The sequence below is a fragment of the Pezoporus wallicus genome, unplaced genomic scaffold (genome assembly GCF_028554395.1).
Source record: "Pezoporus wallicus isolate ANWC-B61680 ecotype Strahan unplaced genomic scaffold, APGP_CSIRO_Pwel_v1 contig_9913, whole genome shotgun sequence".
In the NCBI taxonomy this organism is placed as follows: Eukaryota; Metazoa; Chordata; class Aves; order Psittaciformes; family Psittacidae; genus Pezoporus; species Pezoporus wallicus.
The window spans coordinates 39,105-176,265 of record NW_026640215.1 but is presented as its reverse complement, the minus strand read 5'-3'; the positions used below and the strand labels follow the sequence as shown (position 1 = coordinate 176,265).

Below are 137,161 nucleotides of genomic sequence, written 5' to 3'. Positions count from 1 at the left end.
CACCCGCATGCAGTCGATGCTCTCTCCCCCATAGCCTGTTGCTGCAGAGCAGCAAGGCTCAGCACTGCTGTCGGAGTTCCTTAATCACAAATCCTGATCCATGACTTAATCCCTGCTACTCCAATCCCTGCCCCTAAATCCTTTTACTGTTTCATCTGTTCTTTGCTGTCAAAGGGATGGGGAAGGTCCTTATCATCCTGAAAGCTACACCCACAAAGCACCTAGAGCCGGGACCTCACTGTCACCTCCTCTCCTGCATCTCAACCAGGGGCTCCTGGCATAAGGCAGGAGGGGATGCTGGGATGCTCAGCACCACCAGGGACCCACAGCTCTCGCTGGGAACGGCAACAGGGCTTGTGCTGGGGAAACCTGTCCCATTGCACTGCTGCAACCCTGCCCTGGCACGCAGTGACAGCCACGGAGCGCATCGATTCGCAGGACGTTTGGATGCGGGATGCTCACAAGCTCCCCCCAGCACATCCCTGTTCCTCCGATGGGGCATTCGCACCCAGCTCACGTTCACTGGGGAGGGAGGCTGGCGAAGGAGGAAAAGTGAATCAGGGCTAACCCAGGACACGGAGCCAGCCGACGGCTTGCGGTTGGCATTAGTGGTGTCCAGGATGCTAAAAGCCATGCAAATGAACCAGGAGGGGCTGTGTGAGTGCAGGAAACCCTCCCTCCGCCTGCAAAAAGGCTCCCTCCGAGCACACATCGCTCTGCTGCCCCAGGAAACGCCTCAGTAAACACAGCCCAATGGATGTGTACTCGGAGCGCAGCCAGGGGATGGTCCGAGGCAGCGCCTGCCGGGAGCAGGGAGAGCCTCCTTAAACAGATCCCAACTTGGAGCTGGGATGGTTGGAACGGAGACAGCGCTGAGGAGGGAGCAGACTTCAAAGGGAGGGCAAAAAGGCACCTTTTGAATGCGTTTTCCATTCCCACCGGCCGGCTCTGCAGCTGCTGTTCTCACAGACGGGAGCCCCCATCCCGGTTTCCAACCCGAGCAGGGAGTAATTGCTGCTGGAATAACAAGCAGCCGGCACGCAAACCACCTCTGCTGGCTGGGATGGCTGCAGGGCAGGGAGAGCAGGAGCGCTCAGAGCCACCATTCCTTCGGCAGCATGGGAATCATAGCTCAGCTCATCCCCTCCTTCCTACCTGCATCCCAGAGCTGAGGAACTGGGATGGACTGGGACACAGAGGGTGGGGGTGAAGGAGAGGAGCATCCTGCTGCGGTAGCACCGTCCCTCCTGCAAGTTCAGTGGGGTTTTCTCCCCTTATCAGGGGAGGGCCTGGCCATGAAACCCATAGAAATCCCTTTGTGTGTTCTCTGAGGAGAGCAGGACAAACCCCCCTGTAAAGCAGCCCCAAAGGTGATGGGGCTTCCAGTGTCTGAAGGGGGCTATAGGGATGCTGGAGAGGGACCTTCATCAGGGATGGTAGCGATGGCACAAGGGGTGATGAGTTCAAATTGAAACAGGGGAGGTTCAGGTTGGTGCATCCATCCAGGCTCAGTGCTGCATCCATCCCAAACACAGATCCAATGCAAGGCACCCTGGATCCCTGCAAACAGCACTTGTAGTGGCTGTGCACGGAGTACGAACGGGCTCCTGGTCCGGCCAGGGGATATGACACAGTGAAAACAGGGATTTATCCTCTCCAAGCACAAACACACACGCAGGACAGGCTGGCACCGCTGTAATAGCCACTTTGTGCTGTGCATTTTAATCCTTAGGCCCATCCTCCTTAGGCTGCAATGAAGCACAAGCACGGACCAACCCAGCAGCTTGAAGCAGAGCAACTTGGCTGCAGCAGTGCCCTTTTCATCCCACATCCAGCACCCATCAGAGCAGCGCCGCTCCCCACACTGCCCTCAATGCCAAAGGCAGCGAGAACAACCCCTGCACTATCCACAGCACAGGATGTGCGCCCGGTGCTTTCAGCCTGGGCTGACGTAGCCAACGGCTCCGTTCCCCTCTTGCCTTTCCGCTTTGTTTCGCTGCCGTTGGTCTATTTTTAAACCTATTCTCTCAGAACGAGCATCCTGGCAGAGCGATGCTGCCGCTAACGCGCCGGAAAGCACGTGCCCTGCGTCAGGGTAACAGCAGGAGCAGCCCGGGAGCGCCAACGGGTCCATGTTGGCTGTCTCTGCTCGTTTCCTTGCACACAGTATTCCTTGCTCTGGGAGACGGCCGGAGAGATGGCACTGAATGGCAGCACGAAGCGCAGCCGAGGTGATGGGATGGAGGAGCAGGGTTAACGCAGCCCTCAGCTGCACGCAGAGCATCCATCCCCTGTGTCACAGCTCTTATCCCTGCCTATTCCCAAGCAAGGCTGAGGCTGCAGCGCCTGTTCCCCAGCCTTGCTGAGCCAGGAGAGGCTGCATCCACCCGTGTTCCTGCTGCTCCTCCTGCAGCAGCGATTCCCCATCAGCTGGTGCGTTCCTGACATGCAGCCATTTCACGGGATCACCTCCCCATCGCCACCGCTCCTGATCTGCAGCCAGGCGAAGGGCACACGCTGCTGCAGAGCAGTGCTGCCAAGGTGAGGGCTGAGCCGATGGATTCAGCACCCCGGGGTGCCCCAAACTCACACCCACGCCTGGGAGATCCCTTCCCTCCATTTCAGACACCGAGGGGATGCAGGGAAGGGATGGAGCTGGGTTCTGGGGCCCTGCTGTTTCCAACACCCTGCTCTCCATCAGCCACCTCAGATAAACAGCTTGTGCCAGAGATCAGCCTCTAACACTGCGACCTTTGTGTGCTGGCTCCCTCGCTCCATGCCTGGCTGGCATCAGGGAACTGCTCATCCCAGGGTAAGGGCATACACCAAGCAATGTGCTTCCCTAAGGCAGAAATGATCTTCAGACCTGCCAGGAAAGCCTCGATCTCCCCTTTCCTTCTCCCCAGGCATTATCCCTCAAAGTAAAAACGCCTCTATCATCCCTGCTTACAAGGACGATTCCAAGAGCTGCGACTATGGGAAGCATGGACCCAGTGCTGCCTCTCAAGGAAAATGAACCTGTGTTTCCCACAGGCACCCAGATCCATCCCAACAGCAGAACAACACCGCAGGAGGTGGCAGCCCACAGCACCCTGTTACTGCCGAGGCCACCCAGCACTTGGGCTCCTGGTCCCATCTGAGCTCACACAGACCGTGCCCACAATTCCCCCTTGGGAGAAGGTGTGATGGTGGGAGTGAGCTGGTCCCCAAAAGGCCAAGGATTAACAGGGAGCCACAATGGTACACGACACAGGGACAAACCAGCAACAGCACCGAGGACCCCTGCACTTCCAGCAGCAAAAAAAATCACAGTTTCTCCACAAACAGGGCTCAGCAGCATCTTTAACGGCAGCAAAGGATGCTAACTGCAGGGGAATGAGAGCACAGCCCTTTGCCGAGTGGCATTTGAGCCACGCAGGCCATTAACCACAAACAATGTGGCAGGCATTATTCAGAACAAGCCACTTCTCCTGCGTGCCCCCACCCGGCTCTATTCATCCGTAGCCCAAAAACAGAAGGAGATGATGACTCCTTACCCCGGGTCCCGGCTTCGGGCTCCAGCGGCGGCTCCTTTAGCAGCGCGCTGGTCGGCGTCCCTGCTTCAGGGGTCTCAAAACTATCTTTGGAGTCCGAGCTGCCGAGGAGGGGGGGAAAAGAGGGAGGAATTACCGCTTGCAAGGCTTAGCTCCGCAATCCTCCTCACTGCCCGCACCGCCGGGCGGGCCAGCTCCCGGCCGGCCGCGGGCATCCTGCGGCAGCCGCTCCGTCCATGTCCAGCGGCACACGCTGGCAAACGGAAAAGGGAGAGCAGGTGAAACGACATCGTGAGTGCCCCCCCCCCCCCCACCTCTACGTGTGCCCCCAACCCTCCTCTCGGCCGAGCATCCACGAGTCCTTCCATCAGGCCTTCCCCTTGGGCATCCACCGAGGGCCACAAGGATCCGGCTGCACACTCAGCATCTCCCCATCCCCGGAGGGGCGATCCTCGGTGCTCACACCTTGTGCCCCCCCCCCCCCCTCCCAGCATCAACCCGGGGCAGCAGCGACCGGTTCCCCTCCGGTGCCCCCCCCCTCCATCGGGCAGCGGAGCTGGTGCCAGGCAGCGAGCGGGCAGCGAGCAGGCAGGGAGCGGGCAGCGGAGTGGGGGGAGAACGGATACGGGCGCGGTCGCAGCCCCGACACCACGCGTGGACGCGGGTCACTTGCCTGAAGCCGAGGGCCGGGTCCTCTTCCTCCTCCTCCTCCTCCTCCTCCTCCCCGTCGGGGCTGCCGCCGCCCCGCACCGCGGACCAGGTCCAGCGGGCCCACTGCACCGGCGAGAGGATCTGCCAGGCGCTGAACGCCATCGGCCCGCTCCGAGCCCCGGTTCCCTTCCCTTCCCTTCCCAGCCCCGCTCCGCTCCGCTCCGCTCCCCGCCGGGCTCGCTGCGGCCGCGCCGCCCCCAGCGCCTCCCCCGGGCTGCGGGGAGGGAGAAGGAGAGGCCGCCCCCCGGCACCGCCCGGCGGGAGGGACCGGACGGGGAACCCCCCCCCTCTTCTAGCAGCGCCCAGCGAGGGGGATGTGGGGCGGGATGCGGGGGATGATGCGGGCACCCCGCGCCCCCACCCTGCGGGTGGGTGTTGAGGAGCTGCTGCTCCTCCTCCCTTCCCTCCCCTCCCCACGCAAACGCCCAAATTCACCTCTTTCTGCCCCAAAATAAGGGCACCCCCTGCCCATCACCAGCCCCAAACCCACCCCCCACCCCCCCACTCAGCGGTGAAGGACATTCCCCCCCCCCCCCAACTAAGAGAGCAGAGGGCTGTGAAACCGGATCGGCCCCGATTTATCCCACGTTTATGGGGCTGCACCTGTGCTCTAGCACAGATTCCTTCCATTCGGGGTGTGCCAGTGGCCCCCCGAGGGGGCCGAGCCGGGCGCAGCGGATCCTTCCCTAGGATTCAGTCGTAGGGGGACAGGGAAACACCGGCCCCCTCCTTCCATTTTCCAAGGAAATGCCGGCCTCGGCAGCCCTGGCTGATGCCGCATCCTGGCTGATGCAGGTTTCTTCATGTATTTAACTATTGGCGTTCCCTGCAGGAACAAACACCCCTGAGGGCCTCCCATGGGAATCTGCCCCCTAAGGACGGCTCCCACATTCCTTATCTCCCACAGAGCGGAGCAGAACTTTCCTGATGCATCCAAAGGAATGTCCAGGGCTTTGGCGACGGAGCTGCAGCTTCCCGCAGCCCTCCCACGTCATCCTGGGGCAGGTCCCAGGGGTGCTGTGCTGCCAAACCAGCCCGTCCCGTTGTGAAGAGGCCCTGTTGGCCCTCCATAACCGCCCCATGTACTCCCATGGCAGGCTCAGACCACTTCCTGGTGAATCATCCACCAGCTCCCGGCCCAGGAATGCATTCGCATGGGCAGAGAGGCCTGGGGGTCAGACCGGACCCGTCCAGCGGGTCCGGCCACCTCCACTACCAGCCTCCAGCAGATGCTTCAAAGGGCTCATTCCTCATCGCAAATAACCCCCCTACAGGGAGCCTTTCCTGCGAGCTTCCATCTGTTGGTGTCCTTATTAAACACGTGCGTCATTGCTGCGCGTTCTCGCTGCCCTTCTGCCAAAGAAGAGCCCCTGTCCCCTTACACAACGCTTGCAAAGGCACCCCCACATCCCCAGTCACCCCTCGGCTGCAGCCCAGCAGCGCTGTGGGCCTCGCTCCCTGCTGAGGATGCTGCACAAGAGGGGGCAAAGTGAAACCCCAGAGGCTGAGGCAAAAGCAGAAGCTCCACATCCTGCCGCCTCCATCTGCTGCGAGCAGAAATGAGCAGCGGCTTCCTGCCATCTGCAGATGAATTTTACATAAGGGCAGCTCTGCACGCTGCAGCATCCGCTCCCGCTCCCCATTCCCACCGGGAACGGGAGCCCAAATCCCTCCCGACCGAGGAAACTGGCTGGAGCAGCGGCTGATGCCTGCAGGAATGGGATTGAGCGGCAGCAGGAGCGGGATCAGCAGGATTGAACCACGCAGCGGCAGCAGCAGAGCTCCTGCCCTGCAGGGCGCTGGGGTGGGAAGATACAGGAGGAATGCAAAGGCAGATCCGGCTTCCACTTGATGAGCAATTAAGGCAATGCCTCCAGTGCCATTTTCCAGCTTGGCACCAGTACATCAGACATCAGCAGATAACCTCACCGCAGCAGTGGCACCGCTGCCACTGGCTGCCAAGTGCTGCTCAGCACGGTCAGCAGACACAGAGAGGACCCTGAGCTGCTCCCAAGGAGACCTGCAGCGGTTCCCATGCGCAGGGTGAGCTGCAGCTTTGTGCTCACCTCCTGCCCCAGCCCGGGACGTCACCGTGTGCAGCCACGGTGGCTCAGGGGTAGGCAACGATGTACAGCCCAATGTACAGCCTGAATTACCAATGTACAGCCTGAATTACCAATGTACAGCCTGAATTACCAATGTACAGCCTGAATTACCAATGTACAGCCCAAGGTACCAATGTACAGCCTGAATTACCAATGTACAGCCCAAGGTACCAATGTACAGCCTGAATTACCAATGTACAGCTTAAATATTGATGTACAGCCCAAGTTACCAATGTACAGCCTGAATTACCAATGTACAGCTTAAATATTGATGTACAGCCCAAGTTACCAATGTACAGCCTGAATTACCAATGTACAGCCCAAATTACCAATGTACAGCCCAAGGTACCAATGTACAGCCCAAGTTACCAATGTATAGCCCGAGGTACCAATGTACCGCCTGAATTACCAATGTATAGCTTAAATATTGATGTACAGCCCAAGCTACCAATGTACAGCCCAAGGTACCAATGTACAGCCCAAGGTACCAATGTACAGCACAAGGTACCAATGTACAGCCTGAATTACCAATGTACAGCCCAAGTTACCAATGTACAGCCCGAATTACCAATGTACAGTCCAAATTACCAATGTACAGCCCAAGTTACCAATGTACAGCCCAAGTTACCAATGTACAGCCCAAATTACCAATGTACAGCCTGAATTACCAAAGTACAGCCCAAGTTACCAATGTACAGCCTGAATATTGATGTACAGCCCAAATTACCAAGGTACAGCCCAAATCACCAATGTACAGCCCAAATTACCAAAGTACAGCCCGAGTTACCAATGTACAGCCTAAATATTGACGTACAGCCCAAATCACCAGTGTACAGCCTGAATTACCAATGTACAGCCCAAGTTACCAATGTGCATCCTAAATATCAATATACAGCCTAAATATTGATGTACAGCCCAAGTTAACCAATGTACGTTCTAAATATCAATGTACAGCTTAAATATCGATGTACAGCCTCTCACCACCCTGTCCCAGCACCCAGTCTCTCCCATTGGCATCCATGCAAAGGCCAATCCATGGATACAGGAGATGCTGCTGTGGCAGCACGGTGGTCCTCAGCCCTGGGAGGCTCTAACCACGGGCAAGTCTTGCTTAGTCACTATTTGTCCTGGCTTTGCCTCTGTTTAAGCAAATACCATGGGTTACCTAAGTGACATCCTCCATCAGCCCTGCAAGCACAAGGGGAGATGCCCCAAGAAGGGATTGTCGGGGTTCTTGCAGGCCTTTCCCTGTGGATCACCGGCCTGGGTGATGGCCAAGGGCCACCACACTGCTCTGGGAAGGAGAGCTGGATGACAGCTTTCCATGGAAGGGGAATGCAGCAGCACTCTGCTTCCAAGCAAGCAAGTGGAGACTCAAAGGATCTGGAGCTGGAACAGCTCCTGGCATCATGGAGGCTGCAAAAGGATGCAGAATCCTCCTCACACTTCTTATGCTGATCCTTGCAGGAAGCCAGCTGCATCCAGGGATAGGAGCTCTGCATCCAGGGGTAATAGTTCTGTATGCAGGGATATCAGCTCTGCATCCAGGGATAATGGCTCTGTATCCAGGGATAGTGGCTCTGTATCCAGGTATAGCAGCTCTGCATCTGTGCATCCGGGACAGCATCCCAAAGCATCCCCCAGGCCCAACAGCATCCCAGGACATTCCCTGGGAACTCCAAGCCTAAGGAAACTCCTTTGGGACTCTGTATTACTCAAGGACAACGGAGTTTAAGCACTGAAAGGAGGCGATTTGGCAGCTACCAAAACCAAAGCCAGTCTTGAGCTCTTCTAGGAACGGCCGGATGGTGTCGCTTGTGGATCGTTAATTCCAGACTAAGCGCTCTACCCGGGAATGAGGCGGGCAAAGGGAAGGAGGATTCATTGGAATGGACCCCAGGATGTCGGGAGGCTCCTACGCAGTTACAACAGGTTTTAATGCCAGCTCCAGCTTCGGGACTTGCTAACTTGGATGAGCCTTTTGGACCTTTTGTGCATGAAAGGCAACAGGTTGCTTTAGGAGTTCTGGCTCAAAAGGTGGGATCCTGGAAGAGGCCTGGATCCAGTTAGAAAAGGATGGTCTGCCTCCTGTTCTTATGCAAGGGGCCTGAAGACTGATCTGGGGACAGAAGATGGTAGCAAAGGTACCACACGCAGGACATCGGTGTCCCCCAGCAGGATGATGAAGCACCAAGTGGTGCTGCTAGAACAAGATGCTATAGAATTAAACCTCACAAACACTGTCAATCCAGCTCATACCGGGGAAAACAGAACCTGAACACGATTGTTTTACAGACTATTGAACAGGAAAAAGTGATTTGAAAGGGGTATGGGTCAAGAAGTTGTTAGTTGTAGTAGATATTGGGGCCAAATATGGGGCCAAAGTGCCCCAGAAGAGGAGGAGGAGGAAGAGAGCATCCTTAGACCGAGGATGTCAAGAGGTTGGCAAGATAAAGCAGGACTGTCCTCAATGTCCTCCTCTGTTGGGGTACCCTCTCCCAAACAACCCTCCGAGACCCCGCACACAAGACTTTGCTTGCTCAGCACATCCCGGCGCAGGCGCAGGGAATCCAGCTCCTTCCGCACAATGAATATGCATGAGGGAGGCGGGATAATGGGATTCGTTAGGTGGAGCTTTGGTGTACAAGTATGGGATGAAGGATCCTGGTAGGGGCGCTGGAGTTGTGGCGATGCCCCAACCGAGCCTTGTGCGTGGAATAAACGCCTCCTCCCTACACAGGCTTGGAGCGTGCTTTGGGAGCTCTCTTTTCCAACACAACACCTCCCTCCTGGCGCAGGCAAGCGCTCGCTCAGCATCCCAACCCTCAGCTCCCTTCCCCTTCCTACCTTTGCCGGCGCAGACTTGTCCCGGGCTCCGTCAATCTCCGCTACCTTTCCCGGTGGCTCCTTGGAAAGCCGCTTGCACAACCGCCCGCAGGAGGAGCAGGGAGGAAGGAAGGGGATGGGCAGCGTGGGGAGGGCCGTGGCGGGTGTCCCAGAGCACGGAGGAGGGTTTGTGGTGGTTTGGCAGCACTTCCATGGGCAGAAAGAGGAACCGATGGGGTTGAAGGGATCGGGGCGAGCATCCACGCACCCGCGATGCCGGTACCGGAGCTGGGCTGGGGGGGAGCGCCTGGATCCCGTCCTGCCGGGGCCCCACTGGTGTCATGCTGGAAAAATGCGCTCTTGGCTGGAATTTGGCAGCCTGGCCTCTGGAGGAGGGGGGGAAAGGGAAGCTCGGAGCTTACAGAGGGAGTGGGAGCTGCAGGGAGAGGAGATAGGGAGCAGTGAGCTGGGGCAACGGATGTGCCAGTGGGTTGGTGCACGAAGAGGCTGCTTTCCCCCGTGCAAGACGTGAGGACAGGGATGGAAGGAGCCGCCGAGCTCCCCAAAGAATCACGGAATGGTTTGGGTTGGAAAGGACCTGAAGATCATCCGGTTCGGCTCCTGCAGAGGGAGCGCAAGGAGCGGGATGGAGCCCTGCGCCGCGGCCATTTCGTCCTCGGAAAGCATCAGGCAGGGGAGCTGCTTCCCAAAGGGAGGAGAAAAGTGCTCAGATGGGGAACTTCCCCTCCCAAACAAGTCCTGCTCCCGTAGCCAGGGGCTGGTCCCTGCCCTGGGACCTGCAGCAGCCGCACAGAGGGAATAACCCCAGCTCCTGCATCCCCACCGCTGCAAAAGGAGGAGGAGGGCAGTGATTGGGAAGGAGAAGGACGCACGGGCAGGACGGGGGTGACAGCACAGGAGCCCCCATCACTTCTTTAGGGTGCTCTTTGTCCAAGTACCCTTTCTAGCCAGGATTCCTCGGCCAAGGAGCAGAGGTTCCACCGCTCGGCTGGCCGGAGCATCCTATCGGTGCAGGACCCGCGCTGGGCTCGCTTCGGCAGAGGGCAGCAGCACTCCCCGCTTGTCCCATCGCTGGCCCCCGTCCAGCCCCACGCTCCCATCTCCCCACTTGCTCTTTCTTTGCAGACACTTCCTGTTGTTGCCGTTCTGCTCCTTCACCTCGTCAGCAGAAAGCTGGCCCTTGATCTGCCCTGCGAGGCGGCAGCGGAACCGACCCTCGCTGCATCCCCTGCGCAAGGCGCAGCCTTGTGCCATCCTCTCCCATCCGTTCCTTGTTTATCTGCCTTCCCCAAGGGTGCTGCTCGGGTTCAGCTCCAAGAGTCCTGGAGCAGAATTGCTGCCATGGGCAAGACTGGGCTATGGCGCCCAGCACCACTCAGGGCTGCAGGCGGAGGACCCTGAGTTCCTGCTGCTCTCCATCAAGGTGCTCCAACCCCATCGCATTTCAATGTCTCACCAATTCCATGTGTTGCAACCCCAGGCATTGAAAACCAGTCAGCAACCCGAGCCCCCTGTGCAGGCAGGACTTTGCCAGCTGTTTTCCAAGAGCTGGTCCCAAGCACCCGGCCTTGCACGGAGCTGGAAGGGTCATGGAGCGTGTCAAAGCCGCAGCAGTGAGGAGCCAGTGGCACGCTGACCAGGGAGCTTATAATAAAACCAGATTTATAGCCCTCGCCCAAATGGAGCCTCGGCTTGGCTCCAATTCCCTCATTGCATCATTCGGGGCAGAGATTGCTGCACGAGTACCTGAATAATTGGTATTCAGAGCATAATAAAGCTCACCACGCAGGGCTGGGTGATGGCAGGTCCCGAGCAGGGGAATCAGATTTTCCAGGAACTCTTGGTTTGGGATATCTGTGGGCACCACCGCAGGGAAGCGGCTCCTCCTTGTTGCACAGCACCACCGAGAGCAGGAGATGCTGCCACCAAGGCTGTGCCCAGCTGCCTGCCCTGGCACGGAGCCGGGTGGGCACCGCAAGCAGCAGGATCCCCTGGGACATCAGGATCACACGGGTCCCAGGGGATATCCCTGGAGCACAGAGGGATGGGCTTGGATGCAGGTTCCCAGGGCAGGGTTAGAGGCAGCACCTTCAGCGCCGTGCATCCTGGATGCTCCTCCTTACAGGAGGGGTCTCTTCCTATTTAGTCCATGAGCACTCAATTCACATTGGCCCATGGAGCCCTTCCAACACTCGGAATACAATGAGTTAGTATCTGTTGCTCTGGAGTTTGTATCCAGGCTGGAAGCCCAGCCAGCTGGGAGCACGCTGGGTCCAGGCTCCAATACAAAAAACAATGGGAAGGCACGGAGAGGGGCCGGGCGAGGGGCAGGCTCCTGCCCCTGGAGACAGCGCCGCATCTGGAGCTCCTCAAAGCTCTCTGGGTCTCCACCTAGAGAGGATCACAGCTTCCAGACCTTCCTTTTAACTCCGCGCCTTGTCCCTTTGCTCCCCTCCGGGGGTTCTGCGTGCCAAATGGGATGCTGCCTGGATGGGCTCCAGATGCAATGCAGCTAATCCGTTTCTATAGCTGGGAGCAGGTGCCTTGTGCATCACAAGCAGCTCATTCCAAGACCGTGCTTCACAAGCACTGGAGAAGCCCAAAGGCAGAGGATAACCACCAGCTCCAGAAACACCCCTCGGATGCCCCATGGAACCGTGGTCCACAGCCTCATCGCCTGATGCTCACTGGGCCAGCAGGAAGAGCTCCGGGTGCAGCCACCGCATCATCCAGCACCCCCAGCAAGGGACACAGGGCCAGAGCTGTGACGTGCAGCTCCCCATAGGCTTCGCATCCTGACCTGCATTGCATAAAATGAAGAACAGAGGCACCGGGCTGTGGAGAAACCCCTTTTTTGCCTGTATTTCCCCCAATTTCTGCTCCCAGGCACAAACAAGGACATGCACAAGCAGAGAGTGCCCACACATCCAGACCACAGCAAGCTAAGGAGAACGAAGGGGAGGAAAAGGGAAACATCTGCTGCTGGAGCCGGGCATAGGAAAGGCCAAAGGGTTTGTTTTCCATCCCCAGAGCACAGCAATGCGGTGAGCGGAACCCGGGCAAGGAATCCCATCCAAACCCACAGCTCCTGCCTCAATAGGCTGCTCTGTCCTTGCCCATCCCACCTCCTGCTCCGGGAGGAAGGGACCCATTACCAGTGCATCCCCATGGAGCCTTGGTGGACCGATGGGTACAACCAACGGACCATGTGCCATTGCCGGACCGATGGGTACCACTGATGGGTACCACCAACAGACCATGTGCCATTGCTGGACCGATGGGTACCACCAACAGACCATGTGCCATTGCCGGACCGATGGGTACCACTGATGGGTACCACCAACGGACCATGTGCCATTGCTGGACCAATGGGTACCACCACTGGTGGCAGCCACATCCTCAAAGCATCCAGGAGCAATGGGCTCCATCCAAGAGCAAGGTGCCCCATAGGCAGCAGGTCCTGGGGGATCATGGGGGGTAAACCTTCCCCATAGGCAGCTCTCAACATGCTTGGATGCGATGGCCCTGCTGAGACAAAGAGCCATTGCTGGCTTCAGCTGCCCTGGGTGGATTTTTCCCCTCTCTTGGATGAATCACCTGCTAAAAATATTCCAAATGGAGCCTTGGCCAGACCTTTCCCTGCTCTGGAAGCAAAAATATTTGTTTTACTCTGGCCGTGCCTGGGTTTTAGCAGAACTTTATGATCCATTTCTGAGGAATGTGCCATGCTCCGCGTTCAAATTACAGCTGCCTTTGGCTCCCGGGGTCCGTTTGAAACAGCTTGGTTAAGATGCAGTTGTTGTGCTGCCAGAAAACTGCAGTTTCAGCTGGGTTTTCCCCCCTCCCAAAGCACTGGTTTTGCCTGCTTGATGGTTGTTGTCACCCCAAGTGGGTGTTTGCCCCATGGGTTACCACTTATCCGCAGGCTGGGTTTGCTTAGAATGGGAGCTTTCACATAGAAGGGTTTTGGTTGGAGAGGACCTAAAGATCACCCAGTTCCAACCCCCTGCCATGGGCGCCTATGGGACAAGCATCTCTTAAAAGCAAGGCCACAAAGATGATCTATGGGGAGCCCCGCAGGCACCTGGCTTTGGGGACCACTGCTGTGCCCATGGCACAGGGCTGTGCTTTTGGTGCATCATAGGCAGTGCAATGAGGTCCCTGAGCTGTTTGTGCAGGTAGGGTGTAATCAGCAGTACCTGGAGTCAAAGGAGCTTCATCCTGGTCCCATCTTCCTCCCAAGGTGTGCAGTTGAGGTACATCAGTGCCAGGGGGGCTGGAAACAGGGTGGATGCCACATTCCCATCCCCATCTCCTCCTGGCTCCGTGCTGGCTGCTTTGCCCTTGCTCCTGTGCCAGGCACACCTTCCCTATAAATCTCAGTCTGATTTTCGGAAGGAAAAGAATTGCTTTTTCTTGCCTTGGGGCAGAGGGAATAATGGGATCTTTATTCCCCAGTAATTACGTTGATTTCTGTGGGGGTTTCAGTTCGGCTCCCTTCCAGCCTTCCCTATGCAGGAAGGTTGCCTTTGGGTGGGTGTCTGCATCCAAGCATGGATGGGCTTGCGGGGAGGATGCAGGGGCCTGGGCACTGCGTGTCCTGCAAGGGCTATAGGCAGGCTCCAGCACACAGATCCCAGCCAGTGCTTCAGGCTCACTGCAGCTGGAAAAGCAACGAGCAGGAGCTCACAGGAGCCCAGGCTTCAGCCTGTCCATGCCCAGAGCAGGGCTGGCATCTGCCCCGTGTGGAACGCGCTGCCTGGCCCCTCTCCATCCTTCCCAAGCGGCGCCAGGGAGACAAACCCGCTGCTGCCGTTGGCCACGTTACCGGTGGTTTCTGCAGGGAGGCCAAATATGTCCCTAAAGCCGGTGTTCAGGAAGAGGCAAAGACATGGAGCGGCCGCAGGGCTGCAGCTGCCCGCAGGAGCGCTCCGCAGAGGGCTGGGGATGAAGCCGGGAGCTTGCTTTGGCTCGCAGCTCCCCTCATCCCCAAGGAAAGGCTGTCAGGGTGGTTGGGATTGCTCCAAAGAGCGGCCCAGTGAGGAAGGACCCCTCTTTCCCGCCCCTTCTTCCCTGTTTTCCAGGGCTTTGGCCCGATGGCAGAGCCGGGGGCTGTTGTCTTCCCCATTGCAGCCAAACAGCTGGAGATACTTCACCGGAGAGTGAACTATGGGGACCATGTTCCAGCAAAGAGTTGCTGCCATGCTGGCCAGCAGCTGGGATGCTCTTCATGCCAGTATCCCCATCCCACAGATGGGAGCAATCCCAGCGGCTGCTCCGGGGTCTGCCAGCCCCCACCAGGCACTTGCCCAGTGCTGCCGCAATCTCAGCCCCGTCACTGAGGATGGGGAAAAGCATCCCGGCTCTTGCCCTGGCTGAAAGGCATTTTGATCCATGCAGACCCCAGCACAGGGAATGGGATTCAGCTCATCCCCTTGGCTGCCATGTGAAGAGCAGGCAGCAGCCCCAGGAATGAGATGGGAGATGAAGGAAAACCCCAGGAACCCAACATCTGGTCCTGTGGTGGTTTTGCCTGTGCCGGATGTCACAGAGTGAACGCAGCACGTGTGGGACACGCTGCAGCCTACCTGCTGTATCCTCAGGGCATCAGCTGGGCTGAGCCATCACGGTGAGGCTCAAGGGATCGGCTGCTGATGCAGCGAGGCAGCTCCTAGCTCCAAAGCAGGAAGAGGACCGGGATACAGGAGCATCCCGCAGCCGCGACACCAGGACATCCGCGCTGTCTGCTTGCCTGCAAAAGCGAGCAGCACATAGATTTACACACCCACACAGCATTCCCAGCAAGCAGGGAAAGAGGGAAAACAGTGCTTTGGTCAGAGCTTTAACAACATCAATACACACAGCCAAAAGCTGATGGAGAGGATGGACCTTAACCAGCGCTCCCCATCCCTTCCCTCGCTGCGGGGCAGAGAGCAGAGGAAAACAAGGCACCCCCAAACAAGAAAGTGCTGTGTTTGCACAGCGCTTGTGGGTCACAGAGGGGAATCCACACTCAGAAACACAACCCTGCCATCAGGGATGCAGCACCCCCCGAATGCCCTGCACAAGTGTTCATCGGATGCGGCACGAAGAGCCCCATCTCCACCAAAGAGGCTCAGGAAGTTTCTGTCCTCGGCTGCAACCCCTTTGGTGTGGGAGAGCCTGGAACTCATTACAAATCACTTAAGTAACTTTGGCTCACTTGAGCTAATTAAATCGGTTTTCCCCTGCTCTCCTAGAGCCTTGAAAGCACCACTGTGCAAAACTCATTACAGCCAAGGAGGACTTGGCAAGGACCGAAACAGAAAGGCTGGGTAGTAAGGAGCAAGCCCAGCCCGGCTGGCTGGAGCACGTGTCTGTGTGTGCTCGGAGGTGCTCGAGACACCCTCGCATGGGGACGGGGTTGAGCTCACGCAGGACGAGGTGCTTGGGCTCCAATGCTTTGCCAAATCTGGGCATAGGAATAAACTTGGAAGTGCAGTGCAAGGAGTCAAGGCAGGGAGCTCTGGGTTTCCATAGGAAGCAGAGTTAATGGCTTGGCAGAAAGGGGGTGTTTCCATTTATACACAAGAATTTCCTCCTCCTTCAGGCTTGTAAGGAGGATAAAGCAGGGCAGCTCTGCAGAACCTGGCAGCAGGACTTCCCATGAGGAAGAACTTCCCCGTTTCCAACAACAACCAATGGACCAGCACACCGCTCCTCGAAAGCGCTGCGGATGCTCGGGCTCTTCCTGCTCCATGGGCACAGCATCCTGGGTACCACCTTCCCCCCGGACCGGGCTTTGCGGTGTCCCCGCATCCTCACCTTGAACTCGGTGTAAGGGGCAAGAGGGCTCAGCATCTGCCTTGCATCAAGCTGGAAGTGGCTGCCACGACAGGATGGAGGCTGCAATGAGCTTTTCCCCTCCATCCCCAGTGCTACCCGAACGCAGACCCTCCGCTGGCTGCAGTTTACATCTGTCTGCAAAAGCACATTAAAGAGGGAGAGAAAGGCTGGCAGCTGACCACAAACCATCTCCCCGGAGAGGTCCTTACCTGACTCCAACCAGATGCTGTTTATCAACTAGAGCACATAGTACATGCCCGATGTGATGGAGACAGAAAAAAACACAAGAAATGCTTGTTATACTCAGGGCTTTGGGGGGGGGTTTCATCCTCAGGCCGGATATACAAGTTCCAGGAGAGGAATATGCATCCCTGGAGTCCCGGGCTGGATCTGGAATTCATATACTCTGTAAATGCACTCTATTTAATACAGGACTCAAGAAAGGGGTTGGAGTTATTGCACTGGAGAGCTTGATTGCGCAGTTACAGCTTGGAATTAGGGGATCGCTGCAGGTCTGTAACGCAACACGGCAGCCCCATGGAAAGGGCATTCTGGCTGCAGTTGTGTCTCTCTTCTCCAGCTGCTGCCCTGGAGCACGTTGAAGCCCAAGGCAAGGCTCCAGCAGAGCCTGGCCCAGCCCTGCCTGTATCCCAGCGGATCCAGATCCCCTTTTGGATTAAGCCACTAACGTCCTCGTGAAGCTGGAAAACCAGGAACTGAGTTTGCATCCCTGCGAAGATGAAGCAGCAGCTGCACAGGCAGGGATGCGTTTCCATGTCCCTGGCACTGGGAGCCAGGTCCAAGCGCTCCCAAAGCCAGAGGAAGCTGCACCAGAGCCAGGGCTAGGATGGGAGAGGACGTGCTGCGAACATCAGGGCAGGAGCAGTGTGGAACACGGTAGTGATCCAGCCCAAGCAGAGACAGATGGGAGAAAGCCGTGATAGGGCTCTAACAGAGACACCCACAGGCACATCTCTGTTTATAGACAAAGGTTCATGTGCCTTTTATGTATTCCCACTCGGATTTTAAGGGCCTATCCCACAGGCAGGCATCACAGAGCCCTTGGGCACAGCATGGAGCTCTGCTTTGGAAAGCAGCCCAGCTCCTCTGGCTGGAGATACTGAGGCACTGGAAAAAGTGATGTGCGCTGCACACATACGTGCCCCCGGCAGCATCCATCACCGTGTCAGGGTGCCAACGGTGCCACAGAGCCAAGGGAACACCGTGCTGCAGCTCCTGGATGTGCGGGGGAGCAGCAAACCAGCTCCCGAGGGGCTCCGGCCACCACGTACAGCACAAACACATCCAGTTCTATTCACTGCCTGCTGGGAAGCCAGCTCAAAGGCTGCCCTTTGCTGGCACAAGGCACCCAAGGAAGCCAAAAGCTGCTTCTGCCACCACCTTGGAGGATGCATGAGCCTCATAGAGGTGGTCACCCCCAATGCACCCCTGGCTCAGAGCACCATCCGCAATCACAGCCCCCCAGTTCCTCCCTTCCCACATGGTCACATCCACACTGCAGGTGATGCAGCTCCTTCTGCTCCCGAGCATCCCACATGAAAGGCTGAGCTGGGAGCAGGACCTCTCCCCAGCAGCTACCGGAGCCATCACCAATCACTCACATCCCTACAGCTCCTCCTGGGGCTGCTTCCTCTTAACTCCACCACCGGGAGCTGGCTCTGCTCTCCAGGAAGCAATATCAGGTCCTGCCTGCAGCCAGCATCCCTTAAACACACTATGGCAGCATTCCCCCTTGCTACTCACTTGTCTGGGTGCAGTTGGGGTCACATTAAGTCCTTATAACCTTCCCCATTCCCCCAACAGGGCAAAGGGGAAGCAGGAAAACAAGCACCATCCCAACCTCCTCAGAGCCTTCTGACTTTGTGTCTTCACTGAGGGCTTTTATAGCCTGCAGGTACCTGATTGCCAATTAACTCAGAGCAATGAGCACCATTGCAGAAGCTAATGTGGTCACTCTCTAAGCATGTGTTCCTACCTATGCGGTTGATTTAGCCCTGTGCTGGGGCCTAGAGGAGGATTGCTGATGCTGGTGCCCTGGGGCTGACATCAGCAGCATCCCAGCTCCTCTGCCCCTCTTGCCCTGCAGATCCTGGGTGTTAGAGTTCCCCTGGGGAGGCACTGAGGGGATGGAGGCACCTCTGCTCCATCACTTCTCCCTGTATATGCAACACTACCTGTAATGGGTACATCACCTCAGCTTTAGGTCCTGCTGGCAGAAGATGAAGAGCTCTCCACACTCCAGCCACCACAAGGGTATTAATCAGGCTGAAAGGATAAAAACAACACGAAAACCACCACCTATGGGGGGCAGAGCATCGGCCGCTCACGCTGGGAGCCGGGCCAAGCGCTCCTATCTTGACTCTCATAAATACACCAGCAGGAAAATGCATTATCTCTGCAGTGCTTTAGGACCATTTAGATTTCAGAGCAAAACAGCCCAAGGCACCTGCTGCATCTTAATGATTCTTCTGCATCACCTATAGGGAGGCTGAGATTTAAACAGCTGCCCTGCAGCCGCCCTGACCTTCCCATCCCAGCTCTGTGGACAGGAGGGCTTTTAACTGGGGCCCATCATCACTGATGGGTTGGGCAGGGGGTGAGATCCTGCTCCCCAGACCCTCTATCCATCCTGCCTGGAGGAGGCTGTGCATGAGGGCATTCACTGGGATCTGCCATAGGGGACAAGGGAGCAGCGGCTGAGCCAGGGTGAACGGATGCTCCCTGGTAAAGGCACAAAGACTTAGTCACGCTGGAGCCCGAAGAGCAGGCTTGATGAAGAAAACATGCCCTTTGCATTGCTGTTCCCTCCCCATAAAGCTACAAACTCCTTTCGAATGCTTCATCTCCCTTTTGGATGTCATTAAACTCTCTATTAATTTACTCCAAATGTCTCTGCTCGTATTCCAACACAGCTAACCCCATCAAAAGGATGAGAGCACAGTGCTTAGACAGCACTTCTTCTCTTCAAAGCCTGTTACTGAGATTAATTGCTTCTCCCAAGTCCTCTGTGAAGGAGGTACATGGGGTAATTGTTATTAGTGCTGGGTGTAAGGTAAGAAGCAGGGTCCAAGGTAAAAGCAGGCACCTGAGCTGGGAGAGGGTTGGATTGTGCAGGAATCAGGTGCAGGAGGGCAAGGAGCTGCAGGGAGCACGCTGGGCTCCATCTCCAATGGGTATTCCACAGGGAGAGGCAGAGCCTGGTGGGCAGCACAGTGCCCCTGGCACCCCTCACCTCCGAGCATCCTCCCTTGGAGGAGCACTGAGCTCATCCTGGTCTCCCCGCTGCTCTTCCCTAATCCCTGCCAAGAGCCTCGTGTGCAGGCAGAGGTCCCTCCTCCTTCCCTATTTATCCCATGATGTCACCAATCCCGGTCCTTCCTGACATCACCGGTGACATCACGAGTCCTTCCCTGCGTCCCCATTGGGGCTGGGCAGGGGAGGACACCGTGGGACACACTGCTCTATCCCATTGCTCTCCATGGAGTTAAGGAGGGGTTGGCAAACATGGGGCACCAGTCCCCCAAAACACTCTCTGGGCTGTAGGATCGCCATGAGGTGCACTGAGGGAATACCAGCCCTTAGGTGCGGCGGTGCCAAGCGCCTTGGGGCCAGATGTGCGCGTTGCTGAGGCTGACACGGCACATCTGGTGCGGGTTTTGGTTTCCATCGCCGAGCTCACCACATCCCCCCCGGCCGGCTGGAGGGAGGAGGAGCACATCTGGAAGCAATCACAGCTGTCACGCTTCAAGGAGATACGGCACCGCAGAGAGGGGAACCCGAAGCTCGCTTCCCCCAGCCCATGGAGCACCAGCATCCCCCTGCCACCAGGCGCATCCGGATGGGCATTGTGTGATGCTGGCTCCTCGTTGGGAAGAGGGATGGGGCTGAACGCAGTGGTGGGGATTTGGTTCGGCCTCTGACAACAACCAGCTCCATGCTGGGTAGCCCCATGGGGACACATAGAACCATGGAATGGTTTGGGTTGGAAAGGACCTGGGGATCATCCAGCTCCAACCCCTGCATGGGCAGGGACACCTTCCACTAGAGCAGGTTGTTCCAAGCCTCATCCAACTTGGTCGTGAGCACTGCCAGGGATGAGGCATTCACTTCCCTGTGCCAGCACCTCAGCACCCTCGCATAAAGAGCTTCTGCCTTATCTCCAACCTGAACTCCCCCTGATTCAGTCTGAACCCATCACCCCTTGTCCCATCCCTACAGTCCCTGATGCAGAGCCCCTCTCCAGCATCCTTGTAGCCCCCTTCACACACTGGAAGCTGCTCTGAGGTCTCCACACAGCTTCTCTCCTCCAGCCCCAATGTTCTCAGCCTGGCTCCCTACGGGAGCTGCTCCAGCCCCTGAGCATCCTCGTGGCCTCCTCTGGGCTTGCTCCACCAGCTCCATGTCCCGATGATGTTGAGGACACCATCACTGCACACAGTGCTGCGAGTGGGGTCGTCTCCAAGACATTGCCAGGAGCTGAACCCCAACTGGGTTTTAAACACTCTCCCAACCCAAAGCCCCACAGCCCTCAGCACCTTTCCCATCGGGAATGGGATGCCTTTCCATTTAATTACCCACCCTGTGCTTCCTATAGCTCACCGGGTCTCGGGAGCGCAGTCACCGTGGCGTGTTTCTGGCAGGGCAGGAACACTTGGTCCTTTCTGCTATGGAATAGTTTCAGCATTAGTTATTCCTCAATCACTGCTTTACGAGCAACTGGACAATTTGGCAAAGGCAGCAGGCCTGGGGCTCTACCAGGCAATAATAAACCTTGAGAAGAGCTGGAAAGCCAGTGTTTTTCCTGTGGGAAAAGGGGGGGTTACCACTGAGCACCTCCACTCCTGCTGCCTCTGGAGCAGCAGAGTCGCATGGGGAAGCATCTCTGCATCCCAGCCCAGCATCACCAAGTTCTATCTCCTCACCCCCTACCGCCTCAGAGCATCTCTGGGTACCACTCGAGGTGAGGCAGGGCCTTGCTCCTTACCTTGCAGGGAGACGGGAAGCAGCAGAGAAGGGGAGATAAATGGACACGGAACCCAGAAATAACAAGTGCTTTGTGGAAACCATGGGGAAATGATGGATTACAACAGAATATCCATTTTTGGAAGGCCTGGCGCAGGATCTGACCCCAAAAGGCACCTGAAAACCCAACCAGCTCTGCTCAGAGGATTGAAGCATCCCAGCTCCACTGCAGGCAATGCACTTGGAGGGGCCAGGAATCCGCCACGGATCCCGGGGGGCTCCCAGGAGGAGCAAAGGCAGCTTGGGAAGCCTGGAGGGGTAGGAGGGCTGCAGGAACAGGCCCGTTTCTGTTTGCTGGCTCCAGTTACAGGCCAGGTCAATAAAAGAACTGATTTTAGACTTTTACGGCTGAAATAATTGCCACTTGCATGCCAAGGGTTCGTTAGCAGGTGATGCTGGGGCCGGAGCTCCCATCGCTTCCTGCTGCTCCACATCCCCTCTGCATTCCCAGTGCCAACGGAGGGAGTCAATGGCATGAGGGTGGGTGACCTGTGCAAGCCATGGCCACCGGTCCATGCTGCAACCTTCCTCTGCTTCTCCTCCCTGCTTTGCTCCCGAAATCCCATCTTTTCCATGGAGCTGGAAGGCAGCTCCCCTTGGCATGCACCCTCAGTGCTGCGCTTGGGTACCGGGGGCTCGGCGCGATGGGGAGCAGCGTGGGTCCTGCTCCTGCACGGCTGCCTGTGCCATGCCCATCAGTGTGAGCCTGTTCAGCCGCTCACATATGGAGCGGGTTATGTTTTTATAATCATCTTTATGCAGGCCTTGCCTTTCTCTCTCTGCTCACTCCCAATATTCCATGTAATTCCTCCCCTCTCCCCCGCAAAGGGCTACAGGAGCCTGAGCAAACCCTCTCCAACGCCATTCTTCCCTATAGGGGAGGCCCGTATCTGGCCCTTTTACTCCTTGCAAGGTCCCTCCCTTTTGCTGACTGCAGCAAATCGCTTCCACAAGGTCTATTTCCAGCAGGAAAGAGGGAGCCAGGAGCTGGAGCAGAGCCCGGAGCTCCATGGAGCGGGCAGGGCAAAGGCAGAGAGCGTGTTCTTGCTGTATATAAAACGAGATGATTAATTAAAGTGGGAGCCTGGTGCCAAAAGGAGGAATGGGGCTCAGGTGGCTGATTAAACTGGCTGCAAATCCAGCCAGAGCCATTCTGCCTTATGGTCCTTCACACATCATCTGCTCCATTAAGATTGCAAGAGATAAAGGCAGGGAGAGGTGTAAGAATGTAGGAATTCCAGGAGAGCCCCCGCAGCTGCAGGGACCCAACAGCCAAAGGATGCACAAGGCACAGCCTGAGCTCTGTAGGACACGGCCATCCCTGGATGGGAACACAGTGATGCACCCCCATAACCTCACCCAGCTTAAAGGGGGGCTTTGTTCCTACCTTACATTGGGATCACATTAAAACAACACCAGTGCTGAGCATCCCTTCCGTGGATGCGATGGATAGGGATGGAGCGGCACCAGGCAAGGATGCTTCAGGGCTTGGTTCCCCCTTCTCCTTCCCAAAACATCTGTGCAGATGTTAACAGGCATGGCAAGGCTCGGCTTTCCACACCAAAGGGTTAGAGTTGAGCTCTTGGGTAAGCGACTCCAACAAAGGCAAAGTTTAATCGGCATTCCTGCCCGGATGAAAGCCCGGAGCTGGTGCAGGCTGAGCGGGGCCATTGGTCACGGGCCATAAAGGCCACACACAGGAGGCACCGGGGCAGGTCTGGTGGGTGGCTTGGCTGCAGTGCTGCCTCCATGGCACCAGGAGCATCCCTGCATCCCTGTATCCATCACCCCAGGGCCTTCCTAGTAGAGAAGATTGAGATGAGCTCTTAGGAAGGGGGTTGGTACTGGGTGAGCATTAAGGTCCTTTCCAATGCCCTCACAGAGGAGCTCAGGACCTGGCACCACTGTTAGAACAGCACCAGCTTCCCAGCACCGAGCAGGAGGGCAGGACAGGGAGCCCACAGTGGGTCAAATCAGCGCTGCCTCCATTGCCATCCTTATTTCTTCTATGGGGCTGGGCCCCTTTGCAAACCGAGAAGCCCATGCTGGACACCCTGAAGCCCCTTTCAGGGGCAACACCAGTTTGCAAAGAGACCAGAGGGTTCAGGCATCACATCCGATACAGCCCCGGGCACCTGCAGTGCTGGATGGAGGAGGTGATGCACGCAAGTTACACCGAGGGGCAATTGCCAGGCATCCCAAAATGCTTCCCAACAGTTGCTGCACGAAATGCAAGGCCTGGCAGATGCAAGGCAGCAGCTTCACTTCTGATGTGACTTGTTCCCAGCGTCGATGTGGCGGGGAGGGAGCTCGCTTGATGGTTCCCATTAGTGCCGGAGCCCCTCTCCTTGCTGTGAGCCTTTCCCACTTTAAACGCTCCCCTGGGAGAACGGAGCCACCAGAGCCAGCCACGGTCTCCATCCCTTTTAACTCCTGCCTTATAGGGGAGCTGCAGGCCCCAGGGGAGCCGGTTTGGGTTCCTCAGGGAATACCAAGCAAACAGAGAAGCATCGTTCCTATTACATCAGCAGAGATGCACGGGGGGGAAGAACCCAGGTCAGATCCAGGGCACATTCCCCTTGCTTATCCCACTGATCCAAGGCTGACGCAGAGGATGGGGCTCAAAGACGAGCCAGGACGGGGCATCACAGGGTACAGGGATCATCCCACACCGTTCCCATGGAAGCTCACCCATCCTGCTGAGAGGCTGCACCAACACCGGAATGAGGATGGGAACCTCAATGGCACCCCATAGAACACGGTGATGAATGGGCTCACCCCAGCTCTCCAGCTACAGGCATCAGCACAGCTCTGGGTGCTGCTCCAGCCCCAACACCCCATAGCACATGGGCTTGCCAGAGATCCCTAAGGAATCTCAGGGACTGGAGTCAATTGTGCTCAGATGGATGTTATTATCAGTAGTTTTCATGGTAATTCGGACCGGCTGCAGTGCAACGCAGCTGAGTTTTGCTTGTCATAGAGCCATAGAATGGTTTGGGTTGGAAAAGACCTTAAGGGCATCCAGGTCCCAACCCCATGCCATGGGCAGGGACACCTCACACTAGAGCAGGTTGCTCCAAACATAAACTTCCCCTGTTTCAGTTTGAACCCATCACCCCTTGTCCTATCGCTACAGTCCCTGAAGAGCCCCTCTCCAACATCATCATATCTGCCATAATAATCCACCCTGATCCCCGTTACCCAGAGGCTGGAGTGCACCGGGATACTCCTCGCTAATGACTTCTCCACAGTTCCTTGGGAAGCCCCTTGAGAATCCCACTGGGATGAGGACTGGCCCTGCAAGGAGATGCTGTGGTCCCCACCGGTGGATGAGTTACACAACATGGGGTTTACCTCTGACAGCAATAGGTTAAAAATCAGGAAAACCTCCTATAAAACGCAAGCTTTTAGGGCAAATACGGCAGGTATCCCTCTTCTCCCTCTTTCCCTCCTGCTCCATCCCATGTATTCCCAAAGGATCACTCAGATCTCCATGGTGGCCACAGCTCCATCGCCAGCCCTGCTGGGATGCAGCCCCCTGCCCATGCTGCCTCTCCCTTCCTTCCCCTCTCCTTCCCTGCCTGGGGCCATGGCAACGCTGTGACGTCTCCCACACCTCAATAGTGATTTGATTACGTGGGAGAACATTCCTGATGGAGCAGAAATGGATCTAATTATTGACGCTAATGGTGGCACAGGATGGTGGGTGCATGGGCAGGACTGTGCCTGGTGATGTCCAACAGCTCTGCTCTGAGCACAAGGGCAAGGACAGAGCTAAGGCTGCTTGGCTTGAGCTCAGCAGAGGACCAGACACCAAATCTCTCCCCTTCCCACTCCCTGATGCTCTCCAGGAAGAGCCAGAGCCTTGTTCCAGCTGAGAAACGGGGATGCTGTGCCCATCCCATTGGGATGCTGTGCCTGTTCTGACAGGGATGCTGTGCCCATCCCATTGGGATGCTGTGCCCATTCTGACAGGGATGCTGTGCCCGTTCTGACAGGGATGCTGTGCCTGTTCTGACAGGGATGCTGTGCCCATCCCATTGGGATGCTGTGCCCATTCTGACAGGGATGCTGTGCCCATCCCATTGGGATGCTGTGCCTGTTCTGACAGGGATGCTGTGCCCATCCCATTGGGATGCTGTGCCCATTCTGACAGGGATGCTGTGCCCATTCTGACAGGAAGGCTGTGCCCATTCTGACAGGGATGCTGTGCCTGTTCTGACAGGGATGCTGTGCCCATCCCATTGGGATGCTGTGCCTATTCTGACAGGGATGCTATGCCTATCCCATCAGAATGCTGTGCCTATTCTGACAGGGATGCTGTGCCCATCCCATTGGGATGCTGTGCCCATTCTGACAGGAATGCTGTGCCCATTCTGACAGGGATGCTGTGCCCATTCTGACAGGGATGCTGTGCCCATCCCATTGCGATGCTGTACCCACGCTGAGCATGTCACTGCTCCCACTGTTACAGGCTCGTGTGAAGGCCGTTCCCCTCAACCCATGGCTCTTAGTTTTCCAGCCCAACACGAGCAATGAGCTCCCCCCCCCCCCCAAATTTGCCCTGCTAATGTGATTCCAAGCCTGTGGCATGTTGCCTGATAGAATTCCTATTAAAATGTGATTTCCTCCAGCTTATAATTGCATTATGTGAGGGATTTGTGTAGAACATCGACCACAGGTAATATATGACTGGGGAGCTAAATCAGGGAGCGTGCACATCTTATAATGGAGGGTTGCAAGCAGACATGAAATAATCAGGGCTGGATGCAACCGCCATCATTTACTGGTGCCTGACGTGGTGCAATGCTTCAACGGGGGGTTATTGCCATTTAACACATCTCTCACTTCTTCCATCTTCCCTGAATAAAGCGCCCATCCACCCCATCCGTCTCCAGGCGGGATCTGTCAGTGCTGGGATGCTGATGTGTGCTGCAGCCACCGTGCCTGCAGGGAGCTTATTGCTCTGGTGTTTATCAGCACTCGAGGTGATCCCTGTATATCCAAAGGCAGGGCGAGGAGGAAACAGCCTTGCTCATCCCATACTCTGCATCTCCTTGAGGATGGGAGGAAACAGCCTTGCTCATCCCATACCCTGCATCTCCTTGGGGCTGGGAGGAAACAGCCTTGCTCATCCCATACCCTGCATCTCCTTGAGGATGGGAGGAAACAGCCTTGCTCATCCCATACCCTGCATCTCCTTGGGGCTGGAGGTGCCGGGTTGGGGGTAGAGGATGCTCAGCCCAGTGCCTCCATCAGCATTCCCTCCACGTCTGAGGAATAAGCACCCCTTTGTTTTAAGCCCTCTCAGCGCACAGGCCAGAAGCACTCGGAGGCTTTCATAAGCTCATCTGCATGATAATGCTGGGGAATGCTTACCTTGAGTGATCAGTGTCAAAACCCACAACGCAGCATTAAATGATGGCGAGGAAGGGCTGCAATGGGGTGAAGGGAGCGGGGCTGAATTGGGAGCTGCCTTCCTGGCATGGGGCTTTAAGTAAATATCTTCCCATTGATTAATGTTCATTAATATTAACACCATCTGGGGGGAGCAAGGAGGAAATGGGGGGTGCCCGGGGGAAGCGTGATGCTGCTGGAGCTGGACCGGGAGCATCACGGATCCCTCATGGGAAGCAGAGCTGGGATGGGGCCACGGTGCTGCCTATGGACCAGCATCCCGTGGGAATGAGGGCCACGAAGCAGATGGGTGAGCACAGGGGAGATCCTGATTTACGAGCAGCAAAACCTGGGAACGCCGTCACCCTCCGGTGAGGGAGAGGAGCTTCCTCTGGCATTCCCTGCAGGAACAGGGCTGCTTTGAGCTGGAAGCCTTCCCAAGCTCCCAGCCCGCTGGGTGTGAGAGCAGGGAGGTGATAACTTATGCAAGCAGACACCATCCTGCTGCCAGCTGAGTGCAGCACGACCCAAGGCCCCTGGCTTTGCAAGAGAAACAAAGGTGGTGAAATGAGGCCGGGCAAAGGGAACAAAAGCCCTTTCCTATCAGAGATAATAACACAGACAGGGAGGCAGCAGCGTGGCACAGGCACAACCACTGCTGGAAATGGGGCTGGCCACCCCATAGAGCCTGTTGCAGGGAATTGATGCCCAGACACTGTAAAACCCTCCCCAAAGCTCACCCTTCCTGCAGTAACATCAGGGTGCCCTGGACCAAGCTGCTCATCTGGCCACGGATGCAGCCAGCATCGGTGATGCCAGTGGTCCAAACCTCCCCCTTGGGGCTGGGATGGTGGGAGCTCTGCTGTGTGCATGGATGGGGCTGTCATGGTGCTGGGGGTGAGCTGGGACACAGCATGGTCTGAGATCACAGGCTGAGAAGCTGAGCTGGGACACTGCTTATCCTGCATGTTGTTCCTAAGTTGCTGCTTCAAGGCCCTGCCGGAGCACACCGGGATGCTCCAGCCGGTACCATGGCACTGGGAAGCGCTTTGCTGCTCAGAGCTCCGAAGAAAACCATGTGTATCCCACCCCCAGCTCCTGGAAGCTTCCCATTCCTCCCCTAATGCAAGGAAAACACGGATGGACATGAAAGGAAAAGGGATGCTGACACCAGCAGATCTGGGACTGCCGGCATGAGCTGAACAGAGGGGCTCTGGCTGCCCTAAATGGTCCTGTTCCTAGGAAGATGCTTGGTGTACAGCACGATAAACCACGATCCTTTTTCCTGCCAAGTTACGAGGCATTTCCAAGCTGGAACCCCCCTCAATCAGGAATTATTATGGGTGTTCATTAATTTCAGCCCCATGCATGAAGAACGTTGCTGGGGAAGCAGGCTGTGCCGCAGGGCAGGAGGATGCAATTCCCTGCAGGATTCAAGGCCACGTTGGATGGGGTTTGGAGCACCCTGGTGCAGTGGAAGGCATCCCTGCCCATGGCACAGGTTGGAGCTGGATGAGCTTGAAGGTCCCTTCCAAGCCAAACCATTCCACGATTCAATGTGGCGCTTGCAGCATCCCAGCAGAGGAACAGGCACCTTTTGTCGCCTTCCCACCCTCCTACATATTTATCAGGCTGATTTGCATGGCCCTTTGCTGGCCGGGTGCTGGGAAGTGTCTCTCTTGAAGCCAGCCTGAGCTTTCCATCTCCATCACGTTGGACTTCCCAGGACACAGCCTTCGTTTTATGCTATTGCCAGCAAATTCCTGGTCAGCCGGGCTCAGGTTTCCAGCGCCATCGGCACGCAGCCGTTCCCATTGAGAGCCCCGGAGAATTCCCCCCCCCACTTCCCTTCCGACTCCAAACAGCAGCAGATGGGATTGTGTTGGGAAAACCTGCTCCTTATTTAGGTGTCCAAACTGAACCGAGGTGAAAAGCTGCTTGGAAAACAAGGTTCCGAAGGCTCCGCAGCGGCATTCCTGCCCGCATTCCTCACCCAGGCAGTTCAATCGGGAAGCTCCTTCCCTACTTCTTGCAGCTCCACCGAGCGAGAGGAAATCGGGTCGTTCTGCTTTTGATTTCAGACCCTAATTAGGCCTCAGGAAGGGAAATAGTGCTACTGAGGTAATGTGCTCCGTGCGCAGCAAAGGGTCCCAGCGCCGCTCCGAGCAGCCCTGCACGGGGGACAGGGATGCAGGAAAGAACCACAGCAATCCAACCCGGGACATGGGTAGAATAGGCACCAGCTCTTCGATATTCTGTATTCTGTATTCTATATTCTATGTTCTATATTCTATATTCTATATTCTATCATCTTCTGTATTCTATCTTCCATATTCTGTATTCTATATTCTATGTTCTGTGTTCTATATTCTATATTCTGTGTTCTATATTCTATATTCTATATTCTGTATTCTATATTCTATGTTCTATGTTCTATATTCTATATTCTGTATTCTGTATTCTATATATTCTATATTCTACATTCTGTATTCTATATTCTATACTCTATATTCTATATTCTATTCTCTATATTCTGTATTCTATATACTCTATATTCTGTATTCTGTGTTCTATAGTCTATATTCTATCTTCTATATTCTGTATTCTGTATTCTATATTCTATATTCTATGTTCTGTATTCTACATTCTATATTCTATCATCTTCTGTATTCTATCTTCCATATTCTGTATTCTATATGTTACATTCTATCTTCTGTATTCTATATTCTATATTCTGCATTCTATATTCTATATTCTATCATCTTCTGTAATCTATCTTCCATATTCTGTATTCTACATATTACATTCTATCTTCTGTATTCTATATTCTATGTTCTATATTCTGTATTCTATATTCTATATTCTATATTCTATATTCTGTATTCTATATTCTATCATCTTCTGTATTCTATCTTCCATATTCTGTATTCTATATATTATATTCTATATTCTACCTTGAATCTTCTATCTTCTATATTCTACACTCTATACTCTATATTCTGTAGTCTATATTCTATATTCTGCATTTTCTATCCTATATTCTATATTCTATTTTACTGCAGCTTATTTAACATCCACATGAAGACTTAAGGGGTCAAATAAAAAGCACGTTTAAAGATGCCCACATTTAAATGTACGTGAGAATGTGCCCACATAAATATGCATGGGGGTGATGGGGAGCATCACTGCGGGGTGATGTGAAGCATCTCTATGGGGTGATGTGGAGCATCTCTATGGGGTGATGTGGAGCATCTCTATGGGGGGCTCTGGATCGTCTCCACAGGGTGCTGCACGCAGCCTGATGAGCCCCAGGATCTCTGGTCCCCACTGACTTGCAGAGAGCAGCTAATCAGAAGGAGATGAAGCAGTGCCTTGATTGCAGTGACTAAGTATCTCTGTGGGCAGAGAATGCCAAGTGCTGGAGAGCTCTTCAATCAGAGCAGGCAGGAGATGGCACAGTGAGAGGCAGCAGCAGCCAGGAGCACTCAGGTTTGCCTGGGGACCAATGTGAGAGTGAGGATGATGAGGGGATGATGATGGGAAGCAGTCCCATGTCCACCCCTTGGAGCTGGGGTGCACAGGGGACCCATCATCCCGGCTCAGGCACACCGAGCTCGTGCCTTCAGGATCTGTGAATCCGTGCACTTTAAGTCATCCCAATGAATTTCCTGTATTTAAAGAGAGAGATGATCTTAAGTGCTTCCCTGGATGAAGGCCAGAGCGCTGAGTGCCTGTAGGATGGGGACTGCACAGCCACACGCCTGCTCCTGGGAGGGGAATATGCCCATGGATGCTCCTTTTCCAAGGCCAAGCTCCCAGCTCCTGCCTGCAGAGCCCTCAGCACTGATGTGTGTGATTCCTGATGCAGAGCTTCCTGCATCTGCTGCATCCTCTGGCTGGTTTCCCAGTGCAAGGTGGCTCCCATCTGGGGTGATGCTGGCTGCTTGGGACCCTTTTCCCACTTTTCCATGCTATTCCCTTTGGGCTCTTCCTGATCCCATGGCCTGAACACCCCCCCCCCCAACACAGTAATGGGAAGGGAGCAGAGGTGTTGAGCAACAGCTTATAAATAACACATCACTTGGCTCAATGCATCCCATCCTATCGATGCTCCGCAGAGCTTCGGGGTCCCATGGGACACCCCATGGGATGGGAGCTCTCCTGGGTGCCCACAGGAGCAAGGAGCTGTGCAAAGCAAGGGAAATGGCAGCATGTGGGTCGTGCTTGGGGAAAACAAGAGCGTTTTCAGCTCTCTGCTGACAAAGAGAGAAAGCAGAGAAGGGAAAACAGGTTCTGCTGCTGCAAACAGCGACCTTCCGGCACAGGGATCAGCACAGGGCAGCTCATCAGCACCCATCTGACAGCCTCTGCCTGTACCAGAGCTGTCAGGGAGCGGAACTGCTAAATAATTCATCAGAAAAGGCCAAAGAGAGTAAAAGCAACCCAATGGAGTCAACGTGCAAAGCGCAGAGAGCCGGGGCTGCAGCAGTGGGTCCATTGCTTGGGCCAAAGCTGCTTGGAAACCTCTGGGTGGCTTCACTTCCAACACCGTTCCTGTTGGTTCTCCCTCCAGTAACTTTTGTGACATCGTTTTCCCTTTTCATCCCTTTTTCATGGTCCTATTTTGGACCGGGATGAGGAAGGAAAACAGCAGGACCTCCCCTTGGAGCATCCCAGGAGAGGCTGAGCCAGCCCTGCTTGCAGCCCCGCTGCCATGGGGCTCCTCCAGAGCCAGATGGGTTGTCCTTGGTATCCATTTGGTACCCATTTGGTACCCGTTTGGTACCCTGGTACCCGTTTGGTACCCATTTGGTACCCTGGTACCTGTTTGGTACCCATTTGGTACCCGTTTGGTACCCGTTTGGTACCCATTTGGTACCCCGGTACCCCATGCTCCTCTCTGCAGCCAAGCGAAGCTGTGTCCAGACATTGCTGGCAGGTTCCTGGCGCCCATCCTGCAGGTTAAATCTGTCCCTAACCACAAATTAGATGTGTGTGAGCTGAGTTCATCTTAAATTACAGCACAGAGCAGGGCTGGGAACGAGGAGCTTTGCCCTGAAAGCACATCCCCGCAATGAGCACCCCGAGCACGCTTCATCCTTCAGTGCAAATCAAGGCAGAGGGGCCTCATCCTGGCCATGGAACCACGCAAAGGAGGGCATCAACCTTGGGCACCTTGTGCTGGATTCCTGCCCAGTGCAGCCCCATTTCCAGCTCTATAAGACTGGGACACAGGAGCGGCCAAACTGGGATTTCCATCCCAAGACCCTCATCTCCTTGCTCCAGGGCAGGATTCCCTGGTGGAGCTATGGCAGGGATAGCTGGAACACACAACACATACAGCCGTGCCAAGGATGGGTTTGCTGCTGGCTTCCCATCCCCAAAGCAGCCGGGATCCAGAGCCAAGCGGCTCACGAGCCAGATGTGAACTTGTGCCATTGTCCCTTTGGGATGTTTGTCACCTAAAAATACCACCCGTGTTTTCCTGCACGTGGGTGTAATTGGAGCATATAAATCCATACACATATATCCACGGGAGCAGGGTGCTATTTAAAGCCAAGGGAAGGAGGAGGAGCCGGATTTTAGGAATGGGGCAGAGATGTCAGCTGAGGACACGGACCCAGGGCCCCATTGGTGCAACCAGGGCTTGGACGAGGTTGAAACCAACGCTGGAGGTGGGATGAGGGCAGAGCTGCCCCGGCTCCATCTCTGCTCCCTGCTGCATCCTTTGGGATGAGCAAACAGCAGCAGGCAAAGCCAAGAGCCCCTGTGGGAAGAGCCCCAACACAAACCACCTCCTGCCAGCGCGGATGCCGCGGCTTTGGGGTTTCTGCTTCCTCCCATCACTGCCTGAGTCAGCTCCCCTTTGGTCCCATGCCGAGTGACCCTCAGTGCTGCTGGGCCTGCCCCAGGCACTCATGGAATCATGGAATCAGGTTGGGAATGAGCTCATTGAGTCCCGTTGGCACCCCAGCACTGCCAAGGCCACCACTAACCCATGGCACTGAGGGAGTGTGAACACCCGCAGGGACGGTGACTCCAGCCCTGCCCTGGGCAGCCTGTTCCAATGCCTGAGCATCCTCTGGGGAAGGAACTGGTCCTCAGCTCCATCTAAACCTGCCCTCGGGCAGCTTGAGGCCGTTTCCCCTTGTCCCATCTCCTGTGAGCAGAGCCCAGCCCCATCCTGCCTCCATCCCCCTGTCAGAGAGCAATGAGGTCCCCCCTGAGCCTTCTGTTCTCCAAAATACCCCCCCTGCCATGTCCCTTAGCCACCAGCAGGACCCATCCCAAACAGGTCCCCAGAGCAGCAACAGGGGGACAGGAACCCGCATCCCAAATGAGGAGCGATGCTAACAAGTGCCACAGGCTGGGTCCTGTGCCTTGGGGCTGTAGGAGAGGGCAGGATGGGACCAGCTCTGCTTTTTTGCCTGCTCTGAGCTTCAGCCGCGCTCATCCTGCAGCCAGGGAATTAAACCCATGGGATGCGGATGCAACAGGAGCCCCGTCCCATCACGCTCACCAGCGTGGGTGTATCTGTATGCATTTATATGCACCCCTTCCACACTGCAACCGACAAACCCCAACCCAGTGCTCCCAGTGCCTGTGTGGATGTACCTGCCATGGGCTCAGCCCCTCTCCGTCCCATCGGGGCCAGCTGGGAGGTGAGGGCGCTGGGGGCTTTGTCTCTGCCCTATGATGTTGGCTGTGATTTATAGGTCATTTTACAGCAGCTGTAAAGAGGCTGTAAATTATAGGAGGGGCATAAATTAGCCACGGACCCCTTTACTGGCCATAAAGATCTAAGGCCCACCACAGCTGCCTTCGGCGCTGGCACCCCGGGAGCATTCCCGAGGACAGGCAGGGGTGCCTTCAGCCTCACATAAATGGGCCCTTTTATTCCAATGGGGCCAGCGGGTGACAGGTGGGGAGGGGACGGGGGGGCTGGGGGCTCCCTGTGAATCCAGACCCTTCCCTTTGGGGTATTGAGGGGGTACAGGGTGCTTGGTCCCCCCTAAGGACCCTCCCCGGTGCAGCCGCAGGAGGGGTTGGTGGTCCAGCCCGGCAGCATCACAGCATCGCAGCCTGGTTTGGGTTGAAGGGAGCTTTAAGCTCATTCAGTTCCAACCTGTGCCAGGGCCTCAGCACCCTCACAGTAAAGAACTTCCTTAGATCCAACCTGAACTTCCCCTGTTTCAGTTTGAACCCATCACCCCTTGTCCCATCACACAGAGGGGCTCTATGGGGCAGCCCACATCTTCTCTTACTGCTCGCGGGGTCAGCTTCTCATTTAGCTCCTTCCACATGGAAGCTCCATGGGCACCAAATCCCCCACATTCCTCTTGTTGGGGCTCCGATGTGACCCTGGCAGCTCCTCACATCCCATTAATTACATTCTGTCTAATGAGAGGGATCAGGTGGAAGGGATTAAACTTGGAATCCCGGGAGAGAAAAGCATTCAAATCTGGAGTCGTTTCTCCCACCAGCTCCTATCCCAGCACTGCTCTCCTCAGTTTCCTGTGTAGCTGATGGGCAGTGATGGAGGGGATGGAACTGTGAGGGGCTTTGGACAAGGGATGTAGGGACAAGGGGAATGGCTTTAAGCTGCCCGAGGGGAGACTGAGATGAGCTCTTAGGCAGAAGCTCTTCCCTGTGAGGGTGCTGGGACACTGGGATGGGTTGAATGGAGAAGCTGTGGCTGCCCCATCCCTGGCAGTGTTCAAGGCCAGGTTGGACACAGGAGCTTGGAACAACCCTGCCCGTAGCAGGGGTTGGAACTGTAGGAGCTTTAAGCTCCCTTTAACCCAAGCCATTGTGGTTCTATGAAAGCTTGGGCAGAGAAAGGCCCGGCTCTGTGCTGGGCTCTGCCTGCGGGGGAAGCAGGAGATGCTGCAGCCTCTCAGCATGCAAACCCCCTCAGCACAGCAGCCTGAGTGATGTGAGGGGCAGCCCCGCTGCTGACCCGCTGTGGCCTTGTCTCCACAGCCCTGTGGCTCAGCAGAACCGGTGACCCCAGCTCTGTCCTGCTCCGTGACGAAGCAAATCCATGCGAATCACTCACCGGGAGCATGGAAGGATGCCCCTGCTCTTCTCTCTGGGCAAGCTGTGCCGGTGCCACCCTCACAGGGAAGAATTGGGCAGGTATTTGCCTGCACCACGACTGCTCCATGCTCACAGTGTGCCGGGAATGAGTGCTTCAGGCTGGGCAGAGCCACGGTGCAGGGAGGGTTTGCTGCGGGGTAAGGGATGCTCAGGAGCAGCATCTTGCGAATCTCAGTTTCGCTCTCGAGCTGAGCTTTCCCACCACGGAACCCTGCACTAATCCCCTGGTGAATAAGGGAAAGCACATCCCGAGCTCTCCGTGCTGCTTGTGCTCTATCTGGGAGCAGACACCACCAGGCAAAGGGCCCCCCTCATCCAACCCTGCCTGACCTTGGGGTCTCTAAGGAACAACAGGGAAAAACCTCTGCCCCCGGCACGGGGCTCGGCTCACACAGAGGCATCCTTGTGCTCCATGGCCATGCCCGGACCCGGTGGCTGCTGTGAGCACACTCCCAGTGCAGTGGCTGGAAAGGGGGCAGCCCTGGGGTCCATGGAGCAGCAGCACCGGGAGCACTGGGCACAGCCGCATGCAGCGAGGCAGCAGCAGTAAATCTGGGCTCGTTGCTGCAGCCCCCAAGGAGAGCATCTGCAGCTGGTTTCCAGAATGAACTCCTGTAAAAAGGGCACCGTGCCTATAAATCCATCCTGGAAAAGCTTCCTGGAAACCCGGTTCGGCTTCTGTTCCTCTAATTCCCCATGCACTGAGCCCCTGCTCTGAGCACAGAGGCAGGGCAGACCGAAGGGGGTTTGCGCATCGCTTGCCTGCATCCCCTCCTCAGGGCTCAGTAGCAGTGATGGGAGTGCCCACCCTTTGGGCACCAGCTCCCTGGGATGCAGCCAGGAACATCGTCAGAGCCAGGCTGTGCTCCATGTCCTTTAGCACCACTTAACACAGGCTTTGAAGCCTTCTTGGAAATCATCACAGCAAGGTAAATGCTTTAAAGCCAAGTATTGCTGGGTGGCGTGCCAGAGGATGCCTCCTACCCCTGCAGGGTAAGGAACTAATCAATAAGAGTCTAATTTAAGATGCTTTTATGCACCTGTGCAGCTCTCTATATATAGCCCTCACCTCCCCCTGGCTGTAAGGTGCTGGCTGGGGTAGGGAGAGCTGGGGCTGCCTCATCTCTGTTTGCAGGTACTGTGCTAAGCTGGTCCCTGCCTAAGGTGAGACCCTTCCCTTGCCCACCCAGGGATGCTGCAGGCAAGGGCAGGGATGCAGGATTGGGCAGGGATGCAGGATTAGGTAGGGATGCAGGAGCTGTGTTGCAGGGATGCAGGATTAGGTAGGGATGCAGGAGCTGTGTTGCAGGGATGCAGGATTAGGTAGGGATGCAGGAGCTGTGTTGCAGGGATGCAGGATTAGGCAGGGATGCAGGAGCTGTGTTGCAGGGATGCAGGATTAGGTAGGGATGCAGGAGCTGTGTTGCAGGGGTGCAGGATTAGGTAAGGATGCAGGAGCTGTGTTGCAGGGATGCAGGATTAGGTAGGGATGCAGGATTAGGTAGGGATGCAGGAGCTGTGTTGCAGGATTAGGTAGGGATGCAGGAGCTGTGTTGCAGGGGTGCAGGATTAGGTAGGGATGCAGGAGCTGTGTTGCAGGGGTGCAGGATTAGGTAGGGATGCAGGAGCTGTGTTGCAGGGGTGCAGGATTAGGTAGGGATGCAGGAGCTGTGTTGCAGGGATGCAGGATTAGGTAGGGATGCAGGAGCTGTGTTGCAGGGGTGCAGGATTAGGTAGGGATGCAGGATTAGGTAGGGATGCAGGAGCTGTGTTGCAGGGATGCAGGATTAGGTAGGGATGCAGGAGCTGTGTTGCAGGGATGCAGGAGCAGGCTGCATCTTCAGCTGCCCCTCCCAGAGGGTTAACCAACCTTGAGCTCCGAGTTTACATTCCTGTGTGATGGGAAACGTGATCCTTACTGCTGCCGGCAGGAAACCAGCCAGGGCAGGTTATGGCTGCAGCCATGGATGGAGCAGTGAGGTCCAGGGGCAGCCAGGGCTTACCCATCACTGGCAAGGGGATGCCAGGTCCCTTTGAGGGCTTCCTTCCCCTTGGCTGGGAGCAAGCCTTGGTCCATGGACATGTGCTGCAGCTCGACCCCATGCTCTGGGACTGGCCAGGTCTCTGAGGACCTGCGGATGGTGAGGATGAGGATGGGGATGCTCAGGGCAGGGTGAGGAAGGGTGCTGAAGGAAATCAGCTGGGAAAACATCGACATAATCAGATGGGGCTTCTTCCAGCATAAAGCTCATCAGTGAGCAGCAACAGGGAGAAGACACCCTTGGGAACACTGGATTTTCTTTGGGAGCTATCCTTCCCAAAGGGAAGGATGGAGCAACTCGGCTGTTTGCAGGAGCAGGGAAAGGGCAGGAGGAGCCGTTTGCCATCTGGAGGGGGTTAAAGAGTTCAGGATCTGCCTGTGGTTTGCTTTGCCTTCCTCCTCCTCCTCCTGTTTCCAGCCTGTGGGAGACATCTCCGGCCGGCCTCAGCATCGGGCTCATGCGGGTTTGGCAGCGCAGGCGGGCACAGCTCTGCCCTGCTCTATAAATACAGCGGCTTCTCCAGCGCTGTCTAGACAGGAAGCAGGCTGTGAACTGGGAGAAAACTCCCTGTTAAAGGGCACCGGCAGCTCTAGGGAGTGGACCCACTGGATCCATCACTCACCAGACCCAGCTGCTTGGCTCCATCCTTCCTGCCAGGCTCTGAACCGGGGAGAGTTTGCTTCGCAGGGGATAAATCCTCACCCGGGTTGTTTTGTTCTGTGGCTCTTGCTCACTATAAATATCCAGGTATTGCTTGAAAGAAGAAAACAGCTCTAGGGAATGGTGTGGGGGGGGGAAATCCTAGCCCGTGGGTAATGACACGTAATTACAGCCTTTGTCCTGATGAAAGGAGCTGCCATTGGGCTCCTCTATTAGCAGCTTATCCAAGTGGCAGAACCTTTGCAGCAACGAGAAGCAAGATGCTTCCAGCACTGGGAGGCGGGGAAGAGCAGCCAGCACCATCCTTGGCCCTGGTCCATGTGGAGCTGCTCTGATCCCATCAGCGCCAGGGACGCGTCCCTGTGTGCCCAGGTCCCAGCAAGGAGAGGGGCCCGTGGGGTGCTGCTGTAGGGGGGTGATAAATGAACGTGTCCTCAAAGGGCTGGGAGATCTGCCCAAGTGATCTGACCTGTGTCATTATCAATGCTGTAAATTACAGGCCGTTGTTATCTGGAGCTTCCTCCTCCTCCTAAGGCAAGATAACGGCCAGAGGAGGATGCTGTTACTGCTCTGATCGCCTTCAGCATCCTTATCTGCACATGGGGATCTTTTGGGCCCAATACAAAGATAGGAGGAGATGTTCTCAGGGTGGAGAACCAACAGTGCCTTGTCCCTGCCCTGTTCTTGAGATAGCAGCAGCCAGCAGGACATCCTGATTACGTTGTCACCAGCCACTGCCCACTGGAGAGCCTTCTCCCATCATAGGGATTGAACGTGGCGACGGTTTCTGCTTCATCCCTGGGTGTGCAGGCTCTTCCCTGGAGCTGGAGCAGCTTTGGGATGAGCAGAGCTAATGGGAAGTGCTGGCTGTCCCCTGGGATAGCTTATTAAACATCCCAGCCCTGAGAGCCCTGAGGCAGTGTGACATTCATCCACCAGCTTCAGTGCGAGGGGAGCAATGTCAAACAAACACCATCAATCTCCCTCTGCAAATCACTCGGGGGCAGAAGCCGAGATACAGGAGATAGACTGCAGTGAATGGTCTAAGACCCTGAGGATGGGCGATCCTGCTTCAAATTAGAGAGCAGCCCCTTGGGATGAAGGCTGCGGGTCCTCCGCCATGGGTTCTATCTGCTGCAGTGAGTGATGGTGGGAACCAAACCCAGCAACAGATTTATCCCATGGATGGGTTGGTTCTGCTCTGCGGCTGGGCTCTCCCTGGCTGAGCTTGCTGGATACAGCTCCTGAATGGGTGCTCTGAGCACTTCCTTGGGGGATTTGGTGCTTCGGGACCGCGCCGCTGGCCTTGGGGCAGGGACCGAGCAGTGCCTCAGATGTTCCAGCTGATGGGAAGCGCTTTGCCAAGGTCAGACAAACGCACCTGGAAGCGTCTGCGGAGCGCTGAGCAAACCCGACGGGGAGCGGTGCCGCGGGGCTGGGCATGGGAGCAGCCTCGGCGCCGGCTCCCCATAGGGATGGATGCTCCCACACTTGTGCAAGGCCGGTGCCACCGCACGCGTGTGCTCCCGCACGATCCCGGCAGCTGCCTGCAAGGAGCCTGCACCCTGATGGGCCCTTTCAGGGCGAGATGGAGCTGACACAGGCTTTGTCAGTGGGATCTGTCAGGGAAAGCTCTTTGTTCTGCAGCCTTTGCTCCTGCCTCCCCCTCTCCAAACCTCAACGAGATGCATCTGCTTTTGTTTTCTAAATGCAGAATTAAGGGGCTGAAAAGAGCCGCTTTGTAGTGGGGAGGAGGGGAGAGCTGCACATCTTGAACCGGGAAGGCAAGGTCAGGGGGGAGCCGCTCTATTGTGCTGGGACCCTCCTCCTCCAGCTCAGCCCTTTCTGTGCCCCCTCTTCACACTCTGGTTCCCACTAGAACCACTCTGGGGATGGGGGGGGAAACCTGCCTGGATGGGCTATGCTGGTGCCATCAGCGTCACCAACGCTGCTCCCATGCTGGACCATGGGGATGGGGCACACTGGCTCCATGGTGGGTCTTGCTGGGAGCTGGTGGGCAGCCCAACAGTGCAAGCAAGCTATAGGTGTGTGATATATATATACATATATATATACACATATATATATGATACATATATATATACATATGTATGAGCCTGTGCAGGGCTGCGCAATGGATGGTGCACATCCCTGTGGCATCCCTCCACCCTGCCCCACACTCAGGACACAGATGGGAGAAGCTGCCTCAACCCTGCTGCCCATAGGGTTTGAGATAGGATTCGCTGCGGTTATCTTGATCCTGTTGTTGATTGCAGTTAAACTGAAAGGAGCCCAGCCTGATGTGAAATCAGCACCTCCATTGCCTCAAAATGGTCCAGGGGAAGGGCCATAGCTGCTGCCTGTACATCCCCCTCTGCCCATCCCTGCAGGTCCAGGCAGGCAGCTCCAGCTCCATCCATGGCCCTGGGCAGTCCCCCATCTGCTCTTGGGGGGCATTGGGCTCCTGTCCACCCTGGAGGACCTGCTCATGCTCTGCTTATGCCACCAGATGGTGACAGCTTGTGCTCACTGCTGCGCTGAGCCCCGGCGCGATGCTGAGGGCAGGGATGCAGCCGAATCCTTGAACATCCCAGGTTGGTTTTCCCTATTATCAGCCCTTTGCAACCCTCCTGAAGCCTCAGAACCTGCGTTCTGCTGATGCAGCCGAGCAGAAAACCATCCCCATGGAGCAGCAGTGGTGGGAACGATCCCTTTCACATCACAAGGGGTTATGGTCGGTGCTGTATGGAAGCACTTCCATGGCTTGCTGGGAGAGCAGCATCCCAGCAGGTGCGTTACCTTCCCCCCTTCTCCCTATCCACACATCTGTCAGCCAGGGAATCAAATACCCTGTGGCTCTTGGCATGGTGAGCTGGACCAGCAAGAGGCCGCTGCTGGTGCCCAGCATTTGGTTCAAATATAGCCCTGGTGATGGACAGGGCTAATTCAAGCTGTCCTCTTCCCTCTTATAACTTAATCACTTGCACATTGCCCCGCGCAGGTCTCTCGCTGCCAGCTGGAGATGTCTTCATCATGGGATGCCCTGACTTGGAGCCTGACTCCTGTGTGCTGGAGCTCCCTGCATGGAGGCTGAACCCCAGAGGTGACCCAGAGCCAGCCTGGCTCTTCATGGGCTGGAGCCCTGTGGGGTGGGCTCCTATCTCAGTGGGGCACTACCCCACCTTGCCCTCTGGCCCAGGGACCCAGTGCGGTCCTGGCTGAGCCTGAGGTTCATGTGCACATCGGGAGCTTTTGGGGTGCTCTGTGTTAAAGCTGCCGCGCTCCTGCTCCGAGCCCCAGTGAATATTGCCTGATGCACATGGCTGGGAAGGGGCTGGTGATTCCCGGCTGGCTCCTGGGAAGGATTTGACCCACAGAGAATGGGTGCCTTGAGGCCTTGCATTGCAGGAGGGCCAGGCTGGGAGCTCAGGGCTCTGCCCATCCCTGCTGCCCTTGCGCTGGGCGCCGGGCAGGGGGGCACAGTGAGGTGCAGGCGGTGCCTTCATCCCTGCCTGTGCCTGAGGCATCCCTGGCTCCATCCCGACACCAGCAGGGCGGGAGGATGCAGGCGAGAGCCCCGGGGGCTGCTTTCGGGGCCACAAGGCCCGAAGGGGACCCCCGTTAGCGGGAGGCTCAGCCCCGCGGCTCGGCGGCGACTACAACCCCCATCAGGCCGCTGAGGAAGAGGAGGAGGAGGAGGAGGGTGCGAGGCAGCGGGGGAGGAGCCGGGGGCAGGCGGCGGGGCGGTGCGGGAGCGGCTCAGTGCGGCGGCGGCGGGCGCTCGGCGGGGACGCGGCGGAGCGGGCAGCGGCAACGGGGGCTCGTCGGGGCGGCCGCGGCTCCGAGAGCGCCTCCGGCCGCCACCTCGGGGCTCGGTCCCCAGCTATGGGGCGGCCGCTGTGAGCGCGGCGGCGGGGCTGAGCCGATCGCCCCGGACGGGGCTCCCCTTCCATTGTTCCCGGGAGCGGCGGGACCGCGCCGCCGAGGGGCTCCGGTGAGTACGGACGGGGCCGCTCGGCACCGGCGCCGTGGGGCTGGCGGCGGGGACTGCTCCCGGTTCCCCCAACCCCGGTGCTCCCATCGCCCGTGGCGGGGCTGCTTCGACGGCGGGCGCGCTCCGAGGGGGTGGGCTCCGGTTGTGCGTGTGCGGGGCCCCGTTTGCAGCCTCGCCGCGGTCGGAGCCGCTCGGTGAGCGGCCGCTTCGAACGGAGCGGGGCAGAGCCCGTCCCTCGTTCGAGCCCCCCGGGCGGGCAGGGCCCTGAGAGCCACCCCCCCCACCCCAAGCCCGGGCCGCGGGGGTGCCCGGCCGGACGCTGGGGTCTGGTCTCCGGTTGCTGCCTGGTCCCTTGTTCCCTAAAAGTTGCTGAGCGGGAAGCTGGCGGCTTCCAGAAAGGGATGGAAAAGGAGCAGGGTTTGGGTTTGCTCCAGATCTCGGATCCTGGGGCGTTCCGGTGGAGGAGCTCGGGATAACGCGGTCCTGGAGTTGGTGTTTCCCTTTGTGTTTGCAGGCTGCCTGCGGGAGGTGGGGGCTGCCAGAGCCGCCCCTTATCCCGAATCCCTTCGCTGTTATCCCGACTCCGTGCGGGTCTTTGGGAACGGCTCCGGTTTGTGCCTGTGCAGCCGGGAATGCGTGTGCCATTCCCGGTCATTGCTGGGTCGGGGCGCGCTCCGTGGGGTGTTTTGGGGTTGTGGTGGGGGTTGCTTTCCCCATGGGAGCCGTGAGGCCGGAGCGGGGCCGTGTTTGGGGGTACACCGGCAGCAGTGGGGTCACTGCCCCATGGCTCCGGTGTCACGGGTGGCTGCTGCAGCTTCCTCCCCATCAATGTTTAAACCTTAACGGCCCGTGCTGATAAAGGCGGGCTCGGCGGCTGCGGGGTCCCAGTAGGGCGAGTTGGGGGGGGGGGGGGGGGGGGTGTCTGCGAGCAGGCAGAGGAGGTGCTGATGGGGTGATGGAGATGTTGGGATGCTCGCGATGGGGGTCTCGGACACAGGGACCGAGCCGGGGGCCGCTGCAGCCCCTGCTCTGGCCAGCAGCCATTTTCCCCACACAGGAGCACTTCCTCCCCTAATCCCGGCGGTGCCTGGCATGCACGGTTGCCTTTGCCTTGTGTTGCTCTGAAGGGATTAGGATAAATAGTCCCAGCCCTGGCGGGGTGACGGCAGGAGCAGGGGCAGCCCCTGAGTGCATCCAGCAGCTCCGGGCGCAGGGAGCCGGCTTCATTCCCGCTGGGAAGGAGCTTGGGCTGTTTCAGGTGTGAACTGCAGCTCCCTATGGGTTTATCTGCCTACAAAGTCAAGCAGAAGCTGGTTTCTGACTCTCTGGCCCCCAAGCCCTGGCTGCTGGAAGGGGCTGGATCGCGGATGCTTGTCCCATCCCAGTGATCCAGCTTTGTCCCCCTGTTTGGGACCTTCTGCTTGTGGCCATGGAAGTGAACTATTTGGAGATGTGTTTGCGGTTTTGTCCTTCCCTGGAGGAGCTGAATGGGGTGGAACCCCCATCCAGTCCTTCCCAGGCTGGAAAACAGCTTCTCCATCTGTGTCCCAGTGGTTGCATCCCAGTATCCCTGTCCTCAACCAGTCCTTTCCCAGAGCACCACCCCAGTGGAGGTGTTTGGGTACCGATGGATGCTCTAAGCCTGAAAACGAAGCCCTTGGGTAGGGATCCCTGAATTTGAGGATGCTTTTGGGAATGACCTGGTTTTCCTGGGATACAGGGAGAGGCTGGACCTTTCCCCATCCTTCCTGCCCCATGTGCCATCTCCCCACTGCAGTGAGCCGGGAAGGGTTAAGGCAGGATGTATCCTGCACAGTTGGATATTTATTTTTCCAAGCATGCGTCTGCTTTAAGCATTACGGTTTCTCCCTATAGTTCCATTTGCACTTGTGTTTGCTTTTGAGTTCAGCAAATACTCGGTTCCTGACCCAAGCCCGTGGCAGGGGAGCAGCTTTTCTCCCTGTCACCGACCAGCTTTGCCTTTGGAATGCCCTCCTTCCCTATGGAAGGGCACCTGGAGGCTGCCGGTGTGGAGCCGCAGGGAGAAACTGAGTCTCCTGTACTGGAGGGCATCAGTGCTGGACCACGGGCTCCTGCAGACCCAGGGCTCTTCTCCCACTTGGATTCGGCCTTGCCCTGGTGTTTTCCTGCCTCCTGTGTCACTGGTGCCTCTGGGTTGCTCTGGTGCGGGGATGCTGCCTGCAGACCCCCCCCCCCCCAGCCCCTCCGTTCCAACCACCAGCATCTCCCCCCATCACAGACACCACGGGAAGCCCCATCCTGATCCCGGGCTCTGATCCTGGGATGCCCCAACCAAGCTCCAGCAGCGGCTCTTGGCACCACGGGGGCATTCCTAGGGGTGAGCCATGCGATGGGAAGGGGCCTCCCCACTCCACTCAGCACAGAAACCTTTGGCACAAGCCGAGTGTGGAAGGTCCGGGGAAGGTCCCGTTTTGTGGCACATCCCTGGGACAGCTCAGCCCCGTGACTCACAGCATGAGGGAGACCAGAGCTGCAGCCACAAGGTCCCCAGGGATACAGGGCACAGGTTGCATGGGACTGCTCCTCAGCGCGCAAGAGAGCATCTTCGCCCACGGCCTCAGGGATGCCCGTCACCATCACCCATCACCGCGCTCCAGAATGGCTCTGTGGGTGTAATTGCTGGCTGGGATGCAGGTCTCCAATGGGCACTTTTAGCTCCTGGCTCTTCTTTTGTTACTGCCATTTTTAGTTGGTTGAATCCACCCCGGAGCAGTAAATTGCAGTGTGCTGGGGCCATGGGCAGCGGGGATGGAGCTGGAGATCCACCCTGAGCCAGCTGCCATCCGTCCTCCCCAGGGCATGGTTTCCTCTTGGGGTCTATATAAAGGCTGGATGAGGCATGCTGGGGTTGGCGCAGGTGGGAACGCTCTCCCTGCTTGCCATGGGTAAAGAGGGCTCTATTATCCCTCTGGAAAGAGGGAAAAATCTGTGCTGCCCCTTCCCTTCAGCATCTGGGATATCGCTCTGGATGTTGGGTGACATTGGTCTAGTGTGAGGTGTCCCTGCCCCGTGGCAGGGCTTGGAACTGGATGATCCTAAGGTCCTTTCCAACCCAACCCATTCTATGTCCCAGGGTGCTTGGTGTGCAGGATGCATCCCGGCGAAGCCGTAACCGTTTCCTTCTGCCCTGGGAAGCTGAGCATCAGTCAAGCGGTGCCGCTGGGTCTTGGCTCTCACCTCCCTCCCTCCCTCCCTCTCTCCCAGTGAGTCTCCCAGCCACGGGGCAGCTCCTTGCTGCCAGCGATCCCTACGCCATGGAAATATCCTGCTGTCGAGCCCCTGAATCAGCTGGAAGGCGCCCGCTCCGAGGCTGGATCTGGAGAAGGGCTTTGCTGCGCGCCGAGCCAGCACTGACTCATTGGTCAGGAACTGCTGCTTCGGGCTCCTTCCCTCCTTCCATCCCTGCATCCCTCCCCTCGGAGGCCCACGCAGACGCGCCGCATTAGGGCATGTTCCGGGGAGCGTGTGCTGTCGATGAACGCGACCACGTAGAGGCAGGACGGGATGGCCACAAATACCAAAGCCCCCCCCCCTTGAAGAATTCCATCTCCCCCTTCCTATCCCTGATAAACCGGTCCCATTCAACAGCTCCGGGCACTTGGAGATAACACTGGGGTTTGCTGGGTGCTGCTTTCCCTGTCTCATTGCTTGTGTCCGTGCCACTGTGTTTGGGGTAGGGAGGAGGTGGCCAGAGCCCCCAAAATGGGTTTCCTGGGGCTGAAGAGAGTCCTGGGGCGCATCCGATGTTAAATGGGAGCGGTGGCTGCCCCATCCCTGGCAGTGTTGGATGGGGCTTGGAGCACCCTGCTCTAGTGGAAGGTGTTGGTTGGAAGCGGATGAGCTTTAAGGTCTCTTCCAACCCTGCTGTGATCCATGGGGAAAAGCCAGCTCCGAGCAATGGGAACGCAGGGGGAGCAGGAGAGGCGGTGGCTGCGGCTCCGTGCGTGGGGAGGATGAGTAGTGGCTCATTACTCACTGCCATTGTTACTCACTGTTTGAACAGCCCCTGCTTCCGACAGCTCCTTCCCATGGCAGGTTGGGAATGGGAGCATGAGGCAGATGGGACAGGGACCGGGTGAGCTTGGGATGCTTGGAGCAGGCTGCAGGGGCGCGCATGACCCAGAGGGGGGTTTGGAATGGCATCACCCCATCCGCACCCTCCTGTTGTGTTCTCCTGGAGCATCCGCCACCAGCAGCACCCCGGCCTTGGGTTGTGCAATGAGCTGGGCAGGGATCTCACCAGCAAAAGCCCAGCGGGAGCAGGAGCGCCGGGATCTCCATCCCAGGCTCCTGCATCCACAGATGTGCTGGGGGTGGAACACGGCTCCGTGCTGCTGGAAGCAGTTGGCCAGAGCCGGCTGGGCTCCGGCATCGGCTTTGGCTCCCCCTCAGATGTGTTCTGGCAGAGCTCCATGCTCCTGGTGTGGTGGGAACAGGGGGGGATGAAGGCCATGGAGGGCACGTCCCTATAGCCGGGATCGGGCTCCTTGTGCCTGATCCTGGCTCTGGTGCCTCCGTGCCTGGAAGCAGGGCTGGGGACCAAGGGGATGGGTGGGTTGGAGAGCCCAGCGTGAGAGCTGGCAGGGATGGGAGCGAGCTGCAGCGCTGGCCCTGGAAGCTGGGATTTCTCCCCAAACACTGGGAACACAGCTGTCGGTGGAAGGAGATCTGCGTGCGGAGGCGAGCGCTGGTAACCCCTTCAGCTCCGGGAAGCGCTTCCATAGGGAATGCCCTAGAGATCCTATAGGGGACGGAGGGCGCCGGGGTTGGCAGCGGGATCTGTGTCCGTCTGTGGCACGGACACGGCCGGGTTTTGGTGTGGAGATGTGGGATTTGCCGCAGTGAAGCCGTGGGTCGGAGCGTGGTGCTGCTGGTCCGGGGTCGTTGGGGACAGATGTGGAGGGGAGAAGTGGCCATTCCCCATAGGAATGCTTCTCCTCTCCGAAACCTGTTGAGATGTGAGGAGCATTTTCCATCTGTGTGATTAAACAGAGACATCTCTGGAAGCTGGGCCTGGGTCAAAGACTTTGCGTCATTTTGATCCATGTGGGAATTCCTCTTCTTGACACAAAGAAGTGCAGGAATTGGGGAGCAGAAACCTCATTTTCTTCAACTGGAAAATGACTCCCACTATTCACTATTCTGGGAAGTTCCCCCCCATCCAATTGTGCTTCACCAGCACCTTTGCTCTCAACGCATCGCCTTCAGGAGGACATGACCTGGGTTTCTCCACGCTGGGGATGCTCCACGGGGACATCCCGCGGTCCGGGATGGATGCTCCAGGAGCATCACCCGCAATGGGGAGCTGCGGGGTTGGGATGCGGGGCTGCCTCTCACCCTGCCCTCACTCTGCTCTCCTTATCCACAGCTCGGAGGGGCTGACCCGGCGGAGACCCCCCCCCGCCCCGGGGCCAGCCCGGGGTCCCCATGGAGTGGTTGTTGCAGAGCCCAGTCGCCGAGCAGTAGCCGCAGCAGTGGGATGTTTACCTGGAGGTGCCTCATCCTTTGGGCTGTGCTGGTCACAGCCGCGCTCTCAGCTGCCAGGCCGGCCCCGACCCTGCCCGACCAAGGTAAGATGGGCAAAACAACCCAGTGTGGGCATCCAACGCACCATGGGCATCCAATGCACCGTGGGTATCCAACCCACCATGGGCATCCAATGCACCATGGGCATCCAATGCACCATGGGCATCCAACGCACCATGGGCATCCAATGCACCGTGGGTATCCAACCCACCATGGGCATCCAACCCGCCATGGGCACCCAACCCGCCATGGGCATCCAACCTACCATGGGCATCCAGTGCACTGTGGGCACCTAATGCACCATGGGCATCCAAACTACCATGGGCATCCAGCACACTATGGGCATCCAACCCGCCATGGGCATCCAGCCCGCCATGGGCACCCAACCCACCATGGGCATCCAATGCACCATGGGCACCCAATGCACCATGAGCATCCGGTGCACCGTGGGCACCCAAGACAAGGAGGTGTCCACAATTCCCTATGGATGTTTTAAACCTGGAGAGAAATAGTGGCAAAACCTGGTGGTGTTGGCTTGGAGAAGGACGTGAGGCCCTGGGGGCTCTGTCACAGCACTGTGATGTGTGTGAAACCTTGTGCTTGATGATCCTGGTGGGGATGAGGATGTGGGAGCAGGGTACCAGCACGTGGATGAACACATCCCATGGAGACCCCTGGGATCGCTCCTGGCTGGAGAATGGATTCCCATGGGGCTGGGTTCAAAGCTGGGGCTGGTGCAGGTGGTCCCTGCAGCCTCTTGCGCTGCTGCAGAGCATCACTGGGCTGGAGATGAAGAGCACATCCCCAGGTGAGGGCATCGCTCTCATTGAGGGGCTGTGGATGGGCTCTGGGGGGGGGGGGGGGGGGCTGTCTCCTGCCCCCCTAAAGCCCAGCTCCAGCAGTTAAAAGCCTTTGGTCCTTCCCCTTGGTGAGGCAGAGAAGAAGCAGAGCTCCTGATTCCCTGCCTTTTGGTTTTAATTACCCAGGAATGCCTGGTCTATGGGGATTGCTTTGCTTCCTAAGGCTCGCTCCCCCTTGTCCCCCCAACCCAAACCCCAGAGGCTGGTTGCCGGGGAGCAGCCCCTTCATGGATCAGGGCTTGGGATGGGGCAGGAGCCCCACGGCGTGATCCCAGCTGGAACGGGGCCACGATGCCGTGGCTGGGTCGGTGGCTGTGCTCTGAGCGCAGGTCCCTTGGTCCCGGATCCATCCGGAGCCTTGGCAGAGCATCCCTGCTCCCGGGGACCGTGTCCAAGAGCTTGCCATTGGCACGCTCGCTCCCTGCTTGTGTCAACAACGCGGTTGATGGCAGTAAACATGTTTTCCTCGGGAGATTGCTCTTCCTGGAAGAGGTTTCCTGGTGGGGTTTGTGGTTAAGGCGCTGGCACCGTTGACCATGGCATTGGGAATGCTGATCGCTGGGGTTTGGGGTGCACCAGCAGCCTTGCAGCCCCCCCCTCCACCCTGCACCGCTTGGGAAGCAGCGTGAGGAGGTTGGAGAGGAGGGAGCTGGTTCCTGGCCAGCCTCATGCCAGGGCTAACAATAACCTCTGGAAACCATTCCCGACACGATTCCCAGCAGGGCGGCCCAATTAGTGCCACAGCAGGAGCCCGCCTGGGGCAGAGTCCGGCCCTTGGCTCCGGGGGCCGGTTGCTGGGAACACAATGTTCCCAGCAGGATCTACGGGATGGGAAGAGCCCCTCTGGAGCCAGGATCCACAGCCAGCGCTGCCGGCACCTTGCGGCTCGCTGCCAGATCCAGCCCCACAGATCGGGGTCCCATGGGGCGCGTGTGGGGCATCGTGTCCGTCATCACCGGTCCATGAGCATCCAAGCGCCGCAGCTTTATCCTGGAGGTTTATGGGTCCTGAGGCCACCAAACATCCGTCTCGTGGAGCCGGGAATCCCTGCAGCGCCCCGGATTCTCCATCCTGCCCCCCCCCCCTTCTCCCTCTCCCCATGGATTTGGGGATCAGTGCAAAACCTCGCAGCACATCACCCATTCACGGGCACTCGCTGCGGTTTAGGGGCACCTAAACCTGGAGGTGGTAAAAAACCCGGGATGGGGGGAAAAGCCAAGAAACTTCCATGCGCGGCCTCCCGCGCCCTCCTCACAAAGCCCCTCTTTGTCTCCAGGTTAAATAGAAACCTGCACCAAATTGCCGAGGGGATTTTGTTCCTCTCTCCCTGTCTGCTATTGTCCTCCCTGCTGCTGCTGCTGCTGCTCAGGCATTTCCATGCTATGGGGCTGCCCCATCCCTGCCTGGGAGTGCAAAGCAGGTTTCTATAGGGAGCTGGAGGGGTTGGGCACCATAACCTGCACCCCAGCCCCAAAGAGGTTTGGGGCTCTTTGGTCCAGCTATGACCTGGGACATGTTGGCAGCATCCCTGGAGGAGGCAAAGCGAGGGGCTCAGTTTGTCCCCAGGTGGGTTTTGTTCCCCTGCTCCCCATTTCCATGCTCTCCATCCCCCTTCTTTCCTCTCTCGGTGTCTCCCAATGCATTCCCAAGGGATCAGGTATGGAGCCCATCACACAGCACGGAGATGCCCAAGCCATGAAGCCACTTGATGGCAGCAGCCCAGGGTTGTTATTGGAGCATGTGGAGCTGGGGGGGCAGCATCCCCAGACCCCAATTGCAGGGGCATCTCCCTGTCCTGTGGGCCATGGCGCTGCTGCCCTTCCCCTCCCAGCCTGAGTGGGCATTGTTCCCACCTCCCGCTTTTCCACTCGGATGCTGCCGCTCTGGCCCTTAATTGAGGAGGAAAAAAGGAAATCGGAGTCTTTGGGATAAGCAGCAGTGCTTTGGAGCTGCCCCATGAGGGGCATCTGTGGGGCTGGGGGCTGCCTGTTGAGCCCCCCATGTGTGGGGCACCGCAGGGAGGCAAAAAGCCATTGGCACGTGTGTAAGTAGGGGTGTTCGCTGTGCCCCGCAGGATGGGCAGGACCCACTTGGGGTATCCCAGGCCTGAGGGGAGCTGATGGGCTTGTGCTCTGAGTGATGCAGAGCATTGAGTGTGGCTGCCCCAAGGGGGAAAGGGGTGGGTTTGTGCTGACAGCTTTGCAAAGGACCAACAGGGCTGTTAATGAAGTGCTGCTTCCTTTGGCACAGGCTGGGAAGAGCGGGATGCATGGAGCAGTGCATCAGTCCCCATCTCCCTGCATCCGGGGACCACAGGGTGGGATAACCCGCCTCAACACCCCCATATAGCTTTGTTAGGAAGAGCTGGTGGTGCCTTGAGCTTCTTATGAGGCTCTCCCATCCCTTGGAAGGGAAACAGGGATGTGCATCACCCTGGGATGCAGGGATGCTGCTGGGGGCATCCCCCCTGATGCTTGCTTCTGCGGCTCCTGCATCCTATAGAAGGGGAATGGCGATGTGCATCAGCCCAGGATGCGGGGATGCTGCTGGGGGCATCCCCTTCCATTGCAGCCTGCGCTGGGGTTGAGGGGGAGTGAAGACCATTTTAAATAAGAAAGAACCCAATCCCCACATCCCGGTAAAGCGCTTCCTGTTGGGATTAGCGGGGCTGCCGGGCATGTGTGTGCTTTCTCCTCAGGAAATACCTTTGGAAAGCCCCGCTGGGGTCTCCAGGGCAACCGTCGGCCCCTCGCCCCCCCGCCCGCATTGTCCCTGCACCGCTTTGTTGGCCGCTTTATTGCCATCCCCACCGGCATTGGCATCGCCGGCTGCGGGCTGGGCTGTGTGTGCATGGGATGGGGGGCACCGGGGACGGGGGGGGAAGGTGAATCAGTGCCTTCCCTTCCCCAGGGCCGTCCCCATCCCGTTATCCCCACCGGGGACCGCTCGGTGACAGTTATAGGCGCTCGGTGACACTTCCCATCTGGCCGGCGCTCGGTTCCATTTCAAAGCTGGGATAAGGTCGTAAAACCAGCACGGGCTGCTCTGGATGGTGCTTTTCTGGGCTGTAAACTGCAATGGGATGGGATGGGATCCAGGCCGGGAAGCTGGCGCTATCCCCATCCCAAAAGAGTTTAAGTTAGACAGGGAGCCAACAGCAGATAGTGCAGTTCTAACGTGGGTTTTGCTGCTTCCTTTAGTGCGGGTGTGTTGTTTGCTGTCCTCCCTGTTGCCCTGCTTGCTCTCGGGGGCTGTGGCTGGGCTATGGTTTGGGTTACAAAGGGGCAGAACACGAGGAAGAGTTAATAATGGAATGCTTTGGGTTGGAAAGGGCCTTAGGATCATGCAGTTCCATGGGCAGGGACACCACACGCTGCCACCCGAGGCTCTGCCTACCCTGGATGCTTCAGGCTGATGGAGCCCAGCGAGCCAACGGGCTCACCCTAATGAAGGTGGTACACGGCTCTAAGGGTATCCTGGGGCCGTGCTGCTCCGGATGCTGCCATTCCAATGGGATTCTTGTGCCAGCCCGGCCATCCCGGTGCCAGGGCCACGTCCAAGCCTGTGCTGGCCGGGTGAGTTAACCTGGACACGCTCATCAGGCTGTGAATTCCTTCTGGGGCCGTTCCCACCGTGCCGCGTTTTCCACCTCGTCCCACGGTGCCAGAGATGGGCCCTGGGTGACCAAAGGGCAGGATCCTGCCCTCTGCCTCCCCTCTGCCATCCATCACAGCCCCGGTCATGCTGTTAATGCAAAACAGCCCCTGATGTGCCTGGGGGGAAGGGGCTGCTGCCTTTGAAAGGGGATCTGGCCACACGCCGCTTGCATGGGGTCCTATGAGATGCTGTGCCCATGGGAAGGGACCTGTTTGAGCTATGGCGCTGCCCCCCTGGCGTTGGATTGGGGTGGGATGAAGTTTTCCCTCCCTCCCAAGACCTTTGTACCTCCCAGCAGTGTTTTGGGATCGACCCGGTGTGGGCATGGTTGATGGTGGTGGGACCATGCGGGTCCACCCTGGTGACGGGAGCCTGGATGTGTGCATGGCTCCTCACGTCCTGGTGGCTGGGGACCAGCAACCGGGGCTATTTGTGCTTAGGGACGGCCCCACTGCAGGTTGTTGTGCTCCATAAGGAATGCGCCGGTGTGTGGGAAGGGCAGAGCCGGGCGCAGAGGGAATGGAGGCAGCGCGATAAGGGGCAGATAAGGCCGCGGCTGCGGCTCCACGTTTCGTGTTGGTTTGGCTTCTCGTGGCTCTTTTATCGCTCGCTGACCTTGCTCTGCTTGAGAAGGGGATGGGGACGGGCAGGAGGACGCTGAGGACCGGGTCCCGTGGTGCCGGGGCCGGCGGCCATGGGGCGCTGCGTGTGCTGGAGGATGCCTGTGACTCATTGCAACACGAATCGCGGCGACTGCAAGCACCCGACGACATGGGGCATACAGCACTGCAAAGCCAGCCCCGTCCCCCTGCACCTAAAGGACTCCCACCAGGCTTCATCTTCCGTGTTGAAACGCTTCGGAACCAGTTCCTGATGGAACTGGAGCCCTGCTTTGGGCCTGTAGCAGCGGGGGAAAGCGACTCCTTCCTTGCGGTGCGGAGCAAGAGGAAAAGGAGGAATTCTGGAGATGTTTTCCCCATGAAGCTGCTCACGAGTGCAAGGAAACAAGAAGTGGCCAGAAAGCGAAGCGCAGGTCACGATGGAGAGCTCGGCTTTTGGCTTTGGCAGCAGGGAGCTGCTGGGAGGAGCAGAGCACTCCCTGCCTGCACCTCCTGCCTGCGCTGCTTCAGCTCCGGGGATGTCTGGTGCAGGATGCGCTGCCCAGGGATGCACCAGGGAGGAGAAGAGGTTGTGCTTGTGAGGCTCAGTGGGCACCAAGGGGTGATGGTGATGCCGTGGGTTAGTTCTGCACCCCATGTGCACCGGGATGCTGGTTCCCAAGGGGAAGCTGTGGCTTTGCCCTGTCCCCCATGGATGCAGCGCGGTGCTTGCAGGCTGTGTGCACACTGAGCACCCCTCGAGACGCCCATTGCATGAAGATTGAAGCTTTCCAAGCTGTTTCCAAGGGTTAGCTGGGATTTTCCAGCCTCCGCTCTGGATCCTTCTGGTTCCGAGCAATTGAGCTGTGGAGAGCTTCATCCATGTCCCTGTGTCCCGACGGGACGGCTATTCCCTCAGGACACGGAGCCATGCACATCGTCCCGGGATGATGCTCGCACCGCATCACATGGAGCCTCCACAACAGCCCAAACCCTTCCTCTCCCAAATGGCATTGGAGGAGATGGTTGGAAACCTGAATCAAGGCTGGGATGGGGAGAGCAGCTCAGGCACCACCGTGGAGGATGGAAGGAAGCTTGAGGACAGAGCCAACGTCTGCACCGGGAGGCTCAAGAGATGAGAGGAGGCAGCAGCAGGATTGAGAGAAAGGACCTTTGTGCTGCTCACACGTGTCATGTCGGGAGCAGCTGCGGCATTCCCGGCCCTGGGAACGCCGGACCCGGCATCTGTTCCACTGGAGCTCCCTGGGCTGACCCTTCCCATGCCGCTGCTCTCGCTCCCTGCCCGCTGTGCTGCCGCAGCCCCTGCTCTAATACCCACAGCCGGGGTCCCGGTGGTGGCATGAGGACCCTGGCCCGCTTCGCTGCTGCCCCGCTCGTGGTGCTGAGGGTCCTGGGCTCTCTGCACGGTGGCAGAGCCGAGCAGGGATTTGGGATGCCCCCGGGAGAGGCTGGTCCTGCCCAAGCAGCTTGAGGTGGCTCCGGCTGCCCCCCATCCCAGCCCCTTGCTGTGACCATGCTTATGTGCTTACGAGACCTAAGGGTGTGTGGGTGCTTTAGAACTGCCCAGCACCCAAACGGGTCCTATGTGGGGTGAAGCAGCCGCTGCCTCCCATCCCCTCCGCTCTGCAGCCGCTGCCATCAGCACCGGAGCATCCCAGCAGCGCATGTTGCCTCCATAACAGCAGCATGTTTTCCTTTGGTCTCTATCTCCTTTCTCCTTTTCTTTTCTCTCCTTTCTCTCTCCTAACGCCTCCAGCTCTGCCCAAAGCCAAAATCGAAGTGGAATCCTACTCCGCGCATCCCGGCGACCTCCTCCAGCTGCGCTGCCAGCTGAGGGATGACGTCCAGAGCATCAACTGGGTGCGCGACGGCATCCAGCTCAGCGAGAACAACCGGACCCGCATCACCGGGGAGGAGGTAGAGGTCAGGGATGCGGTGCCCGAGGACTCGGGGCTCTATGCCTGCATGACCAACAGCCCCTCTGGAAGCGAGACCACCTTCTTCTCCGTCAACGTCTCAGGTTCGTAGCGGCCCCGGGGCTGCAGGGAAAGGGGCAGCCCGGAGCAAGGAGCCGGCTGCATCCGCGCATCCTTTGCATGCACCGGCCAAATGGATCTGCGCGGTGAGTTAGGGTGGATTCGGGGTGCCCCCCCCATCTGCTGCGGCATAGGGAGAAGCACTGGAGGTTGTTGAGTGTTGTTCTGCATGGGGCTGAGGTCTGCGTTGGTGCTGATGGAGCAGGAGGTGCGCGCCGAGGCTTGCTCTGTGCACAAGGAGTCTCGGCTGCTGTCCCCATGGGCTGGTGGCGTGGGGCGAGGAGCTGTGCTTGGGTGCACTGTGGAGCTCTGAAATCACCTCCGGGGCTGTGGGGCTGTGGGTGCTGGTGACATGCACAGTGTGAGCCCTGCACATCCCTGCACCATCCTGCATCACCACCCCACGATGCTCCGGCCCCGCTCGGGAAGGGTCCGTGTACAGGTGCTCAGCCGAGCATCTCTTCTCTTGCAGACGCGCTCCCCTCCGCGGAGGATGATGATGATGATGATGATTCCTCTTCGGAGGAGAAGGAGGCGGATAACACCAAGCCGAACCGTACGTGCGGGATGGGTTTGCCCCTGGAGCTGCATTGGTGGGGGGGGGGGAAAGGGGAAGCTGGGCAGGCTTGAAAGCATCCCCTAGGGATGGAGGATGCAGCAGGGAGGGCAGCGGCTTCTGCTGCAGCACAGGGCGCTCACTGGTGGGGAAAGCAGCCTGGTTAGAGCAAGGGGATGTGCAGGCAGGGCCGTGGCACAACCACTGCTGCAGCCATGCATGCTGAGCATGCACCTCGCAAAGAAAGGGCCCTGTGACCCTTAGATAGCATTAAACCATGAGCTCCCTGTGGGTATCAATGGGCGCTGAGCCCCCCGCTCTGCTCCCCAGAGGCCATCGCTCCCTATTGGACCTACCCCGAGAAGATGGAGAAGAAGCTCCACGCCGTCCCCGCTGCCAAGACGGTGAAGTTCAAGTGTCCATCGAGCGGGACCCCCAACCCCACGCTGCGCTGGCTGAAGAACGGCAAAGAGTTCAAACCCGACCACCGCATCGGCGGGTACAAGGTACCGGCAGCATCCCATGGATGGGGCTTGGAGCATCCCGGTCCACTGTGAGGTGTCCGTGTCCGTGCCCGTGCCGTCACCCAGGGCTGCAGCTCCAGCCCAGAGATCCCCCCCTGGTGACCCCATAAGGGAGCACATCCCATTTCTCCATCCCATATTCTTGCCCGGGGCTCCCGTGCCAGGGATAAGCAGCAGGAATGTGGCCACGTCACAGCTCCATGCAGCACATCCCGGGGAGGGCCATGGGCTCACAGCGGGGCTGCTGGCAGCACCACTGCTCCCTGTATGGTGACAGCAGTGCCCTGGATAGCTAATGGGGCTGAAATGTGGAAACAACCAGATTCCAGCTGGGAGCGAAGAATGCAGCCGCAGGGAGCAGGAAAACTGTCCCTGTGCCCATAGAGAGACCCAGGGAGCACCCAGAGCCAAGCCGCTGGGATCCATCCCAAACGGAATGTGCTTGGTCACAGTGAGCATCCCGGGGCTGGCGATGGGGAGCAGCACGGATCCAAGCCTGGAGCCAGCCAGGAAGCACAGTGGGAACAGACCTGCATTGTCTGTTCCCTCCGTGCACTGGGGCGCTCCAAAGGGATGTCCCTGTGCCCATCGCGCTCCGATCCCAGCATCTGCTCCCTGTGCAGTTGGCTCCATGGCCAGGCTGTCCCGGGACAGCTGGGAGCGATTATGGTCCCTCTAGGAAAGGGGAAAGGTGACCTCAAAGGGAGATTTATGTCCTATCCATGCGGAGGGGCCGAGCCAGCTCCGGCGTGGATGGGGATGAGGACTCATGTGCCGCAGCTTCGGATGTGACCTGTGGCCATCCCTGTATCCCCAGGTCCGCTACGCGACCTGGAGCATCATCATGGACTCGGTGGTGCCGTCCGATAAAGGCAACTACACGTGCATAGTGGAGAACAAATACGGGAGCATCAACCACACGTACCAGCTGGATGTCGTGGGTGAGGAGCACGTGGTCCCCTCTACCCCACCATTCCCAGCGGATGCGGGTGCTGCAGGGATGGGGATGGCGAGGTTCAATCTGGGGTTTTTTTTAATTGTGGTGGAAATAATTCCATAGACCAGACAGAAACTTGTCCTAACCGCCTTATTAGCCATAATTCCCAGCTGGGAAGGCTGCTCTGAGCACTTCCACATGTGGAGCTGCTCTAAATGCCAGTAAATGAACCATTCAAAATGTGATTTAATTTGATTACACTGAGCAAACTGAAGGGAACAGCCAGCGAGGTGAACAAAGGGGTTTGTTAATGCTGACTCACCGCAGTGGCAGCCGCTTTGTTAACAGCAGGGCCCTCCTTAGGTTTGTTTGACCTCTCACCCCCCCAAAATAGGGGCAATTCGTGTCCCTGCACTGGGATTTCACCTATCCCATAGCTGGGGTTCCTCATAGCACAGTGGCGGGTGGCCGAGCATCCCGAGCCCCATCCTGAGGTGCCCCGTGGCCCTGCATCCCGCAGAGCGGTCCCCGCACCGGCCCATCCTGCAGGCAGGGCTGCCTGCCAACAAGACAGTGGCCCTGGGCAGCAACGTGGAGTTTGTCTGCAAGGTCTACAGCGACCCCCAGCCCCACATCCAGTGGCTGAAGCACATCGAGGTCAACGGCAGCAAGATCGGTCCCGACAACCTGCCCTATGTCCAGATCCTGAAGGTAAAGCCGCACGCCGGGATGCTCCGTCCCGCATCCCCGCCGGCCCTGTGGGATGCTTGGGTACCACCGTTGTTGGGCAGCAGGAGCCATAAAGCCACCACCAGGCTCTGTGCCAAGGTCCTGCCATGGGGCTGGGTGGGCGACCCTGGGCAATGCATGGGGCTGGATGCAGGGAGCTGAGCCCCTGCTCCATCCCGATGAGAGCAGCTCCCTCTGCACCGCAGCAGTGATGCTCGCAGCGCGCCCACCAGCATCCCCAGGTGCGGAGCAGGATGCTCACGGCCCCACGTCTGCTCCTGCATCCCGTGTTCATCCCCATCCCTTCCCCGCTGCCGGTGCTCGCAGCGTCAATGTGATTCCATGTTGTTGGTCTGTTCCAGCACTCGGGGATTAATAGCTCTGATGCGGAGGTGCTGACCCTGTATAATGTGACAGAGGCGGAGAGCGGGGAGTATGTTTGTAAGGTTTCCAATTATATTGGCGAGGCCAACCAGTCTGCGTGGCTCACGGTCACCAGGCCTCGGGCACAAGGTAATGGGGAGAACACCCCTGGGGTGTTTCCTCGGACCATCAGCGGTGGAGAACAGACCTCTGGGCTCTCTTGTTTCTGCTGTTCCTGGTGCCACAGCCATGGAAAAATCCTCAGTGGGGCCGGCTGGGCTTGTGCCCCCTGTGTGTGTCCTCGTGTTCCTCCTGTTTGCTTCCCACCCCGGGTGCCTGGTGGATCCGGCTTCACTGAGCACTGGTCCTTGTGGTGCTGATATGGGGCCAGCGCGCACCCAGCCCTGGCACCCGTCTGTGTGTGGATGGGAACAACGAGGTGCTGTGTCCCCCATCTGTGCTGCTCTCCTGTATCCATCCTCCCATCTCCATCCTCACTGTATCCATCTTCCCATCTCCATTTTCCCATCTCCATCCTCCTAGTCTCCATCTTCCCATCTCCATCCTCCCATCTCCATCCTCCCGTCACCATCCTTCCGTCTCTATTCTCCCGTCTCCATCCTCCTGTCTCCATTCTCCCATCTTCATCCTCCTGTCTCCATTCTCCCATCTTCATCCTCCTGTCTCCATCCTCCCATCTCCATCCTTGTTGTCTCCATCCTTGTTGTCTCCATCCTTCCATCTCCATTCTCCCATCTCCATCCTCTTTGTCTCTATCCTCCCATCTCCATCCTTGTCTTCATCCTCCCATCTCCATCTTCCATCTCCATTCTCCTTGTCTCCATCCTCCCATCTCCATCCTCTTGTCTCCATCCTCCCATCTCCATCCTCCCATCTCCATCCTTGTTGTCTCCATCCTTGTTGTCTCCATCCTTATTGTCTCCATCCTTATTGTCTCCATCCTTGTTGTCTCCATCCTCCCGTCTCCATCCTCCCGTCTCCATCCTCCCGTCTCCATCCTCCCACCTCCCCATGTCGTCCCCGTCACCCAGCCGGCTCTGCCTGAGGCTCATTTCTCCATGCAGCCCATTGCCAGCATGTTCCGATGGGCAGGACACTCAGTTTGGTGAAGGGTTTTTTAACCAGCATCTCCTTAGGTCCGCCTGGATGAGTGGTCATCCCGAGGGTCTCTTTAGCAGGTCTGCAGTTGGTCTCTGTCTGCTCCCCGGGGGTCTGGCAAATGAGACTGGGCTCTCCCTCCTCTCTGGCCTCCTTCCCACAGGATCTCATGGCGTTTGCTTCTCCGTTTTTTGCTTCCATTTTTCCCTCTAGACGGCTGGCGTTAACACGACAGACAAAGAAATGGAAGTCCTTCACTTAAGGAATGTCTCATTTGAGGATGCTGGGGAGTATACATGTTTGGCGGGTAATTCTATTGGGATCTCCCATCACTCTGCATGGTTGACAGTTCTCGAAGGTATATACTCCTCTTCCTCTCCCTTTCCTCCCTCCTTTCCAACGTATGCATCGTGGTCCGGGAGAGAGCTCATCCCGGTCCCCCCCCCCATGCACTGAATGCAGGAATGCTCCCTGCAGCCGGAGCGGGATGGGATGCGCATCCCCCCGCTGTGTGCCCCCATTGGGGTCTGCCTCCCCCTGCTCTCTCCCTGGCCCCATTGATGCATACCCGGGTGCTTAACCAGGGGCTGCTCCGTTGGAGCAGGAGGGTCCCGTACCCAGGGCAAGGTTTCGGGGTGCTCCCTGCCTTGCCCTGCAGCACAGGACCCACGTGGGGCTCTGTGTGTGTCGCTTCTGCTGTGCCCCTGTGTCCCCATTGATGCTGCTCCTCAGGCATCAATGCACGGACCAAAGCCTGATAACAGCATCCGGGAAAGCTTTTGGGATGCTGCCTGGTTGGTGCTTCCCAGCCAAAAGCTTTCCCCGTTATCAGGTGCCGTTTTCCAGCCGGGTGTGCTCAGAGATGGGACCGGAATCCTCACTCCCTCTTACACCTCTCTCTGAGGCTCTGTTCTTAGGGGGGGGGGTCAGGTTGGGGGGGGTGCAGATCCATCACTGTTTGTGGACCGTGCCGTGAGGCTGCAGCCCTATGGAGCTGTGCATGGCTCTGATGTGTCCCAGCGAAGCGGGGGCTGCCCCATGGATGGGTCCCACTGCAAGGTCGCTGCCACTGGAGGTGCTTCTGGCTGCTCTGCCCTGGGTCAGGCCCCATCCCAACATGGCCAGGACTTGAGCTCTGAGCGGATGCAGAGCACTGGGAAAGGGGGCCTGTTCCCGGGATGCTGCATTGCCCCATCCCTCCGGGATGGGTGATGACACCCCCTGGTCCCTGCTGCCTGAGGCTCCAGCGATGCAGAACCAGGGGGGCTCATGGATGCTAACGCCCTCTTCACACCGACCCAGCTATTGAAGACACCCCGGCCATGATGACGTCCCCCCTCTACCTGGAGATCATCATTTACTGCACCGGGGCCTTCCTCATCTCCTGCATGGTGGTGACCATCATCATCTACAAGATGAAGAGCACCACCAAGAAGACGGACTTCAACAGCCAGCTGGCCGTGCACAAGCTGGCCAAGAGCATCCCCCTGCGCAGACAGGTAACAGAAAGTAGAGAGGGGGTTTGTTTGCACCTATTGCCCCTCCGGGGGGACACCCAGCCCTGGGGGAGCTCTGCAACCCTCTCAGCTTGGTGCCCATCGTGGTGCGGGATAAGGGGGGACATCCATGGGTATCCCCCAAGCAGAGGGGATGCACTGTGACCCCTTGGCATGGCTCAGTGAGGGGGAGGAGAGGAGGAGAAGGATTTACAGCAGCTTAATGCTATAGAACCACAGAATGGGTTGGGTTGGAAAGGAGCTGAAGATCACCCAGTTCCAACCCCTGCCGTGGGCAGGGACACCTCACACTGGACCGTGTCACCCAAGGCTGGCCTTGAGCACTGTCAGGGATGGAGCGTGCTCTTCTCTGGGCACCCTGTGCCAGCGCCTCAGCACCTTCACATAAAGAACTTCTTCCTTATCTCCAACCTGAACCTCCCCTGTTTCAGTCTGAACCCATCACCCCTTGTCCCATCCCTACAGTCCCTGATGCAGAGCCCCTCTCCAGCATCCTTGTAGCCCCTTTTAGACACTGGAAGCTGCTCTGAGGTCTCCACGCAGCTTCTCTCCTCCAGGCTGAGCATCCCCAATGCTCTCAGCCTGGAACTGCACCTTAGCCTGGACCCAGCGTGGCAGCAGCACGTGCGGGCAGGGGGCTGCAGGCAGGGTTTGGGCTGTGAGGCCCCTGGCTCAGCATCCCCCTGCCACGGGGGCAGCGGGTGCAGCGTGAAGGTAACCCACGGTCCCCCCCGCAGGTCTCGGCCGACTCCAGCTCCTCCATGAACTCGGGGGTGATGCTGGTCCGGCCCTCGCGCCTCTCCTCCAGCGGCACCCCCATGCTGGCCGGCGTCTCGGAGTACGAGCTCCCCGAGGACCCGCGCTGGGAGCTGCCGCGGGACAGGTGAGGGCCCAAGGGAGGATGCGGGGCTGGTGGCACCGGGGATGCGCGTTGCCGTGCGCCCACGTTGGAATCTCTCCTCCGGCCAGGCTCATCCTGGGCAAGCCGCTGGGAGAAGGATGCTTCGGGCAGGTGGTGCTGGCAGAAGCCATTGGGCTCGACAAGGACAAACCAAACCGTGTGACCAAAGTGGCTGTGAAGATGCTCAAGTGTAAGTGGTGGTGAGAAGGAAGGGGGACACACACACACACACACACCGGGCACGATGCTGCGGTATGGGGGTACCCACATCCAACCCCCATCACCAACCTCTGCCTTTAGCCGACGCCACAGAGAAGGACCTGTCCGACCTCATCTCCGAGATGGAGATGATGAAGATGATCGGCAAGCACAAGAACATCATCAACCTGCTGGGAGCCTGCACGCAGGACGGTGAGGCTGGGAAAGGGCTCTCCCTGCATCCATAGGGCCCGCAGCTCCTGCTCTGTGATCCAACCTCTCATCCCACCATAGGACCCCTCTATGTGATCGTGGAGTACGCCAGCAAGGGCAACCTGCGGGAATACCTGCAGGCGCGGCGGCCCCCGGGCATGGAATACTGCTACAACCCCACACGTGTCCCCGAGGAGCAGCTCTCCTTCAAGGACCTGGTCTCCTGTGCCTACCAAGTGGCCCGGGGCATGGAGTACCTGGCCTCCAAGAAGGTGAGGAGCATCCCGATGGGATGCGGGGCTCGGGATGCAAGCGCGTTTCATAGCGGGGACCCATCCATGGGGACCTGCTGATGTGCCGGTGCTTGGGCAGTGCATCCATAGGGATCTGGCGGCCAGGAACGTCCTGGTGACCGAGGACAACGTGATGAAGATCGCTGACTTCGGCCTGGCCCGTGACATCCACCACATCGATTACTACAAGAAGACCACGAATGTGAGTGTTGGGTATGGGAATCCGGAGGGGCTCCGTGTGCCAGGGATGCTCCATCCCGTGCTGGTGATGCCACAGGCACGCAGGGCTGCATCCCTGTCCCGATCCCTGTCAGCACAGAGCTGATGGGGAGCTTTCCTGTGCCCCAGGGCCGCCTGCCAGTGAAGTGGATGGCCCCAGAGGCTCTGTTTGACCGAATATACACGCACCAGAGCGATGTGTGAGTAGCAACGTGGGACATGGGATGGGATAAGGGAGCAGGGACACGAAGGCAGTGATGCAGCGGGAAGCCCCCAAGCAAATGAACCCAAAGGGGGGATGCTGGCCCTATGGGTGCCCCAGCATCTCCTGCGCTTGCCCTCTATAGGTGGTCCTTTGGTGTGCTGCTGTGGGAGATCTTCACCCTGGGAGGCTCGCCCTACCCCGGCGTGCCCGTGGAGGAGCTCTTCAAGCTGCTCAAGGAAGGGCACAGGATGGACAAGCCCAGCAACTGCACCAACGAGCTGTGAGTGCGGAGCGGGGCAGGGAATGGGGCTGCAGCGGCACCAGGGCTCGTCCAGCTCCAATGCCCTGCTGTGGGCAGGGACACCTTCCACTAGGGCAGGATGCTCCAAGCCCTGTCTGAATCCCAGTCTCCTTTCTATCAGGTTCAAGCCATTCCCCTTGTCCTGTCCCTGCATCCCTTGTCCAAAGCCCATCTCCAGGTTTCCTGTAGCCCCTTTAGGCATTGGAGGTGCTCTGAGGTCTCCCCAAAGCCTCCTCTTCAACCAACTCCCCCCGTTGCTTCTTGCAGGGTAGGATGCCAGGATGACCCCGGAGCAGGGATTAGCCCAGCTCCCCGAGCATCCTCCTCCCGAAGCATCCCTGCAGCCAGGAGGTCCCTTCCTTCCATGCAGGGCATTACCCCTCCATCCCTGGAATAACACCTTTCCTGGCCATGGGCTCCCAGTGGCCATTCCAAGGGTCCCCATGCTCATCCCTCGCCTCCCTCCGCCCGCAGGTACATGATGATGCGGGATTGCTGGCACGCCGTCCCATCCCAGAGACCCACCTTCAAGCAGTTGGTGGAAGACCTGGACAGGATCGTGGCCATGACCTCCAACCAGGTAGGAGAGGCCCCACGGTGCCGGGGCTGGGCGCTCCCCATGGGATGCTCGATCCCCATCCGGAGCCCATCCTCGCCGTTCCTCCCTCCCAGGAGTACCTGGACCTCTCCATGCCGCTGGATCAGTATTCCCCCGGCTTCCCGGACACCCGCAGCTCCACGTGCTCCTCGGGAGAGGACTCGGTGTTCTCCCACGACCCTCTTCCGGACGAGCCGTGCCTTCCCAAATTCCCACCTCAGCACACCAACGGGGGCCTGAAGCGACACTGAGGGCTGGCATCGCCATAGGGACCGCCATGGGCTGCCCGCTCCTGCTCGGAGCAGAGACGCAACGGCAGCATCTCCCCCTAACCGCATCCATCCACCTCGTGTGCCGGGAGCTCCCTGCAGCCCCAAAGGTTTCCTTCTGCTCTTCCTTTTCCCTTGGATATTTCCGCTTGGTTAAGCCGGAATCTTCTCCTGCGGGAAGCGAGGAGCCAAGCACCCATCACCCCGGGATGCGTTCGGAGAGCCGGGATTAACCAGGACTTGGAGCTGAGCATCCTATGGCTGTGCAAGGGGGCTGGTCCTGCAGCTCGGATGGGATTTGCTTGCCAAACCCTTGGCACATCGGGAGCGGGAGCTGCAGCGGGTGCCACCCCCCCCCCCCCTTCCTTTTCCAGTGCTAAAGACAAAACTCCTGTGTACATAACGACAAATATGTATAAATATGAATATATATTTACATGTCTTTTTAAAGGGGTTGTTACCAGAGATGCACCAGGCGGGTAGGAAGGTTCTAGTGGCTGGGAGGGATCAGTTGCTATGAAAAACCACCACCAACAACAAAAAAATCCATATATTTTGCTACTTTTTGCTGGTTTTATGGTTTATTTTTTAAGTTATGTTCTAAACCCAGTTCAGTTTTAGGTCCCTCGGTATCAATTGCTGCTGCTGCTGCTTCACTTTTCTATGGGGCTCTATTAAACAGTACCAATAACGTCGATGCCTTGTGGGAATACGTTGTCATGATGTGCCTGCCCCTTCCCTGGCCCTCCCGCACCCCATGGCACCATATTGGTGCGTGGGGTGCTTGTGCCAGCAAGGGGTTGGGATGGTACCCGGGGATGGGGCTGCACCCCCTGCCATTGGCTCCCATGGGAAGGAGCAGGGATCATGCCGGACCCCAAGGCATTGGTCCAGCCCCCTCCCCGGGTGATGCCCACCAGTGCCTTACCGGGAGCATCCGCATCCTGCCCGAGCTCTGCTCCATGGAGCCGGTGCTGGGGAGGACAGGCTGGGGTGTTTCCATGGGCAGGGATGGGGATACACGTGTCCCTTCCCTCCCTCCCCGTCACTGGCGTTGAGATTCCGGAGCCAGGCCGCTATTACTTGAAAAGTTTATTTTGCCTTTGTATGGAGAAATCTTATTTGTTGTAAACTCTTCTGTAATGAATCTGGAATTCCTGTAATTATTAAAGACTTTAACCCAGGCTCCGCTGCCCTGTCCCCGCTTCCAGCTCATCCAAAGGACATAGAGGGAATAGCAGGGAACGGTGCCTGGTCCTATGGGAGCTGTTTAGCACGGCTCAAGCATCCTCTCCGTTCAACCCCTTTGCTACCCCAAACAAGTGCGTGATGGTGACAGTGGGTCCCTTCCTTAGGGATAACCACTGAAACGGCTGGGATGAACCAGCTGCAGCATCATCGGCCTCACTGGTCCTCTTAAAAGCATCTGCTTGTTGCTGTTTCCCTGCACAGATTAAATCGATCAGCAGTGTCTGCCCCCCCCTTTCCCCTCCTCCTAAATTAAGTAGAGCTTTTAATGAAGTGATTTATGTTGAATTCCCAGCCCGGGGATGAAACCAGGCACAGGGAGCGGGGCTGGGGGTCTCCATCAATCACTGCTCCCTTGGGATACACTTGGCAGGGCAGGGAGGGATGGAGCTCGTGTTCACAGCACCAGGAACCGCTGCAGCCACAAGCTCCTGCTTGTTTCCTGGGGTTACCAGGAGGGCAGTTCAATAGGATCAGAGCAGAGCAATGCTGCTGATGGGGATGGGGTGGGCAGCGGGAGCATCCCTGCATCCTGCATCCCGCAGTGCCCTGGGGATGCTGCGCTGCCTCTCACCCAGGGATGGATGCAGGGATGGAGATGGGGATCCTCACTGCTCTTCCAGGTACAGCATCATCACGACGTGGGCAACCCCTCAACATGGAGATACCCCAAATTTGATGTCAGCACCCACCCAATGGGTGGCCCCACGTGGAGCTGGACCCCGAGCATCATCCCTGAGGGTGGCAGCAAGCGCAAGACAAGGCTGCAGGACCAAAGCCATCCCCATCGCCCAAGCACTGCCCAGGGGCTGCAATTGAACTTAGGAGGTGAGTGAGATGGGAAATGACCCCAAAACAAGGGGGGATTGGAGTGGGTGCCTGCAGGACCCCCCTCCAAGCACTGGCAGGGCATTGGTGCTCAGCCCCCATAGCACGTTTGGCCCTTGCAGCATCCTTTGTCTCTTCCACTCCTCGCCTTCCTCTTTCTCTCCTTTTAAAGCCCTCTGGCTGTGCAGGACCCAGGCAACCTCTTGGCCACGGCCCAGCCCCTGAGCTGGGCTTTGTCCTGCTGCCAGCCATGGAAGTGTCTCTGCATCTGCACCTTGATGCAGGGTCCTACAGCACAGCGGGTGCATGGGCAGCAACCCCCTTGTCCCACACCTCCCAGCCAGCAGTGGGGCTCCGGGGGTCTGGCTCTATCCCCATAGCAGGGCCAGAACCAGATGTAGATCAGAACCAGAACCAGATGTGGATCAGCACCAGAACCAGATGTAGATCAGAACCAGAACCAGATGTGGATCAGCACCAGAACCAGATGTAGATCAGAACCAGAACCAGATGTAGATCAGAACCAGAACCAGATGTGGATCAGATCCAGAACCAGGTGTGATCAGCATCAGAACCAGATGTGGATCAGAACCAGAACCAGATGTGGATCAGCATCAGAACCAGATGTGGATCAGATCCAGAACCAGACGTGGATCAGAACCAGATGTGGATCAGATCCAGAACCAGACATGGATCAGCACCAGATGTGGATCAGAACCAGATGTGGATCAGATCCAGAACCAGACGTGGATCAGCACCAGATGTGGATCAGCACCAGAACCAGATGTGGATCAGATCCAGAACCAGACATGGATCAGCACCAGAACCAGACATGGATCAGATCCAGAACCAGATGTGGATCAGATCCAGAACCAGATGTGGATCAGCACCAGAACCAGATGTGGATCAGCACCAGATATGGATCAGATCCAGAACCAGACGTGGATCAGCACCAGATGTGGATCAGCACCAGAACCAGATGTGGATCAGCACCAGATATGGATCAGATCCAGAACCAGACGTGGATCAGCACCAGATGTGGATCAGCACCAGAACCAGATGTGGATCAGCACCAGATGTGGATCAGCACCAGAACCAGATGTGGATCAGCACCAGATATGGATCAGATCCAGAACCAGACGTGGATCAGCACCAGATGTGGATCAGCACCAGAACCAGATGTGGATCAGCACCAGATATGGATCAGCACCAGAACCAGACGTGGATCAGCACCAGATGTGGATCAGCACCAGAACCAGATGTGGATCAGAACCAGGTTGGATCCAAGGAAGAAGTTGCTCCCTGTGAGGGTGCTGAGGCACTGCCCAGAGAAGCTGTGTCTGCCCCATCCCTGCAGTGCTCAAGGCCAGGTTGGACACAGGGGCTTGGAGCATCCTGCTCTAATGGAAGGTGTCCAGCATTCCCTGTGGGCTCTGCGATGGGACCATCCCTGGATGCTGCTGCCTGCCCCCCACAGCACCCCAAGCAAGGTTTGGGTGCTGAGCCCTCGCTCCCTGTTACTTTAGGCTGGTTTTAGGCTCCTTCTCCTTTGTTCCAGATTTACAGCACAGACAGCAGGCCTGCTCGGAATGCAGCTCGGATGCAGGAGGCTGTAAATCTCAGCCTTTGTTGTGCTTGGGCCTCACTAAATCAGTGCTTTTCCCCCTGAATATTCATCTCCTACAAAGTGCTGAGCCCTGCATCTTTGTGGGGAAGAGGCTGACGCAAGGGCCGGGGCTGTGCCATAGGAGACGCTTCCAACCAGGATCCAGGTGAAATCCCCACCACCTCCAAGGCAGAGGCACAGGAGATGGCTGCAGGAATGGGTGCCACAAACCCCTGGAGCTGGGATAACACCGGGATGCCCCTGGGGAAGGATAAAGCAGCGAGGAGCTGGCTCTGGGATGCGAGGGGGGGGACGACTGGAAGGTGTTTGGCACCGGCACGGCTGGAAAAGCTCTCCCCATGCCAAAGCACACACGGCCCTGGATCCGTGTTCATGCACCCCGTGCTGCAGAGCAGCATCCAGCTCCTTATGGGTCCCTTTGCTCCTCTCGCTCTGGGGTCATGCAGCAAACCCCTCCCTTCCATAGGGTTGGGGGTCACTGGGGGCCAGGGCTTGGGCTACAGCACCCATAGGTGCCCAGTGATGGGCTGGTGGGAGCAGGGCTCCCATTGGCAGCACAAATCCATGTGGGAAGGATGTGTCTTTCCCATCCCAGGGCTGGCTGTGTGCTGGGGTGGGGGGGGAAGGTTGAGCCCCATCCCTATGGAAAGCCAACAACCCACAAGGGCTTGCAGGGGCTTGGTTAGGGATGTGGAAGTGGTCCAAGGATGCTGTGGCTTTACGCAGTGCCCTTGCTCCCCACTGGTGCTCAGCACTGGAGCCGGCAACGGAGCCGTGCGGCGCAGGACAACCAGGGAACGGCATTCCCTGCCTTCCAGATCCTTCTAAATGGGAATCACAGGAGGAAAACAGACACAAAGCAACTCCTCGCTCATAAACACCAGCATGGATGGGGCTCATAGAGCACCACAGCTCGCCCTCAGCTCACCCCTTCATCCCATCAGCATCCCACTGCTTCCTGGGAGCCTGTCACAGCTCTTGGAGGGGGCTTTTGGTGCTGGCACAGCTTGTTCTTCCCTGGCTTTGATGAATCCCTATGGATTTAAGCCAGGGTCCTGCCTCCCGACTCCCACCCATATGGGACACCCTGAGAAAGGAGCATCCCTGCTCCTCTGCAAGGGGTTTTCTCCTGCAAAGGGAGCTGCTGCTGTTCACCCGTGTTCCTGCAGCGGAGGAACAAAGAGGCCATTCAAACCCAGCTTTCCCAAGCCTGTCCCTGGTTGCTTCCTGATGGAAGCTGATGGCCTGATCCTGCTCAGCTGCTGGTGCTGCTGGCACACCCAGCCCCTAGTATTAAAGCAGAGGAAGATGAGCTCATTGCTGCTGTGCAGCAGGCACCCACCAGGCTCGCTCAACACATCAGGTAGGCTCATGGTGCTGCAAGCACAGTGGTGATGGGCTTGGTGAGCTGCTGGGGCACAGTCACTGTATCCATGTGCTGGTGATGCCTGCAAAGGGGCTTGTGTGGGGCAGGACAAGGCTCTGGTGCATCCCTCGGGCAGGCTGCAGGCGCAGCACCCAGGCAGCGATGGTGCCCATGGATCTGTGGGCGCTTTGAGGATGCCTGCGCCCCATGGACCACCATTAGGGGCTGGGGAAGGGAGCAGCACCCCCTGCTGCAGAGCTCGGTGGGGTTGCCTTGGCCGCTGCGTGCAGCGGGTCTGGATGCAAGGCCAGGGTCTGGGCTTTGAAGCAGGCACGGGGAGAAGCTTTGAAGTCTGCTTGGTGCTGAGAACACTTCATTACCCCGCGGTAATGAATGGCTGATTCCGGGAACTCGGAATTCCTCAGCTCTAATGGGTGCCGGGAGGGAACTGGGATCGCTCCCTCCCGCAGCTCCTGGGAATCCAAACCCGCTCTCCTCCCAGCTTGAGGCAGATGCTGGGGTGTTGCGTGCGAGCATCAGGCTCTCCATGTGCTGCTCTGCTGTCGTGGGGCTGCAGCCAGCTCTTTAAAGGAGGGTTCCCAACACACCTCCTCCGTGTGGCTTCCTGCGTTACTGGAGGGATGCTGTGCATGGGCACCAGGAGCACCGAGACCTGGGTGCAATCAGGAGCATGACTTCATGGGCTCTAGGGGGGGGTTAAGGCTGGTCCTTGGGTGTCGCTTGGACCTGGAAGCAGGGTCCTGCCTTAAATCCCAAGGGCTTCATGGACATGTGGGATGTGGAAAGCTTTGCAGGTGTTTCTAAAGGCTTTTGGTCGGCCCCGGCTGCCCTTTGGGACATAGTGGATTCCCTCCACCAGCCCATTTTGGGGCTCGTCAATGCAAGCACTGGGTGATGCTGCGATCTACCGGTGGGAAGCGGCACTGGCGTTCACTGCGCTGACAGAAAGGACCCGCATCCCTCCCGTCATTGCCGCGGGGTCAGTCCCGTTTGTGCTCAGCAGCTCCAGCTCCCTCCTCGCACGCTTGTTGCCATAACGAGAACAAGCTGCTCGCATCCTTCTGCACACCCATCTCAGTGCCCGCACTGGGATCTTACACTGAGCAAGCTCCTCTGAGTCAGCCACCAGCAACACCTCACCCGCACCACGCAGAGGAATGGGGTGGTTTTATTGAGGTAACATTAGTTGTTCTTTACTTAACCCCCAATACTCCATGCTGCGTCCCAAGGCAGGGTGCAGGGATGGAACAGGGAACACGGCATTCCTGTGAGCAGGATCCTGGAGCTGTGTGCTTGAAGTGCTGATAGCAGCCGGGCTTTTGAGTTGGACTGTTCTAAGGGCTGTCTGACCTCTACAAGAGATGCTTCATTCTACTTAGCACCAAGTCTAGTTTTACATTGACAATAAGTATAAATACATGTTTAAAACCCATCATCTGAGTCATTGCTGAAGACATAGGACAAGTTAAAAACACATAAATGCTAAAACCAGCTTTTGAGCATCCTCCCATAGAGGCTTCCAGAGTCAGTCAGCATTGGAGTGCCCGAAGCATCACCTTGTGCAGCACAAGGGGTCTGAGCACACTGATGTGCAGCTCTGAGCCTGATAAGGTTTAATTGACTTGATGCAGGTTGCGTCAGACTTGGTCCAGCAGTGAAGCCATCCTCTTCACAGCCCTGCTCTTGTCCAGCAAGTCCTTAGGTCCTCCTGACCAGTTAAGTTCAGCCACAGCACTGAAGAGTGTGCTGGCATCCCTCTGCTGCTCTCATTCACCTTGGTACACATGGAACAGTGAAACACAACAGCGACACAGGCCCCTCTGTGAACTGCTTATTGGTTAACCCATGCTAGGATCAAGAGCTTGGAAAGCTGCAGCAGCCGGATGATGCTGCAGGCCCTGGGGATGGGGGTCTCACACTGTACACCAGGCTTTACCAGAGCTCCAGCACAGCTCATTCTGGGCTTTAGTGCAATGAAGAGTTGCCTTTCCTGAGGTTTAAGAGCACAAACGCCCCCCTTCAGCAACAGTGCTGACAATGGCATCACTGTTAAAATACCATAAGTTAAACTAGGAGGGGGATCCAGCGCAACAGAGGAGCCGGTGTCATCCAGGTAAGTGCCAGCAAGCTTGGAGCACACAGGGCTGCTGCCCCCTCTTTGGGTGATGCATCCTCTGGGAAAATCCCTCTTTCCTTCTGAGGAGGGGCAGAGGGGACAGTGCTTCTCTCCCAGTGTCACACAGTCCTCGCTGGCTCCAGGCTATGCTCCATTGGCACCGGCTTTGCTGCTCCGAGATGCTTCCATTTGAGCCTGGGTGCAAGAGAAAGATGTGGATTTGAAGCACTATCAGGACAAACGCTTCTTGAAATGCAAGGGATTCTTTGGAAGAAGGTATTTTCCCTATGGGAAGCAGGCTAAGAACAAAGTTACTGTGGAAAGGAGCATCCTCCTCCTTGCAGAGATCAAGCCTGGATGTCTGCATAAGCAGCTAAACTGACATCAGGTATTTACAGCAAGAAAACAGGCACAAGTCACTGCAGAAAGGACTTTACAGCTACAAAATGCCATATAACCCCATGGTGGGTTTATCCTTGTGGTCCACAGGCGGATATTAAGGAAGAACACAGGGAAAGGCACACTGGGAATTCCCCACAGTGCCTGTCAAGTGTGGTGGGTTTGTATTTAGCAGCCCTCAATGCAGTTCTCATCCACCCCAGGTGCTCCTTGAACTCAACATCCCCAGCACCTCGTAGCATCCAGCCCCAGCTTGGGAGCTGTGGAAAGAACAATCTCCTTTGGGAAGTCTGAGGTTGGAAAAGCTTACCTCTTGTGGAGGAGGCTTTGCTGGCACTTCTGAGCCTGGCAATTGCTCTGTTGGCTGGGATACAACCCCTTCATCCTTTAAGGGAAAAGCAGCTTTAAGACATAGAAGCTTTGGAAAACAAAGCTCTACCTCCATCCCATCCAGCCCCTTCTCCTTCCCATGCACTGCATGCCTGTGAGAGCTCCAGGTCAGCATCTCCAACCTAACAGTGCTGTTTGGGAGTCCTCCTAGCAGTCAACACAATGTCCTCCTTCAGTTCTGTTGCTGCTTCTATCAGCTTGGACTAATCCAAGGAATTCTCTTCAGCCTTATGCTGAGAACCATCCCCTCTTGGCTTTCCTGCTCCAGGTGTTTTGTCTCTCCTTGTCCTGGACCACTCCCCAGCTCACTAAGAGAGCTGAAAACAAGTCTCAAAGTCACCTTTAACTGGCTTCTCTGAGCTAATTGTACCTGGACAGAGGTCTCTGTATGTGACTAAAGCAACTTAGCAGCTTGTGAGCCCTCCTCTGCTGGAAGCCAGCACCCTGGTACTGATTAACTTGGGTTATTAACCCTAATCCTGGTGCTGCTTCCAGCACCAGCCCAAGATGTGCCATAGCTCTCGGTACCTTTCACTGCCTCAAGGCAAAGCGTGCAACCGTGAGGCTCTGTGGGACAAACACAACGCAAGCACATGCACTGCTTGTGTGCTCTGGACAATGGTGTCAAACAAGGGGTGTTGCCTAGCTCTGGAAGGCTTTGTCCCCATGCTCTTCCCAAAGATTACAGCAATACACCCTCATTGTCCTACTCGGAGATTGCTCTTTTCCAACCTTTCCTCCCTGTACAACAGGGGCAGGATCCATCAGGGTCTCTTGGCCTTTGAGAGTGGATGTCAAGATTGGAGCAGTTTCACCTCTCTGCAGAAGAACACTGAGCTCAGCACAGTTCTAACTTCAGCCCCCTCCGAGGATCAAAGAACAAGATCCTTGTCTCAGGGCTTCACCTTTACAACGTGTAATGGTTGAGCTATTAACCTGAAAGCTCTATTCAAACAACTCACCTGCTTTTGGGGAACTGGAGCAGGTTGTGGCTTTGCATCTATCAAGTACAAGGCACGGGAAAGCAGGAGCAGAGAAGGTGGAACGTTCTCTTTCAAATGCAGATCCAGCCACTATTGGAGGAAAACAGAAGGAAAAGGTATTTCATACATGGTTTTATGTCAGTACAGAAAACACAGCACCCTTTGTCCTTCAGGAGCTTAAAGGTATCTGGAGTTTGACTTGCACAGATTGAAGTTGCCACAATGAGAAGGAATAGTTTGGAAGAGTTAAGGATACCAAATGGAATACACACTAGAGAGGATGCTCCCAGCTGCTCAGAAGGGCAAACATCACTACTGAGAAGCAGCCACCAGCTAAAGCAGAGTACTTTGAGTTACCTGTGTCTTACACAAACATCACCTACCGCACTATGTGTAACCTGTTTCAATGCTTACAGAACACTGGTGTTGGCTCTGCTACAACTCTTGGCTACTTTAGAAGCTTAAATCATATTCCACACCCTCTCCCTTCATCTTCCTTCTAGCTGGCCCTGATGCTACTTGGTCTTCTCTTTAGTCCAAGCCATCATCTGGATCCTGCATGCCTTTAATATGTTTTGTCATGAGAGGATCCACGTGGAATGGATGAATCCCTGGTGAAGCTGGGCCTGAGCACTGCTCCTCACTGTGTCCTAGGACCACACCGGAGTGGACTTGCCTGTCTGAGCTGTTCCTTCAGTTGCTCCTCTGAGAGACCCAGTGACCGCATCCCTCTGGCTCTGCACGCGCTCTGCAGCTCGGACACACTCAGGCCATTGACTCCTTCCTTGGCAATCAGCTGCAATGAAAAGGGATGCTCCTATCCAGGCACAGAGTAAGCCAAAACCCTGATGTACTTGCTGGGCTTGAGCCCAAAGAAAGGTCTGTTTAGGTAAATGGGCATAAAGTCACCCCGATACAAAGATGAGAGGGAACCTTTGTGGGTTATTCCTTCTGACAGCTTTCAGCTCCAGAGGATGGAAAACCTGGATCCTAATTACTTTGGGTTCCCCCCAGGCATACGTTACACGTGATGCTGCAGGTCCGAAGAGCTCCTTCACACACTCAACTGCAGGCTTTAAAGCTGGACCAGGGTTAGTTAGTTAGCTGGCTAGTTAACTAATTAGTTAGTTAACCTGGTTAGTTGCATGGGCCTGTCAGAACTCCTCACCTCTTCCTAGCAGTAACCTTTCTGGTATTTTCTTTTGTGTCCCAATAGGATTCTTTACACCATTTCAAACCACAGCTCCTACACAAGCCTAAAACATAGGCTGGGACTTCTGGAGGTCCCCAGTCCAACCTCCTGTTCAACAGAGGGTTAAGTTACACATTTCTTTACATTGCTCAGCCTTTTCCATGTATGCCTTGAGCATCCTTAGGGATGCGGATTCCACAGCCTTTGGAAAACCCGTTCCACTGTTTACCCACTGAGTTTGACTTTGTTTCCTTATCAAGATGGAATTTCCCTTGCTGCAACTGATGACCTTTACCTGTTCTCCTCCTGTGCACCTCTAAGTCCGGTTCCATGTGCTAAGCAACCCCATTAGGTGCATCCTCCCTTGGCCTTCTCCAGGCTAGAGGAATGCAGCCACTCTCTAAACTAATATAAACTCATCCTGAATTCACTTGGTTCATGGTGTTTCCATGCGATGTCTATTCCAGACCTGGAAAGCAGCAGTGATTCAGTGGGCTTGCGCTCCACCAACGCAAGGACATCTGAGCTGCCTCAAGCTCACCTCATCGTCTGCCTTGATGGTTCTGAGCCTGAGCAGGAGCTGAAAGCGGAGCAGGTTGTTGGTGCCGATGGGCTGCAGCTCAAGCAGCTTGCACAGAGCCACCAGCTGAGGCCGTTCCAAGTGCTCCAGGGTGAGCTCGTCCTCAAAGAGCTTGGAGAAGCGCACGATGTCCTGGGTGCTGGGCTGGTGGCCGCTGCAACGGATCTGGGCAAAGCAAGAGGCATCAGGGCCAAAGAGCACCCCAGCTTGGGAAGGATCCTCTTGCCCCTCTCAGGAAGGGGCCCTTCCTGTTTCTCACACTGGGTTTTCAGCCTCTGGATGGAAACCAGAGCCTATAGTTACAAGGCCAAAGGGAAACAGCATTGAGTGGCCACTTAAAGGATGCTCCAGCATGGGAATGCTTGTCCGTATGGATAGCTCTGAGTGGTGGGGTCAAGAGCTAGTGCCAGCAGGGCATCAGCAGCAGGAGGGCATCCAGTTAATGGTAACCCCAGACAGACAGCTCTGCAATCTTAGTACAAATCCCTCATTCTCTGCTCAAAACAGCATCGCTAAACCCCACCACCACCACCCCCCAGCCCATTTTACCTGGTGCACATAAGAGGAGAATTGTTTTCCTTGTGCTGATTCCACTTTGTTCCTTTTGGCCATCTCTGCAATGGTTTCCTGCAGGAACTTGGCTAACTCCAGCTTCGCGTTTAACCTCTTCTTCTGCTTCTCTTCCTTCATTTAGGAAACGAAACAGAAATTAGGAATTCCACTTGAAAATCAGGAGGGGATTGCGGGAAGGAGATGGGATAGGGCTTCAGGGCTGAAAGCAAACAGGCTTGGGTTGAGGCAGGTAAATGACTTGCTGTGTGCTTTCCTGCTGATCACTGCTTACAGCACAACCACCAGACCCTGGTGCTCAGCATAGGAACAAGCTGGGCCCTCGACCTGTGCATGAGGCTGTTCCTCACCCACAGCAACAGGCAGGAAGCAAGAGCTCTTGTGTGCAGCTGTAGAGATGCTCTGATGAGCTGGAGAATGCCCTCAGGAAGGACACAAACCTTCTTTGACTCGGTCTCAAACGTCGAGGGCAGCATTTCAGGAAAGAGCTTCAAGAACACAGGCAACAGGAACTCCATGAAAGGGACAATGACAAACACCAGGAAGGGAACCAGGCGGAAGAGATCTGCACAAGTTCTCAGCAGCTGTAGAGAAGACACAGCAGAAATCACCACTCAACCAGGCACACAAATGGGCTCCAAAGGGAGCGTGGCAACCGAGCGGTTCAGCTCCTTTCATAGAACCATTGAGTTTGGGTTGGAAAGGACCTGAGGATCACCCAATTCCAACCCCCTGCCATGGGCAAGGGATGCCTCACACTAGACCATGTCACACAATGTGGCCTTGCACACTACCAGCGATGGAGCATTTACCACTGTGCCAGCTCCTCAGCATCCTCACATAAAGAACTTCTTCCTTATCTCCAACCTGAACCTCCCCTGTTTCAGTCTGAACCCATCACCCCTTGTCCCATCGCTACAGCCCCTGATGAAGAGCCCCTCTCCATCACTGCAAGCCTCTTATCGCATCATTTCAGCCGGGTAGCACTCACCCTTCTTCTCTCCCTCCTAGTGAGGACCTGGCCATGTAGCAGCCTCCACACCATCCTGGCAGCCACCTTCGTGTCGATCCAAAGCAAGTGGAATCCATTGTAATAATGCCTCAGTTCCCCCACAACTCGTTGGCGTAAAGACCTTGTCCCCTTGGGCCTCTCTGCGTCTGGAGCAGTGTCGGGATGAGCCTTATGGGTCACATCGCTGCGGGATGTGGGTTCTTCCTGGTGTGAGCAGCTGGAGGTGTGGAATGCCCGTAGGGATGCAGCCAGTGGATGGGGCAGGATGGTACCCACGGGAGCACGGCACCCATGGTTCACAGAGTCTCTTACACAGGTCCAGCTTAAACCAGGATCCACTGCTTGGGCAAAAGCAGCTGCTGGGGAGTGCGGAGAACTGGAATGCGCGAGGAGATGGGAGCCTCTGAAACTGGGAAGGTGTTTAAGCAAGTCAGAGCAGCGCGGCCGTGGTACCCAGGCTTCAGACACACGTTAATGGCCTTAGTGCCAAATTCATAGCCACCGACTGCTTTGGGTTGAAGGGGTCTGAGAGGAAAGTACTGAGAATCACAGCAGTGCCCTATGATCCATCCAGTGCTGACAGCTCTTTTGGTGGAGAACAGCTCAGGACTTCACACTGAAGGAAAGCCCTTTTAGCAACTGCACTGCTCCAAATTTGCTAGTTTTAAACCCAAACCGTATGTTCAGAACGGAGATCACATCTCCTGCCCCAGCAGCATCACTTGGGCATCATGGGCAAACTCCATCTCCTTTATCAATGGGAGAAGACCTCGCCCACCGGAATCCCTGTGTTTTAGTTAAACCAAACGTTGCATTTCCCATCTTTAACCCAGGAATCGTTTTAACGCATCCCTGCAGCGTCTTAACGCATTGCTGCTACCGCACAGCGCCAGTAACCGCATATAAACGGCTAAAGCAAGGCGTTGCGGTGCCCGGGACCCCCAGAGGTGCGCTTACCCCATCCCTATCCCCATCCCTGGAGCACAGAGCGCTTGGAAACCCCACCGGCTCCTTACCTGTGCCTGGCGGCGGCGCGGAGCAAGCTCCATCCGCCTGCGGCCATGGCGGACGGGCTCGGGCCCCGGAGGACCCCTCATCCCCCTCGGGGCCGCAGCTCCCGGTGCTGGCCCCATCGGCGGCTCCCGCACCGCCCCATCGCGCCCGGTCCGCAGCGCTCCCGCATCGGCGAGCGCCGCTCTATGGCTGCATCGCCATCACGCCACGGCGCGGCGGCACGGCCCGCTCCGAGGGAGCCAATCAGAAGGCGGGATTGAGGCCCTGCCGCACAGGACACCCAATAGGAGCGGGGAGGAGGCGGGGCTTGACCCGAGGTGGCACTAGAGCGGGCTGGTCCAAGCGCTGCCGGTGATGGGGCAGCCACGGCTTCCCCGTTCAACCCATCACGGTGTCCCAGCACCCTCACAGGGCAGCACTGCTTAAAGAGCCCATCTCAGCCTCCCCTCTGGCAGCTTAAAGCCATTCCCCTTGGCCTGCCCCTGCATCCCTTGTCCAGCTTTCCTGCAGCCCCTTCAGGCACTGGAGCTTCTCTGAGGTCTCCCCTTAAGGAGCCTTCTCTTCTCCAGGCTGACCCAGCCTGGCTCCGGAGCAGAGCTGCTCCCCTCATCCTCATGCCCTTCACTGGATGGGCTCCAACAGCTCCCCATCCTTACGCTGGGGACACCAGAACCGTATGCAGTGACCATTAACGTTTAATTCCACGCATTTAGAATGCACAGAAGGGAGAGGGAAAGCCTTTCCCAGCCCAACTCTGATTGTGTTGAAAGAAAGTTGCTTTACCATCCCCGTTCACACTGGGGGCCATGAGATCATCACTCAGCTCGTGTCTCAGCTTCCTCTTCCGTGTTAGGTCTCATCGCCTTCTACCTCATCCTTCCTGCTTTATTGTCCACGCGTGTCACCTCCACATCGCGTTTACTTCGCCTTTCCTTGCTTCCCTTCCCTTGTCTCCCCCCCCCCTGCCCCGTGCTGGCTTCGCTGCAGCGCACATTCACTCCGTGCGCTCCGCTTGCGTTTTCCGGGGCTAAATAAAGCCGGGAGGGCCGTGAAGGAGGGGAATTAACCACGACCATCCCGATGTCTCCTTCACCACTCACAACCTCCCGCGAGCCACGGCGCTTCCCTCCCGGCTCCCACTGGGGTCCCTCGGCCGGGGCCGGTGCTTCCCAGGCCTCACCGTGAGCTCCTCGGGATGCGGGACACGGAGTCGCGGTACCGAGCTGACCCCTCCGGACTACAACCCCCATAATGCCTTGCGGCCGACTCCGCCCGGCTACCCAATAGGATGCGAGGGGCGGTGGCGTCCCGTACGTCGTGCGCGGCGGCGGCGGCGGCGGCGGCGGGGGGGCGGAGGCGGAGGGCGCGCAAGCGGGGCTGGGACCGGGCCTGAGCGCACCGAGCGCCGCCTTCCCCCGCCGCCAGCGGTCGCCCGCGCCCCGCCGAGCGCCTCCCGTTGGCCGCAGCGGCCGGGAGCCGGGCGGTGGGGGGGGCGGGCGGGCGGCCTCCCTCCCGGGGCGGAGCTCGGACGCCAGCGGCGGGGGCGCGGAAATCGAGGCCGGGGCTCCATCGCGGCCTGCTGCTGCAGCGGGAGGAGGCGGGAGGCCCGCCCGCCGCCGCCGCCGCAGCCCCCGCCGCCGGCCTTTGTCTCCGCTGGGCTGGGTGGACGCGGCGGGGGCAGTTAGAATGGAACACACTGAAGGTGAGGGGCAGCGGGGGCGGCGGCGGCGGCAACGGCCCGACCGGGCTTAAAGGGGCCGCGGCCGCCATGTTTGCTGCCGGCGCTGCGGCGGCACCGGCGCGGGCCCCACGGGGCGGGCGGTGGGGCGGTGTGAACGGGGCTGTCCCGAGCCGAGCCGACCCCGCGGCAAGGGCCGGGCAGCAGCGGAACGCGGGCTCCGTGGGGCCGGGCAGCGGGACCCGCTCCCTGCCTCCCTCCCACCCCTCCGGTTGCGCAGGCGGCAGGTAACCGGGGTCCGGGGAGGTGTGTGGTGTGTGTGTGGGGGGGAACCTCGGGCTCGGTGTGTGTGTGGTGTGAGCGGCGCTGTGCCCCTCGGCTCCCCGTCGGTTGTAAGGGTTTCCTGTGTTTGGAATGCCGGGCAGAGCGCGCTTGGATGGGTTGGGGTGGGTTTGGTGCTGTTGCTTCCTTGTGTGTCCCGGCCGGCTTGCTTTGGAGGGTCAGTTTTAATGAAGGCTGAAGGTTTTCGAGGAGGTGTTAAGAAGGAATCCTAACGCTGATCCAGTTCATTGTGTACAAACCGCCCCAAAAGCCGGTGTAAGGTAATGGGAGCTGAGGAAGAAGTTGTAGCCTGGTTTAGTGGTTGTTCCCGTGGCTTTAGTGTCGAGATGCGCAGAGGAAGTTGGGGCAGATTAAGAGTTACAATGGGAATAATGAACTGCTTGGGAAGGCTTGGCTCCCAAAAGTGAGCATGGGCTTCATGGAGTCACGGAGGAGAGGATGCTCATCGAGGGCTGCATGGTTTGGGTTCATGCAACAGCGTTGTGAGGCTTTCAGGGTGTTCACTGCCCCTGAGCTTGAAGGGATTCCTATGGGATACAGTGCAGTTACTGCACTGGGTTGAGATGTGGAAGCACGTCACGACTCTTACAAGGCTTGGTATTAAAGAGCTGGTTTCTGAGACTTTAAATCCCGATGATTTAGAGCCGCAAAGCGACCCCTTTTCTTTCCCTTTTTAACCCATAGCATTGTCTTTGCTGCTGCCCAAGTTGTTCCGTTCCGGGGGTAACTTCGTGCAGTGCCTTTCTCAAACCCAGGTTTCAGCCTTGGCTCTTTCTTCTGGCCTTAAACAAAAGCAAAGCACCTTTAGGAAGGGACCCAGGGGAGGGGGCAGTCTCACCACACACCCTCAGGTTTGTTTAGAGGCCTCTGATTCACCCTCCATGGCTGCCAGGAGAGCCCAGCTGAAGCCAGGAGGGGTCCACAGGCTGCAGTTCCTCTGCTAAGGAAGCTCTGTGCTGTTGTAAACCATCCCAAACCCTTCTAGGATTCCATGGAAAACTCGGTGTTGTCTTAATGTGTGTAAAGCAAGCTTGCCATGAATGGTTTCCTAAGGCCATGCAGGACAAAGTGGGACAGAGGAGGTTGCAAATCCCCATGGCAGGAATGGGGAAGACTCATTCTGTTATTTCTGCTCCTGTATTGTGAGCATCACAGAAGGCTGTTAGGGTTGAGGAAGCAGCTCCGCAGGTGATTTTGGACGTGACCATAGGCAAGGTGAGGCTGTGCTCAGTGGTGGTGAGGAGCCTCAGGTGTTTCACCTGGTTCCAGGTGTTAAGAGCAGGAATGGAAACACAGCAGGAGCTGATTGCATCACTTCTAAACCTGAGCGAGCCAGCTTGGTTCCAGCCCAGCAGCTGTCCTTGGTGAAACACCTACAGCAGAGCTCTCAGCTCAGCTGCGTGGAGGAGATGCTGGAGGTGCCTGGTACCAGCATGGGTGAGACACGGGGGTACATGGAATGAAACAGTGTGGAAAGTGGCACTGAATGGGTGTGCGGTGACTCAGGCAGTGAAGAGCTGGGCTGGTTCTGCTGGAGAAGGCTCCAGGGAGACCTCAGAGTGGCTCCCAGTGCCTCAGGGGGCTACAGGAAAGCTGGAGATGGGCTTTGGACAAGGGATGGAGGGGCAGGACAAGGGGGAATGGCTTTAACCTGGTACAAGGGAGATTGAGCTGAGCTCTCAAGTTCTTCACTGAGGGTGATGGGACGCTGGGATGGATTGAATGGAGAAGCTGTGGCTGCCCCATCCCTGGCAGTGCTCAAAGCCAGGTTGGACAGGGCTTGGAGCACCCTGCTCTAGTGGAAGCTATCCTTGCCTATGGCAGGGCTTGGAACTAAAGGAGCTTTAAGGTCCCTTCCAACCCAAACCAGGCTGGGATTCTATGATGTGAACAGATCTTTGAATCTCTCTGCTTCAGCCCGGCGTGGATGGGAGCTGGGTTGTTGTTGTTACAGTGTAAAGACATCCCTGGAACTCCTGCTTTTGAGCCTGTTGATCGGAAGCGTGGCTGAGGGTGACGAGGCGGTGACACCGTTCACTGAGCACATAAGGCTGACTCAAACGCGTGCTGTTTCAGCTCAGTGAGCCAGTAGGACAGTTCCTGTTCGCACAGCAGATGCGTTTGCCATCCTCTTGGCTCTCCCAAGCGCTAACCAACTGCTGCAGGCAGGGCTCCCTGTGTGGGGGTGTCCCCGGGAAAGGGTGCCTTGAATACAGAAAGGCTTTGTGGAAATCCTGCCGTGCCTCCCTTGATGTTGTGTCAGCTCCAGGGATCTTCTCGCCTTGCTTTGAGCTCTTCCTGCCGGAGCAGGAGCACAGTGGATGGATCCATGGTGCTCCCGTGTTGCTGTGGGAGCCCAAAGCTCCTTGTTCAGGAGGAAGAGCAGCTCCCATCAGATGGGATCAGCATCCTTCGGAGCTGTTTGATGATCTGAGGGCTCAGTTGTTATTTAGTGTGCTGCAGCACAGCAGGAATACTGGGGGGGGGGGGGGTGTTTGCTGGGAGGGAAGTTGCGAAATGCTCCTGCTAAAAATGGCTTTAGAGAAGTACCAGGGTGAACCCAGAGGGTTCCAGAGCTCTTTGAAACCTTCCCGTTGTCCTGAGTGGTTTGAGTCAAACTCAAGTGAAGAAGCTGGGATGGGGTGGGAAGTGAAGCAAACTTAGTGTGAGTTGAAGAGCTCTACCAGGTTAACCTCCCTTTGCCTCGTACTGCTTTTATGTTTTCGTTCATTTGCTTTCCCCTCTGGTACTTGGAATTGGGACTCTCCCATGAATAGATTTGCTCAAGCAGTGTCTGTAAACAGGCTCATTCCCTGCTCGGGCAGAAGATCCTGCAGGGAAAGGGCCATGGGCAGGCTGTGTTTCTCTCCCCAGGTTTGGAGGACAAACTCTTTTCCCTCCTTAGGACATCCAGTTGTGGTTTGGAAGGTATTGATGGCTTCATGGTGTTTCCCAGCTGCTCTGAAGTGCCTGTTTCCTATAGACCTGAAGTAATAGGTTTCTTTAGCTGTTGGTTGAGTTCCAGTGTTACATGTATTGTGGATCGTGTTCGGAACCAAAATCCTACAGCTTGCAGGAGGCTGACACTGTGATTTAATAGAGTGATGGCTGTTGTAGTGGCAAGAACTTATTCTGAACTGCTTCCTTGCAGGATCAACGTGGATTGCTGAAAATCACCTTCAGCTGGGGGGTTAGGTGGTGTTCCTTTGCTGAGGAGGGACAGGCCCAACTCTCTTGAGCCTCTTTGATGTTCCAACAGCCATGGGGATGACTTATACATGGGAATGACTTGTCCAAAGTGATCCTTGCTGGGGTTTGGCTGTCGAGCTTCCTGTACTTTCCGCGTTGATGGTTCTGATCCCTTGGTAGCTCCAGGGGCTGTCCTTTCACTGGGCAGCAACTGGGAAACAACCAAAGCAATGCAGAGCTATGGAGAGGAGGGGAGGGTGGGGAGCTCTGGGTGTGAGAGCCGTGATGACAGCGGGGAAGGAAGAGGCTCCAGATGATGTAACCTCTGTGGGAGGAGAGTACCACAACTGAGGTTTAAGACCTGAGAGTAGCAGTGAAGCAATAGCCCCTGGTGCTGCAGCCTGGCTGGGGAGGTACTGAGGTAGGTGTGAAGGGCAGGCTGTGTTACCCAGGTGAGCTCCACAAAGGAGTTAGTTCAATAACCAAACTCCTCTCTTGTGCTGGAAACTCCTAAATCCAATGGAAAAAGAGAGATTTGAAGGCCATTAACCCATAGCCTTCACCAGGTAACAAAATGAAGCGTGCTGGCAACACATAGACCTTGTGGAGGCGACTGTGTTGGCAGCATTAGGAGCAGCCTTACCTGGGGACTGGCAGCGTGGGCAGACTTTGACCCAAGGACTCTGTGGGCAGGAGATAAGAGCCACCAGACAGTGGCTTGCAGCTTTAGAGTTCTGTTAATGCCATGCCTGGATCTCCTTAATTCCATTCTGGGATAGTTGTGTTAGCAGGGAGAACTTCTCAACACCACCAAAACTGCTGGGTTTGCTGCTGTACCTTATTCCAGCCCTTCTAAGTTAAAATAAGCTGCCTTGGCGTGAGCATTCCTTGAAGGAACAGGCCAGAACTTCTCTCAGTGTTGCTTTGAATGCTGCATCTCACTGTAGACCCATAGATGTGACCGTGACAAGGAGCCTGGGGTATTGTCACAGCTTGGTGCTCTAGCCTTGTGAAAGGGAGTTCTTCCCATAGGAACACAGCTGAGGCTCAGAAACACTCTGTTAAATCACTCAGCAGTCTGTAGATCCTCAGCTTCAGAGCGATGTTTATAGATGGGATCAGAATGTTGGAAGGCAAGTAGCCTAACACAGAACCCTGCAATGGGCCTTGGTGTCCCAGTGAAACACAACACAAAGCACTTGGGTTCATATCCCCAAGTGTGGAAGCTCTTCTGAGGCAAGCCTGGAAGTTGCCAGTGTGACAGGGAAGGGTCTGCTCTAAGGGGAGGAATGAGATGTGCTCAAGTTCTTTGCCCGCATCAGATGAGCATCCTCCAGCAGGGCCCAAAGCTCACAGCATTTCCACCCTCAGGAGGACATAAAGCAACATTATCCAAGCACCATGAGACATTAGCAGGGTTACTCTTTAACTCTCTATAGTTTTCTTGTCTTAGATTTTCTTTTTCTTCAAGTTGATTTTTGCTTTTGATATAGTTCTGGTGTGGCCTCGCCAAAGGCTGGGTCCTGGTGTGATGTCCTTTGGCAGATCCCTTGTTGAACATCCTAGTGCTTCATGCTGAACTAAGGGGATGGTCTTACTTTTGTTGTATTTGGGTAAAAGAACGTGATTTATTTCCTATTCAAAGCCTTCCAAAACTGGGAAGTTGAAAGTAATTCTAAGCTCTGTTAAACTCTCCCTGCTTTGACTCTGCCCATCAGTGGATGTACCAGTTAGATAAAGTTAGGGGGGTTTTAAGTACCCAGAAGAAAAAGAAGATTGAACCTGCTTTCAGTAACAATAGAAGCAGCCTCGGGTGCAGTTTGTTGCTAGGGTGAGAAATGTGTTGTTTGCTCTTCAGGCTGACAGACCTAAAGCACAAGTAGTGGGTGAGGAGGACAAACAGTGCCGCTTCCTCTTCCTGGAGCTGGTGGTTTTGTGTGTTGGTCTTGGTACACAGCCCTGCTCCGGGTGCTGCTCCTCTGTGCACCCTCCCCTGGGCAGCATCGCTTCTGGAGTGGGTTTGGGGTTACTGCACTCAGTGAATTTTGCTGTCGTGCTGTCAAGTTGTTCCCTTGGTCGCTTAATTCCAGCACCAAAGGGGCCTCTGTGATTGTAAAGATGAGCACAGACATCAGTGTAACCCCCAGTGTGAAGCTCGTCCTCATTGCTCTCATGACTTCAGTTTCCTTTTGCAGCCCCGGAGGAGGGAAATGCTCTCAGTGTTTTGAAAACCATTAGGTAAGGCATTGAGGTGAGAATTGAATGTGGGCAGGGTTAGATGGAGCTTCTTATAATGAGAAGTATCTGTGGGATGTGTTAATGTAGCTTCAAGCCCCGACCAGAAGGGCACAGTAACCCTCCTTTGTGCCCACACAAGGACAGGATAAATATCACCAGGCTGTGTTTGCTTTGGAAGGGATAAACTGACCTTGTCTGCAAGCAAACCATTGGTTCTTACCTGAAGTTCAGGTCACTCGTTATTGAACATTGGGATTATTTAGGTGACTGCAAACACCTTTGCTGAGCCAGTAATTGAGGTTTGGAAATCGAACTTGGGTTTCATCTGATTGTCATGTTTTAATAGGCAATGCGAAATGGCAAGTGTGTGTGTGTGTGAGACAGCTCTCTCAGCTGTAACCTGCATCAGTGTTTCCAAACCTCAGGTTTGGAGATGGTTTGATGCTGAGGCTGTTTCCTTCAGATCCACGTAGTGTTGAAGCCCTAAAGGTTTAACGTTTGGGCTCCAGCCAGCCTGAGGGCTGCTCATCCGGTTGTAGCTTTGGCAAGGAGGTGGGGAGGAAGGGAAGAGGTTTCCGTTGTTTGAGTGGTCTCTGGGTGGGTTTTTGGCCTTGTCCAGTTTGCAGTGACTGTGGTGTCAAGAGAACTTGGTATCTTCTGTGTGCTTTGTGCTTCCCTGCACCAAGCTGGAAGGGCTTCAGGGAGCAGCTGGAATTCCAGCCCTGCTGTTGTGGCTTTGTAACACTTGGGCTCCTAGATCTGTAAGCACTTGGAGGTGCTTAGAACATTTCTTCAGATGTCTTGGGAAGGAAGAAAGTGGTCATTAGAAAAGCTGCTCTGCAGAGATGCGTGAAGGGGGCTTAGAAGGATGCTGGAGATGGGCTCTTTGCCAGGGACTGTAGCGATGGGACAAGGGGTGATGGGTTCAGACTGAAACAGGGGGAGTTCAGGTTAGATAAAAGGAAGAAGTTCTTTAGTGTGAGGGTGCTGAGGTGCTGGCACAGGGTGCCCAGAGAAGTGGTGAATGCTCCATCCCTTGTAGCGTTCAAGGCCAGATTGGATGACATGGTCTAGAGTGAGGCATCCCTGTCCATGGCAGGGGGGTTGGAAGTGGATGATCCTAAGGTCCTTTCCAACCCAAACGGTTCTGTGATTCAGTAGTACTCTGTAAATACACAACAGGGTGCTGCTGAATGAAAGGGTTGGGAATGGGTCTTAAATCTCAGCAGTTTGCTTAATTATTAGCTTATGATTCACACCGCTTTCTCCTTTCCCTTTTCCCGGCTGTAGGCCCTATGAGAAGAAGGGAAAGCTAAGGATGCTGGAGCAGAACAATGGATTTCTCTTTCTCTTTCATGCAAGGGATCATGGGAAACACAATTCAGCAACCACCTCAACTCATTGACTCCGCCAACATCCGCCAAGAGGACGCCTTCGATGGCAGCAGCGACATTGCTGAAGATGCTGGGCAGACGCCCTACGAGGCGGCGCTGCAGCAGGGCTTCCCTTACCCTGCACCCGCAGCCGAGGAGCTCCCCCCCCTCACCAACGGCTACCCCCCGACCATCAACATGTACGAGCCTCAAGCCAAATACCAGGCGTACCCCCAGTACCCCAATGGTTCAGCCAACGGGTTCGGTACCGTCAGGAACTTCAGCCCCCCCGAGTATTTCCAGCTGGACCACTCGAGCGCACGGCCGCACGATGCGGTGGAGAAACCTTCTCCTCCACAGCCACCACCTCCACCACCACCACCACCACCACCTTCGGTCCCGGCGGCGGTGATTCCAAAGAAGACTGGCTCACCAGAGATCAAACTAAAAATAACCAAAACTATCCAGAACGGCAGGGAATTGTTTGAGTCCTCTCTCTGTGGGGACCTTTTAAATGAAGTACAAGCGAGTGAGTATGCTAAGGCGAAACATGAAGGGAGGAAAGAGAAAAGGAAAAAGAGTAGCAAGCATGACTCTTCCCGCTCGGAAGAGCGCAAGTCACACAAAATCCCCAAGTTAGAACCAGAGGAGCAAAATGTAAGTGGAATCAGAGTTTCAGCCGTCTGTATACCTGGTACTGTTGATGGAGTAATGCGTCTTGGGCACTGTTTCTCCTTACTCTTAGTTGTATTACCTCTGTAAAGCCATGGGGCTTTATTGTTAGATGCTCATCTTGCCAGAACCTGTATTTCTAGGACAGTTTTGGTTAAAAGGCTGTATATGACATAATGGATGCTAGAAAAGGTTGTATCGTGGGGTTTAAATCCTATTTAGTGTTTTAGCACGCTTGCTGTGCTTTGGGGAGCGGTGAAGGTGGAGCTTTGGGCCCAAAGCACACAGGCTGCTGGGTTACTCGCTGGAAGGAGCGTTCAGCATTGCAGCTTTGAATGAGTTTCTGAAAGGTAACTCTAAATGCCATGATTATGTATGAAACCCAATAGCTCTGAAGCATGTGTAGAAACCAGTGGGCAAAACAAATGCCAGTTGACTCGGTAAACTTGGAGAGGTTTCACTCTTGATACCTGTTACTGCAGTGTGGTTGCACAAGGGGTGTTGTCTGGAAGTGGTGGTTTAACTGATTCCAGGAAGCAAAGTCCTGGTACTCTCGGCCATTGTTTCCCTTTCAGTTTTAGAAGCCACTCCATTACTTGGGCTTCCTTTTGTCTTGCTTATTCCTGCCAATCTGGGATGCTGGATTCTGTATTTCCCAGTGGAGAGGGGTGTCAGGGATAGGGAAGTTCCATATCAGGCCATGCCAGCTCACAGAACTTGTATCACCCTGTGATAGCTGCTGCTTCTGGTAGGTGTGGGAACCCATGCCAGCCTATGGGGATCAAGGCTCTGATCTTCTTACAGCAGGGTCATGCACTTGTGGTGGTGGTGGTGTTTTTAATGGAATGCACTCTGATTTCACACTCACACCACTGTTTGCAGCCTCTTCTCCCAAGTAACAAGGGATGGGACAAGAGGAAACGGCCTCAAGCTGCACTAGGGCAGGTTCAGACTGGATATGGGGAGAAATTCCTCCACCAAAAGGGTTGTCAAGCACCAGAACAGGCTGCCCAGGGCAGTGGTGGAGTCACCATCACTGGAGGCATTTAGCACACGTGTAGATGTGGGGTGGGCTTAGCAGTGCTGGGTTCATGGTTGGATTTGATCTTAAGGGCCTTTTCCAACCTAAATGATTCTGAACTAAAGCCTTGTCCCTCAAATCCCAAGTTCCTACTCCTATGTGCCATGCAGGATTCACCAGAACTCTTAGTCTTGCTTTTGTCCCCCCTTGGAGCTTCCATTTCCCTTTCAGAAGGTGGTGTTGCAGCGAGATCTTTGATGTTACTCACCCTCGTTGCAGACACCAGATCACCGCCACGAGCAGGACTTTGTGCTGATGCTTTGCATTGCGAGTTACCCAGCACAGTCTCGGCTGCACCCTCCCACCTTTTGGCTCTCCAGTGTACAACTTCCCCTTCAGCATGCACACTTTTGTCATATTTAGTATTGATGAGATGAGACTTGTAACTTAGGATCATCTTAATGGGAGCAAAACCCAGCTTCAGGGACAACTTTGGTTGTTTTACCCTTCTCTACTCAGCATGGCTGTTCCCAGGTAAGGTTGTCTCCTCCTTCTGCCATTGACTGTGTGGGAATGCTCACACTTGAAAGGCTGATTTGAAATGAAAATGTTATGAAGACATTAATGGACTTCAAGCTCTGAATCCTTGTTTTAAGAACAAGCTCACTGGTGGTGTTCTGGGAGGAACTGAAGCTTGCAACTTGTGTGGGGGAAGCTTCCACTAGAGCAAGAAAGGCAGGGGTCACTGCTGTGCTTCCTGCTGCACCAGGGAGGAAGGAATTCTGCCTGGGGTACACTCATATGATTGCTTTTAACTGCTCCTTCTCTCCAGACAGCTCTGAATGAGGTGCTGACCATCATTACTGTAGATGATACTTGTGTTTCCTAGTTTCTCTGAGCTGAAGCATGCCGCTTCCACTAACCTGGGGGCTCTGTTTTCAATGGACTAGTCCTAACTGGGACTCCCAGTATAAGTGGTTTCTCACTGCCTGTGTCTGACTCCTCTTTTGGCTGCTCTTTGAGTCCTTTGACTATTGACAAAGCAAAAGTCAGCTCCCTGGCTCAGTAGATAGTTCATGTCCCACCTCTTTATCTTGCTCGGCCGTGGGTCACCACGCTCCCTATCACTGCTGCTCCACCAAGGTGTTGGCTTCCACTCACGGTGATCCCTCTTTCATCACGACCTTCTCCTGGTTGTGGGGTTTCCGTTGTTGACTTTTGATCCCACAAAGAACATTTGCCAACTCTGTGTGATTTACCGTGGATTTTACAGGTTTTGTGCTGTGTATTTCATGTGATTTTTGTACTGTAGCTGTTGCAAAGAGCTCGCAGCCCTGGGGGTATCCTCCATATGCTCGTCTCTTTCTTTGACATTGACTATTAATATAGGGGGGTTTACTGGCCCACAGTATGTTCTTCCATCACCTGTTATGGGGGTGTGTGGGTGTAATGTGAATAGTGTAGGAAGAAAGGTCATTTTTGATTGATGCTACTCTGGTTTGGGTTGGCCAGAAGGAGCCGTCGCGTTCCTGTTTGCTGGCTTCATGGCTGCCTTTCTCTCCGTGACTTACTGTTTTGGCCTGGTTTCATGATGAGCTTTGTGTGGTTTCCTGGCCCCTTACCTTGTTTGTGTTTGTTTCCCTTTTTCTCTTCGTTGTTACCCATTTCCTAGAGACCAAATGAGAGGCTTAGCATGCTGCCAGAAAGACCCAGAGAAGATGCAGTGTTGGAGGAGACCCCGGTTAGTACCTCCACTCATCACCACTTCATCACCACTTCTCCAACTTCTATTTTGGGACTGATGACAGGCCTTTAATTTGTCAGATAAAGCAGTTGCTGTCTCTTTGAACCTCCTGTTAATCATGACTGCATCAAAACATCTCTCATCCTGTGCTTATTGCTTTATTTTATCCCCAAAACAACGTTCTTAATTGACTTCTGAAGCTTTTTGTGGGGTGGTGGCAGGGGGTTGCTGTGGGTGTCTTGGTTTGTCAGTGACTATCTCCTGCCTCAAAGGAATGGTTCTCTGCTGTTAGGTTATCAAACCTCAGGGATACCTAAGAGAAGGGTCCATGTTCCTGTGCTTCTTTGTGCATTGAGTTGTCTTCTGTGGCTTCAAGCTTGCCTTTTCTTTGTAGGTCCAGCAGTTCTTACCTTCTCTTCCAACACAAGGCCCCCATGACATCAAGTTTCAGGTTGGCGATCTGGTTTGGTCCAAGGTGGGAACATACCCGTGGTGGCCTTGCATGGTTTCGTGTGATCCGCAGCTTGATGTTCATACCAAAATCAATACAAGAGGTAAGGAAGGAGGATCTTTGGCACAGCATAGCAGGTGTCTGTGGTTCCTTTATTCAAAACATCTTGAGCTCCTGTGTGGGATGAGTTCTGCTGTGTGCATGCTGAGCTGAATATACTTGAGATGGCTAAAGCTGGAATCTGTTGGATTACTTCTGCAGGTGAGCCTGTGCAAACTAGGCTTGCACACAGGTATTCTTGTTTTTCACTAGGCAATGTATTTATGAGGAGACACTGAGGAGTGTGAGAGTGTTCAGTGTGGGCAAGATACGCTTCACATCTTAAACTGTTCTACATCTGGGCTTATCTTACTTCTAAACTTCAGCCAGGTGCTTCCACCTGCAGGCATGAGTGATGTGGAGAAGGAAGGCATAAGCGAACAGTTCTTACTACAAGAGGGACACTGAGGTGCTTTAGCAGGGCCAGAGAAGGGCACTGGAGCTGGTGCAGGGCCTGGAGCACAAGTGTGATGGGGAACAGCTGAGGAACCTGGGGGGGGTTCAGTCTGGAGAAGAGAAGGCTCAGGGGGGGGACCTGATCACTGCCTACAAGTGCCTGACAGGAGGATGGAGCAAGGAGGGGCTGGGCTGTGCTCCCAAGGGATGGGACAAGAGGAAATGGCCTCAAACTGCCCCAGGGCAGGTTTAGATGGAGCTGAGGAACAATTCCTTCCCCAGAGGATGCTCAGGCATTGGAACAGGCTGCCCAGGGCAGGGCTGCAGGCACCGTCCCTGCAGGTGTTCACACCCCCTCAGTGCCATGGGTGAGTGGTGGCCTTGGCAGTGCTGGGGAGCAGTTGGACTTGATTTAAAGCTCTTTTCCAACCTGGTTCATTCTGTGATGGTGCTAAAAGCGCTGACAAGCATTTCTCATTCCCAGGTGCCCGGGAATACCACGTCCAGTTCTTCAGCAACCAGCCGGAGCGGGCGTGGGTGCACGAGAAGCGGGTTCGGGAGTACAAAGGCCACAAGCAGTATGAGCAGTTACTGGCTGAGGCTGCTAAACAGGCCAGCAACCACTCCGAGAAGCAGAAGGTACGATGAGCATCCTTTGTGCAGAGGGTTACCTGCAGTGTCTGTTAGGGAAACCCCTGTGGGGCAGTCACTGTATAGGCAAGGCAGAAAATTGATGTGGAAGGAGAAGAGCGTTTGTAGGGAAATAAGGAGGATTTAAAAGTAGATAAATGAGGATTAATTCTGTCTCGTCTAACAGGCTTGAATACTGCCTGTTCTTTAGTGAAGCTGTAACTTGGGGCAAGCACTTTTAATTGGGATGATCATAACGATCCAGCTCGAGTGTCTGTACTCTGAGCAGGGGATTCACTGTCTACCTTTATACCCTCTAAATGAAAAGCGAACTTACAGCTGCTACCTGAGGGGTGTGGAGAACCTCAGGACTGCATTTTAAGTGCTGTCTGTGGCCCAGTCTTCAGCGTAATGAGCTGCTTGTCTTTGTTCCTTAAGATTCGCAAACCAAGGCCGCAAAGGGAGCGTGCTCAGTGGGATATTGGGATTGCCCATGCTGAGAAAGCCTTGAAAATGACTCGGGAAGAAAGGATAGAACAATACACCTTCATTTATATAGACAAAGAGCCAGAGGAGGCTTTGTCAAAAGCCAAAAAGACTGCTGCTGCTAAATCAGAGACCAAGAAGAACCGGCGACCCAAGCCAGCGCTGAGCACCCAGCCTGACCCTGCCACTGGGGCAGCAGCATCGCCTTCGAGCGCTGAGGGACGGAGGCAAAGCCAGCGGAGGCAGTCGAGTGTGGAGGAAGAGGAGGCTCCTCCAGTGAAAATCGCCTGGAAAACAGCTGCAGCCAGGAAATCCTTACCAGCTTCCATCACCATGCACAACCTGGACCTCCAAAAGTGTAACATGTCTCCAGTTGTTAAAATTGAACAGGTTTTTGCCCTTCAGAATGCTGCTGGGGATGGAAAGCTCATCGATCAGTTTGTTTATTCCACTAAGGTATGTACTTTGGATAGCAACTCCTCTTCTGTTCGTGAATGACCCCGAGTCTGTCTCATTGTGGAGCTTAAACCTCAAAGGTTTCGCTGTACATGTTCCTTTCATTGGAGGGGTTACATCTGGCAACAGATGTGACAACAGCATCTTGTGGTGCATGAACTCTTCATTCCAGTGCATCCAAACGTTGCTGGGAGTAACTGTTCCGGCCAGTGGCAGCTCCCTACAGATGGTCACATCTTTGCTCATAACACCTTCAAAAGCTGTGGAACTCCAGTAATTCTCTATAAACCTTAAACCAGTGGATATGTGGGAAACAAAACTGTTCATAATGTACTAAAAAGAGCAATAACTATGTTTTGTATAACTGACTTCTAAATGAGTTCTGCCTCCTGGATTCCTTCAGGTGCACAGCAGCTTCTCACAGTCAGTGTAAGGAAAAGGTTTAGGACTGTTTCTCTGCCTCCTTCTTCTGCCTCTCTCCCTGGAGGGTATTTATTTCATCCTAAGCATTATAGAGAAGGTAATGTTTAGAAAAGTCGCTGGATTCTTTGTTTTGTTCTCTTGTATGGAAGGGGAGATTGAGGGATGGAAGCTCTGCAGGGAAAGCAGCTCAGTGGTAGACACAGTCACGTGTATGGGTTGAAAACACCCATACACGTTCTGAGACTTAGGAGTGGGTCAGTGTGCCTGTGAGCAGCAGCAAGTGCAGAAATGGGCTGAGACGATCTCTTCTCTTCTTTCTCTTTTCAAGGGAGTTGGGAACAAACCTGAAATAAGTGTCAAGGGGCAAGAGAAGCTGAACTCTTCATCAGGTCAGAGAAATGAGAAAGCAGCGGTGCAGAGCGCGTCCTCTCCTGAAACGACTTCGGGCTCCACAGGTAGGCAGAGCTGCAGCATCCTCGAGCACTCTTATTATGTCGGTTCAAACAGCGACCCTGGCATTTCACAGGAGTTAATAATGATTATTAACATCTCTCTGTTTAATAGTTGTGACAGGCGTGGCTGATGCAGCACACGGGGAGCCCAGGTGATCCCAGAAAACACGGGATGCCGCTGGGGTGGGATTCACTGGGATTTGAACTTCTGGTGTCCGCAGCTCACGGTCAACTATTTAGGGGGATGGATGCCTTGCGGAGGTGGTTTAGAAGACAATGTAGTGGCTGTGTGTGAACGGAGTGTTGTGATGGCTTTTTGGCACCAAATGGGACATTACAGCAGCTGGGATCAAAGGAGGAGACTCTGGAAGTGGTGTAGTTGAGTAAGGACGGCTCCGAAGCGGGATGGGGACGTTGCTAGACTTTGAGTTCCTGCCTCTGTAAAGGAAAGTGACTGTTTTAAACTGCTTCAGCTAACTCCATCAGCAAAATGAGATGATCTTTGCCTTGTGAAGGCGGTTAGGGGCCCAGCATAAAGCACCAAGTCATGTCTGAGGGCGAGCCACCCCTGAAGCTGATAATGGAGCTTGAGACTGAAAAGGGAACGCCTGGAACAAGCTATTTGAAGTTTAATTTGTAGTACAGTGGTGGAGAAGAAGGGGAAAGATAAATGGGATGAGCGCTCTCTGGGCTTGGAACAGGAAACCAGTGTTTTTAATGTTTGATCTTGAGCAATAGCTAATGGGAATGCTTCCAAAGGGATTGAGCTTTTCCCTACCAGCAGACATTTGTCTGCAGTGTCCTCTCATCATCCCCGTGAGGAGCTGGATGCCCTTTGGTGAAGGGATGGAGGTTCCTCAAAAGACACTGTTTCGAGTCATCTTAAACCAAGAGCTTTTCAAGTTCCTCCAGTCTTTACAGTGACTTCTGTTTTCCAACCGCAGATGTTGTCCGGGCCGTGTGAAATCCCCATTAACTACTGCACCTTTGGTACCGAGCTTGCAATCCTGTGCTTGCTATAGCCTCAGACACGCTTAGTTTTACTTTGGGTATGGAAAAGTAAAGTTGAGGTTGCAGCAGAACACTGGGGTTTTCTCTCATCTCACAGAATGTACGGATGCTCCTGGGGTGGAAGCAGAAAAAGGTGGAAAACTTCTTAGAATACACAGAAAACCCCGCAAACCTTTTCCTCTTGACCTTTGCCAGGCATCAGCTCTGCTTTATCCATTTGTTTGGTTACTTCTCCTTTCCCAAACAGAACGTAAATGAGATTCCAAGCCAGAAACCTCAGCGATCAATGTAAGTGAGGTCTCTGGCCTCTGCCACCATGCTTCAGTGTCTGTACTTGTGCAATGTTAGGTAGGCTGGAAAGCTTAGTTACAAAGATGCTCCTGAGGCCTAAAAATGCTCATCCCATTGAGCAAGGTGAATTTTCATGGTTTTTTTTTCCTAAAGGCTTCTTGCAGCATCTGTTTTAAAGCCTCTCTCTCTAGAACGTGCATCTCCTAACAAGAAGACGCAGGGTTACAACCTCTAACAGGGTATCTGTCAGCACAGGGAGCTAATTCCCAGCCCCAGGAGTTTGTGGTTTTGTTTGGAAGGACACAAAGTATTGTCCATTCATGTCTTCTTTAGGTGAAACACCCAAACTGAAAGCCCAGGTCATGCTCCCCAGCAGATCACTGTAGATCTTCAGATCCCAGTTTTCCATCAGTGCAGCTCTGAGCCTGTGCTTGGTTCTATGCTGTGTCCATGTTTCTCTGTGTACCCTTTGTGGAGATCCTGTAGCATAGAAAGGTCTTCTGGTTTCACCAAGCTTAGTAGCTCCTACTCCATCTCTTGAGCTATGCCGTTAATCTGAGCTTGATTCCTGTAGCAGTATCTCCAAAGACTTGGTTTGTACTTTAATGATGATACCACGCCATGATCACTGCTTCTGCTTGTGCTGAGCTTTCCCTCACCCCTCAGTCTTTAGCTGAGCCTTCAGGTCTCATTGACAGCACATGTTACAGCGTGGTTCTTGCTTCCTGTTCTTGTGCCAGCCAGCGGAGCAGTTGCACAGAGCTGGAGCTGGGCTTTGCATCTTCACTTTGGAGCTCGGTTCAGCTCAAGAAGTTGGGTGGTGAGACCTTCCCATCAACACCAAACATGGACCATTTGGTTACAGATAAGCCAAAGCAAAGACTGTGCTGGAGGTGCTGTTTGCCCCCAGCTGATTCCAGCTTTTTGTTTCGCTCTGTTACTGGTGTCTCTTCTCGGAAGCTCATCTCCCTGTCTCTGGAATCGGAAGGTGTTGTCTGCAGCCACAGCACCAGCTGGCAAAGAGCTTGGAACTGAATGTAAAAATAAAGCCTTCAAAAGAGGAACAAGTCTTGGTTTCGTTACTTTCTCGGTTGGGTTGGTGTGGAGCAGCTCGCTGTGCCTCGGGAATGCAAGGAGTTGTGTAATGGAGACCTTTTTCCTTCTTCAGGTTCTGTAGAAAAGAAGCAACAGAGAAGATCGATTCGAACCCGCTCAGAGTCTGAGAAATCCACCGAAGTTGTGCCAAAGAAGAAGATCAAAAAGGAGCAGGTTGGCTTCCTCCATGTAGAGAGTTAAAATATATTGTATTCATAAATGTTGTGGCTTATATTGGTGCCTTTTCATTTTTCTCCATTTTTCCCCCATCGGGTTTCGTTTTGGACTATCCTCCATGAAATCCCCTTGTCAATACCATTGCTGTGACTCTGCTACTGGCATCTTACAGTATCAGTCAGGCTATGGAAATGGGAACTCACTGATGCAAGACTCCTAAGAACCTGCCATGTTTCCTTTGCGATTCCTGTCCTGAGCAAAAAATGGTTTGGTTTCAGTAATTTCTCTTTGATGGAATTGCCACCAGGTTCCTTCCTTTTGCTCTCGGTTCAGCTGCTGGTTTGTATTGAGGTTTTGTTTTTCCAATGAAGTTAGCCTGATTTAATCTGATCGCTTTTGAGAATGGACTTTTAGGAATGATTTCACTTAACAGATGAATAGTCAGACTTTTCATGTTGGCAGACATCAGCAAAACACATCTCCTGGGATATACGTTTCCTTTCCTTAAGTAGATCTCACATGTACAGGGCATTCCTTTAATCCGGATGTCAGACAGACAAATGTTGTTGCTTTCAAAACTACCATACAATTCTGCCTGGAATGAGCAGGGAAGTTCAGTGGATGGACGTTGCTCTTAAAACCAGAACACCCGTTTCAAACACGTTGCTCAAAGTTGTTGGTTCTTTTCCTTCCGTGGTTGATTCTCCTTCTCCAAGGGCCTCTCCGCTTGAAACCTGGGAATTTGGGATCCAGCTGTTTGATAGTAGAACTTTTATCAGTGAGACCTTTACAAAAGGGACAGTCAGGCTAAAGATTTATATGGGAAGGGGGGGGGAAATGATCTTTATCTCTTTAATTTATTCTTTGCCCTTTGTTTTGCACTTCATTCACTTCCAAGATTGAAAGTGGACCCAGTTTTTCCTCTCTTTTTCCATACGTTCTTTTGGTGCCATAGCGCTTCCCATCTGTGTTCAGCAGAAGAATGCTCCAGCTCGAGACAGTTTCTAGCTGAAACTTGGAAGCAGCTTCACCGTTGGGCATGAGACACCCAGCGTAGCCCCATGAGCCTCCTAGGGGGGTGCCTCGGCCTCCCTCCCATCACATGAGTTTTTATGTGTGTAAGCGTTTCTTAAGTTAACAAAGGTAGAAGAACCAACAATATGAACTTCATGGGTCCCCGTTAGCTCGGTGTGCTCCTCTTCCCCAGCTAACTAAGACTATGACCATTAAAGTGCTTTTCTCAGGAAAAGTATATGACTAAAAGTTAAACCCAGATGCACTGTAATGCGCATAACTTTGAATGTATTAAGTTATATTAAAGAAAGAAGAAAGACCTTACTAACTTCTTACAGTTCTGCAACAATATTTGTTACCCAAAGTCAAGTTTCCTTGCAACTGATTCCCAAATTAGTCTGCAACAACTTGGTATAAAATTATAACTGGAACGAGTACAATTAATGGGAAAAACCAAATGTTCATGCTACTGTTACAGTGACCAGTGGAGAAATAAAAGTGATTGTTTAGATTTTATATTTGTATTCCGAAATGTATCCGATACAAATCCTTCTATTGTATGTTTTTACCTTTTATTGTACAACAAAATAAAATATTTTTTAAAAAAAGTAGAGGATAATCCTTAACTATTTCCGAAATGTCTTCCTCCCTGCCCACGTAACCCCAGTGTAAAGCAGTAACCTCTAATTCTTAACCTTAAAACCAGGCTTTTAGGCAACAGCTTTCTTCTATAGGTACGATGCAGTCGCCAAATTCTCTCCGTGCTCCATGTTCATTGGCAGAACAGTTTGGAAAGGGGCCCTTCTGCTCTAGGCTCAGAGCTCCAAGTGCTTTGTGAGGTTGTAAACTACGGAGCGGATGCTGGCATTGAGCTGTATAGAGCCCTGCACAGCGCCCTGCGCCTTGGGCTGGGCCTTGCAGTGCTCTATACAGGGCAGGAGTCTGCTCCGGAGCGTGCAGGCTTGCTGGAAGCACCCCAAGATGATGCATTCAGTGCCTCCCTAACCCAGTGAATGCCCATTGAGGGGAACTTGCGCTCACACAGGTCTGGGGTTCTACAGAGCATCAGGGTTTGCTGCCAACAGGAGCCCCGTCCCCACCACGGACACGGATAAAGCTCTCCTGTCATCTTCATGCCCCAAGGGAGTGATTGGAAAGGCCCTTGCTAGTGACTGTGTCTCTGCCTTGTCTCCCAGCACTCAGCGTAGACAGCTAGGATTAAAGCCAACGGGACGAGAAGGCTCCCAGTGGGAAGGGGATGGCAGCCTGCACCTGAGTTCAGAGATGCTAATCGCTTAAACTGCAATGTTTTCTTTTTGATACTAGGGAGAAAAATTCCTCTGGTTTTAACTCTGGATTTTCCTATTCAAACAGGTTGAAATGGTTCCCCTGACAGCAGTGAAGACAGGATTGCAGAAAGGTGAGTGACAGCCGAAAAAGAAACTCTGTTTACACCTCTGGCTCCATCCCACTTGGGCAGTGGGTTTTTGCTCTCTGTAAAGCGCAGAGGTTGGAATGCTTTGTGGTGATGAACTGATGGATGCTGAGCTCTGTTCTCTTGTGAGGGTTTGCTGGGTTGGTTTTTGTTGCGTGTTGCTAGCTGGAAGGATGGTGTTAATGTGGTGTGAGCACATAATTCAAGTACTTAAGAAGAAGTCGTCTTTGCTGAGCTGCATTTGAAAGCTGAACAATGAAGAGGAAGGGTTTATCCTCTGTCATAGACAATGTAGTAGTTGCTCTGCTGAGTCAGCATGTTCAGAAGCTTATCAAAAGGTCTAAGGAGGTTTTCAGTTGTTAGCTCTTCAGGGAGAACCAAAGTACTATCACAATTAAGGCTGCGAATGAAGTCCAAATCCAAGCTTTCATCTTTCCTTTTCCTTTATGAAGCTTAAGAACACAGATTAAAGCTAATCTCAGTGTGTTGTGTTAAGGTGCCAGCGAGATTTCAGATTCTTGCAAGCCTTTGAAGAAGAGGAGTCGAGCCTCAACCGACGTGGAACTGACCAGCTCTGCTTACAGGGACACGTCTGACTCCGACTCCAGGGGACTCAATGACTTACAGGTAAATGCACGTTGTTGCTCATAGGGATTTGCTCATTTCATCTCTCTGCCAGGCGTTTTGGTTGTGTATTCCTGGAGGTATGAACACCATTTTCTACTCCTTTCATGTCTCTGATTGACTGAAATATAAAGCATGTTCTTTTTCTTTCTAATCCCCTCCATTGCGTTGATGTAAAGGAAGATAGAATCTGTCTTTACAAGTGTTCCTGTTTCTTTGGCAAAGCATGGGGTTAGATCCCTGCTTCGGCTTGCTTTTGGGAAGGTTTTGGGATTCTTTGGGGATGCTGATGGTCTGTGGCATAAAACTGGGAAAAGTAGGACCCCCAATACCTTTATGGTTGGTTGTACAGGTAAAAGCAATGGCAAGAAGGCAGCGCTGCTTGGGTCGCTCCCATGAAGTTCAGCAGCGTTGAGGGACCTTTTGCATCTCTTGGTGTATTGAACGGTCTTTTTAATCTGTGGTGACTTAAATGCTCTTTCACAGTGGGCTTGTCCTTGGGAAGTGTCTTTTTGAGTGCCTGGGGTTTCTCCTCTCTCTAGGGTAGTTTTGGAAAGCGTTCGGACAGCCCCTCAGCTACTGCGGATGCTGATGCCTCTGATGTGCAGTCAGTGGACTCCAGCCTGTCCAGGAGAGGGACTGGGACAAACAAAAAGGACACTGTTTGTCAGGTAAATGATGGAACTGTAAAGAGCTGATGTACCAAAGCTCTATCATCTGTTTCTGTTGGTTTGAGCTGATAAGACTTCACATTACACCACTTTGTTTTAACCATGTCACATAACTCCGTGTCTCAGATAAAATATCAAGGCTTTTAGGAGTTTTCGTAAGAGGCTAAAAGGCTCAAAAGCTGGAAAGTGCTCTCCAGCCCATTCCTGTAGCATAACTAGATGCCATTTTCTGCCCTATGGTCTTTCCAGGCTGGGACAGAGTGAGAATTTTCCAGTATTTGGGGAGAAAATCCTGGAATCTCCTGGCCAGTTTCCCGGTCACTTGTAAGGGAGAAGCTGTTCTTGCTGCTCAGGTGCCTGGGGGCTCCTGCTGTGTCCCTCCTAGCTCTGTCCATGCTCATGCTGCTACAAGAGGAGGATGCAGCAAGTGCTGGTGTTGCCTTCAGCCCAATTTGGCCACGTCTTTGTAGGGTGCAGAGCAGTTCTCCCACCTCACCTTAGCTCAGAGGGACTTCAGCCTCTTCCTACTCTTTGTTAAGCCCTGGTAGTCTTACATGGAAGACCTGCTATTCTCTGCTGAGCTGCTTGTCTGCTTGTTCCAGATCTGTGAGAGCTCCGGCGAGGCTCTGGTGTCCTGCGAGGGCGAGTGTTGCAGTGTCTTCCACATGGAATGTCTTGGCCTGAAGTCGATGCCTGAGGAGAAGTTCATCTGCGCTGAGTGTAAAAATGGTGAGTGTTTGCCCATGGTTGGGAAGTGGGGAGGGAGCTCCCTCTGCTAAGGAGCTGTTCTAGGGTCGGAGATACCAGAGTTGGTGAGTTCCATGGGTTTGGAGGGGGTTTGGTTGGGTTATTCTAATGGGCTCTTTACTGTGAGGGTGCTGAGGCGCTGGCAGTGGTAAATGCTCCATCCCTGGCAGTGTTCAAGGCCAAGCTGGGTGATATGGCCTAGTGTGAGGCATCCCTGCCCATGGCAGGGGGTTGGAACTGGATGATCTTAAGCTCCTTTCCAACCCAAACCATTCTATGGTTCTATGATCCTACCTTTTCAACCTCTGAGGCCAGATTCTCCTTTTCCAGCTGGGAAGAAGAAAAGGCAAGTACCTGGTGAGGGAAAAGAACTGCTTAAGAGTTTCACTCAGAATGAGGGACTTCTATGTTAATAATTTCATCTTTATGTTAGCAGTTGCATCTTTATGTTAGCAGTTGCATCTTTATGTTAGCAGTTGCATCTTTATGTTAGCAGTTGCATCTTTATGTTAGCAGTTGCATCTTTATGTTAGCAGTTGCATCTTTATGTTAGCAGTTGCATCTTTATGTTAGCAGTTGCATCTTTATGTTAGCAGTTGCATCTTTATGTTAGCAATCGCATCTTTACTGTGGATTAGGGCAACTCCAGGGTTTGAAGGGAAGGAGCCCGTGTTGCTCAAACCACTGTTCACAACATCTGTACGGCAAAGAATTGCCCGTTGCAGTTGGGATTGTTCCTTATTCCTTCTCTTCCCAGGAGAACACACGTGCTTCTCCTGCAAGCTCCCTGGCAAGGACGTGAAGCGCTGCTCGGTCAACACGTGTGGCAAGTTCTACCACGAGGCCTGCGTTCGGAAGTTTGCCACGGCTCTCTTTGAGTCCCGGGGCTTCCGCTGCCCGCAGCACTGCTGCACCGCCTGCTCCATGGATAAGGATATTCATAAAGCAAGCAAAGGTGAGAGGGGAAGTGGCTTTGAGCAGCGGGAGGAAGCTCGGACGCATCGTGGTAAAGATGGATGTGACTTTACCCTTAGGAATGCAGTGAGGAGTGAGGGTTTCCTTCTTAACATCAGGCTGGCTGGGTGGGAAAGCAGCTCAAGTGGACCCGGATCTGCAGCCCAAGTCGTCTGCTGTTGCTGGGTTCAATGGAAGTGGAGGGTTGGTAGTGCAATGCTGTTTGTTAGAACATGCTTGGGAGTGGCTTTTAGAACAACTCATCTTCCAGAGACAGAGAATCCTTGTAGAAATTAACCCCAAATACTTCAAAACAGGCTCTAGAATGACTAAAACCATGTGTTTTTTTCTTAACAGAGATTTAAAGTTGAGTTAACTTTGTGAAGCTTTTAAAGATGTAAATGTTTCCTTTCAATCCAGTCCTTCTGGGTGGAATCAAATCAGCCTTGCAGCTATCTGGTGTCTTCTGCCATAGCCTGACTCGAGGGTGACACGGTGCATTTCTCTGTATTAAACAGGTCGCATGGTGAGATGTTTCAGATGTCCCATTGCCTATCACTCAGGAGATGGCTGTATTGCTGCAGGAAGCTTGTTTGTGTCATCCCACATTCTCATCTGTAGTAACCATTCCAAAAGGAATCACTCCTCATCAGCTGTAAATGTAGGCTTTTGTTTCGTTTGTGCAAGAGGTGAGCACACTTGTTTTCTTTCCCCTCCCCTGTTTTATAGTTTTGTGGTCACTTTGGGCAGTTTAGTGATAAAAAGAATGTGTTTCCTAAAGCCCCCTTCCCACAGGATGCTCTGGGGTTCCAATGCTGCCTGGAATTGTCTCTTTGTTGCTCAGCACTTCTCATGAGCCTTCACTTGCTGATATTTGCTGGTCAGAAGCAGTGGGAGCTCCTCAGGAGCCTGCTTGTTTTGCCAGTAGGAAAGAGTGGATGGGAAGCCCCCAGTTGCAGCCGTTGCATGCTGAGGATGGATGCTGTGTGGTCACTCACTGTCTGTTGGGCAAAAGGGGGTCCTTTTACCACTCCCAAACTGAAACCCGTTTAAATTAAGGCTATAAGGTAGGGTTTCCTCATGCTAGAACAAAAATCATCTCAGTTTATAACTTACCATCACATTTGAGCACTCTGAAAGGAGAACATTTGCAGCGCTGCATGAGCAGGTTTCATGCTAGAGTTTTCCATATGCCAAAATTCTCTTTTTTTTTTTATTTGACTTTTCTTTTTCCCTTTTTTCCTCTTTATTTTTGACCCACTTGTTACTTCCATGGCTCTGAAGTCACCACTCTTCTGCAGGGAGCAGGTTGAGAGGTTTGAATTGCAATGGCTCCTGTACAGTACTGCAGGGGTTTGTTGGCTGCGTTCTTCTCAGCAGCTTTGAAAAGTCACTGATAAGGAAGTGAAAAGGAGATGGATCCTGAAGATCCTGGGTTTCACTTGTGTTCAGTCACTTGGAGGGTTAGGATGGGACAGAGTGCCTTGAGTTTGCAAGAGCAGATAGTAATGGAGATCTCTGGATCGGAAGGAAAAGGTGGTGCCAGAATAATTCCCTTTCTCCCTCCTTTCTTCCCCTTTCCTCATTTCCAAGTAATTTAGGAGCCATTATTTTAAATATATCTGAATAATCCAGAAGCTAAGAGAGAAACAGGAAGTTACAGAATGAGGAAAAGCTCCTCTGAATGTATAAAAGGATGGTGACAACACAGTTCAGTATTCCTCCTTTTGTGGGCTTATTCAAACATCTGGGGCTCACCCCAAAGCAGGATGTGCAGGAATGGGAATCGCCCCAGCACTGCATAAAGGTACACGTGCAGAGTTGATGGTGCGTCTGTCTTTATGGCCTTTGGTTTTAGGTTTGAGGTAGCTTTATATCTGGTGTGTGTTTAACTTTGGTTGGTGGTATTGTTACACCTACAAAATGCCCAGGCTGAATCACTGTCTGGAGTCAGTGTGGTACCAGGATCAGATATAGGTTTATGACAGAAGACTTTCTGTGCCCGGTTTGAATATCAGCTTAGAAATGTCTCTTGGCAAGGTCCAGCATGGCTTTAGTCTGCCCCTGGCAGTATGAACAGGGGGGTGATGTCTTGTCCTGCTGCTCTGCTCCTACACCAGGTAGGTCGTGGGGTCTCGGCTGACGTGGGTGTCGCTGGTCTCAGTTATGAAGCTCTGTTAGCACCAAGGTGTGAATGCAGAGCAATGGCAGGCTTCTGCCACTGGGCTTAGCATAAATAGTGTGTTTTCTACCAATTTCAAAGCACTGTGAAGCTGTAGTACCAAAATCCATTGCATGATACTAACCAGCTAAATACATCTCTTTGAGGATGTGCTTTATTACATCTACTAGAGATGCCAGAAGCCAACTTGAGATCCAAACTCTAAAGAGGAACCTGCTTAGGTTATACATCTGCAGTACTTTGTTACAGATACATCTGAAGGGGGAATCTTCTGGGGGACTTTTGCTCCAAGTTTTGGCTGCTTACTCTGTGACACAAAGGTGTAAAATCAGTGCCTCCTACTTCTCTTCAGTAGAACCTATTGAAAAGCTTTATGGAGTACCTGCTGTTTGGCCACCTTAGATAGATAGATAGATATAGATAGATATCTGACTCAGGAATCAGAATGCAGGAGTAGAATTCCAAAGCTCAGGTACAGTAAAGGAGTCTTACACTTGCTGAAGATGCAGACCTAGGTTTATTCTGAAGAATAACTCAAGTGCAGAAGAATGCTCATGCTTTCTTCTTCATTTTCTCTTTCATTTACCATTGCTTCAGTGGTTCTGTTCATCCCTGAGCCTGCCTTCATCAGAGCTGAAACTACACAAATCTCTTTTCTCCTGGCAGTAGAAGTGACCTCTGATCCCCAGCAGGTGGAATTTCCTGCCCTATGTCTTCACCCAATCTTAGTTACTAGAGCTTGAAAAGTGACAAATCACTGCCACTGACTGAATCCTCTATTTTATAGCAACTCCCTACCTGTTCTTCTAGAACATTCTATGAGGTTTGTTACTGTCCTGAGCTGGGCTCAGGAGCCAGTGTGCTTTGCCCAAGAAAGACTGGGGGAGGTTTACATGTAGCAAGCCCCCTTTGTGGGTTGAGTTGGGTCCTGTCTAGTCAGATGTGGTCAGCGTGAGGGCAGGAGCTCAGAAAGGCATGAGGGGTGCAGTGCCTTAGAAACACTTGGGCATCTCTATGGAAGAATGATGGTTTAATTAGCTTTGGTTGATATCTGAAGGAGGTTTAAGTGTTACTGAAGTGAGGGGATCTACACCATACACAAACTTATCACAAGGTACTTGAAATGTGATGTATCTTGAGAATGCTTCTTCCCCTTTCCTCAGCTAGCCTTTGTTGAGCACATCCTAGTTCACCTGATGGCATGTGTGGGTCAGGCTTGTTTGGGACTCCTCCTATGGATGTGTTCCAGGTAGGCTGATGCCATTCTCCCCTCCAGCAGTTTTTAGGCACCCCAATCCCAAAGCTTCTCTACATCACCCAGCCCTGGTGCATCCCACAAAGGGAAGAACCAGTGGCTTGGCTCAGTAGCTCGTCTTTCCTGCTTCTTTGGCAATCAGTGCCTCTGCTCTTCCCATGAATTACTGGCCAAGTGCTTCTGGTCTGTAGCTGAGGGCTCTGCAGAAGGATGAGGAGAAGCCCTTCTTGATGGAGGAAGGCAGAAATGCAGCACATAATTTGAAGCACAGGCACAGAGGAGAGGGCAGGTTCAGTGGAGCTTCACTCCCCAGCAGCCGGCGTAAGGCAGAACTTCGTCCCTTCTTTCCCTTCTGGTGCCTTCCAGCATCACTGCCTCCCCTTGTTAGTTTTCTCCAACAACGATGAAGGCAAAACACTCTCATAGGTAATAAGAGGTAGGTTTGTAATAGGTGGGATGGTGAGTTCTTGGCTTCTTGCTTTCCCTGCTTGTAGTCCCAGGTAACAACCTGACCTTAGGTGCTGTGTCCGTCACCCTCAGCTTGCTTTGATCCCTAGGGAGGGAGGGTGGATCCCACACCTTTACAGCCAGTGCTTTTCTTGTGCTTGTCTCCTAGTGCACAAGGGAAGGGTTGAAATCCCACTTAAGAGCAGCTTATTCCTCCTGAGTTTCCCCAGTTCAGTTGAATTCAGTCTCTGGAACACACAAACCTCTTCCTTAGCGAGGCAGCTTTCTGTCAGCCTTTTCTTTTTTCTCCATTTCCTCTTTTGTTCATTCCCCCATTATATGCATTAGAGGTGTTCATTTGCTTGGTTTTATTTTCTCCTTTATGGAATCATGGGTAGTTTCATTGCAACTCATCTCTTTCTGTTTGTTTCGTATAGGGCTGGTAGTGCAGGATCATTCAGACCCCCTGTTCAGTTCATATGCCTATAAGTCCCACTACCTACTGAATGAGTCAAATCGTGCTGAGTTGATGAAATTACCTATGATTCCTCCTCCTTCGTCAGCTTCCAAAAAGAAATGTGAGAAAGGTAACCAAAATAGTTTCTTTCTCTTTAATTTTCTTTTGCTTTTTCCTATTATTTCTCTCCCAACTCCACCCGAGGAATGTCTGCTTGTCAAGCACCACTTATTGCTTTCCAGTGAACTTCACTCATTGATTATTGTGAGCCTGTGTTCATGTTGTTGGCCATTTTGATTTCGTTTTTGATTCCAAAAGGGCTTAAAATAATTGCTGTCACTAAATTCTCCTTGGAAGAGGGACAATCCCTTTCTCTCTGCCCTAGGCTGCTCCAGCTTGCAGGGAGCTGTTGACACTGAATGTGAACGGGAGGCAAATGGAGCTTGATGTTGTGGCAGTTCAGTGCTTACCCAGGATGATGAGAAACAGCTTCTTAAATTGGTTTTAGGTGTGGAAGAAGAGGAGGGGTGTTCTGTTTCCGACCTTCCAGGTCGCTTGTGCAGAGCCTGAGGGAAGAAAGGGGTTTTCAGGTGGAATGAGGGTGGGAACCGTGGCTGGAGGATGGCCCAAGTTGGAGTTAGTGAGGTTTTGCCTGTGCATGTGTCCATTCGCCCCTGGGCTTCATATCCCACCTCTGCTACACTGGGACCACCGGTGCTCCTTCCCCTCCCTCAGGATGGGTGCTTGATCCCTGAAGTGAATCATAGGATCGTGGAATGGTTTGGGTTGGAAAGGACCTTGTCCTGTCCCTATATCCCTTACATCCCAAAGCCCCTCTCCAGCTTTCCTGCAGCTCCTTCAGGCACTGGAGCTGCTCTCAGGTCTCCCCTTAAGGAGCCTTCTCTTCTCCAGGCTGCCCCAGCCCAGCTCTCTCAGCCTGGCTCCAGAGCAGAGCTGCTCCATGGCCTCCTTTGGCCTCACTCCAACAGCTCCACATCCCTCTTGGATACCTCATGGAGACGCTGGGGCATCCTGGAGCACCTCTGCGAGCACAACTCTTGTCTGGATGAAACAGATGCAATACTTTATTCCCCATAGAAGTTGGGTTCCCTGAGGGTGTTCAGACTTGGTGCCCCATTACCCACGCTGCAGCTAGGTTATTTCAGACACTGCCAGATCCCTGTCAGTAGTTCCTGGAATTCCTGAAAACACAAATTATTTTGAGCCCTCTGCTTAGCTTGAGCAATATCTCACTAATGCATCCCGAGAGCAACGGGTTGGGGTTTTACTCTTGCTTAGCATTGGAAGTCTTGTGTTTGGTTTTGTTTGGTTTTTGCATCCCTTGGCATTTTCCCATCTCGGATATAACGTTGCAGTGATTTACATCGGGTCCGTATTTCCTCTGAAGCAACCATTTGCAAAAGGCTCTTCTAAAAGCAACAATCCTCTCTGATGGGTTTGGGAAGCTCTGGAAAATCCCTAGGGTTCGGATTTGCTTGTTCTTAGCAGAGGAAATACAGGATTGCTCATGCAAGTGGTTTGTTTAAGGAATGCTTTTTGTGACATGCACCAAGCGATGCGATGATGCTGCTGGAAGTCTATAGGTGGCCAAGATTTTCTGGTAACTGTTTGAAAGTTGCTATTCCCACTTCTTTGGAGCTTGTGGTGGAAGATTCCTTGACATACCCTCAAGTCTCTCCCAGGTTTTTCCATCTGGGATGTGAAAACTTGTTACGGAAAATTATATCCCTCTAAAAAGATATGTATTTATTATACTTACATATAGAAAATATTACTGTATGGGTCATGTATCGTTGTTGGATGAGCTGCTCTGTTAGTTTAGAGATGAGCTGGGCCTCTCCACGTTCAATCCAGCTGCCCAAATAGAACCCAGCCAAGTCAGTGCAAACCGGAGGAGTCAATGTGAATCGCTGCGCCTTTGGGCACCAGAGGAGCTTTAGGGGCAGCTCGTGGGGTCTCATCCTGTGTTAGGTGCTCTGCTCCTAGTGGAAAACTTCCCTTTTTGGGGGAGGGGGGGAATTGCCACTGCAGTTCTCTTGGAATGCCCTTGGTACAGAAAAGCATTGCTCAACCTATAGGCTGCGGGGTTCGATGCGCACTGACTGGTGGCTGGGGCTCAGTCCTAACAATGTTGATTGGAAAAGGGTTTCTCTTCACCAATTGGGGGGGTTCCCATTGCTTTGGCCATCACCAAAGAAATAAAGCAAAGGTTGGGCCATCACCAAAGACGTGGAAGCCATCGGCGCTGCTCTGGGATGCAGCGCTTCCCTTGGGAATGCTGGCTTCAGAAACAGCTGCCTTTTTGGTGTATCTGTGCTGCAGGTGAGAGCCACAACTCGCCCATCACTCACTGCCCAGGCCTTTTGAACCAACATTGTTACTTCGGACTTGATCCCTTTCTCTTGCCATGTTTTCCTGTGGGACACATGGGAATGTGGAGTGGATGATTCCAAAGGAGTGTCGGGGAGGGGGGAGCAAATCCTCACTTCTATAAACCAAGCAGGATTTCTTTGTTTAAAGGTGGAAAGCTGTTGTGCTGTGAGTCCTGCCCAGCTTCCTTTCACCCCGAGTGTCTCAACATAGAAATGCCAGAGGGATGCTGGAATTGCAATGACTGTAAAGCTGGCAAGAAGCTACGGTACAAGCAGATCGTTTGGGTCAAGCTTGGGAATTACAGGCAAGTCATTAACGCTTTGGATGGCTTTAGTGTGCCATAGAATTCCAGGAAGATGACTCACATCAGCTCAGTCCTTCTAAACAACAACTAGAAATAGAGGAATTCATCTGCTTTGTGTTGGATATCGATGTCAGCTTGACGTGACATTCTCCCTCTTATTCCAGGCACTGATGGACACTTGGTTGTGCTTATGTTTGCTCTATAGAGTGTAATAGTGATGTGGAGAACCAGGGGCTGTCTTTAGAAGGAGGATGTCGTGGCTTGTGTTGGCTGTTAGTCACCCCCAGGAACACAAGCACTTTATGGGTGATCTTAGAAACCCACCCCGATGCCAGCTTTCCCAAAGTCTGGAGTAAGACCTTGTCTCGTGTCATGCATGGTGCTCGGAGCCTCGAATTCCTTCCTTTAGGAAAACTGGCTTTGATTTCTCAGCCCAACCTCGCAGAGATGGGTCAGAGAACTGAGGTGCTTCTTTCTCTTTGTGCTTTGCAGGTGGTGGCCAGCAGAGATCTGCAATCCCAGGTCTGTGCCTCTCAACATACAGGGCCTCAAACATGATATCGGGGACTTCCCAGTATTTTTCTTTGGTTCACATGACTACTATTGGGTACACCAGGGCAGAGTTTTCCCTTATGTTGAAGGAGATAAAAGCTTTGCTGAGGGGCAAACTAGTATTAACAAGACCTTCAAGAAAGGTAAAATCAAACAAAGTTTATAGTGGTTTATGACAAAAATTCCACGTGTTTGTGTCTCCATCCACCACTTAACCTGCATGGGAATATTCTGTGACTAGTGTTCTGTGTTCACCTCCAATGCAAGCGTTCTGTAGCTCCCTTGACTGCAGATAGAACTTGTTTCTTTAAGTGCCTACCCATTGTGTGTCGTTGTGGGCAAGTGCAATTCTTCCCCAGGCTGGGAGATGTGTAGATGGAGCTGGGGCTCTGCTGCATGGGATCATTGTTGGGTAGCCGTACTGCAAAGTACCTGATGATAGATTCATGATGTACTGCAATAACTCATTCTTAGCTTGTTGGGGTTTGTTTATGGAGCTCTGTTCCTAGCTTTTAAGAAGAGAAATGAACATACATACGTGTATTGATGTGGTTAACAGCTGCTGGTGCTAATGGCTTTCTATTTTGAACTCCCTTGCACAGCACTTGAAGAAGCAGCAAAGCGCTTCCAGGAACTGAAAGCACAAAGAGAAAGCAAAGAGGCATTAGAAATTGAAAGGAATTCAAGGAAACCTCCGCCATATAAACACATTAAAGTGAGTTGGCTTCTTTCTTTTCCTCCTTTCCGTGTGTGCCAGGGTAAGCTGGGTCTTTAAATCAATATTTGGAGGTACTCAAAGCATTGTGTGTGACAATTCCAGCATAAAGAAATTCCAAGAAATCATTTTGCTCTTCCTTTCAATGCTCTTTTGTTCTAACTTATTATGGCAGAGTGCTCATGAAAGAGCATTTATGGTTGAAGAACAGTGTCACCTGAGGTAGAAACTGGCTGGTTGTGAGCTTGTCTTGCGTCTTGGCTACTGATGTGTACCAACCTCTGTTAACACAGCCCATAGGGCTAGCAAGGGTGCCAACTGCTCACCCTGCCCCTTTGCCAGCAGCTTTGGACACACAGGACTTGATGTTGTCCCTTTAATGGTTTTAGTTGGAAGGAATCCCAGCGATGTACTTGATAAACTTGGCGTGCACTGATCTCCTCAAGCAGTGATTTCACTGAGGGAAGACTCAGGCTTTGCTGTCTGGACTCATATGAGTTTTGGTGGTCTTCACTTAAATCCCTTACTGCTGGCTTCCCTGAACAGTGTGTGTCCCTGGTTAAGTTCATGGTTGAGTGACAGGTAGTGGACAACCAGCCACTGGAATCATCTCCCTAGGGAAGTGGATTCCCTAGCACTGGACACAGTTAAGATTCAGCTGGTCAGGGTCCTGGGACATCTGGTCTCAGTCATGCTTTGCCCAGAAAGGTTGGACCAGATGATCCTTCAGCTCCTTTCCAATGGAGCAGTTGCATCCATGCTCTTTGTGCATTGCCTTCATCATCAGTTCCTTTTCCCCTTTGCTCCGCAGTCCAACAAGGTGATAGGGAAGGTGCAGATCCAGGTGGCTGACCTGTCAGAGATCCCTCGCTGTAACTGCAAGCCCTCGGATGAGAACCCCTGTGGCCTGGAATCGGAGTGTTTGAACAGGATGCTGCAGTACGAGTGCCATCCCCAAGTGTGCCCTGCGGGAGAGCGGTGCCAGAACCAGTGTTTCACCAAAAGACTCTACCCCGATGCTGAAATCATCAAAACTGATCGCCGGGGATGGGGCCTCAGGACAAAAAGGAGCATTAAAAAGGTAGAATTACAAAGGACAAAGGCAGCCTTGTCCTCAATTGAAGATGAGGACATCCAGGAGAGCTGGAAAGTGCAGAAAAGGCAGAGAGATCCTGAACTGATTCTTTCCCCATTAGAACCAACGTGATGCTGAGCTGTACGCACAGGCGGCGTGTAGGATAACCCACAGTGCAATGTCAGGATGAAAGCTTTGTGGATAGTCATTTAAACTGTGAATGTGGTGCTTTTATCTATTTTTACAAGGATTTATCTCCTTAGCTTTAAAGTGTAGTTCACAGTCTCTAGAAATGTGAGATAGAAGGATTATTATGCTGCTGTTCTCATTTTGAGCAGAATTATTGCTTAGACTCACGTCTGCCTACGAGAGGGTTAAATTGCCATGCTTCTTGTGATGACTGTAGTATGTGGGCTGCATCAAAAGGAGCGTGACCAGCAGGTCGAAGGAGGTGATCCTGCCCCTCTGCTCTGCTCTCATGAGACCTCACGTGCAGCACTGTGCATGGAACTATTGGAACAAGTCCAGAGGAGGCCACAAGGATGATTAGGGCCTGGAGCAGCTCCAGGCTGAGGAAGTTGGGGCTGTTCAGCCTGGAGAAGAGAAGGTTGCGTGGAGACCTCATAGCAGCCTTCCAGTATCTGAAGGGGGCCTATAGGGATGCTGGGGAGGGACTCTTCATTAGGGACTGTAGTGACAGGACAAGGGGTAACGGGTTCAAACTGAAACAGGGGAAGTTTAGACTGGATCTAAGGAGGAAATTCTTCACTGTTAGGGTGGTGAGGCACTGGAATGGGTTGCCCATGGAGGTTGTGAATGCTCCATCCCTGGCAGTGTTCAAGGCCAGGTTGGACGAGGCCTTGGGTGAGATGGTTTAGTGTGAGGTGTCCCTGCCCATGGCAGCGGGGTTGGAACTGGATGATCTTAAGGTCCTTTCCAACCTTAACCATTCTATGATTCTATGAAATGCTTTTCTTCCTGTGCTGCTTCCCTTTAGGATAGGAAGGAGATGAGAAACCCGTGCTTAACTTGTTTGCCTTCCCTTCCAGGGTGAATTTGTGAATGAATATGTTGGTGAGCTGATAGACGAGGAGGAGTGCAGACTGCGCATCAAGCGCGCGCACGAGAACAGCGTGACCAACTTCTATATGTTAACTGTAACAAAGGTACACGTCACACCTCGTTCAGTGTGAGCTGTTGAGGGTTGAAACTTGGGGCAAAATGCTGGCAGAAGCATTGTTCCATGTTTGCTCCTACCCTCCTATCCACACCTCAGTGTTTCCCTTTAATGCAGTGGGTGAGGAGGTGAAACAGAGAACCTGTGTCTCAGGTTGTGCCTATTTCACATTGTAGCATCAATATTCAGGCTGTCTTTCATTAACTCTTAAGGGAGAACTTAGCACTTAGAAGCAGTATATGAAATAAGTGTATTTTTGCTGCCTGGGCCATTAGTAATCACTTGTTTCACCTTTTTCTTTGTAAGTACTTGACCATGTCTGTGTCTTTTTTGCTCTGAAGGACCGGATCATAGATGCTGGCCCAAAGGGGAATTACTCTCGGTTTATGAACCATAGTTGTAATCCAAACTGTGAAACGCAGAAGTGGACAGTGAACGGGGACATTAGAGTTGGACTGTTTGCTCTTTGTGACATTCCTGCAGGTAAGAAGATGCTCTGTTCTGCACATATACTTCTGTCTCCATGGCTGTAACTGGCTGTGGTGGTTTTCCCCTTAAATTCCATAATGCTTATAGGAACTTTGGCATTCATTGGAGCAAAGACAAGTATTTGAGTTCTGGGGATCTGTCGTTGGAGATTTTGAAGCTGAAAGCTGCTGTTAAAGCTGACTCCAGGCTTTGCTGCCAAGTACAGTGTTAGCTCTGGCCTGTAAACGCTTAGCACAGTACTGATCTTTCATCAGGATTTGTCTGGGGTGATGTTATCTTTCCATGCTCAGCGTTTCACCTGATCTCCCATTGTGCCTGGCTCTGTGTGATAGTGGAGTCGAGGAACTCCGTGCATTGTTTCCTTCCAAACACACTGCTGCTGGATCTCCAAGCTCAACCTGATGGATGCCTCCTGCCAAGCCTTGTCTTTCCTCAGCGGCTCTGTGGGTGAATTGTTTTCTCTTCATGTTTCAGGGATGGAGTTAACCTTCAATTACAACTTGGATTGCCTGGGCAATGGGAGGACCGAGTGTCACTGCGGGGCAGAGAACTGCAGTGGTTTCCTCGGGGTGCGTCCAAAGGTACGTGGATGGCAACTGAAGCTTCTCCTACCAGATCCAGTGAGAGCAGGGCAGGGAGGCTCTTGTTTGAGTTACTCTTTAGTTCAGGTTGGCCAAAGACGTGGTGAGTGCTCCATCCCTGGCAGTGTTCAGGGCCAGCCTTGGGTGACATGGCCTAGTGTGAGGCATCCCTGGCCCATGGCAGGGGGTTGGAACTGGATGATCTTAAGGTCATTTCCAACCCAAACTATTCTATGGTTCTATGATTCTAATACTTTCCACCCTTGACAGCCTCTAAAGGCACAGTAGTGCTGTTGTGGACTTCATGTACCAAACTGTGTTAATTCAGGCACACGTGGATGAGCATTTCTGGCTTCTGTAGCTTAAACTCTTATTTGGGGTGGATTTAATGTAGGCAGAGTGCATGCAAATAATAAGCCCAAGTGATTAATTGTAATGCAAGGGGTTTGTAAAGTGACTGTATGCTCTGATCTTTGTAATTGCCAGACAGCATTTGCAACAGCAAACGAAGAGAAGGTGAAGAATGCAAAGTTAAAGCAGAAGAAGAGGAAAATAAAAACAGAGCAGAAGCAGATGCATGAAGACAACTGCTTCCAGTGTGGAGACGGGGGAGAGCTAGTCATGTGTGACAAAAAGGACTGTCCCAAAGCATACCACCTCCTATGCCTTAACCTGACTCAACCCCCTTTTGGTAAGAGCAGTCCTGTGCTTTCCTGTTCAGCTTTCCTTCCTGCAGTGCCAGAGCTGAAATGCAGCATTCATTTAGGTTAAAAGCAGCTTATTGGCTTTGGCAGTGCTGCTTGGTTTTAGGCATACATCAGGTGGCAGTGTTCTGACATGATGAGCAGAGGTGTTGTAATACTTCATGTTCTCTCATGTGTTTAATTTGGCTACTGCTAAAGGGTGGCACGTCCCTTCTGTTTGATTTCTCCATGTTAAGGCAGAGTTCTCTGTAGCCAGGGTTCAGGTTATTCAGCAATACAACGTCTTAATCCCATGGCAGGATTTGGGAAAAGCCTTTATCTCTTTAATCTTCCTGATTCCAAAGACTTTGATGAAAATCATTGGAAGGCCAGATTAGTCTAGGATTAAATAATCCAAGCAGCTGCCACCAGTGAAGCTGAAGAAGCAGCAAGAAGCTTTTGATTTCCCTTTTTCCTATGCTCAGTGCACCTCTGCAGTCCGAGAGTTGAGCATATGGTCATAGAAAGACGTGTCTGAATGGTTTGGGGATCTGGGGCTTTTGTGCTCCAACGTATTTTTACCCAATTTATTCTTCTTTTAGCCATTTCTCACTTAGTTTCCAAAACTAATGCATTCAGGTTTCCATTGAACAGCTTAGTTTGGAGATACCTCTCTGAGCAAGTCCAGGTCAGTAAGAGATGCTCACAAATCAAACCCAACTCCCCTTGCAAGGACGTTTGGTGTTTTGATGCCAGAGGAGGTTGAGCTCTCTTTGTTTTGAGCTCTGGTTAAGCCCATTTTGATGCTTTGAGCCAAGTGAGGCCTAAAAGATGCCCCGTGTCTGTTGGACACGAGGAGCAGAAGTGGCAACCGCAGTCAGAGCTGGTTTTCCAGTTTCGAAACGCGCTAATCCCGGCTTCCTGTCTGCCTCTCTTCCCTGCCCTTCCCGTCCTCAGGAAAGTGGGAATGTCCGTGGCATCAGTGCGACGTCTGTAGCAACCCCGCCGTTTCCTTCTGCGAGTTCTGCCCTCACTCCTTCTGCAAAGACCACGAGCAGGGAGCGCTGGTGCCGTCGGCGCTGGACGGCCGCCCCTGCTGCTCCGCGCACGACCCTAAGTCTCCCGTGGCCCCCGAGTACTGGAGCAAGATCAAGTGCAAATTGGAAGCACAGAACCCCGCTGAAGAAGCCAAGGAGTGAATTTGGTTACAAAGAGCCAAGAGAAGGGGACGGGCAGGCGATGAACTCAAAGAGACTGCTTGGACACGTTCAGTCTTTGGCATCGTCGTGCGCGGACTGGGATGGGGACCATTTCCTCCGAGCGAGCAGAAGCAGGCGGTGGTGGTTGGGTTTTTGTTGTTTGGTCTTTCTTTTAGCCTTGAATGTGCTACAGCAGCTCTTCCTGTGGGCAACCAGAGACGTCTTGGCCTTCAGAGGAGAAACCTTTTGACAGTGCAGAGAATATTCCGTTTCCAAGCTGTTCTCTTGAGTGTAGAAAAGCAAATCATAGCAGCGTATTTATTTATTTAATTTCTAAAGGGTGTTGGAAGATCTGGCTTTGCTCAGGCTTCGTGGCTTTAGAAACAAAGCAGCAAAGCCAAGGTCACTTCTGTGTGTAGTTTACAGCAAGGACAAAGCCGTCCCCGCTCTGTAGTGCTGAGGTGCCACACTGGCAGATGTGGGGTTCAGACCAGGTGACCCTGAAATGCCTCTGTCCCAGTGTTTACTGCTATAAGGCATTTGGAGAAGGTAGGTTATGTTCACGTTAACCTCTGAATGTTGTTGTCAAGCTTTTCCAATGAGAAATGAGGTGGGGGACTTCTTGGAAGGGCTCTTAATGCCGGATCTGGCATTGGTGATGGAGGGCAGGAGTTGCATCTCCCTACTGGAGCTGTAAGTGGGTGCTTGCAGGCAGGTGGAAATGCAGAAGGAGCTTAATGGCACAATGGGCATTCCATTCTCCTGCCTAACCTTCCTAGTCAGGAGAGCCTCAGCCTGCGAGCACACTGAGAACTGAAGTCTTAATCCTGCCCATGGGAGCGCTGCCATTGACTTCTGTAGAGGGAGGAGGACAAATCCCTGCTCTGTGCGTAGGTATTTGTCACCTGCCAAGTCTGGGCTTGTTTCCCTGCAGTTGCATTCATGTGATTCCTTCCTGCTGCCTTCCCAACCTCCCATTAGCTTCAGATCCGAGGAGATTTGAGCCCGGAAGGAATCAGACCCATGTATGTGTTTGCTTTGATGGAATGCTTAGGTATTATTTTTGCTGAGAGAGCTTCTGGCTTTCATTTTTGTTAATGGAGCTAAGGAAAAATCTCAGCACTTCAATGAACAGGGTATTTTCCGCCTGGGTCACGGGCTGTGTTCACAGCAGCCAACGTGAGCCTCTTGAAACACTTCTCCCTTGCATCTCCTCTGCTGGAGAGGCTTATGAAGGGGCTGCTCCAGGAGGAGGTTCCTTTAAGAACCATTCTCTTTCATGTGCAAGGAGCCTGGAGAACTGCTTTCCCCTTTGGTGCACCCTTCAGCCAAGCACTGTGTGTGTGTCCCCTTGCCCTGGTACAGTTAGAGCCCACTTCTGACGTGGGTACTCGAGAATAAGGTATTGAAGATAAGGAATTCATATCAAGTGTTGCTGGCATCTGGCTGAGTGGAGCCTTTGGGTTAAGAGCTGTGTCTTTAGGAGAGCTCCAGAAACGTGGTGACTTCTCAGTTAAGCCAATCAAAGGCAGAAGAAGTACATGGGAGGTGGTGGAAGGTGTCTTGCCTCTGGCTGGTGATGTCTTAGCCCTCAGATGAGGGGTTGGAATCTCTTTGCGTGCAATTAGAAAGGACAGAATACACTACAGTGCCATTAACTGAGCCAGCAGCTCATCTCCTGAGCACCCATGGGTGCTTGGGGTGTACCTGGGGGGGGGATTCAGTTATGGTGCAGAGGCTCCTGGGCTCTGCAAAGCACTTCATCTTGTGGTCCGTGCTACAGAGGACATCCGAAACACTAACGTTGCTTGAAAGCAGTGCTCTATTTTGGTACTTTTTACACCACAAAAAGCCCTTTGCAGAAAAGGCTTTTCTTTTTCTTCCCGTTTTTGGTGATAAATGTCTCTTTTTAGGCTCTTACTGGGGCTCTTTGCCCTTTTCAGCAGTGCCAGACGTAGCTCTTGCTGCAGTAAGGCCCAGTGTGTTTACTTCAGCTTATTTATTAGGCTTGATCATGTTCAGGTGATGTTCTCTTGGGAATACAGAGCGTGGCTATGGGGTGAGTGCAGTTTTCACTGTGTCAATGGTGTGAGGGCACCAGGACCCCCCTCTTGAGCGCTCCACATGGATGAGAGCTGTGGTCCATCCTTCACCTCGCAGGCCACACAGAGGTTCACAGAAGGCTTAAAAGCATGTCAAACGCTGTGAATTGAGGGTTGCTGCTGCTCCCGTGCCATGCACTCGAGGTCTTGGTTCATTTTGGTCTCAAACTCCTTACAGGTGCTTCTTTTTTTCCACCAAAAAGCTAAGATTAAGGATAGCCAAAACCTGGAGCAACAGGAGACTGGTTTATAAGCTGGTGAGCAAAGAGTCTGAACTGGATTTCACTCTACTGGAGAGAAGGTGAATCTTTAATGTTCTGAGATAAGAAAATGCCACATTGAAGCATCTTCTTAACAGTAGGGTTGTTCTATTTGCCAAACACAATGTTCAGGCACACCTTTTAACCACATCTCAGCCGACTGAATAGTGATAACGGCATTCCTTCATCAGGAAGAGGTTTAATGGATGCTCTAATTGGCATCAAGGGGGAGCTGTATCCTCGACTGGGATGAGTAATACTGGATGGTGATTTGGCTGTTTCATGCTGATGCCTGGAAGAAGTCCCCAGGCCCGCTGTGATTTTGGTTGAGAGCTTGATCCTGCTGTTAAAGGCCCCATTATTCCTTCACCCCAACGCTTCTCCCTTTGTCTCCCATTCCCAAGGGAGCACCACGCTCTGGCTCCCTCTCCCATCACCTGCGTGTGCTCCCTTTTGGTGCAGCCTCCAAGCTGCTGTGTGAAGTGAACAGGATTGTGGTGTTTACTGGGGCTTTCACTCTGGGTTGCACCTTAGCACAGCACAGAGCACGGCCAAGCGCTGGTTGACTCCCTGCATCCACGGTGCAAGCATTTAGTTGTAGCTTTCAGGTCGTTTCTGTAGACTTCTCCTCTCCATAGACTGTCGAAGGCATTTGCAGCTCAGGAAGGATAAAGCTAAAGGCAATTTGGGGGGCAAGGGGGGGCAAATTCCCTTCTCTGCCCACCACCCTGGTCTTGGAGATAGCTTTTGGAATGGAGTAGTAGGGCTGGAACGTTGGGTTTTGGCCTTTCTTGGGAAGAAAACCCTTCCTTGTATCTTTCATTTCAGGATAGAATGGGAAAGACCCAATTCCTAGACGTACTGAACAGCATCCCATGTGTATATATTGAATCTTGACGGAACGCTGTGGGTTGGGAGGGGAGGGGGGTGTCCGGCGCTGGTACGAAGTAGTCACTTTAACATTGAAACCTCTGCCTCATTGAATTCAGGGTTTAATGTACTTGAAGCTCTGCGGTTCCTTCTCCAGCTTTTGGTTGGGTTTGTTTTATTTATGCATTCTTTATGTAGCCTCCATTGAGAAACGTCTTTTTGCCTTCCCTCACCTCCCTCCCTGCTCCCGCTGGATCCGTGGCACGGGGAAAGGGGTCGGTTTCCAGGCTCGAGGGGCGGCACCGTGGGGTGATGCTGCTCAGCTTTTGGGTTTCCCTTGGCTTTCCCCTCCCTTTGTGTAGCAAGGACCCATTTGCACTCACCCTGCTCCGCTTTGGATGGGTTCACAATGGTCCGAGTATAAAGGAAAAGGTAAAAATGCCCTAACAAAAGAAGGTGTTTCCTGTTACGTTCTATTCCTGAGCAGCGAGCTCAGGTTTTATCACCCCATATGGGGCCGTGCTGTGGGGAGAGCGATGCGGAGCCTCTGTGCTCTGCACAGGGGCCTCCGTGTGCTTCATACGAACCCCAAAAGGGAAATCACGTTTGACTTTGCCAAAGCCATTCGCTCCTTCACCGCCTCTGCTGTTACCAACAGGCTATAGGGAACCATTCCCCATCCTGTCTCATTCCCAGTGTCCAACTCTATCCGAGGGGCTGCCGTTGGGATCCGACCCCCCCCCGTTTGCACAAGGCAGGTACGTGCAGATCCCGTTCCCATCCCCGTGTGCTCCGAGGATGCCCTTTGTAGAGTCGTTCTCTCCATAGCCTTTTATCTGTACCAAACCTTGTAGGTCCTGTGAAATGTTCTGTTAAGGCAATCCCTCATAGCAAAAGCATCCATAGTCACTGAAGCCGGTATCCTAAAGAGTCCTTGGGAGTCTCCTAGAAGCTCTTTGACACTAAAGGGAGTAGTGTTCACTTTCCCTGGCCATGTTCCATTGGGGCATTAACTGTATTATGACTTGATGTTGCCGCATAGACTTTGAGATAGCCGATATTGGGGGGTTTTGTTGTCCGGCCTCTGTTCTGCATAGTGTGAAACCTGTAAAGCTTGGGTAACCCTGTACATAGGTAGCTGACCGTCACCTAGTTATAGCGTACCTAGACTTGCCTGTAATATTCTAGCTTCTTCCTTGAATGTGTGTGATGGTAGGAACCATATAATTTTTGTACATTCTATTTCCGGAGATGTTGCCTTTTTATTTTCCAACTCCTTTGGAATTGGGATGTGGTTTTTTTTTTTGGCTTCCGTGAGGATTCATTTGGGGGAAGGTTTTTAAATGACATTCCACTGATCTGAACTTTTGCTTGAGGTTGACTTCAATAAATCGTTCTGAATGTTCCAACGACCGACGAGGCTTTGCCCTCCCTCTTGTCTTGGGGTGGGCAGGGAGAACAGGGGTTCACCCTGCTCCTGAGGGAGCTCCCGGTGTGGGTCCTATGGGAGCTGCTCCCTGCGTGGCTCCTTCTTGGTTCCTAGGGGAAGCAGTCCCCTCGAGGCTCCCTCTTGGTCCCTATGGGAACCGGTCCCCTTGGTTCCTATGGGATCCACTCTCCTCGGGGCTCCTCCTTGGTTCCTATGGGATCTGATCCCCTTGGTGCTCTCTGCTCGGTTCCTATGGGATCTGATCCCCTTGGGGCTCCCCCTTGGTTCCTATGGGATCCGCTCCCCTTGGGGCTCCCCCTCGGTCCCTATGCGATCCACTCACCTCTGTGCTCCCTGCTCGTTTCCTATGGGATCCACTCCCCTTGGGGTTCCCCCTTGGTTCCTATGGGATCCGCTCCCCTTGGGGTTCCCCCTTGGTTCCTATGGGATCCGCTTCCCTCGGGGCTCCCCCTCGGTTCCTATGGGATCCACTCCCCTCTGTGCTCCCTGCTCGTTTCCTATGGGAATCGCTTCCCTCGGAGCTCCTCCTTGGTCCCCATAGGAACCGGTCCCCTTGGTCCCTATGGGATCCGCTCCCCTCGGTGCTCCCTGCTCGTTTCCTATGGGGTCCGCCTCCCTCGGAGCTCCTCCTTGATCCCCATAGGAACCGGTCCCCTTGGTCCCTACGGGATCCGCTCCCCCTCTGTCCCTATGGGATCCGCTCCCCCTCGCTCCCTATGGGACCCGATCTCCCCAGCGGTCCAAGCGGGCTTCCCCGCCCCTGAGCCAGGAAGGGCCGCGGCCGGGCTCCTCCCCGGGCGGTGCGGGGCGGGCGCTGGGGCCATGCGGCGGGCGGGCTGCGGTGCGGAGCTGGCGGCCGAGGCTGCGGTGCGGGCCCTGCTGCTGGCGGCGTTCGTGTGAGTGGGAGCGGGGGGGCTCGGCTCGGTTCGGCCCCGGCCCCGCAGCCTGAGCCCCGCTCCGGTTCCCTCCGTCCCTCCCGCAGCACCATGGAGTTCCTGCCGCCCTTCCAGCGCCTGGTGCAGCCCGAGGAGATGTGGCTCTATCGGAACCCCTACACGGAGGCGGATCGAGTGCCCGCGCTGCCCATGGCCGTGAGTTCCGCCCCTTCCTGCGGGTTTGCTCTGGGCCTTGGGGTTAAAGGCACCTTAAAGCTCATCCAGCTCCCACCCCATGGGGCACGGGAGGATGCTCCAACCTGGCCTTGAGCGCTGCCAGGGATGGGGCGGCCGCATCTTCTCCGTGCGACCCATCACCCTCACGGGGTGCTTAAGAGCCCATCGCGGTCTCCCCTCTGCCTAAAGAGCTGTACTGTCGTTACTTTCAGGCGCCATGGGTGTCCCTGGGGGTGGGATGCTGGGGGATAACCGCGTTTCCCTGCATCAGCGTCTCCCGTGGGTTTTCGCTGATGAGAGCAGTGTGGGTGCTGCAGGCAGGGCTGGGTTTGGGTTCCGACGGACGTGCAGCGCTGCGAGGGGGCAGGATGCTGCCTGCCTTTGCCCTTGGGTCCTGACAGCCGTCTCCTCCCGTGGCAGCTCATCGCCTTCCTGTCCCCGCTGCTCCTCATCCTCCTGGCAAGGCTCTTCCTGGGCGCCGACCGGGAGGACACACGGGAAGCCTGCCTCGGTGAGCTGCTCCTGAGCCCGTTGCCGTGCTGTGCCGTGCCGGGGGTCTGAGGCCTCAGCTGCGTGGCTCTGCATGAAGCTCAAGCGCTGAGCGTGCCTCAGCATAGAACCACAGTGTGGGGTGGGGTGGAATCGCCCTTAAGAGCATCCAGTTCCAACCCCTTGCCGTGGGCAGGGATGCCTCGTACTAAACCGCGTCACCCAAAGCTCTGTACGGACAGGGATGGAGCATTCACTGCTCTGGGCACCCCGTGCCAGCGCCTCAGCACCCTCACAGTAAAGAACTTCTTTATCTCCAATCTGAACTCCCCCTGTTTCAGTCTGAACCCATCGCCCCTTGTCCTATCCAGCCCCTGCTGAAGAGCCCCTCTCCAGCATCCTTATAGCCCCCCTTCAGAAGCTGCTCTGAGGTGGTGCCTCCAACACGGGGATGGTGCTGATGTGACCCCTCTGCTCTCTCCCAGCTGCCAGCCTCGCTCTTGCCCTGAACGGGGTCCTTACAAACGCCCTGAAGCTCGTGGTGGGCAGGTGAGAAACTGGCTCCTTCCTCCTTGCACCGTGCAGGGAGGGGATGCGGGTCCGGGCCATGGCAGAGCTGCAATGGGAGCAGCAAGGGCCAGAAGCTGGAGCTGGCCACACTCAATGGGGACAGAATGGGTTCTGGCTGGCTGGCAAGACCATTAAACATCAGAGCAGACACTGGTGGGGATCCGGGCATCGCATGGATGGGCTCCTTCACACAGGGAGCGGGTGGGATGGCTTCATCACCCCACCTTGGTTGCCTGAGTGGCTGTGTTCGGATGTGGGTGCTCGTTGGAGGGCTTGGGGGGGTTCTGAGTGCTGTGCACCCGTGAGCTGTGCTCTGCTGCTCTGCCCTAGGCCACGGCCGGACTTCTTCTATCGCTGCTTCCCGGATGGACGAGCCAACGTGGAGCTGGTGTGCACGGGAGACGCCAGCGCGGTGACCGAGGGGCGCAAGAGCTTCCCCAGCGGGCACGCTTCCTGTGAGTATTCCATGGCCAGGAGCGAGCCCTGGGGAGCCGCAGCCTGTGGGAGGGGGCACCTTGGCTTTGGGTACATTTTGGGGGGGCTCAGTTTTTCCCTCTGCAAAGCAATGGGGTGAAAACCTTCATGGGAAGCTGCCCGTGGTCCCCCCGGGATGAGGGATGCGCACCAAGGACCAGCTCCTGCGTCTCCATCCCTCACAAGCCAATGCTTCCCATGGGCAGGACACCCCCTCCATGGCAGCAGGGCAGAGGGTGAAGCAATGAGTTTCTCTTCCAGTCGCCTTCGCTGGCCTCGCCTTCTCTGCCTTCTACATAGGGGGGAAGCTGCGGTGCTTCACGCCGGGCCGGGCGGGCAGAGCCCTGCGCCTCTGCGCCTTCCTCCTCCCGCTCTTCCTCGCCACCCTCATCGCCGTGTCCCGCACCTGCGACTACAAACACCACTGGCAAGGTGGGTCTGAGAGCGCAGAGTGGGGTGGGCTGGAAAGGAGCTTAAAGCTCATCCAGTTCCAACCCCCCTGCCATGAGCAGGGACGCCTCGCACTAAACCATGGCACCCAAGGCTCTGTCCAGCCTGGCCTTGAGCCCTGCCAGGGATGGAGCATTCACAACCTCCCTGGGCAACCCATTCCAGTGCCTCAGCACCCTCACATAAAGAACTTCTTCCTTATCTCCAACCTGAACTCCCCCTGTTTCAGTCTGAACCCATCACCCCTTGTCCCATCCCTACAGTCCCTGATGCAGAGCCCCTCTCCAGCATCCTTGTAGCCCCCTTCACACACTGGAAGCTGCTCTGAGGTCTCCACGCAGCTTCTCTCCTCCAGCCCCAATGTTCTCAGCCTGGCTCCATACGGGAGCTGCTCCAGCCCCTGAGCATCCTCGTGGCCTCTCCATGTCCTGATGATGCTGAGGACACCATCACTGCACACAGTGCTGCGAGCGGGGTCTCACGATGTCAGTGTCTGCCTAAGGACACAACTGGGTACCCTCAGTGCAAGGGGAGTCCATGGTGGGCTCTGAACCTGAGGATTAACCAAAACCCCTTGGGTTTGGAGGTTTTCCTGCTGGAGAGCTCATTCCTGAAGCTCATTCTCCTCTGCTCTTGCCCACAGACGTGGTGGTTGGCTCAGCCATTGGCTTCGTGCTTGCCTACCTCTGCTACAGGCAGTATTACCCTCCCCTGACAGACTCCATGTGCCACAAACCCACGCAGCTGCCAGCACACCAAGAGAGGCCTCCAGCTTCCAGCTTCCACCTGGATATATAGGGATGGGCTCTGCCCTGCTGGTCCATCAATGCCAGGGCAAGGGGAAGGCTTTGGGGAGGCTGATGGTGAGATGCGGATGAACCTGATGCTGGTGCTGATGGGTTCAACCACATCTCATAGGCAGCCCCTGCCCTCAGGGCGCAAGCCTGCAGCCACAAAGGGTCCTGAAGCAAGAAGCAGGATGGGACCAGCTGGTGCTCCCCATTCCATGGGTGTTCTTGTCCCCATCAGGCACCTCCCTTCAGCCCCATCCCTCCCTATGGGAAGTGTATCCCGAAAGGGCAGCGCAGGACCGGCTCTCGGTGTCTTTCCAACCCCAGCTGAGCTCATAGGCAGGGATGAGCATGAGGTTGCGGCCTCTCGACCCACGGCTTGAATGGGGGGGAGAGGGAAGATGCCTCTGGCGTGTGTTCTGTGCGTTATTGTGCTGGCCCTCACCTTTCCCTACGTGCCAAATAAAGGAGTTTAGTTTTTTACATGGGCTGCGGTACTAAAAGCCTTCTTCCAGTGGCTGGGTTCATTGCTGTGCCCTCGGTGCTGCTCTTCCACCTCTTCCCTTTGCTTGGTTCTAAAGAGAGGAGAGGCAGCAGAGGTGTCTGCAAGCAGCCCCTGCACCAAGGTTTGCTCAGGCAGTGGAAGGGGTCAGGGTGCTGCAAAGCCCCCGCAGCACTGCTGTAAGTAGTGACCCGAAAGCAAAGGGGGGGGGCCAGCAGCACGTAAGGCTCAGGATGGGAGTGATGGAAATGCCACCCCCCTTAGCAAGAGAGCTTAGAGCGACAGCTTGATCGTGCTGCTGTGGATGCCCCAACCCCTTCTGGCCACGCACACACCGCAGGCAGCTCCCGGTTTAGTTTGGCTTTTACTGGAAAAGACATTAAATTAATAACACTTAAAACGGATTTAACTGCCCTGTTGCCAAAGTGCATCACTTCAGAAAGCCCAGCAGTAAGTGTCTTCACTCCTCCTGCCCCTCCTCTCGGCAGGCACCCGCCTCAGCTTGTCTGCTGTTCCTTTGGGAGGGGAGGAGGCTGCAAACAACCCCTTTCCAATAGTGCAAATAACGGGGTACGGGGGGGGGATGGACAACAAACAGGCAGCGGGTGAAGGCTCCGGCCCCCCATGCAGGGCAAGCATCGGTGGGAGGGGAAGTGGTTTGGTTCTTCCCAAGGCCCTGAGCCATCGGTGCAGCGGCTGTAGGCTGGGTCCAGGGGTGCTGTGGTCATAGGAGGGATCACCAGAGGCTCCTTGTTCCCCTTTAGAGCAGAGCCAGCACATCCCAGCCTGCGCTGGTGCCACTGGGGCCATGGGGTTCAAGGGGATGCCAATGGCTGGGGTGGCCACGTTCCTGCTGGCTCTCGATGGCAGCTCCTAAACCCTGGGCTTCACGTCCCAAAGCCCGTGGGGCTCAGGCCTGGTGCTGTCGTGGCAGGGGGAGGTGAGCGCTGGCCAAGGCTGCTGCAGTGCTCCCCACTGTTAAGGCTTTTGATTCCTCGAGGTCAGGAGCTACGAGGGTCCTCGCTCAGCCCTGAGCCCTGCTCTGCTTTGGTGCTAGGGGTTAATGGGGTAACGCAGGAGGTGCCAGGGGTCAAGTCCCACTTCAGGTGCTGGGGGCGAGCAGGAGTGGTTTCCTTGGATGCTTTTATCCCTCTGCCCTTACCCTAAATGGGGGAAACCCATCCTTAATGTCCAGGGAGCAGCAAGCCCTTTGGGGAGCAGCATGCGGGACACAGCAGAGGAGGAGAATCCGGACTTCCCCGGTGGGTGAATTGGATCTAAGAAGGCAAAAGGAGAAGGCAGGAATGGCTGCAGCGGGGCAGGCCAATGCAGCCAGCGCCTACCAGCAAGAGAACAGGGGAGGTGAGGAGCACAGGCCACGTGTATTCCATATCCACAGGTGGATTGCACCCATGGGAATGCGGGTGCTGCCGTCCTTATCTTCCGCAGCAGTGCTTTATTGGGTCTCCTTCTGTCTGATAGTGCTTATGGGCAGGGGAAGAGGAGCCAAAGGTGCTGACACCCACCCTCCTGCCTGTAAATAAGGCCAATGTCCTCCGAGGTGTCCTAGGAAATCAGGGAGGAATGGGGGGGGTGACTTACATCAAGTGGCCACAAGAGCCCAGGGGTGGTCACTGGCTCCCTGGCAGAGGCTGATCCAATGTAATGCCTTGGGTCTGGTAGATCTCCTTCAGGACCAGCAGAACGGTGTCCTCTGACTCCCTGCATGAGGAGGAGGAGGAGGAGATGGGAGTTAGGAGGGGCATGGATGTGTGCTGGGAATTGCCCTCTGATACAGGACATCCTCTGCTGTCAGGATGCCTGTGCTGGTTATGGGGTAGGTGCAGTGCCCAGCATGTGCAAGGAGAACTGGTCTTCCTCTACCCCTCCCCACTCGCTCTGTCTGCATTAGAGGCAGGAGAGCGTCTTGATGACTCAGTTAAGGCTTTCCTTACAACGTTGGCTTTAAAAGGGAGGGCACTCTGCTTCCATCAGCCCGGGAATGTGAACCTTGAGCCTTACCAATAGCACAGGTGCCCTTGCAGTGCAAACAGGTACTCATTGAAGCTCTCTATCGGCTTCTCCTGCAGCACGTAGTCGATGCGGTTCCCCCCGTTCAGCCTCCCCACGTTAATGGGGGAGGCCTCTTCCTTCACTGCTGGGGGGGGCTCCTCTGCCTTTGTGTCTGAAGGAAACAAACAGCAATGTGGTTCAGCCACAGGGCCCCAGCAGCCTGCTCCAAGGGCCGGTCCCAGCACTGCATCCTGCTCCATGGGTTTGTCATAGCCCTGCATCCCTCCATGTGCAGGTCCCACCCCTGCATCCCTCCATGGGTGGTTTTCAGCCCTGCATCCCTCCATGGGCAGATCCCAGCCCTGCATCCCTCCATGGGCAGATCCCAGCCCTGCATCCCTCCATGGGCAGATCCCACCCCTGCATCTCTCCATGTGCAGGTCCCAGCCCTGCATCCCTCCATGGGCAGATCCCACCCCTGCATCCCTCCATGGGCAGATCCCACCCCTGCATCCCTCCATGGGTGGGTTCCACCCCTGCATCCCTCCATGGGCAGGTCCCACCGCTGCATCCCTCCATGGGTGGGTTCCACCCCTGCATCCCTCCATGGGCAGATCCCACTCCTGCATCCCTCCATGGGCAGATCCCAGCCCTGCATCCCTCCATGGGCAGATCCCACCCCTGCATCCCTCCATGGGCAGATCCCACCCCTGCATCCCTCCATGGGCAGATCCCACCCCTGCATCCCTCCATGGGTGGGTTCCACCCCTGCATCCCTCCATGGGCGGGTCCCACCCCTGCATCCCTCCATGGGTGGGTTCCACCCCTGCATCCCTCCATGGGCAGATCCCACTCCTGCATCCCTCCATGGGTGGGTTCCACCCCTGCATCCCTCCATGTGCAGATCCCAGCCCTGCATCCCTCCATGTGCAGATCCCAGCCCTGCATCCCTCCATGGGCAGATCCCACCCCTGCATCCCTCCATGGGCAGATCCCACCCCTGCATCCCTCCATGGGTGGGTCCCACCCCTGCATCCCTCCATGGGTGGGTCCCACCCCTGCATCCCTCCATGGGTGGGTCCCACCCCTGCATCCCTCCATGGGTGGGTCCCACCCCTGCATCCCTCCATGGGCGGGTCCCACCCCTGCATCCCTCCATGGGCGGGTTCCACCCCTGCATCCCTCCATGGGCAGGTCCCACCCCTGCATCCCTCCATGTGCAGATCCCACCCCTGCATCCCTCCATGTGCAGATCCCACCCCTGCATCCCTCCATGTGCAGATCCCACCCCTGCATCCCTCCATGTGCAGATCCCACCCCTGCATCCCTCCATGGGTGGGTCCCACCCCTGCATCCCTCCATGTGCAGATCCCAGCCCTGCATCCCTCCATGGGCAGGTCCCACCCCTGCATCCCTCCATGTGCAGGTCCCATCACTGCATTCCCAGCACCCCAGTACCCACCTGGCTGCTTCTCTGTGCTGGCCTCTGCCTCTGCTTCCCCTTCAGCACTCGCTGCCTCCAGTGCCGGCAGCGGGGCGCGGGTGAAGGACTGCCAGGCCACCCGCAGGGACCCCAGGAGGTTGTTCTTCAGGTCCACGCTCATGCGAGTGAGCCCTTCCTTCAGCTCTGCAAGGCAGGAGGGCATGGGGTCAGGCCGGGGCTGTTCCCAGGGGAAGGGGGAGCAGGGGTTCTCCTTCCCCCTACCCAAGTGCATCCTCTTCCTGCCCTTGTGGTGGGGCAGCAGCATGGGCTCAAACTCCACATCGGGGACGATCATGGGCTCTATCCTGTACGCCACCGGGTCGAACTGCACGAGGAGGAGGAAGGACAGTGAGGGGTGCTGCACTCCCCTCCCGCTGGCAAGCTCTGGTGCTGATACCTACGGGGTGGAAGATGTTGAAGAAGCCTTTGCAGGTGGGCAGGCTGTAGTCGGGGTTGATCCGCTTCACTCCTCGCACCGTGAGGAACATCCCGATGGGGGAGCCGAAGGCAAAGAAGATGCTGGGTTTGTAGTTCAGCTGAGGGTAGTTTGCCGACACCTGAGATGGGGAGATGGGGGTGTTTCAGGACACAAGCTCCACGCTGGTGGGTGACAAGCACCTCGTCGGGGCAGGCAGAGCGCGGTGCGGAGGTACCTGGCCTAAGCCAATGTCCCGGTATTGGCAATTCCTGCCTTCATCTGTGTGATGTGGGCTGGGCTGGGCTGGGGACCTGTGCTCCTTGTGCTGGGGAGCTGCTGAGCTCTGCTCCTGCAGTGAGAAACCCCCAAGTGCAGCTCCTGCAGTGAGCCCATGGGCAGGAACACGAGGCAGCATCCTGCTCCGGCTCCATGCCCTACCCCACCAAGTCCTCCTGCTCTGTTATCACCCTTAGGATAAAGCGATCCTGCAGCAGTAACACCAGTGTAACACACAGGAGCTGCAACGTCACCACAGCCAAACACGAGCCCATGAGAGCAAGGGTGGCCAGGGATGGGGAAGCTGGGATGCTTGGACCCGGATGAACACAAACCTGCGTCTCCCTCTTGGAGCTGATGTAATGAAGTATCTTCATTCTTGGTCCTAAGGGAATTCCCATTTCTTTCAGGTTTGCCTCTGTGCACAAGAACTGGAAAACAAGGAAGCCAGGTATGAGCACAGGAGCAGGGCTGGTGTGTGCTGGGTACTGGGTACCAGGAAGATGCGCAATGGGTGGGAGTGGGCAGGAAAGCAAAGAGGAAACCCAAGAGGCACCAAAGGGGATTGCTCCTCACCAGTGCTTGCCCGTCCATCTTCTCCTTCTCAAAGACCTCACAGTATTCCCACAGCCCCAGCTCCTTCAGGATTTCTTTTACATCCTCCACGCCCCTGCTGCTTGCTGCTGTCCTGGCCCCCTGTGAACAGAGCCATCAGAGATCAGGCTCCGTGCTCCCTCTGCCTTTCGGATTGCGTCCCCTTCCCAAGCAGCAGGAGCTTGGTTGGGTGATGCTGCCCGGGAGCCTTCGTACCTCTTGGTGCTCATCCTCCTCAGGAGCAGCCTTCTGGTTCGTCAGGAGATCAAACAAAATGAGGGACCCTGGAAACCAGGGCAGAGCATCAGCACCTGGGCAGGGAAAAGCCCCCATCCACACCCTCGGGGTGCTCCCAGCAGCTCCCTCGGGTGAGCCCCCTTACCCAAGCTGTGCCCCGCGATGGAGACCCCCCCTTTGAAGAGCGGGTTCCTCTGCAGGAAGAGCTGGTAGAGGCGGTTCATTTCGGATGCCACCGTGTCCACGATGGTCTGGCAATAGGTGGAGCTGTTGTAGAAGAAAACGTCCAGGATGGTGTCGTTGATGAAGTGACGCAGGCGATTGATGCTGGGCAGCGTGATCCGCTCCAGGTCCCTGTGGGGAGGAAGAGGGAGGTGCAAAGGGGGCCACCGCGGTCCTAAAGCAAAGTGCAAGCTCAGAAAGGGATCGTCACCATCTCAAAGGGCAGGGTCTGGAGCACGGGGGGTGATGGGGAACAGCTGAGAGACCTGGGGGGGGTCAGATGGAGAAGAGAAGGCTCAGGGGGAACCTGATGGCTGCCTACAGGTGCCTGACAGGAGGATGGAGCCAGGAGGGGCTGGGCTCTGCTCCCAAGGGATGGGACAAGAGGAAATGGCCTCAAGCTGCCCCAGGGCAGGTTTAGATGGAGCTGAGGAACAATTCCTGCCCCAGAGGGTGCTCAGGCATTGGAACAGGCTGCCCAGGGCAGGGCTGCAGTCACCGTCCCTGCAAGCGATCACACCCCCTCAGTGCCATGGGTCAGTGGTGGCCTTGGCAGTGCTGGGGTGCCAACGGGACTCGGTGATCTCCTTCCCACCCTGGTTCATTCCATGCCTCTACCGAGCATCCTGCTTCCCCTTCAGGGACCACCCGAAGGAGCCAAGGAGGAGGCGATGCTGGGACACTCACACGTCCACGCCGGTGGAGTGCAGGGAGCTGTGCCAGTTGACGGGCAGGAACTCCACGCGCCCGATGTGCTGCTGCTCCTGGGCTCTCTTGAAGTGAGCCTGCAGCATGCTGAGGGAAACGCTCCTGAAGTCGTTCACTGCAGGAAGAGCAGCGAGCCCTCACCCAGGGAAGGCTCCGGGACGAGCCGCAGCCGCAGGGCTCAATGCAACGGAAGGGAAGATCAGGCCCAAGGGTCTTTCATCTGCTGCCCTAAGACCTTAACCGAGGGAAGGCCCCATGTCCTTCCATGTGGGGTTACCAGAACCCCACCTGGAACCCGGTTCCCATCTGGAACAAGGCTCCCTTCCACGTGGGCAAGACTTTGGCCCAGCAGCAGGATAAGGAAGGTGCTTTAAAGGGTTTAAACCCAAGGAAGCTGTTGTGAGGATGTGTTAGAAAGGGAATCCTAAGGGGGGGGGGGGGGAATGAACTGGGAATGACTCAGTTCTGAGACAGAAACAGGGATTTCCTTCCTTTCATGGGGTCTTGAGGAGGGGTTCATGGATGAACACACGGAACGGATGGCGTTAGAGCAGCGGTGTGTTTTATAGGAACCAGAGACTGAACACCTCAGCTCCTTTGATCCTTACAAGTCAAATCATGCCAGGCTCCCAGGCAGTTTCAGGAGCACCCCTCCTGCAGGACCGAGGCGCTCTAACACTGAACAGGTCAGACCAGAGTTACCTGGTTTAGCACCCAGCTCCAGGGCTGAGCAGCAGAGGATGCTCGGAGCCGGATGCGAGCCCAGGAGCCCTTCTTGGTGCTCCCCACTGCAGCCAGCTCATTCAGCTGAGCACCGGGGGGGGGAAAGAGGGCTGTGAATGCACCCCGAGAGCGTTCTGTGTGGTCCACACGGATGAGGGCTCAGCACCTGCACCCAGAGCAACGCGTGGGACACGCACCCATCCGGATCTGCACCTACCGCACTGGACGATGCTCCTGAAGCGGATGTCGCAGGCGGGCCCGATCCCGTGCACCACGAACACCAAGTGATCGATCTGCAGCGGCTCCCCTGCGGGGAGAAGAGCAATTCCCCTTGTCCTGTTCCCACATCCCTTGTCCAAAGCCCCTCTCCCCGTTTCCTGCCGCGCTGGAGCTGCTCTAAGGGCTCCCTGGAGCGCGTTTGCTCCCTGTTCCTGACCCGTTTGTCCTGCTCCATTCACCCTGGGACAAGAGGAGAGCAGAGGAAGGCAAAGCAACTCATCCCTTCCATCACCATCCTCACAGCTCATTCCCACCCGGTGCAAGGAGGGGGCTGGGACCATCCTCCCCGTGCTCAGCAGTGGCACAGGTGGAGTTCTGTGCGGTTCCCTGTCTCCCACACGCTTTAGGTTACAAACCTGCTTCCCTGATGGCATGCGTGCATGGAAATGAAGGGGTTAGACTGGAATAACTGCTTGTCCTCCCCTTGGGAACACATCCTGGTGCCTCAGTGGGAATCCTAATGGCACAGAGCTGACACAGCTCCCAAGGCAGGGAGAGCACGGGCTCCAGAACGTAGGAGATAACCCCTGTGTCCCTCCATGGGAAGAACCTCCCCTCCTTTACAAACACACCCCAAGGCCTCAGGCATTTCCAGGCACTGCTCTGCTTCCCAGAGCTGGAATCACAACCCCTTCTCCCTGTGTGCCCGCTGCCTCTGCCCAGCAGTTCCACTGCAGGCTCTGGTGCTGGGAAGGCTCCTGCTTCACGGATCACGGGAGCCTTGTGCCAGGCTCTTTGAGCCACCGGGTTGGGAAAGGCTTTGGATGGGAGGGAGAAGGGAGCTCACCACTGGGGATCTCAGCAGCGATGTTTTCCACTCCTCTCTTCACAGTCCGAGGTCGACCTTGCTCTGTAGGAGTCGAGCCCCAGTCGTCGGAGGGGGCAGCGGGGTGGTAGTGCACCATCAGCTGGGGAACAAGAGCCCGTCACTGAGCTGCCCCGTGGCCGAGAGGAGGGGATGCTCTGGTAGGTGACACGGGCAAGGGAAGGGAATGATGGGGCAGAGGTGGGGAAAAGAAGCAGCTTAAAGCCACAGCACGAAGCCAGCATGGGGCAACAACGGGGATGTCCTTACTGGTCCACACAGGGAGGTTGTGAATGCTCCATCCCTGGCAGTGTTCAAGGCCAGCTTGGAGGAGATGGTTTAGTGTGAGGTGTCCCTGCCCATGGCAGGGGGGTGGAACTGGATGATCTTAAGGTCCTTTCCAACCCGAGCTATTCTATGAAGACCATGAGTCAAGGGCAACTCGGAGCAACCCGCTCCAGTGGAGCTTTAAGGTCCCTTCCAACCCAAACCACGCAGTGCTTCTGTGATCACCAGGCCCCTCCTCACCTTTGGGTTGTGCAGGATAATGATTTCCCTGCTAGGGGACTCCAGTTTCTTCTTCCACTCATCCTGGGTCACGGCAATCATGTAAGCTTCCTACGGAAAAGAACACCTGGGAGTCAGCTGAGAGCATTCCCATGGGTATTCCAGCACTCGGGATACTCCCCACCCGTTTTATGGCGTTTCTTATCAACACACATTGCGAAAGAGGCAGAGGAATCAGCAACGGGGGCACCGGCGAATCCCCTGCTAGGCGGCTTCCAAGAAGCCAACAGCAGCAGCAGGCTTCCAGAGCCATTTAGATTTGCATTGTTTGGTCCATCAGAACAGACGTTATTGCAAAGATGTGTATTTTTATACCTATACATATGTAGAGATGTGTATATATATGATGTGTGTATATATATGAGATGTATATACATCATATATATCAGATTTCCAGATCCATTTAGCTTTTCATTGTTTGGTCCATCACAATAGACATTATTGCAAAGATGTATACTTTTATACCTATACATACGTAGAGATGTATATATATGATGTATGTATATATGTGTGTATATATATGAGATGTATATATGTATAGATATGTATATATATGAGATGTATATACATATGATGTATATATAAATGTGTGTATATATCTGAGATGTATATACATATGTTGTGTGTATATATGTGTATATATGAGATGTACATACATATGATGTGCGTGTATATATGTGTATATGAGATGTATATACATATGATGTATATATATGTGTATATATATCTGAGATGTATATACATATGATGTGTGTATATATATGCATGTATATATATCTGAGATGTATATACATATGATGTGTGTATATATTTGTATATATATCTGAGATGTATATACATATGAGGTGTGTGTATATATGTGTGTATATATATCTGAGATGTATATACATATGATGTGTGTGTATATATGTGTATATATATCTGAGATGTATATACATATGATGTGTGTGTATATGTGTATATATATCTGAGATGTATATACATATGTTGTGTGTGTATATATGAGATGTACATACATATGATGTGTGTGTATATATGTGTATATGAGATGTATATACATATGACGTGTATATATGTGTATATATGAGATGTATATACATATGATGTGTATATATATGCATGTATATATATATATCTGAGATGTATATACATATGATGTGTGTATATATGTATATATATCTGAGATGTATATACATGCACAGCTATATCTTTCCAAAGCCTCCAAAGCCACACTGTGCTCAGTGGGTTTCTCCTTTGGCTTGGCTGTGATTGCGGCGAGGATGATCCTTCCCAGTGAAGGGTCCATGTGGAGCCGGGGCAGGAGAACCCGGAGCAAAGCTGCAAGCTTGGAACGTGCAGCAGGAGGATGAGTCCTGGCTGGGGAGGGCAGGGGAAGGGGAGCAGCAGCCTGGCAGGGAGCTGGTGGCAGCGCTGGCGGTTGCAGTAATCGGCTGCGGAAAGGCCGTGCCAAAGCCTCTTTCAAGTTCATGTCCTCAGGCGTGGCTGTGGTGCCAGTCACCCCGTGGGGAGTTTGGGACATCAAGGCCAGCACTGGGACAGCTTCCAGTGTCTGAAGGGGGCTATAGGGAGGCTGGAGAGGGGCTCTTCATCAGGGGCTGGATAGGACAAGGGGTGATGGGTTCAGACTGAAACAGGGGGAGATAAGAAGCTCTTTACGTGAGGATGCCCAGAGAAGGGGTGAATGCTCCATCCCTGGCAGTACAGAGCCTTGGGTGACACGGTCTAGTGGGAGGCATCCCTGCCCACAGCAAGGGGTTGGAACCGGATGCTCTTAAGCTCCTTTTCCACACCAACCCATTCGGATCCGATGACAAGACGGATGCTACGAGGAAGAGGCTTCGTTACCTCCAGTTCTTGGCTGAAGGTCTCCGAGTAGGGAATATACTTGTTGTCCTTGTCTCCCTTGTAAAACCACGTGCAGCGGCGCACCTCGGCCGCCTCCTCCTCCCAGTACACCGCGACGCGCTGCCGCGGCTTGAGGTGCACGTCGTACCTCCCGCCCGACGTCGGGACAACCACGTCTTCCTTGTCTTTCCCTGCAGGAACCGGGGCACACGAGGAGCAGAAAGGCACCTATCGGACTGTGTGTCATATATACACCTATACATAGGTATGTATATATATATGTATGTGCCATAGCACAGCAGAGGGACCAAACTGGGACATCTGTGAGCAGCACACACGAGCATGCAGGAGCAATGGCTGTAGACACTAAGGCTCTCTGTGCCCATCACAGAGAACAGCATCAGTGTCAGAAGGTAAGAAGAAGGCATTAAGCTACAACAGTCTTCCTACAGGAAAACATGGAACTGTGGCCCTGGGAAGGGGGATGCTTCACGGTGGAGTGCAGGGCTCCAGCCTCAAGCCTTTCCCCTCTAAAACTCCGCACAGATCCCAGCACAGACTCCCAATTCCATGAGTTCTGCTGCCTGCGGGCCCGTACCAGGCTGTGCCCGGCTCAGCCTCTAATCCAGAGCATCCCCAGGGAAGGAGGCCGGGAGCAGGGGATGCAGCGACGCTTTGAGGTGGGTGATGTCTGCTGGCACAAAGGGCCTCATGGCAAGCGATGCTGCTTGGAGCAGACCCCGGTGCCGGGACAAACCCACCGAGGAGCAAGGCAGAGCACCCATCACACGAGGAAAATCCCCCCTGGGCCCACCCCGCAGTGCTCTCCCATCACAGCTTTGCAGCGATTTGATGTATAATTCAGAGCATCGCTCGCGTGAATGAGGTCACACCGTTCAGTGCGGCCACCGCGTCGTTATTCACGCGTTTCCAGCAACAGGAGTAGCACGCTGCCAGAAAACAAGTCCCAGTTTAAAATTCCCCAAGGGAACAACGCAGCATCCCGCTTGGAAAGCATGGAATTGCGCTGGGAATCTCTGGACACACACACACACACACCCCCCAGTCACCACCGACCAGGCCAGGTCCATGCAATGGTTTTTAAGCGCAAGCACCCGACGGGCAGCGATGGGAGCGGGACGGATGGAGCCGTGCCCGCTGTGTGTGTCCCCCCTTCCCCGTCGTCACCCCCGTACCTGCTCCGTGCGCCTCCTCCAGGCGCGCCGAGTCCTGGGCGCTGAACGGGACCCAGCGCTCCCTCCCGTCCGTGACCTTGCAATAGAACCAGTGCGGAGCCACCGCCTCGTAGCCGCCCGCCGCCTCCGGCTCCGCGCTGCCCGGCGGGGGCTGCGCCTCTTGCGGCTCCCGGGCGGCCATGGCGCGGGGATGGGCACCGGGCTCCGCTCGCAGCCCGCACCCGGCACCGCAGCCCGGACGCTGCTCGCTCCCTACCCCAAACCCAAGCCCCTGCCCCTGCCCCTGCCCCTGCCCTGCGCACACGCGGGGCCGGGCGGCGCTGCCCGCACCGCGGCTGCCGGTACCGAGGCAGCGCAGGCCCCGCTCTGGGCACCGAGACCGCCCAGGCCGGGGCGGTGCTGCCGGCGCTGCCCGCCCCGCACGGTGCCGTCATCAGGAGGGCGGGAGGGGCAAGCGGAGGGACCCTGCCTGCAACGCTGCCCGCAACACCTGCCCGTAACCCTGCCCGCACCCCTGCCCGTAACCCTGCCTGCAGCCCCTTCCTGCAACCCTGCCTGTAGCCCCTGCCCGCACCCCTGCCCGCAACCCTTCCTGCAACCCTGCCTGCTGCCTGTAGCCCCTGCCCGCACCCCTGCCTGCAACCCTGCCTGCTGCCCTGCAACCCTGCCTGCTGCCTGTAGCCCCTGCCCGCACCCCTGCCTGCAACCCTGCCTGCAATCCCTGCCTGCAGCTCCCGCCCGCAACCCTGCCTGCAGACCTTGCCCACAACCCTGCCTGCAGCCCCTGCCCACAACCCTGCCCGCAACCCTGCCTGCAACCCTTCCTGCAGCCCTTGCCTGCAAGCCTGCCTGCAGACCCTGCCCGCAACCCTGCCTGCAACCCCTGCCCGCAGCCCCTGCCTGCAATTCCCACCCAGAACCCCTGCCTGCTCCCTGCAGCCCCTGCCCGCAACCCTGACTGCAGCCCTTGCCTGCTGCCTGCAGCCCTTGCCTGCTCTTCCCACCCAGAACTCCTGCCTACAACCCCTGCCCCCTGCCTGCAATTCCCACCCATGACCCTGTCTGCAACCCCTGCCCAGTGCCCACAACCCTGCCTGCAGCCCTGGCAGCAGCCAGAGCAGGTCCATGCCCAAACGCGGTGCCAGGCAGGCAATGCTGGCGCTAATCAGGACTCCCTGAGCCTTGACTTGGTGCTGATGGTTCCACCGCCAAGCCACTGCCTCCGGTGCACGCTGGGGGCAAGCACTGGGGCACGGGGTGCCCTGCGGCTGCAACCACGAGACTCTGAGCTCATGTTTGCTTCCCGATCCTTCCGTGCCCTTTGGGCCTTCATGGGGATTGAGAAACCCTCTCCAGTGACGTGTGTTGCTCCTAGGAGCAAGAGGCAGAAGAAGAGCTTGGTTCCTGCAGAGAGGAGCTGGTGATGGGCGGGATGCTGCAAGGCAAACCAGGAATCACCATCCCAGCGCTCACCTCTGCCACAGCCACCCCTGAAGTGCCCAAGGTCTGCAGCTGATCCCTGCTCTTTGGCTCAGCTCTACCTGCCCAAGGACCAGACCCAGGCCTGTCTCCTTGCAGAGCAACGCTGGTTGTAGGGATGGTAACTGCTCTTTCAGGTTATAGAGATGGTAACTGCTATCTCAGGTTATAGAGATGGTAACTGCCATTTCAGGTTACTGGTAACTGCTATTTCAGGTTATAGAGATGGTAACTGCCATTTCAGGTTACTGGTAACTGCTATCTCAGGTTATAGAGATGGTAACTGCCATTTCAGGTTATTGATAACTGCTCTTTCAGGTTATAGACATGGTAACTGCTATCTCAGGTTATAGACATAGTAACTGCCATTTCAGGTTATTGGTAACTGCTATTTCAGGTTATAGAGATGGTAACTGCCATTTCAGGTTATAGACATGCCATTTCAGGTTATTGGTAACTGCTGTTTCAGGTTATAGAGATGGTAACTGCCATTTCAGGTTATTGGTAACTGCTATTTCAGGTTATAGAGATGGTAACTGCCATTTCAGGTTATAGACATGCCATTTCAGGTTATTGGTAACTGCTATTTCAGGTTATAGAGATGGTAACTGCTATCTCAGGTTATAGACATGCCATTTCAGGTTATTGGTAACTGCTATTTCAGGTTATAGAGATGGTAACTGCCATTTCAGGTTATTGGTAACTGCTATTTCAGGTTATAGAGATGGTAACTGCCATTTCAGGTTACTGGTAACTGCTATCTCAGGTTATAGACATGGTAACTGCCATTTCAGGTTATAGACATGCCATTTCAGGTTATTGGTAACTGCTATTTCAGGTTATAGAGATGGTAACTGCCATTTCAGGTTACAGAGATGGTAACTGCTATCTCAGGTTATAGAGATGGTAACTGCCATTTCAGGTTATTGGTAACTGCTATTTCAGGTTATAGAGATGGTAACTGCCATTTCAGGTTACAGAGATGGTAACTGCTATCTCAGGTTATAGACATAGTAACTGCCATTTCAGGTTATTGGTAACTGCTATTTCAGGTTATAGAGATGGTAACTGCTATCTCAGGTTATAGACATGCCATTTCAGGTTATTGGTAACTGCTGTTTCAGGTTATAGAGATGGTAACTGCCATTTCAGGTTATTGGTAACTGCCATTTCAGGTTATAGAGATGGTAACTGCCATTTCAGGTTACTGGTAACTGCTATCTCAGGTTATAGACATGGTAACTGCCATTTCAGGTTACTGGTAACTGCTCTTTCAGGTTCTAGAGATGGTAACTGCTCTTTCAGGTTATAGAAATGGTAACTGCACTTTCAGGTTATTGGTAACTGCTATCTCAGCTTATAGAGATGGTAACTGCCATTTCAGGTTATTGGTAACTGCCATATCAGGTTATTGGTAACTGCTATTTCAGGTTCTAGAGATGGTAACTGCCATTTCAGCCCACTCTTCAATGTGCTTTTAACTGGAGGTTTACATAACCCTCTGCCCACACGCAGGAACTTCAGCTCCGGAAGAGGAAATCTCTACAGGAATCTGTTACCTCCATAGGTTCAGCACTAGAAGAGCAGGGAAGGAGCCCTCCTCCTCCTCCTCCTCCTCCTCCCGGGCTCTGCCTTGCTGGAATGCCACACATGGACTTCCAGCTCTCCTGGTGATAAAGGCATCATCGCTCTTACCACGTCTCCACAGCAGGAAACCTTTGTCCCAGACCACAGAGCACTGGTGATGCAGCAGCTGAGCA

At 54.8% G+C, this 137,161-nt stretch overlaps 6 protein-coding genes across 21 annotated transcripts in view; 3 read left to right on the top strand and 3 right to left on the bottom strand.

The window, feature by feature from the left end:
• The window catches only part of TACC1 (transforming acidic coiled-coil containing protein 1), a 15,313-nt gene extending 10,967 nt beyond the window's left edge, over window positions 1-4,346 (bottom strand). Inside the window, exons 1-2 of one of the 2 annotated variants that reach the window (XM_057418112.1) lie at window positions 4,207-4,346; window positions 3,537-3,634 (exon numbers count right to left, since the gene is read on the bottom strand). In XM_057418112.1, coding sequence (XP_057274095.1) covers window positions 3,537-3,634; window positions 4,207-4,346 — 238 coding nt within the window. The remainder of the gene's footprint in view (window positions 1-3,536; window positions 3,635-4,206) is intronic. The other variant, XM_057418113.1, reaches the window with a different exon arrangement.
• Window positions 4,347-41,033: 36,687 nt separating this feature from the next.
• Window positions 41,034-62,963, top strand: FGFR1 (fibroblast growth factor receptor 1). 3 transcript variants are annotated; one of them, XM_057418110.1, is made up of 18 exons: window positions 41,034-41,257; window positions 46,668-46,869; window positions 53,719-53,982; window positions 54,471-54,554; window positions 54,885-55,060; window positions 55,896-56,019; window positions 56,536-56,726; window positions 57,107-57,257; window positions 59,529-59,732; window positions 60,482-60,626; window positions 60,713-60,834; window positions 60,945-61,055; window positions 61,137-61,327; window positions 61,428-61,550; window positions 61,697-61,767; window positions 61,915-62,052; window positions 62,548-62,653; window positions 62,746-62,963. In XM_057418110.1, exons 2-18 carry the CDS (start codon window positions 46,779-46,781, stop codon window positions 62,920-62,922), a joined length of 2,469 nt encoding a protein of 822 aa, XP_057274093.1. In that variant the 5' UTR covers window positions 41,034-41,257; window positions 46,668-46,778; the 3' UTR covers window positions 62,923-62,963. The 3 variants fall into 3 exon arrangements, with proteins under 3 accessions (XP_057274093.1, XP_057274091.1, XP_057274092.1); XM_057418108.1 differs by lacking the exon at window positions 57,107-57,257 and adding an exon at window positions 58,440-58,584 and having other exon boundaries at window positions 41,127-41,257; window positions 59,529-59,725; window positions 60,481-60,626; XM_057418109.1 differs by lacking the exons at window positions 53,719-53,982; window positions 57,107-57,257 and adding an exon at window positions 58,440-58,584 and having other exon boundaries at window positions 41,127-41,257; window positions 59,529-59,725; window positions 60,481-60,626.
• Window positions 62,964-70,176: 7,213 nt separating this feature from the next.
• On the bottom strand, window positions 70,177-76,425 carry LETM2 (leucine zipper and EF-hand containing transmembrane protein 2). Of its 3 annotated transcripts, none has more exons than XM_057418089.1 (10): window positions 76,289-76,425; window positions 75,252-75,681; window positions 74,701-74,844; window positions 74,240-74,374; window positions 73,652-73,855; window positions 72,595-72,714; window positions 71,898-72,008; window positions 71,630-71,754; window positions 70,856-70,930; window positions 70,177-70,341 (listed from the first exon to the last, which is right to left on the bottom strand). In XM_057418089.1, exons 1-10 carry the CDS (start codon window positions 76,333-76,335, stop codon window positions 70,266-70,268), a joined length of 1,467 nt encoding a protein of 488 aa, XP_057274072.1. In that variant the 5' UTR covers window positions 76,336-76,425; the 3' UTR covers window positions 70,177-70,265. The 3 variants fall into 3 exon arrangements, with proteins under 3 accessions (XP_057274072.1, XP_057274073.1, XP_057274074.1); XM_057418090.1 differs by having other exon boundaries at window positions 71,668-71,754; XM_057418091.1 differs by lacking the exon at window positions 71,630-71,754.
• A 1,363-nt stretch (window positions 76,426-77,788) lies between these two features.
• Window positions 77,789-113,489, top strand: NSD3 (nuclear receptor binding SET domain protein 3). 9 transcript variants are annotated; one of them, XM_057418070.1, is made up of 24 exons: window positions 77,790-77,988; window positions 85,024-85,763; window positions 88,472-88,540; window positions 88,938-89,097; window positions 89,974-90,128; window positions 90,558-91,061; window positions 91,813-91,939; window positions 94,407-94,507; window positions 96,899-96,944; window positions 97,456-97,586; window positions 98,126-98,254; window positions 98,857-98,983; window positions 99,759-99,956; window positions 100,474-100,644; window positions 104,277-104,426; window positions 106,838-106,994; window positions 107,487-107,689; window positions 108,149-108,261; window positions 109,073-109,342; window positions 110,386-110,502; window positions 110,855-110,996; window positions 111,477-111,583; window positions 112,070-112,274; window positions 113,224-113,489. In XM_057418070.1, exons 2-24 carry the CDS (start codon window positions 85,068-85,070, stop codon window positions 113,463-113,465), a joined length of 4,320 nt encoding a protein of 1,439 aa, XP_057274053.1. In that variant the 5' UTR covers window positions 77,790-77,988; window positions 85,024-85,067; the 3' UTR covers window positions 113,466-113,489. The 9 variants fall into 9 exon arrangements, 6 of the variants coding, with proteins under 6 accessions (XP_057274058.1, XP_057274053.1, XP_057274055.1 ...); XM_057418073.1 differs by having other exon boundaries at window positions 77,791-77,988; window positions 104,403-104,426; XM_057418072.1 differs by lacking the exon at window positions 88,472-88,540.
• Window positions 113,490-118,942: 5,453 nt separating this feature from the next.
• PLPP5 (phospholipid phosphatase 5) lies at window positions 118,943-122,076 on the top strand. Of its 3 annotated transcripts, none has more exons than XM_057418083.1 (7): window positions 118,943-119,043; window positions 119,130-119,238; window positions 119,680-119,770; window positions 120,234-120,297; window positions 120,649-120,773; window positions 121,054-121,224; window positions 121,886-122,076. In XM_057418083.1, exons 1-7 carry the CDS (start codon window positions 118,970-118,972, stop codon window positions 122,038-122,040), a joined length of 789 nt encoding a protein of 262 aa, XP_057274066.1. In that variant the 5' UTR covers window positions 118,943-118,969; the 3' UTR covers window positions 122,041-122,076. The 3 variants fall into 3 exon arrangements, with proteins under 3 accessions (XP_057274066.1, XP_057274064.1, XP_057274065.1); XM_057418081.1 differs by having other exon boundaries at window positions 118,978-119,047; XM_057418082.1 differs by having other exon boundaries at window positions 118,983-119,014.
• Window positions 122,077-123,975: 1,899 nt separating this feature from the next.
• DDHD2 (DDHD domain containing 2) lies at window positions 123,976-134,168 on the bottom strand. Its single transcript, XM_057418087.1, has 17 exons — window positions 133,923-134,168; window positions 132,727-132,917; window positions 130,822-130,911; window positions 130,276-130,396; window positions 129,427-129,516; window positions 128,466-128,601; window positions 127,702-127,910; window positions 127,536-127,603; window positions 127,302-127,421; window positions 127,061-127,156; window positions 126,685-126,798; window positions 126,433-126,588; window positions 126,254-126,356; window positions 126,011-126,175; window positions 124,558-124,720; window positions 124,138-124,257; window positions 123,976-124,069 (listed from the first exon to the last, which is right to left on the bottom strand). Exons 1-16 carry the CDS (start codon window positions 134,101-134,103, stop codon window positions 124,167-124,169), a joined length of 2,094 nt encoding a protein of 697 aa, XP_057274070.1. The 5' UTR covers window positions 134,104-134,168; the 3' UTR covers window positions 123,976-124,069; window positions 124,138-124,166.
• Window positions 134,169-137,161: the final 2,993 nt, after the last annotated feature.

What these genes read in the sequence shown, in the direction of transcription:
- FGFR1 (XM_057418110.1), top strand. Translation starts at nt 46,779, where the DNA reads ATGTTTACCTGGAGGTGCCTCATCCTTTGGGCTGTGCTGGTCACAGCC. An exon ending in GGATAACACCAAGCCGAACC is followed by an intron (nt 54,555 to 54,884) that starts GTACGTGCGGGA and finishes TCTGCTCCCCAG; the next exon opens with AGGCCATCGCTCCCTATTGG. An exon ending in TGGCCATGACCTCCAACCAG is followed by an intron (nt 62,654 to 62,745) that starts GTAGGAGAGGCC and finishes CCTCCCTCCCAG; the next exon opens with GAGTACCTGGACCTCTCCAT.
- DDHD2 (XM_057418087.1), bottom strand. Translation starts at nt 134,103, where the DNA reads ATGGCCGCCCGGGAGCCGCAAGAGGCGCAGCCCCCGCCGGGCAGCGCG. An exon ending in GGAGGAGGCGCACGGAGCAG is followed by an intron (nt 132,918 to 133,922) that starts GTACGGGGGTGA and finishes CGGTTCCTGCAG; the next exon opens with GGAAAGACAAGGAAGACGTG. An exon ending in CAGGAGCATCGTCCAGTGCG is followed by an intron (nt 128,602 to 129,426) that starts GTAGGTGCAGAT and finishes CTCTTCCTGCAG; the next exon opens with TGAACGACTTCAGGAGCGTT.
- PLPP5 (XM_057418083.1), top strand. Translation starts at nt 118,970, where the DNA reads ATGCGGCGGGCGGGCTGCGGTGCGGAGCTGGCGGCCGAGGCTGCGGTG. An exon ending in TGCCCGCGCTGCCCATGGCC is followed by an intron (nt 119,239 to 119,679) that starts GTGAGTTCCGCC and finishes CTCCCGTGGCAG; the next exon opens with CTCATCGCCTTCCTGTCCCC. An exon ending in CTGAAGCTCGTGGTGGGCAG is followed by an intron (nt 120,298 to 120,648) that starts GTGAGAAACTGG and finishes GCTCTGCCCTAG; the next exon opens with GCCACGGCCGGACTTCTTCT.
- LETM2 (XM_057418089.1), bottom strand. Translation starts at nt 76,335, where the DNA reads ATGGCCGCAGGCGGATGGAGCTTGCTCCGCGCCGCCGCCAGGCACAG. An exon ending in CCATCAAGGCAGACGATGAG is followed by an intron (nt 72,715 to 73,651) that starts GTGAGCTTGAGG and finishes TTTTCATTGCAG; the next exon opens with CTGATTGCCAAGGAAGGAGT. An exon ending in TGAAGGAACAGCTCAGACAG is followed by an intron (nt 72,009 to 72,594) that starts GCAAGTCCACTC and finishes TTCCTCCAATAG; the next exon opens with TGGCTGGATCTGCATTTGAA.
- NSD3 (XM_057418070.1), top strand. Translation starts at nt 85,068, where the DNA reads ATGGATTTCTCTTTCTCTTTCATGCAAGGGATCATGGGAAACACAATT. An exon ending in AAAAGGACACTGTTTGTCAG is followed by an intron (nt 98,255 to 98,856) that starts GTAAATGATGGA and finishes TGCTTGTTCCAG; the next exon opens with ATCTGTGAGAGCTCCGGCGA. An exon ending in ATATGTTAACTGTAACAAAG is followed by an intron (nt 110,503 to 110,854) that starts GTACACGTCACA and finishes TTTGCTCTGAAG; the next exon opens with GACCGGATCATAGATGCTGG.